This window comes from Numenius arquata, chromosome 9, assembly GCF_964106895.1.
Source record: "Numenius arquata chromosome 9, bNumArq3.hap1.1, whole genome shotgun sequence".
In the NCBI taxonomy this organism is placed as follows: Eukaryota; Metazoa; Chordata; class Aves; order Charadriiformes; family Scolopacidae; genus Numenius; species Numenius arquata.
In genome coordinates, this window is record NC_133584.1 from 40,625,358 (window position 1) to 40,769,536 (window position 144,179).

Sequence of the window (144,179 nt, forward strand, 5' to 3'; positions counted from 1 at the left end):
CTAAGTTATTTTTCAAGACAGAGGGCTAAAATGGCACCGGTGTAAATTCCGTGATTCTGGGTTCAAGTAAAGTAAATGTGTCCTTTGTGCAGTTAGGTAATAAATTACAGTTAGCTACATGGCATCCTTAAGTCATTACGGAAATCCTTAACCAGCACAAAAGTGAGATTATAGTTAAAACCACGATGCCTCTGGAGCTAGCCGTTGTGGATAAGGATGTTTTATGACAGAAGAACTAGTGGTTTTTTCATTGATTTGTAAACCTGGACTCTGTGGGTATCCATAGGCCGCTGATGGGGAGTTAAGGCAACTCCCCTTAGGCAGTGGCAGTACATGGAACAACTGGCCCACGGGAACCAGCCTTCCAGCCCTGGGGCTGAGCCCTTTCCAGGCTAAGCGGGCAGGAGCACGTTGCAGCCCAAGCGTCGCTGCTGCCTCATGGCTGCTGCTCGGCCCCTCGAGGCATCAGACAGCCAAAGCAAGACGTGCGGGTCTTCTGTGAGGGATCCTTGAAGGTTGAGGCCTGTGATAAGAGAAATCACAGTTACATTAAGCAAGCAGAACGACCAAAAATGGCTTTTTAGCATATTTTCACGGTTGTTTGGGCATCTGACCCTACCTCACGGTTCGGAATAATGGATGAGTGCCTGGGTGGGGATTTTTACGGAAAAGCATGTCAGTTTGAAAACGTGAACTGTCGAAAATACCAGCTGGTACGTCGGGCGTTACATCTGGATCATTCCGCCATCGAACTGGGAGCTGCTGGGACTGACTGGTCCGCAGGGGCGAGGGAGGTGGGAAGGGGAAGGCATGTGGCGCCCGGCTCGGCCCAGGAGCCTTACCCCCATCACCAGGGGGGACGGGCCCGCCTGCGCCTCAGGGTGCCCCGCGTTGCCCCTACGACACCCCTCTTCTGGGGGAGCCGGGCGGGCCCTCGGCGGGGCCTTCTCCCTGGGGGAGCGGAAGGCTGTGGGGGCTCTTCCCCTTCCCCGGGGCGAGGCCGGGGGTGCTGCCAGGGGCCGAAGGGCCGAGGTCCGCAGCCGGGGTCCGGCGGGGCGGGCGGCAGCCGTGCGGGCCCGGCGCTGTCAGAGCGCGGCCGTCGCCACGCCGGTTGCCGTGGTGACGGGAAAGCCCCCCCCCCCCCCCCCCCCCCCCCGTGCCCCCGCCCGCGCAAACATGGCAGCGGCGGCGCGGCGGCTGCAGGCGGCTGCTCCGCCGGGGAGAGGCGGCAGGTGAGGAGCGGCACAGCGGGGAGGCGTCGCCCGCCGCTCGCCTTGCCGCGGGCGGGACCCTCCTCACACCCGGCTCCCCTCAGCCGCCAGGCGGGGCCGGGGCCGCCAGTAGGCCGGCGGTCGCCTCCCGGTACCGCCAGGCAGCGCTCCTCCCACCCGCCTCGGGAGCCCCCGGCGGGGTGACAGCCCTGCCGAGCCCAGCCCAGCCGCCCCGGCCGGGGCTGCGGAGGCAGCCGCCGCTCCCTCCTCGGGCCCGCTCGCTGCCGGGACGAAGAGAGGCGAGAGCCGCCACCCCCCCCGCCCCGCGCCCGCCATGTGGAAGCTCAACAAGAGCAGCAAAGTTCTGCTGGACGACTCGCCGGAGGAGGAGGAGACGCGGCCCCGCGGCCCGCCGCCCGCCGCCGCCGCCGCCGCAGCAGCCTTCGCGGCCCCTCAGGTAGGAGCGCAGGGCCCGGCGGGGGCGGCGGGCGGGGAGCCCCGCGGGGCCCGGGGAGGGGTCGCCGGCCTCGGCCCCGCTCCCCGCCGGCATGAGTAATCACTTTTCCCACCCCTGGATGTGGCGGCAGGTCGGGGAAGGGGGGGTGTTTGCGCGGCTGTCACCCGGCGTTTTGGGGCGCTGAGTGGTGTTTCCTCCCCTGCTCTAGTGCTGGGGCTTTGCTGCCCTTCCTTCCCGTGGCTCCGTACCGCGGGGTGCTTTCTCTCCCAGCCCTGGGCAGAGGCACCGCAAGCCATCTGCTAAGCACCAGGCGTTAAAGCGGTGGTTTGCAAGAACATCACCTTCTTTTGCAGATGGGTGCGCGTTTGTGTGGGGCGCTGGCGCTTCGGCAGGATGCCTTTTTCTAGGGTTTCAATAATGGTAGTTGGTTATCTTTAAATAGCCGCAATCTTATTTGAAAGCTTTCATTGTTAAATGATAAGTTAAATAGCAGTGGTGACCTTATCAAAGTACTGGGCGCCTAACAAATACAACCTGAAAGGAAGGGTATCAGTTGAGTATCGGGCAAAGCAACTAAAAGAATGTTTGTTGACTTGCTTTCAAAAACTTGATAACAATGATCAAAAACTTGATAACACTGCTCTAGGTAGAGAGCCTTTGGCAGGGGGGGTGGACTAGGTGATCTCCAGAGGTCCCTTCCAACCCCATGTAATTCTGTGATTCTGTAATTAGGCATCAGTCCAACTCAGAAGCCTGTTTTGCTGGCCGATACTGCTTTGTTGCTGAACTGATTTTCTGTTGCCACAGAATATCTTTAGATGTTGTGTGAGAGGTTGTAGGATCTCTGCCTATCTAAAGTCAGCAGTTGCCCCAGGCTGCAGACTGCTGAGGTTTGTATTCAAAAGCAGGTACAAAAACCCACCCAACTTCCCGCCCTATGGCTGTCATGCCTACCTTGCTGGAAGAGCTGGAATGTATTTAGATAATCTACCCTCTGCTTGAGTTTCTGGTTGACAACGCTATGGGTTGTCAACATGCATGGCTACTGCTGAAGAGCAGCCTCTCCCAATCGCAGCAGTTATTGCCTCCATCTTCCAGCAGCCAGAGTCACCCGTCTGCTCCCCAGTTCAGCCTTGGCTTGTCCCTTCCCCTGCACAGCGAACAGGAGAGCCCTAGCCCTTACTACTTGTTTGACAGCAGCTGTGAAGACTGTATGGATGAACAGGATCTTCTGTGGGAGAGGAAGAACAGATACTCATGTTGAAGACCCCTTTCAGGTGATGAAGGGGGATTGTTAGAGGCAACCTGAAGTACCTTCCACAACCTCTCATACAACACGTAATGTCTCCCTCCTACAGGTGCCTGGAAACTTCCACTGTTTTCACTAACCTGCTGGTTTGTGCTATCCACATCACTCCTAGAGTTGCTTACCTCCTGCAACCCTCCTTGAACACTAGAGGTGACCTAAAGCTTCCAGTAAATCCCACTGACTACTCACTGCTTCTCTTCTCTACCACAAATGCTCCAACCCTCCTCTGAGGCTCCTGACCTGACCCTCCCACTCAAAAGATGATTCTCCAGACTTCCGACAATTCTCCCAATCCCCTACTTTAGCAACAGAGGTTGGGGTTTGTTTGTTTATTTGGTGGGGTCTTTTTTGTCCTCTCCAATTGTCTTTACTTTCCTGGGCTTCTGTTCCATTAGTGGTGGCCTCAAGTTATAATGGTGATGACAGTGATTTCTAGTGCAAATGGTTTGCCGTTTTCATCAATTTTAAGAAAATTCCTTTCCAGCTCCCACAGTGTCTATTACCAATGGCACTGGAATAAAAGATGCTTTTTTGGTATTGGACATGCCAGGGGAAAAATAAATTATTCTAAGGCACTAAACAAAATATTCTTGAAGACAGAGGGTTCAAAAAAGTTAGCAAGGCTGTAGTGTAGCTTGGCACAGGAACTGGAACGAAGACCGTAAGTTATTAGTTGTTTTGCCTGCTAAAATCGAGAAAATTGGACAACTGAGGGGAAAAAAAAACCCACCCCAAAAAACATTTAAATGTAGTTACTTTAGAGTTTATGTACACTTTAAGGAATGATAGACGATACGGAAAGCTATGACCAGCTGAATGACATTGTAATTCTCGTGATCTATCAAGGCAGCTCCTAGGCCAGCCATAGGTACAGTATATCTAAAACATGGCTTAGACAGGTGTCAAGGGTGAGGTACCCAGATGCGCTTGTTCAGCTCGTTACAGCTGATGTGGTTCAAGGGTCTTGCTTTTAGTCTTTGACATTTTTGAGGTTTCATCAGAACGTGTTTTTTGCTCCCAATAGTATGATTGCAAGGGAGTGAAATCCAGTGATGTGTAGGGGGATTTGGTAATGATCTGCACTTCGCTACTGCTGCATCCCGACCTGCATCACCCAAACCCCTGACTTTGGAGGACAGTAGCAGCACCAGAGCATGGAGGGGCTATGGGAGGAGTTCTCTTAGTACCTTAGCTGTGCATGAGAAAGTCACGGTCTTCCTCAGCCTCTGCCATGTTTAAGTTGTCACGGCACAGCCTGCTTAAGCTGTAGATGAAGGATTACCTCATCAAGAAGAAGAGAATCCAGGACTTGCCTAATTTTCTGTCTTGAGGACCAAAATCCAGATCATTTGTTTGAGTGCTTTTTAGTAGATTAAGAAAGCCCAATATTAGATTTCATGCAGAAGTTTACTGCTCCATTTCATTTCCTCTAGGTTCTTTTCTGATATTTCATTTTGTAAAAGAGAAGATGAACCATATTCATCATATTTTGACTTTGATTTATATGTTGTTTCCCCCAACAACTACCTTTGTCTTTATTTTCATTTTTAACAGGCACACAGGAATAAAATCCTTTAGCTTCTACCATTCATGCTATAAATAATGCTGCATCTTTTTAATTCAAAGAAAAATTGGTAGTCATATCTGGTCATTAAAACAGACCAGGCTGAAAGTGTTCCAGCATAATGAAATGTTGGTGCTATACATTGTTTCTTCAAAGCTGGGAAAAGAGTGAAGGAGTTCTCTCTGTGCAACGTAATAATTAGGACATTGCAGTAGCAAACAGCAACAAAGAACTAGGCTACTATAAGTTAAAAAAAAACACCACCAAAAAAAAAAAAACCCAACAAAAAACCAAACCCCGTTTGTTACTCCACAGAAATTTTAATTATCCCATTTAGATATGGAAGCCTGATCTGGGCTTACTCAAGCAGACATTTGAATTTGTAGAAGTTCGTAGCTCTTAAATAGAAAAGCTTAGTTTGATCTAAAAAGAGAAGTTTTGATGGTTCTGGTTTTGTGGAATACAGGATGGTTTGATTTTGTTCCAGGGGAGAACAAAAAACAAATTTTAGAACATGAAAATTGCAATGGGAGGGAATTGTCAGCCTCTGGCCACTTTTTAGCAAAAGTTTCTGCATACATTCAAGTACTTTGAATTGTTAACACATTTAAAATAGTAAGGTGTTTCCTGAGATAAGAAAGACAAGTAAATTTTGAAACAGTACTTGTGTAAATAAATGTGTGGATTATTGTATATTTTTTTTAGACCAGACAGTTACAGACTGAATCTTAGAAGTTAATTTTAATTTATGCTTTGAAGCATGCATATTTTTAATTTATGCGAAGAAGGTGCTTTATTGGGTAAAGTTACAATTAACACATGAAAGCAACTTAACACACATAAATAATACACATGTATAAAATTAAATTAGTGTGCTTTTTATGTGTCTCTCTCCAAATATGCTAGAAATGTACAGTGATGCGTGCCAAACTTGTGTTCACTTTGTAATATAGTCATTATGTTTCAAACTGTAGTTATATTTTTGGAAAGGGAAAAATGTTGGGTTTTGACTTCTGGAAGGCAGTGTTTTGGCAGTCATGCTAGGTTCTCTTTGATTCGATCCCGCTATCATGTAATCAGTCCTCAGAGATGTCAATGCTGTGTCAATATCACATGTAACTGACGTAAAATGGCGCTTGACTTTAAAAATACATCTATATGTTAGGGTAGTGGATAGGCATCAGTCTGACCTATATTATCTTCTGCAACTTTATCTTTCATGTAAAAATATTTCAGATCCTCAGCCTTGATCTGTTCTCCCCGATTGTAATTTTTTTTTTTTATGTTCAAAGAGAATATGTGCAAAAACATGTTTTATGCTGAATTTTGTTTAGACTTGCTCACTGAATGTTTTAAAGTTGGCTATACAGAATTTTAGTTATCTATTTTAATGAAGATGTTTTCTGGTACAATTTTAATACTGGCTTTCATCTTGGAATGAGTTGAACTCAGACAGGCCCTGCAGGAATGGGTGGGAGCTGAGCAGCATTTCTTATGTTCTACTAATACGTTGAATAAGGTACTTTTTAATTAAAAAATAAAGCAGGCAATGTTAATCCAGCTAATGCCTTGCCTTCACTTTCTAACCATTGCAGTGTGTCTCAGGCTTTCCCTGAAGTACTCTTGTAATGCATTTATACCTTCTCCTCTCTGCTAGCTGGTTGTTTTTTTTTCTTTTCATCAGAGTTATTCTTGTGACATTTTGGTGACATTTTCCTGGCTAAAATCCATCACCTGTATTCTGCCATCGTTCTTGAACATTACATTGTGGGTCTGATGGTGAAGACTCTCCTGAGACCTTCCGTGGCCTGCCTTTCTTGCTTTTCCTCCTTCTTGTCACATTCCTCTTTCAGCAGCTTCTTGAGTGGGTCCTGTTTCTTTCTTACAGTCTTCCTGGAGCTCTGCAGAGCCGACGGTGTCTTCTGGGGCTTTAGGCTTGCTTGCTTTTTTTTTAATCCCTTTTATTTCTGAGGTGCTTCGCTTTCTGATTTATACTATCTTTACCTGTTTGACCTGGATCAGATCTGCTTCTCGCCTCTTACCCCACTCTGTGTTGGTTTATTCTGACTCTTGGAAGTTCTACAAAGCACGTGTTGTCTGGTTGGTCTCCTACTACAGACAACATCAGTATCTCTCTTTTTCTTTCAGTCAAGCCAGTAAGCTGAAGGTTGTCAGTGGTTTTTATCTATTGGGCAAAAGTGGATTTGTGTCTAATACTTTACTGCCGTTTCATCTATAAAGTCCAGGTCTGCTTTTTTCTTTTTTTTTTTTTTTTTAATTATTATTATTTTTCTTTCTGTCTATACAGCTGAAATTCTTGTGCAGACCCTCACTTCCCATCCTGATGGTGATTATTTCCTCTGCAGCTCCTAATAACCTACGATCCGTTTCCCCATTCCCTAGTCCCTGCAGATCCCATTGCTGACATTAACGTTGTTGCTTATGGCATAAAGTTTAAATCTTCCCCATCCTTCAATTTCCGTGTTTTCAGCTGGCATCCCTTTGTTTCACAACATTTGCATTTAAATCTCTGTCCTTGCTTTCAGGGTTTTTCTTAGTACATCCCCTTCCTCTCCCCCATTTGTCATTTTTATCATTTGTATCTTTCCTCGAGCCAGTTCTGCTTTACCTGCTCCGATCGCCCTGGTTTGCTAACAGCCTTCTCTGTCTTCTTCCCCTCCAGCCTAAAAACAGAATTATCCCCTTTCACTGCTCCACAAAACCACTATCTTCTCCCCCACATCGTTGCTTGAGATCCACTTTCCTTAAGCTATTTGTTGTATCTTCACGGGGTTTTGCAAGGTTTCTGGAGCCATACTCTCCTGACAGCGCTGGACCAGCTACTATTAATATACAAACTAGAACGTGTTGCTTTTTGAGAAAGAATTAATCATTTAAATATATTAAATTCTTTACTGGTAAAGTAGGTTTATAATTTTTTCCTCACTTTTATAGAAACTATTTGTCAGATTGCGTGAGGACATCCATAACGTAAGTAGAGTTATTAGACGTTACTGAACACTTTCCAGGTAGACAATCTTTCAGTTCTGTCATCAGCAGAGGTACGTTTCCAAGAACTTTGGCCCCTGGTTCTTTGTGAGGAGCTCCAGGAAGGGTCTGTGTGAACACCGCAAGTGCTGATAAAAGCTGCGTGTCAAAAGGAAGCAGTTCATGTGCTGGTGAATGCTGTAACCAAAGATAATGCGTTCAACCTGTTTTGCAGAAACTATACTATGAAAATATCGCCATTACTCATGCAAGAGCTTTTTTTAAAGATATGTAATTTAATTGCAAACACCATGATTGAATAAAAGTTGTATGTCAGCTACTGTCTTTTGAATTAGCATCTGTGGGTTTGTTTTCTGGATCAGAAAAAAGCAAAATGAACTTCTAGCACGGATAAGTTGTTAAAAATAATTGACAAATTTTCAGTCAGAAATTTCATCAAAATTGAAAACTTCCCTGGAATATTTGAATTGTCACAGCAATTGAAGTCAAATTGATTATTTGACCTTCTTTGTTTCAGCTTTGACACTGATGGTATTTTGAACTTAATACAGCTGTTTCTGTTTCTTGAAGCATATTTAAAATATTATAAATTGGGCAAAACTAAATTCTTAATGAGATGAGCTTTTTAAAATATCTTTAAGGTGTTTAATCTTTAATAACATTCTTCCAAAAATATTTCAGAGAAGCAAAGTCTGAGTAAGACGTATTATAACCACTTACTACAGAGATCCACAATAATGTGAACAATTAATAGAATAACCTCATGTATTGATGTGAAAACCGAGAGCATAAGAATCTGATGTTCTGATGTTTCTCTTTGTAATGCCAATAAAATGCAGAACTACAAAAGTATTCTTATGTAAATACTTACATTCTGAAATTAATCTTCTCCAGTACATTTGGCCATTTATGTCAATTGACAGTAAAAATATGGAAATAATTTAGATATTCTATTTTAAAATGGAATGTGAAGCAATAACTGAAGTCGTTGAATGAAACAGAGTTTGTGAAAATGCTAAACAAGTTCTTGACAGCTGTGGATACTAAAGGAAAGAGCATCATCTTAATTTAAATATATTCGGTATTAATAATAATTTGAAAGGTGAAAACATAACATAGGAAAACTGTTTTTTGTCTTCTGGTCAGTCTGGTAGGTAGTTATGAAAGGCTGAAGCCTAGAAGATGGAAGCATTTTTAAATGCATTGGATGGGTTGCCTGCTGTATCTGAAATAGTCACCTGAACTTCTTAAAATCAGCAGAGTGAAATGAGTTCTTGTAGAAATGATCTGATTAATTATATTTTAGAAGCATGTTTCAAGATCAGTGGATTAGTGTTGTCTACTAAATATATCCCAAGATGAAAGTATAATTCTTTATCATAGTTACATTTTTAAATTTTCCTTTTCTTCATGGACAAAGTATTTTCAGTTTTGCCAAAGACTGGCAGAGGAAACTTGCACAGTAGGAGTCACTGTCACTGTTTAGTCTCAGTGGCATTTAAAATGGTTTATTGTCATAATGTAGATGTTTTTGTAAGTGTAGTGAGCAATCTGGAGCGGAAAACTATTTTTATAGAAGAGGAAAATGAGTTTAAAATACCAAATTACTCTTGAGCATGAACAAACTTTAGAAATGCCTCGGTTAATATTTTTCATTGGTGATATTAATAGGAAATTTTCAATTTACACCACCTGCCCAGATGGCTGGTTTGGTTCACTGACTTGCTTTAGGGACATACAAATGGAAGATTGAGATCTAGCAGCAGATGAAACACGGACAAGAGAAATGAAATGATCTTGGTCTCAATCTGGGCTACTTCTGCCAGAAAGGAGCAGAGGCAATTCACGGTTCTGCATGGGAGTTGTGCTTGCTGAACGCATGGCCTCGTGTCCCAGAAGGAAGCTGTGTATGACTGAGTAATGCATCCTTTATTTGCTAAAATTGCAAACCTTGTTTTTCCTTAACGGGCATGTTCAGTTTTATGTGACAGGTACAGTTCAGCTTTGTTTTTCATCCGTGTTAAAAGAATATGTTGAAAATAGCATAGTTGTTTCAGGGCCTGTTTACATGTGATTGCTGGTGCCTCAATTTCCTGACTCGGAAGGTGTATATCCACACATGAATTTTCCTGGGTGTGTATTATAGGTGCAGCAAAGAAAATGAGGCCCAGTGCCACTGAAATGCTGCTGCTAACTTTCTTCTTACCTGTGTTTGAGTGCGTTTTGCATTGTTTTGGATTCAGTTCTAAAATTAGATAAGCAGAGTGACTTTTGCATTAATAATCTGCTTTAGTCTTGTTTGTTTCATTTGACGTTACAGAAAGATCCTGCTCAAACCCAAGGAAATAGTTTCTTTTGTTAGCTGTATTTTAAGGTGGTGATCTGGCAGTGTGATCTCCTCTTCCGAACCCGTGCTGACTGTTTCTGGTCAGGCTGTGTATATAGAGTTGTTCAACTGTTTGGTTTGTAATCAGTGTTTTGGGAATCTTTCCAGCTTCAGAGGTTAACTTTCAGGTTTGTGATTTCCTGAGTGATTTTTTTTTTTTTGAATTATTTTTATTTAACCTTCCCCTCTTCGATCACTAAATTATTTAGTGGGGTTTGTGGAATACTGGGAATTGTGCTAAATTCTACCCTGGAGTATATCTCTTGAGGTGATGTTTGTTTGGGGTTTTTTCCACTTAAATTATACATTTGTGGATCATAATCTAATTTGCATTTACAGGCATGATAACCTAGACTTTAAATTACGCTCAGTCCTTGATGAGACGTGATGCTAGGCAGAAGGGATGTAATAGGTCAGTAGAAGGGCGAGAATTTGCACCGAAAGGACCTGCTCTGTTAATAATAGCTTGTGTACCCTTACGTGTGCTCAGCTTTGACAGCTAGTGTGTGTAAGACAGGAAGGTTCCACAACTGGGTAGAGAAAATCGATAATACACCATTTTCTGTACTAGAGCGAGAGAAGGGCATGCAGGGTGAGGTGATGCTGTTATTTGCCTTAACTCTTTGATGTCCAGCGTTCCTCATCTTGGCCTGAATTATGAAAGGGAATGATCTAAAGAGACTAATTAATTACTTTACCACAGAGGAAGCTGAGGGAAGTAGATTACAGTTTTGATCTCTGTACAAAAAGGTTTGTGTGCTAGTTGAATTAATCCCTTGAGTACCTTATGGTTTGCAGTATGTCCAACAAAAGGGCACTTGTTTCCTTATGAAAACACTCTGCGCATACCAACCTTCCCCTGCCAGAACTGGAAGGCTATTCAAGTTGCTGATCAGCATTTCCCACTAGTGTTAGCATTTAGTCACCTATTAGTTACTAAATACTGTAATGTGGTCTGCGTATTTCTTTTAAATTGAATTAAAAAAAGAACAGTCAGAACTGTAAGCCGCTTAGATTAAAATACACTGAAATAATTTGTAAGCGTTCAGTGTCAGCGTGTGTTATGCAGCATGATAGAGAAAGCTCATCTTCACGCTTTACATGTAGCTGTGCAGTAGATCGTCCCCTGAAGAAAATTTGAAAAACCAAATCATAAGCTCCCTGATCTCTGAACGGTAACAAAAGTAGGTAATATGTATCAGAAGAGGGTGTACTAATGTATATCACTGAAAAATGCAAATTATTAAAGGCGGGTTGTATGTGACTTCTCATCGTTTTTCCTCAGCTCTTCCCAGTGATGGCACTGGTCCCCTCTCTCCCTCTCCTTTTTCCCTTCTGTTGTCCTTTTTTTAATGCACAACCCATCCCTACCACACAGTGCTCAGGTCCCTCCCTGTGATGTGGGCCACGGCTGGCTCTGAACCCCAACATGTGCTCCTCCCACGCTTTCATCCTGCTGTGGGGCATTAATCTGCTTCTCTGTGCCTTCCCTAGCAATGGATTTTCCACGAAATGTTTCGAAGTCTAGTCTCTTTCAGACTGCTGAATTCAAGCCTACTGGCCAGTTTCCGTCAAGAGCTCCTGTGAGCACACGAGATGTATGGATGGACATCACAAGCACACCACAGTTGTCCAAGTCTCCTTTTCTTAAGCAGTGTATCTTAAAAAGGACGCTATGGGTACTTGGTAGGTCTTCCACCCCAAAAAAGTGTTTTAGGTATTGGATTCTCACCAGTTGCTTTCTTGACGGTTTCATATCTTTTAGTCTTTGTGTTTCATGTCTTTAAACTTAGTGTTGTCGTCTTACCATCAGCCTCTGCTGCATGAGCATAGTTACTGCAGACTACTGTCTCGTTCCTTATGAGGTAACACCTTGTATGTCTGTGAGCAGTAGCACTGTATTGACACAGAAACACAGCCCTAGTTGTCACACTTCTAAAGAAGCAAATAAATAACCCTTTTTTGTCTACTATTTATTGTGAATTACGTCTTTCATCTACAAGGATATTCACATTTTATTACGCTGACTCCTTAGCCGCATGAGGAGCTCATTGCATCTCTCAGTTTTCCCATAAAAGCTTTCACTGTGAAAGTTGCTTTGCACTCTTGCTCCCTTGTCATCTGGCTTGCTAGAGGCTGTATGCCTTCACACTTTCATCTTCTCTCTTCTCTGTTGTACAGCATGAAGTCTTATCCTTCTTAAGGTATTTGGAGAGCTGGAAGAATTAAAACGAGAGGTGTTATTTCTTTGGAAGGTACTAACAGTGTCTTATTTGTTCTGGAGACAGTATCGTTGATTGCTGAAACTGGTTGCTCTGCCAGCTCTGGATGTCTGAGATAATTTCTCCTCTTCCCATATTTCCCTTGAGGCTTTTCTAGTTCTTGTTATTTTATTTTTTTTTTGTCTTCTTGGGAAAAATTTGGACAAATTCTCTTGCTCTTACCCTGTGTCCAAGCAGAGAAGCCATCATGTTAAGTTTAAGGCTTTGCAACTTTATCCAAACTTTGAGGGTGTTGAGGAGAAACAAGGAATCTTCTGAAATTGTATGTGTGTGGTGTTTCCATTTAAAATATTGCCAATGATTCTCTTAAAAGGAGAGAAAGAAAAAGAGGAAAAAGTAATTGATTTTCACTTTAGAGTACTACACAAATCTCAACTTTGTCATTTTTGGTATCTGATCTGCAATAACAATGTCCTGTGTTAAAGACAGTTAACTGAAATCCAGAAGTTAAATAACTTAAGTTCCACAGGAAGTAATATTCTCATTTTGGATTATAGGAGTTCCTGACTTTGTATTTTGCCCCAACAAGTAAAGCTCTCTGTCTACAAATCACTTTATTTACCTATCACTATAGAATAGTTTGGATTGAAAGGGACCTTAAGAGGTCATCTAGTCCAACCCCCCTGCAATGAGCAGGGACATCTTCAGCTAGATCAGGTTGATCAGAGCCCCATCCAGCTTGACCTGGAATGTTTCCAGGGATGGGGCATCTACCACCTCTCTGGGCAACCTGTGCCAGTGTTTCACCACCCTCATTGTAAAAAAATTTCTTCCTTATATCTAGACTGAATCTACCCTCTTAGTCTCAAACCATTACCCCTTGTCTCACCGGTACAGGACATCTCAACATACAGTTATTATTGAACTATAGTCTCGAACTATGGTCTTCATAGTGGTTCTAGAAATGCTCCTGACTTCATCCCTGTCCCTTGAATAATACAGAGTATTGCCTGTAAAGTAAATGGAAATGGTAGTAGGCAAATAAACAAGTATAAAAATAGATATTTTTTTTTAATGAAAAATAAATATAACAGAAAAAGATGCATGGGATTTGAAGCTGGTCTCTCAAAAGGAAGTTTTTTGTCAATTTTCTTTTATGATGGACTGAATAGAATAAAAGCATTTATGAATACTCTAAAACATGTCACTGCTGATTGTCAAACCGACACTGACTATGCGCCTTCTTTTATCTTTACGCTTTTTTTTTTTTTTTTTTGAGAATAAAGACCAGTTTCTTCATGATGAAGTTTCATCTTCAGTGTCACAACTTGCAACAAAGGTAAATACCTGTTCTTTGGTAGTGTAACATGTTTTATAGAATATATATTTCAGTCAGTGTGTGTTAGGAAGTTACCTGGTTTTCATGTACAGCCTGATTAAGGAGGATAGTTATGTACTGATACTTCCTTGATTTTCCAATTACTTATGATCCTTGGTCATGGGGTTGTCACTGAAGTAATATTAGCAGTGTAGTATAAGTTAGTTATAAAGGTGCCTTACTTCCTTTCTTTATTCGGGGGGAAAGGTATTTCAATTTTTTTCCTTCCACATGATAGATATTAAAACACAAAATGAAAATAAGCAGCCACAGGAATAACTGAAGTCAAGTCTAGGGAAGTGTTAACTATTAGCTGTAACAGGCAACAAAAACATGAAAAGTAGACAGGATTTGGGTTATTTATTTCATTATAGGTAGCTCAGCTGGCTCTCTGACCACAAGAATTTATCTCGTATCTCTTTCAGAAAAGAAAAGTAGACATACAAGTTAAATGTTTTTACCTTGATATGTGTCCAAGAATTTTTTAAAATGTTCTTAAAATACATTAGTAGAAGATGAAAGAACTGGAAGTTGTTATGATATGCTAGAGCTTGTTTTGAAATTCCGTAGGTATAGAGAAAAGCATTTTAAAATAGTTTCATTAGTGCAATAGAATACTTTACATTAATATGTATGTATAAACTGAACATCTGCCTGTTCTTTTTGTTCTACTTCAGATGCAGCATGATTTTCATGAAAAGTGAGATAGAACTATACCTTTTTCTACTTCTTAGAAGAAGTGTATTCCTCTTTATGAAAAGATAAACTACTGCTCATTTTATGCCAGATGATGAGTGTTTAGGAAAAGGATATTAAAATAATATTTTTTTTTTTTTATAGTGAAGCTTTTTTTGCCCCTTAGTCATTCAGGAAGGCTTCCTAAGTCTGTGTTTTTACTTAAAAAAAAAAAAAAGTCACTAGGCAAACAACTAAGATGCAGTTTTTTTTGTGTTTCAGAGTAAACCCCGCTTGTCTTAAAAATGTATTCACAAAAAAAGGACCTTATCCTTCTCATATTTGCTTTCTTGTTGTTTCTGAAAGCACTTCTGTATTTTATTTGGTTGTTCTGTTGTCTTAGAAGCTGTCAGTACAGTGATATTCCAAAAGTTCCAAAATCTTTAATATGTTAATAAAAGGCTGATGAATTGTATGTGTGGCCTTTTCAGTCATGTCATGAATAAAACAGCCTCCGTGTTGAAGCAGTACGGGGAAGAACAATGGAGTTCTTGAAGAAGAGGACAGTGGATGAAGGGTATGTCTGTCCTTTAGGGAGACAGCCTTCCTGGTCTCTTAAAGCCTGAGTTTTAAGACAGTCCCGATGCCCATTTGCAGGGGAAAGCCTTTGGCCTAGGTTTGGAGCTGCAAAAGTGGGAGCTGGCTGGAGGTGGAGGTTGGAAAATGGCCTTAATTTCTGCTTGTGCAGGAAGCTGCCCACTCAGCAGTGAGGACAGGCTAACTGCAATGCTGAATGTTTGTAGTTCCCTGTTCGCAGCTCTCCTGAAAGGCAGGTGTAGCTGGTTAAAACGCCTCGTGACATCTCAAAGTGAGGAACTGTGAACCCTCTAGCGGTGCTCCGTGAAATGCAGAACTCTGGAATCTCTGTTCATGCTGCATCTGGCCCTTTGGCCTCTGCAAAGCTAATCTTGGGGGTCTCGCCGACGGGCTGAGCTCCTGAGTTAAAAGTACAGCAAAGACTTCACCTGCAGTTGTTACTAAGCCATCTTTTTAAAAGAGACAAAGAGTTTTGAGAAACAAAATAAATCATTTTAGTAATGAAATTGGAGATGTTGGGACGTTTAGCAGGGCCTGTTGAGGTAGGACATGGGGTAATGCCTTTAAACTAAAAGAGAGTGGATTCAGCTAGATACGAGGAAGACATTTTTTTACAATGAGGATGTTGAATCACTGGCACAGGTTGCCCAGAGAGGTGGTAGATGCCCCATCCCTGGAAACATTCCTGGTCAGGTTGGATGAGGCTCTGATCAATCTGTTCTAGTTGAAGATGTCCCCTCTTACTGCAGGGGGGTTGGACTAGATGACCTTTAAAGATCCCTTCCAACCCAGACTATTCTGTGATTCTGGTAGGGCCAAATCCTGGAGCTCACATGTGCCACAGAACAGAGTAGGTGTTGGTCTGCACACCAGTAGTTGGTTGAGAAATTTCCCCCTCATATGCTTTGCTATCTGGAAGGTAAATTTGCAGGGGGGTTGTTTTTTCACTTTCTGTTATTTGAGTTCTTGCACGTTATGAATAGGTTTCCTATAATGTGGGAACAATGCTTCTTTAATTAAAGCTGAACGGCATTTATTTTAATTATAAAACAATTGTAACTTTATTGAACTGTAAGGTACTTATATGGGAAATTCCATCTCTAGCTTTTCATTTTAGGCTCATTTTTTTCAGGCGGAGGAGGGAGGGAAGCTGTAGGACAAACAATTGTTTCTTCTCAGTCAAGGTTGAGAGGAAAATGCGTTCTTTTTGTTTACATATATAAAAAATTTCTGCAAGTGTTTTGTGGAACGACTCTACTTTGCTGGAGTTGTCAATCCTCTGTGAAAATACTTGTGAAGTTCTGCTAAAACTTGGCCAAAATATAAATTTCTGGAAATCTCATTTCATACGTGCTGAGCAGTAACTTTTTAGGGATTAGCTGCTTAACTACACTACACAATGGCATTGAAGATGTTGACTCTCACTGCAGGTATATGGCAAGAATCCCCTGTAATTGCTCTTTTTGGTTGCTAAGATTCTTGTTATGCGGCTTCTTGTAGCCAGCAGAGTGACTTCTGCCCTCCAGAGCCCTGCTGGCCAGGCAATTGGGAAGTAGAAAAGTCTAACCAGAATGTATTGAAAGTACTGGTACCCACACACAGAGCCATACCATTTGAGAGTCAATAATATTTGAACATACTTGAATCTCTTGCTTTGAAATGTAAACTGTTTGTCTTGTACCTCTAACATAGAGTCCCAAATCTTTGCTATTATTCTTTGACTTAAGGTCCTTTCCAACTCTAGCCATTCTATGATTCTATGACTTGATTGAGTTCTGTCCTTTTTTTTTTTCTCCCATAATAGGGTGTTCGTGTATGTTAACCACATCCATCTGATGGATGGATTTAACTGTTTTCAGTTAAATTTACACAGTCTTCCTCTTTAGCATACATTCATCTATACCTACATACTCTTTTTGTGCAATGTACTTTTTAAATTTGCTTTTAGGACTGATCTAGTTCTTTAGTTTATACCCAACTGTTAGTATTCCTGGTTTGTTGCCTTTTAGCCTGATTTTTAGTGAACCTTCTTGCCCCTAGTAGAGCTCTAATGACCAGCTGTGTACCTTTGACAGTAAAATTAACTGAAAAGTCTTCTTAGTGATGCTTTACTGTTTCCCAGTAGACTTTCCGATTGTTCATTTATTATGCATTGCCTGTTTACCTACTACAGGAAGCTGAGAGTCATGTAAATCATGGGACTTTGTTGATGTGGTGAAAGATGGTATACCTAAAGTCATTTTTGGTAGTAATACCTCTCAATTTTGTTGGACACTTCCAATTTAAGAGGAGCTGTCCCTTTCTGGGGCATTTCATAAAGTTAACTGTCAGTATGCATTTGTTTCCTGTTTTATCTAAATAAAGAAAAATGGTAGTCAACATATGCAATTTATATACAGTTGATTCCCTTGAGTCAATATAGGTAACAAAGCAGAAATCTCTTACTACGAGGGTTGAGTTTATGGAGTAAAGCTTAGAGGGTGAGTTTGGGGAAGTCATCCTATGTGTTCAAAGCTGTATGTGTGGAAGAAAGCGGAGAGATGACTGCAACTTTCAGAAGGTGCTTGAGCTGATATAGTAGCTGCTGCTACAAAAATGGTGCTGTTGCCCTGAACTTCCACAGTTTTTGGTGACTGTCTGACATCTTTCAATGAGCTGATTTTTATCACTAACCCAAAAGAATGCAAAAAATGAATTAGATTTCTGCTGGCTTAGTGAATTGAACTGGTTTTCCACAGCATCACACAGGTGCAAAGCCTTAGCATAGGGAAGGCAGTATTAACGCGAGCAAGAAATGGACTGGGTTGACCCTTCTCAGCAGCAGTGTCTGATAAACCAGTTCTGCCGCCTTGTGAGATGTCTTCCTGGGAGTCTGTCTGACAGATGGGCACCGATATGAAGCATCGGCAAAGCAGAGGGGAGGGGAGCAAGGGGAAGAAACAGCAGACAGTTTGACTAGGGGTACAGACTGCATCTTTTACATGATGTTCTAGAAGAGACTACTTGTGCTCACAGTTTCAGAAGATGCCATCCTTCTCATGGTGGAGAAAGAGTACTTCATAAGCTGGAATTTCCCTTATTGGAGGGGAAGAATCTGCGCTCTGAGCTTGAGCTCTTCAGGTGCCTGACAATGATGATGGTTTTTCAGTAGTCTGCCAGTTGATGGATTAATATGTATGCATAATTTCACTTCTACTGATCATTTTAGGTGATTGCACAGGGCATTGTGCTGCACAGATTTTCATAATCTAAAATGGAAGATATAGGAGAAACTGTACTAATGGCTGTTCTGATAAGCATACTCCATTCTACCATAGTCAAACAGGTACGAGACCAGTCTGTAATCCTGCTTCACAGAATATTGAAATGGTATCTTGAGAAGTTTCTGCTTTGTTTCTCATTGGAATTTTTGAAAAATAGTAGACTGCAGCATCCAACCTGGTCCTTTAATGTTTTTGACTTTCTAACATCTGCTGTTACAATTCTAGTCCTTAATAGTGCTGTCTTTTCTTAGCAGTCCCTTATGGATGTTTCACTTTATTTATTTTTTTTTTAACCTGGAATTCTGACTGTACATCTGGTTCTATTCTAGTGGTGTCAATCAGCTTTGATTTTCAAAGATCACCTCCTCCAAGCTCAAGAATAGCCCATCCCATCAAGCAGAGAAAGAAGCAAAGGTAGCAGGAGGCTTGTCTGCATGAATGAGATGTTCCTGAAAAACCTCAAACATAAAAAAAGGAAGCATATAGGAGGTGGAAGCAGGGTCAAGTGGCCTGGGGGGAATGTAGAGACACTCTCTGAGCATTCAGGAATCGGGTTAGGAAAGGCGAAGCCCACCTAGAGTTAAATGTGGTGAGGAAAATGAAGAGCAACAAGAAGTGTTTCTGCATGTATACCAGCAGCAGGGAGGGTGTAAAGAAGATGGAGTCTGACTCTTCTTGGCGGTGCTCTGTGAATAGGCAAGAGGCAATGGGCACAAACTGAAATAAAAGAATTATCATTTCAACATTCATCAAATATGAGAAGAAACTTCTTTACGGTGAGGGTGACAGAGCCCTGGAACAGGCTGCCCAGGGAGGTTGTGGAGTCCCCTTCTTTGGAGATTTTCAAGACCCACCTGGATGCAGTCCTGAGTAACATGCTCTGACATGCTCTGGGCAATCCTGCTTCAGCAGGGGAGTTGGACCAGATGATCTTTATGGTCCCTTCCAACTCTAAAAAAATTCAGTGAAACATTAAAAAAAATATTTTCACCGTGAGGGCAGTCAGGCCCTGGAGCAGGTTTCCCAGAGATGTTGTGGATTCTCCAGCTGTGGAGATATTCAAAACCCGGCTGTACAGGATCCTTGGCAATCTGCTCAAGCTAACCCTGCTTTGAGTGGTGTGGTTGGACTAGATGGTCTCCAGAGGTTCCTTCCAGCCGTAAAGGCTGTGTGATTCTGTGAACTTTGGATGTTGAATTATTTCTTTTTCCACTGACACATGGAAAAATACTTTTAATGGTTTGAGAATACAAGCTGGTCAGTTATGTATATAAACTTTTTTTGAAAATTTTAGGAGAAGTACTTTTGAGTTTTGTGTAGACAGTTACATGATAAAAATGAAATACAGAACTTCTGCAAATGGCTCGATGCTTTAAGACCATATCAGTACTGCGTTTTCATACTTTGCATTACTTAAATCTTTTTACGTGAAATAAGTCTCTGGTCTGGTGAGGAGTCAGCTTACCAAACTGTCGTCTCTTCTTTACTGCTTGACCTTTCTCTGACATCCATTGCAAAGAAGCTAATTGTTCTGGGGTCTGGGTCTCTCTTCACATGCTCTGTAAGAATGTAAGAAATTCCCAGCCAATTCAGAGACTGGCCCAGTCTGTCTTTGACTGTGGCAATGGGAGATGCTGTTCAGGGAGAGCAGAGCTTAGCCAGTTTCTGGGGCCTCTTTCCCTAACCTCAAGAATGATTGTTTTGAGGTGTTAGAGGGTGCACCCCTCTAAACAGAGGGTATCCATCTATGGATCTGCTATCTAAATTTGTCTAATCCTTTTTGTGATGGTTCCCAGCATTATTTGGCTTTGCAGCTGCTGTGTGTCAAAACTGATGGTTTCAGAGTGGTGTCTTCAAGATCTCCTTCTTGAGCTGTACCTACCAGCAGATACAGCTGTAACTGTTCAGCTGCATTGGTGGTGGTGCTTGTCTATAGATTAAAAGTCTTTAAAGAGCAGTGAAAAGAAATACAGAAATGCAGCAGGCAGGTTTGAGGGATTTTTTTAGTATATGACAGTTACATGACAGCTATAGTAAAAAAGAGAGATGGTTGTCTTACACAGTTCAGTAGTTTGAAAAAAGCTTCTGGAAGTGTGAAATAAGTATTTGACCTCCTCCTTTGCTAAGGTTTATATTCTGAAGCGTGGTGCCACTGAGAAGACTATCAAGAGTGAGCTGTTCACTCCTTTCAGCCGAGTGAAAAGATGTTTCAGAAGATCAGTGCTGGCGCGGGCAGGTGTAGAAGAGGAGGCTTAAGCGTGGTAAGCAGAGGTTCTGGTTTTACTCTTACACTTATGAGATTTCTTTTAGCCTAGTTCATTTAATATGCAATAGGCTTTGTGCAATGAGTTTTATCACATATTAGCTAAATATGGTCTACTTGGACGTTGATGCTCTTATGTAGACTATCCTAGCAGTGTTTTCTTCGGAAACCACAAATAAATAAGTGGTGGAAGTATGGCTTAAAGGTTTAGTGTACATTTCCTCTGAGGACTAGCTGAAAGAAGAATAAATCAATTAGAATCTCGTATGCTGTTACTACCCTTATATGTACCTACCAAATGCCGTGGATCCATTGCAGGGAGTATTTGTTTATGAAAATATTGAAGGAATGGTACAATGTGTACATAGGTGCTTATTTACATATGGGTAGAAAGAGTGCAGAGGTTGGAGTTGCGTCATTGAAGCATGTATGATATTCTAGATTAAAAGAAGGTTTATGGGTAGGTATATCCTTTTTTACATTGAACATAAGCGTTTACTTATAAACGCTTATCTCCAAATAGTCTTTCATTGAGGCCGTTCTTTAAAGGCACATGTTATTTAAGTTAATGTAGTTCTCTGACTGTATTAAATTGGTATCTGAAAACTAGTAACAAGGTGGGGTTTTTTTGTTGGTGTTTGTTTTTTTTTTTAATCTGCAGATTTATTATATGGCAATGGCTTGATGAAGAATCTTTAGTGAAGAAAGACAAACATATATAAATTAGTTCACTGAGGTATACTTAGGTCTTTTTCCAGTTTAAAGGCCTAAAAGCAGTAAGAGGCAGTAAGAGTTGTTATATGCTGCTTTTATCTGTGAGTTTGCCTATGATAGCAAAGGTTCCTTCCCAAAAAGGCCTGAAACAGTAGAGTTTGAGTAAGATAACAGAAGATGAAGGATTTTTTTAACATATGAAAAGCGAAGCACTTTCTACAGTTTCTCTTTTTTCTTCCTTTTTTTTTTTTTTCCCTTTAAACAGACTATTTCCCTCAGCAGCTAACTTCTTGGAGATTATTCCTTTTTTTGCAAGTATGTTGTGGATGAGGTACTTTGCAGTGAGAGGAAGCCAAATCAAAGTAACAAATCCTCATGTTAAATATGTTACAGAATTTAACTGAACAACAGAAATAGATAACAGGCTTAGGCTTTCATGGACTAAAGTTGAGGTTTTAGACCATTATTTACACCACAGAAGCATTAAATATTGAGTACATCTTGGAGAGCCCGATAGTTTAAACACAAGGTTTTTGAAGAGCAAGGTATACGCTTGAAGGTATCGTCTGCAGCCTGTCTGGTTTTGTTTTATGCTATCAATGGTACCAGTCTTCTGTGAGTTGCAGTGGGTTCAGAGGAGGCCCATGAAGATGATCAGAGGGCTGGAGCACCTCTCCTACGAAGACAGGCTGAGAGAGTTGGGGTTGTTCAGCCTGGAGAAGAAAAGGCTCCAGGGAGACCTTATAGAAGCCTTCCAGTACCTAAAGGGGGCCTACAGGAGAGATGGAGACAGACTTTTTAGCAGGGCCTGTTGTGATAGAAGAAGGAGTAATGGTTTTAAACTAAAAGAGGGAAGATTCAGACTAGGTAGAATGAATAAATTTTTTACAACGATGGTGGTGGAACACTGGCGTGGATTGCCCAGAGAGGCGGTAGATGCTCCATTCCTGGAAACATTCAGGGTCAGGTTGGACGGGGCTCTGAGCAACCTCATCTAGTTTTAGATGTCCCTGCTCATTGCAGAGGGGTTGGACTAGGTGACCTTTAAAAGGTCCCTTCCAACCGAAACTATTCTATGATTCTATGGTGAGTCTGGCACAGGGATGCAAAGTTGAAGTTAGCTGTCTCCATGTGTTTAACGTAATTAAAAATAGAAAGTGTATGTTTAAATTAAACATGAGATTTTGCTTATTATAATCTGTACTTGCTTTATTCTCATAGTAGAAAAAAAATATATAGAAGCTGTTGTTTTCCTTGTGAAGCTGTGAGGAATGCTGTGGTTTATGGTAAGATCAGGTGTGGGTTTAGGAAGAGGTGAGCAGAGCAGTTGTAGAGGCTTGGTTTGTGGTCAACCTTGCTCTCCTGTACCTGGTCTGTCCATATCCTCTGAACAAGAGCTGGAAATGGCTCTGGGCTTGCTCAGTCTTCCCCCTTCAGAGTTCTCCAGAGCTTTGCCCAAAGCTGGATCCATGTTTGTATCTAACCAAAGTGAAACTGAGTCTAGGTTAGACCTTACTGCTCATCCTAAAACAGTCCTGCTGCGTCTCCTGAGTCGGAATGGCTGAGGTGGTTCAGTTGTGAGTAGGGAAGGTGGGTGAGAAGTGAAGGTGTAGGACACAGTGAAACAGGAGAACAAGAGATGGAAATACTCCATGACTAACAGGTGGTAACAAGGACGCTGTTTTACTCCTGCAAATGGTAGAGGTTGTGGGTTTCTGAAAGGTGAGGAGGCGGCGGTACCAGTATTTTCCTGTCTGCTCTTCGTACTCAATTCGTAGGTGATGTTTCACGTGTCTTAGGGCCTGGATGTACGAGTTATAAACTGTAATCAGTTAAAACCTACACGTCAAATTGTTACCAGTTTGCAGCGATGAGTTCTGCAAAAATAATAATAGGTGATGAATTAGCCTTCACTCAATGTTGACAACTACAATTTTGTTTTGATTGTTTATTATACTTTATAATGCATTGTTGTATTTTTTTGATGGAATCGAGTAGCACTGGTAGACTGTCACTCTGCCGTTCTTACTAGGCCCTGCGAGGAAGAACAGCCCCTTTTATATTCTGTGCTTGGTGCGCATGTGTGCGTTTCTGTTAGAGTCCCTAAGCTTGCTATCAAAGTAAAGATAACCAATACCTATTTTTTTGGTATATATTTATTTGATAACCAATACCTATATTTTTGCTTTGGGGGAGAGGGACTCAAACCTTTAATAACGCTGAAAAAATAATTTATCCTACGTGTTTAGTGGTTACAGTAAATTTAGAGAGCATGCTGTAATGGTACCAGTGCCACGTGTTAAATTTCACTGGTCAGTCAGTGCTCCTAACCTTCTTACTTGCAGGGCCACAAGAAGTAGATTTAATGAGTTAAAAATAGGAACACTGAGTGCAAAACAGGTTAAATCTTAAGAGTTTTGTAATTCGGCTGGCTATCCTGTCTGTTGTGGCCCTTTTCTGCATCAAAAGAAGTGTGGCCAGTGGGTCGAGGGAGGTGATTCTGTCCCTCTACACTGCGCTTGTGAGATCCCACCTGGAGTGCTGTGTCCAGCTCTGGAACCCTCAACATATTGACCTGTTGGAATGGGTCCAGAGGAGGGCCATGAAGATAATCAGGGGGCTGGAGCACCTCTCTTATGAAAACAGGGTGAGAGGGTTGGGGTCGTTCAGCCTGGAGAAGAGAAGGTTCTGGGGAGACATTATAGCCCCTTCCAGTACCTAAAGGGGCCCTACAGGGCTTCTTATCAGGGATTGTATTGATAGGATGAGGGGTAACGGTTTTAAACTGAAAGAGGGGAGATTTAGATTAGATACTAGGAAGAAATTCTTTACTCTGAGGGTGGTGAGGCACTGGAACAGGTTGCCCAGAGAAGTTGTGGATGCCCCATCCCTGGAAGTGTTCAAGGCCAGGTTGGATGGGGCTTTGAGCAACCTGCTCGAGCGGGAGGTGTCCCTGCCCATGGCAGGGGCTTGAACTAGATGATGTTTAAGGTCCTTTCCAACCAAAACCTTTCTATGATTCTAGCAATGACTGTTTCATTTCCGTGTACTGAAGCCCCTTATGCTGTAGGCTAAAATGGACCCAGCAGCTCCTGCCTGCAGAAGAGCATCCAGGAGTCCAGCTGTACTCACCGTACTCACTCATCGCTTGCCAGCCTCTGCAAACTGGCAAGGTTTTGTACTCTTCACTCAGCAGGGAAGAGCTCTTGCTGCAGAAGCCCAACCTGCTCCTTTTCACAATGTGGCCATCCTCCCATCCTCTGCAGGAGCCGCCGTGCTCCCAGCTGCACCACACACGAGAGGCAGCACCAGCCCTACCGATCTGCCACCCAGAGTCTGCACTGCCAGCCGTACTCTGTGCTTGTAAGTCCGTAATTCATATTTATGAGGATGTTTGCTTCTCTGTGTAGGTTCAAGGTGCAAGTTTCCGGGGTTGGAAGGAAGTGACATCGATGTTCAATAAGGATGACGAACAGCAATTGCTAGCAGGATGCAAGTCTCCCAAATCCAAAGGGTGAGTAAGAACAATTGGTCTATATGCTGTTAAAATACACAAACTGGAACAGAAAATAGCTGTGCGAAGTAGTGAAGGTAGACACTGAGAAGTAGTAGCGTTCAACTCCTGGAAGTTAAATCACAGATAGAGGCTTATGTGCTTTTCAGAATTAGGTATATGTTCAGCTTACAATAGATAAGACACGGTGTAGTAGGAAAGGACAGATATTTTTAGTTCTGTCAGGAAGAAAGGGGACCTTAGCTGCATAATAATTTTTTACTGTAGAAAAGGAGTAAAGGTTTTTGAGTAAAAGGTCATTCCCACCCTCCCCCTTTCCTCTTAAGGATTAGTTGTGGTTGAATTTACAAATTCCTTTTTTTGCATGCTTAACTCCCCTTTGAAGTCTTTTCTACACCTAAAAAGGTTAAGTGGAGTAGCTACACCAGGATCTGCAAATCTTCCCTGTCAGAGCTGAGGTGCTTACTTGGAACAGTTCTGCTGCCGGTACGGTTAGAGCTGTTCTTTGCACAGAACAGGCCTTTTCCCAGGACAGACTGTTTTGCTGTTACAAGTATATGTATGTAGGCTTTTCTGACATGTGCTACCTACCTCGGTTACAAAAGGAGAAAATGTGCCACCTATCAGTATAGATGTTCCAGCCCAATATTAGCTTTGGTAGGACTTGCTGTAGTATATCTTGTTTCCAGTTTACTTTGAAATATGTATATTAAAGTATGCAAGTGTATATATGTGCTTGCAGGGAGATATGTGTGTGTGTGTATATGTATTAACAATTTAGGATATAAATACATATATTTCTATCTCCATTTGAGCCGGTTCAAGAAAACTTCCCAAAAGTTGCCAGCTGCTGTCCCTGTACAATTTTATGGGTGTTATTAAGATGCTAGCTTGCTTCAAGGATTCTTTGCAATTGATGAATATAAGAATCAAGTAACCCAGTGAAGAGAGCAGAGGGATGAAAGCTATCTTTAGATGCAAACTGCCTGTATTTTAAGTTTGGGGGTATTTTCCTATAATTGTATACCACGATTTTTACTTTACTTCTAAAGAAAAATACAACTTTTGAAGTGCACTCCTCCTGAAATATGAGAAAAACGTTCGGAGTCTGTGACTGGCTTTAGCAAGATGAAAATTCTGAGAAATCTAATGGTAAATTTAAAATTCAGTAAAGGAAAAGTCATTTTAAAGGTATTGTTTTGGTTGCTTCTATTTAAATGTGACAGTGTTAAGCTTTAATTAATGGAAAAAAGTTCTTTTAATAGAAATACTAAAAAAATGGTTGTATTTGTGGCTAAGGAATGTGTATGCTCCTAGCAGATAATGTTTTCAATTTGCTCCTTAGCTCATTGAACCCTGAAGGTTGTGTGTTTCACCACTGGTATTCAGCCTTTCCTTGTGGTCCATTATTTGATTACAAACATAACCCTGCGTATAAATTTATGCAGAAACATTTGACGTTCTGTATTTCAAATACTCCACACTGCAAATATGAAATAATTCATACTGAAGGTTCTTAATGGGATAAGAAATGTAATAATATGCACAGCCTTTCAAGTTTCTCTTTGAGAGAGAAAATTAAACAAAGGTTGGTTTTTTTTCTTGGTTTTGGGAGGGGAATTTGGGGAGTTCTTACCAGAAATAAAACCAGCTGGTTTTGATGCAGATGTTTTTGAAAAAAATGCTGGTGTCCTTAAAGTCCTAATACTGTGTTCATCAACTATTTTAGAGTATAAGTTTTAGCTGGCAAGGTGATCATGGCAAGGGGAGTCATGCTTCACCAATCTGATAGCCGCCTATGATAGAATGACTGGCTGGGTGGATGAGGGGAGAGCAGTGGATGTTGTCTACCTTGACTTCAGCAAGGCTTTTGACACTGTCTCCCATAACATCCTCATAGGTAAGCTTAGGAAGTGTGCGTTAGAGAGAGGACAGTGAGGTGGATTGAGAACTGGCTGAGTGGCAGAGCTCAGAGGGTTGTGATCAGGGGCACAGAGTCCAGTTGGAGACCCGTAACCAGTGGTTTCCCCAGGGGTCAGTGCTGGGTCCAGTCCTCTTCAACATATTCATCAATGGCCTGGATGAGGGGACAGAGTGTACCCTCAGCAAGTTTGCTGATGACACAAAACTGGGAGGGGTGGCTGACACACCAGAAGGCTGTGCCGCCATACAGTGAGACCTGGACAGGCTGGAGAGTTGGGCAGAGAGGAACCTGATGAAGTTCAACAAGGGCAAGTGTAGTGTCCTGTGCCTGGGGAGAATAATTCCATACACCAGTACAGGTTAGGGGCTGACCTGCTGGAAAGCAGCTCTGTAGAGAGAGAACTTGGAATCCTGGTGGACAATAGGGTGACCGTGAGTCAGCAGTGTGCCCTTGTGGCCAAGAAGGCCAATGGTCTCCTGGGGTGCATTAAAAAGAGCGTGGCCAGCAGGTCGAGAGAGGTCATCCTCCCCCCCCCTATTCTGCCGTGGTGAGGCCACATCTGGAGTACTGTGTCCAGTTCTGGGCTCCCCAGTTCAAGAAGGACAAGGAACTACTGGGTAGAGTCCAGCAGAGGCTATGAAGATGAGCCAGGGACTGGAGCACCTCTCTTATGAGGAAAGGCTGAGAGACCTGGGTCTCTTTAGCCTGGAGAAGAGAAAACTGAGAGGGGACCTCATCAATGCTTATGAATATCTGAAGGGTGGGTGTCAAGAGGTTGAGGTCAGGCTCTTCTCGGTGGTGCCCAGTGACAGGACAAGGGGCAACAGACACAAGATGGAACAGAGGAAGTTCCGTTTGAATGTGTGGAAAAACTTATTTACTTCGAGGGTGACAGAGCCCTGGAACAGGCTGCCCAGAGAGGTTGTGGAGTCTCCTCCTCTGGAGATACTCAAAACCCTCCTGGATGCGTTCCTGTCCAGCATGATCTAGGTGAACCTGCTTTGGCAGGGGGTTCAGACTAGATGATCTCTGAAGGTCTCTTCCAACCCCTGCAATTCTGTGGTTCTGTGATAACAGGTATACGAAAGGGAGGAACATAGTGCGTAATGTTAAAGCTGGTGGTAGACAAAGCATTTTCCTGTTCCTTCTACTATCTTAGCTCCAGGTTTGGTTTTTGGTTTCCTTTTGGTTAAAGTCCTGAATTGTTCTAATGCATGCTAAAATACTTCATACCATTTCCAAAAGCAGTTCTGTGTAATTCACAGGGGTGGGGGGAGGAGTGCAAGATCTTTTATAATAGGAAATGGCCATTCTGAGTCCTCTTCTGATTGATCACTGCGAGATTCTGCTGTGGTTAGGTTTACAAGTCTATGAGGATGTGTTTTCCCGAAATTGATAGTAATGGATGTGCTGTCGTAGGCTGATGACTAATTAGCATTCCCTGCTATAAAACATAATAAATTAATTGAATGTTTATTACTAACTATTACATGTGTTGTTAAATGAAGAAATTAATCACCTTGTCATTGTTATTTTCCAGGACAAGCCTAAAGTTAAAGGAAGAGATGAAGACTGAAAAGAAGCCAGGTTTTTGGGACAGTTTGGTGATAAAGCAGAATGTCCAATCTAGGAAACCGGATGAGATTGAGGGATGGGAACCACCACAGATCACCGCTGCTGACTCTACCAGTGACGCAGCAGCTTCTTTAAGTGACTATACAGCCTGGTCAGGCTGGGAAGATGAAACCAAAGGCTCCACAAAATACACAAACCTGGCCAGCTCAGGAAACAGTTCCAGGTGGAGTATCAAATCAGCTGGAAAGCTGGTTAGTATTAGACGTCAAAGCAAAGGTAACCTTACTGACAACTGGGAAGAACTAGAATGATACTGGTAATGTGAAATACTTTATAGATAAGAAGAGAAAGGTTCCATGACTTACTCGTGTGTTAAAACCAAAATCAAATCTGCTCAATATTGCACCTTTATACAGTACTTTGTTTTATTCAGATTGTTACAAATTTTTGCTCACCTGATATAAATTTTCTTATTACATTGTTAAATAGCTATGTTTTCCACACTGAAAAAGGTAGAGAATCTATTTTGTGCCTATATTTCACATTCAGACTCTGCAGTATGTTGGATTGTTGGTTTTACCAAAAAAAAAAAGTAATTCCTTAGTGAATGTATACACTGGTTGTAAATTTGACTGCCTTATGTAGGAACTTCCACTAGCTTGAGGTCCTGTTTTTATTCTGGTATTTGAGGGCCACTCAAAATTTTAGTTTTGATGCTGTCCCTTTTTAAATAAGAGTACTGATGTGTTGCCTGCAGGGAGAATGCTTATACTTAGTAGACTGTTTTCCAAATCTTTAGCCTCAGCGTATGCTTCAGCTTGTGCACACAAAATGCTCAACTCTCACAATGTGCTATACTGTGTATGAAGTGGGAAAATACTATTCTAGTGTAATTCCTTCCATCACAGGATCTTCACCGATAGTCAGGTCAAATGGGTCTTCCAGAGGTTTGTTGTTTTGGTTTGTTTTTGTTTTGTTTTGTTTTTTAATATTGAACATTGTTTGACAAAGCTAAGCCTTTCAGTTTTTAAGATGCTTGTTATGCCAAAAATAAAAGTGATTGAAAATTTGGAAAGCAGCAGTGAGTAGAGTATAAGAAGATCTTGATTTTCAGTATCCGTAGTCCTGAATCTAGGGGTAAGTTGCTTCTTATGGAAGGGCATGTGTTTTCATTTTCAATAGCTGATCCTTGTACTACAAACAACTTTTTTGTTTTGTACTGTATTGTTCCTCCTCCCTCCCCTCCCCCCCAGCCCCATAAGCAGTGATTGAATTATACTCTCTGGCATTTTCAGATAACCGAGTAACTGAGCCATTGCAAGTATGTGCATGCACACAACTTCTGAAGCATTTTTGTTATAAAGCTCAGTCTTATTAGCTACTGATATTTTAATTTTTGGTAAAAGAAGGTGAAGTGTTAAACTTGAGATGTGAAATGTATATAAGAATACTAAAAGTGCCTCTTTCTAGCATTTTGTCTCTCATTAGCAGTGCGGCTGATGTCAGATCCAAAGTTGGTTTCCACTTTGTTTATATGACCTGTATAAATACTACTTTAACATTCATGGAAAGAAATCAAACCAAAAGTTTCATAAAAAAGGAACAGTAGGCCTTTTCTCTCTCCTGATTGTTAAACTGGTATAACCGAACTGAAAGCTTGTTGACTGCCTGGCAGTATGGCCAGTACGGTCAGAAGTTCAAGTTAGCGTTTCAGAGAAAATCAGCGTTTTTACAACAAAGCATATACCTTTATATAATGGATATCTTGTAAACGTATTTTTGCAAGAAGCTTGTGCTGATGAAAAGGGATGCATGCAATTTTCTTCTAAGCTATTCATTTATAGTTTTCTGGCTTACAGTTCCTGCAGAGCTGCTTTTTTTTTTTTTTTTTTTTTTTGGGAGATTCCTGTTGAGATGTACCTGGAGGGAAACGGTAGCAAAACGGGGTTTTTTTGTTGTTGCGGTTTTTTTTCGCCAGTATTAATAGGATCTTAAAAGATGTTGTTCTTAAGCTTATATAAAAGAACATCAGTGCTTTGTGCTACAAAACAGGATCTTGTAAGTGGCAAATATATTTGTAAAATTGGCACTAGATATTTAAAAAAATACTAATAGAGGGGAAAGGGTTAGCGTTTATGTTGCATCATTTAGTCTGCGAATAAACTCTGTATTTGCCTTGGCAAATACGTATGCTGAGGTTAATTATAGGAAAGAATTAGTGTTCTTGGGTAAAGTATGCTGCATTTTATAGTTTGTGGAATACCCTCTAAGGCATGAGCTAGTATTTAGTTTGGTTGTTGGTGCTGACCTAAAAGAACAGAAAAAGATCTGCTGGCAGCCCTCAATATTTTGCTGTCAAAGATGGGCTGAGAACTTTTAATTTCCCTCCGGAAGAAACTATTTATACTGTGACCAGTAAAGGTTTTGCCTTGCACATTATACTGTCAAGTGCCTGTTTCTCACCTTGATGATGTGTTTGATGCACAGCTTAGCTGCGACATTTTTCAATTTGTTTTTAATTGTGTGATAAAGAATATGCTCACAAAGCTGAAGCCTATTATAAAACAAAATTGCATCTGAGTGGGAAATTGAGATATGTAACCTTAAGGTTTAACTCCTAGTCATGAAAGTTTTGGTGTGCTTTTTAGGTGATATTTCTTCAGAAATAATCGTTCTAGGGATGAACATTATTAAATTTAATATAATTTATTGTTATGCTTTAATAATGTATTTGTCTTTTGAGAACTCACTGGTGTGAGCTTTTCTTCTCTTATGTTTATAAACTTGTCTGAATTTTCAGAATGGGGTCCTCTTTTCTTTTACCTTCTTTAGATGCTTAACCACATTATACATTTATGGGCTTAAGCTATACACAGCTCCATATGTGGAATAAGTGTAGACTATGTCCCTAAATATTTGTTTTGAAATTGCGTTTCAATCTATGTGAAATGGTTTAGAAGAAGGTAGCATTAAGATTGTATGATAAGATTGCACAAAATAAAATATAGTTTATATTGCTTTCTCGTAGCCAATCTGCATGATTGTTGGTGTGGTTTTAACGGGAATTAAAAGCTTCATGTGGCTGTAACTGGTCACTTAACTCTAAGCAAAGTTCTTTCTGAGTATTTTTATTTATTAGCATCATTTGAAAAGAAAAATAGTATTTTCCATATGAATAAAGATTTAGTTTGAACTGAAATGCCTTATTCTTTGATATATATTTTTTTTTTTTGTCCCATTTTATTTGTCACGTGAACTTGTTTCCGGCTGCGTGAATGTTACTCGCATCATTGTAGAATGCGGCCGAGGGAGTGATGGCTGTGTCTGCCCAAACTCAGTGAATCACGCTGTCTCAGAAGCTGCAGCATCCTAGCTTTAAAGCATCACCCATTGCTTTCACAGTGGGAGGAATTCATTAGTTTTGACAAACTGCAAATATTTTGGTTTACTGGTATTTATTGGTTTAAACATTTATTTTATTTTTAAATTTCTTGGCTGTTATGAGAGCTTGGGCAGCGCAGCATTCTTTCCTTGAAGATTTCACCAGCTCCGTGTAAGCTGGAGGACCTGGAATGCTTTTGCGTACACGGGCCCCGTGAGGAGGTGAGACCTGCACGTCCTGGGCTGTGACAAAGCGAGGCGCAGCCGCTGTTACCGTTAGGTCGGCTGCAGAAAGAAGCCTGTTGTCACCACCCCGTTCTTGCGCTCCAGTCTGCTGGCTCTGTTGTTGTCCAAGTAGGCTTAGCAGGGAACATTTAGGCAAAACGTTTCTTACCAGAGCGTGTGAAGTAGCTGAAACAGGAAGTTTTATCCATACGAGTTACATTCTTAGGGAAAAACCCCTGTATGGAGACACCTCTGATGCTACGCAGGTGGGTCAGGCACACATCTGGGCGGGTGAAAGGGAGTGGGGGGGACCTGTGTTCCCAGACCCTGGGTAGACAAGGACCTTGCCCAGGTGAATTTGGCCTGGCACCTGTCTCAATTTCCACAACTTTAAATGCTTCGTAATGACAAACATATCAGGTGACAAAACTGTATGTCCTATCTCTGCACAGTCTGAAAAGAACACGAACGCATGTGTTTTTTATCCGTTTCTTGCACATCTGAACGTTCTTACTGATTTCTTTCTTTCCCCTGAGTGCCTGCTAGTTGTTTTCTGATGTGCAAGTAAACGAAACCAGCACTATGAAGAAGAAAAATAATTTCCTAAAAGGCTTAGTCCCTGATGACAGTTTGCTAAGGTGTGGATCATTAGATGTCCGTCCATCTCTCAGAAACGTCTTGCAGCGTGACGCTGCTTTGTGCCATACGAGAGAGAGATCCCGAGGTTAGGCAAAGAATCCAGTTTAGAAATTGAGGCAGTTGCATTTCTTGTAAGCGCAACCAGCGTAATAGCAGAAAAAAATGCTTTTTCTATAGTTACAAAGCAATAAAGAGCACGAAAGCAATCAGACAACGGGGATATAAATAGTAGAACATAATATGAAATACATAATAGTAAAGTATAAGGAGGGGATGGTTTTTCATATGATATTTACCATCTTTTCACTGATACTGAATAAAGAAATACGTGCTGGATTTGGGAAGAAAATTTTCCTATTCCGTATCTAGTCCTTACAAGAAGATGCAAGAAAGCTACTGTATTCTTTTCAGTCTGTAATCATCTGGTAAAAGCTTGGCTGGCACTTAAATTTTTGTGCTCTTGAGACCCAAATAACACCAGTGAAAGCTTAATAACATGTTTTGAACTGCAAGTTTGCTGCTGGAAACAAAAAAGCATTACTCTCTTCAGAGAAAAACGCTCAGCTGTGTTTTGTAAGACTAGTTTGCCCACTACTGAAAATAATCATGTGATATTTTGCTTTCTGGTTGCTCTAATCCCTTGTACTGAGAAAACGGATTGAACAGTTGAGTTTAAACAATTTTTCAGAGAATTGGCTAGTTTAATTATTTGAGGTTGTATAGTAAACAGCTCAGGTTTGATATGGAACCATTACTTTTTAAAGTTAGCAATGTCTTCTGGTCTGTCTTATCTTGTACCTCTTTCCTTGAAAACCCCCAAATGCTCTTGTCTTGAGCACCTCGTTTGTCCGGCAGCCGTGCGATTGTCCCCAAGGTTGCACTGCTGGATTCTTCTGGTACTGGAGAGATGGAGAGAGTACTGGGTGCGTGTGTTTGTGCTGGAGAAGGGAAGGGAGACTCCATAGTCCAAATACTGTACTAGGTATTTTTTTTTTTCTGCTGCTATTAATAATTAATATTAGTTATTCTTTGCTTTGTTTTATTTTTGTACTTGCCCCCTGTTAGCTTTTTTTTCTGGTCACACTTGCAAAGACCTCTCTGATTACATAAAGGCCTAATCTTTGCTGGTTCTCTCACGACGGGTACCCTCTTTCAGGCAGACTTGCCCTTCAGTTTAACGCCTGTAAACAGTTTATCTTTGGAACATTTGGGCAGAAACTTGGCAACCAACATTTGACAGGACAAACAAAGGAAAACAAGTCAAGCATCACTTCCCATTAGGAAGTAAACTATTGTTTGATAGGATGGGAGCACAAGATTCCCAGAAGTCATGCTACAGATACAGCAATGCTGCACATAGGGTTATTTTGAAAATTAGAGACATAGTGAAATATATACTTGCTTCTTTTTGTTGTTGTTTTTTTATAAAACCACACGCCTCCCGACGTGCGCTGACCGGTCTGCGCAGTGTGGCTGTCGCGCAGCTGCTCGTGAAAAGAGCACGTGCGTTGGTGAACCAGAGCCTCGTGGCCAAGGTGGCCAGCCTGTGGGCAGCTACAGCCACGCTGGAGGGTCCGAGCTCCTGAGCTGTGCGGTGAGAACTGGCTGCACCGGGGACAGTGGGAAGGTTTCCGAGACAAGGGAAGGAGCAGATGCTCTAGCATCGGGGAATGAAGCACAGTGTAAAGAGAAGTAAGAAGTCCAGAATATCCTGATCTCCTTCTATGACAAAATAACCAGATTATTGGACGAGGGAAAGGCTGTTGATATTGTATACCTGGACTTTAGAAAAGCATTCGATACTGTCCCCCATACAATTCTTGTGGAAAAACTGGCTTCACGCGGCCTGGATGAGCATACGATCTGCTGGGTCAAGCAATGGCTGACTGGAAGGTCCCAAAGAGTGGTGCTCAATGGATTTAAATCCAGCTGGCGGCCGGTCACAAGTGGTGTGCCTCAGGGCTCAGTGTTAGGACCATTTCTGTTTAATGTCTTTATTGATGATCTTGACAAGGACATAGGGTGTATCATCAGCAAGTTCGCAGATGACGCCAAGTTAAGCAGGAGTGTTGATTCCCAGGAGGATAGGGAAGCTCTACAGAGAGACCTAGATAGATTGGAGCATTGGGCCAAAATCAATGGCATGAGTTTCAACAAGGGCAAGTGCCAGGTTCTGCACTTGGGCCACAACAACCCCAAGCAGCGCTACAGGCTTGGGGAAGTGTGGCTGGAAAGCTGCCTGGAAGAAAGAGACCTGGGGGTTCTAATTGACAAGCGGCTGAATATGAGCCAGCAGTGTGCCCAGGTGGCCAAGAAAGCCAACGGCATCCTGGCTTGTATTAGAAATAGTGTGACCAGCAGAAGTAGGGAGGTGATTGTGCCCCTGTACTCAGCACTGGTGAGGCCACACCTGGAGTATTGTGTCCAGTTTTGGGCACCTCAATACAAGAGAGATATCGAGGTGCTGGAGCGAGTGCAGAGGAGGGCAACGAAGCTGGTGAAGGGCCTGGAAAACAAATCTCATGAAGAGCGATTGAGGGAACTGGGACTGTTTAGTATGAGGAAGAGGAGGCTGAGGGGAGACCTCATCACTCTCTATAACTACTTGAAAGGACACTGTAGAGAGGTTGGTGCTGGTCTCTTTGCACAGGTAATTAATGACAGAACAAGAGGGAATGGCTTCAAGCTCCAGCAGGGTAGGTTTAGACTGAACATTAGGAAAGAATTTTTCACAGAAAGAGTGGTCGGGCATTGGAATAGGCTGCCCAGGGAGGTGGTTGAGTCACCATCCCTGGATGTGTTTAAGAGCCGTTTAGATGTGGTGTTGGGGGATATGATATAGGGGAGAACTTTGTAGTGTAGGGTAGATGGTTGGACTCGATGATCCCAGGGGTGTCTTCCAACCTGGATGATTCTATGATTCTAATATCCGAGACTGTTCCTAGGGGGATTAGTGTCCCGGTTTGAAGTAAAACCGAACCAATTTTCTGTTCTGTAACTTTACATCCTAGCTAGGCCTCCTCTAACTCTCTGAAATTAACGGCATATCGTGGAGAAAACTGCTCGTTCTCAGAATGATAAGCCCAGTGTTTGTGCTCCAGGCCAAGGAATGGTGAGCAGAGAGGCCCTTGCTTATACTTATTGCTCTAACTACCAAGGTCAGCCAATTTCGTTATTTGCCCCCTTAGAGGGTCGGAAACAGAAAAAACGTAGAGGGGTCACATCGGTGGGGAGGAGTGGACAGGACAGGTGACACAAACCTGACCAACTGGGGTATTCCATCCCATCTGCCCCATGCTCAGTATAAAGGCTGAGGGATCAAAGGGTCAGCCCCTTCCTGCGATGGCCGACGTCCAGAGAGGACTCTGGCTGTTCATCTGCCTTTGATCCCGATCCGTGTGTTGCTGACTCCAGAGCTGGAATCCAGTTCCCATTCGTCACTGAGTCCAGTCTGGGACTTCCCCAGTGCCTGCCGGTGATGTGACTGTCATCCTGGGAGCTTGATACGGTTTTGTATATATTGTATCTATTTCATTATTTTCATCTTTATTTTTATTTTAATATTAATTCTTCATTAAAGTAGTTTAGTTCATTCTAAACTTCTAAATCTCCTTATCTCTTTCTCCTCCTCTCTCCTCTTTTGGGGGGGAAGGAGGAGGGAGAAGGGCCATCTGTCGATCTGGTTTTGGTAAATTAGGCCAAAACCATGACAATTAGTATTGGTGTTTATTATTAGGCCAGGGTTTTAGTGTTAGAGAATCGGAACTGACACACACGAGTCCTTTTTCCTGGTGTTCTTTCTCAGTTGTCCCATTCATAGATTCATAGATTGGTCCAGGCTGGAAGGGACCTCCAAAGGTCATCTAGTCCGACCTCCCCGCAGTCAGCAGGGACACCCCCAACTAGATGAGGCTGCCCAGGGCCCCGTCGAGCTTCACCTTGAATATCTCAAGGGAAGGGGCCTCAACCACCTCCCTGGGCAACCTTTTCCAGTGTTCCACCACCCTCAGAGTAAAGAACTTTTTCGAGAATGGGATTCTTGGCTGTGATGATCAATTGGAAAGAATACACCCTGTGCGCAGGTACAGAATGTAGGTTTTGGATGCCTTTAAGACTGGTGTTGTGTAACTCATAGCAAGCACTTCTATAGATCTATTCCATACTGCTGTACCTATAAATTAGACTTAATTAATCAAAAAACGTAGAAGGCAAGTGCGGGTAGTAGAAGCTTTAAACGTAGGCTCAGAAGGCAGCATATGGGTAGCTTGCAGCAAGAACTCAAGTGGTGGTGGGATGAAACTATTGAAGTTTCAGTTGAATTCAACAGCTCCATCCAGTGTCCTGCTTCTTCAAATACTGGACTTACGGGACTTTCAGCCTTCCCCCCTCCTCCCTCCCCCATCTCTGCTCTCTTACCAAATTCTCTGGGATCTCTAAGATAAGAGCTCTTTCCATCCTTCCCTCTCTTCGCTGAGATCCCAGGGTTCAGGTGCTATATGCAGCTGGCTTTCTTCATCTCAAGACTTTTTTCTCTCCTTACACTCCCCTCGTACCCACATTGATGATGTGAACTGGCTTTCCATTTATTCTTCTGGTTCCCATTTTCCTCTCAGGTATGACTTAAGCCTTCTAATCCTCCAAGGGAGGGACATTTGGCCTGTGCCTTCTCTTGTTTTAGTTCTCAGCTTTTAAATTGACTTCGAACTTCTCTTCACCATCAGTGTGGGCTGTTTTCTGATTTGATGTGGTTTTATTTTTGTTATTGACCAAGTGAACTTGCCTAACAATTAATGTCTCATTAATTTAACTTCTTTTGTCACAGGCTTTTATGCTATTGGTGAGGTTTGTTCTCAGCATTCATCTTTGACTTCTGCTTTTTGGTGTCTCATGATTTTGATGATTCTCCGTTAGCGTCAGGATAGTTTTTTCCCTCTTAGGGGGAATTATGTGGATGAATTACATGCTAGAGGTTAATTATTTGTTTGTTTGTTTTATTGCCTTTAGGGCTGCAAAGATGATTAGGGGCCTGGAGCATCTCTCTTACGAGGAAAGGCTGAGGGACTTGGGTCTTTTTAGTCTGGAGAAGAGAAGGTTGAGGGGGGATCTGATCAACACCTATAAATACTTAAAGGGAGGGTGTCAAGAGGAAGGGGCCAGTCTTTTTTCAGTGGTGCCCAGTGACAGGACAAGAGGAAATGGGCACAAACTTGAACATAAGAAGTTCCATCTAAACATGAGGAACTTTGAGGGTGGCAGAGCACTGGAAGAGGCTGCCCAGGGAGGTGGTGGAGTCTCCGTCTCTGGAGACATTAAAAACCCGCCTGGACACATTCCTGTGCAGCCTGCTCTAGGTGGACCTGCTTTGGCAGGGGGGTTGGACTAGATGGTCTCCAGAGGTTCCTTCCAACCCCGTATCATTGCTTCTGTGATTTAACGTTTTTATCTGTAGTGCCTTGTCCTAGGGACACGCTTGGTCCTAGGATGCCACGCAGCGAGGTAGCTGCTGCCCACATGTGGCTGCGATGCTTTGACCCTTTCTTTTCCTTAGGTGAGTACCTGAACATCTAGCCCCATGATTAAATATTCACTGAGGGCTAGAGAAGATTTATTATTATATGCGAGTGGAGTAGGTGCCGCTGAAAAGACGGCAGAGGAACAGTTCCATGAAAATTACCCTTAGGAATACTAACTTCTGATTTTGGTTGGATCTGCAACTTGAGCTGACTGGCTGATTCTGCAGCTGCATCAGTGCCTGGCACGGCATAGGGGAGAGGAGGGCGAATGTGACATGGGACACAACACAATCCCAAATGTAGCTTTTGACACAGGGAGTCCCCAAAATTCAGGTTCTAACCGTGAAGATCTGGAGTGAAATGGGACCTCTCATGGACTGTGAAAGAGGTGAGCTCTCCTCAGCTTTTCAAAGCAAGAGTGCGGTTCCTGTGTCTGACCTTGCTGGAGGTAAGTCAAGTCTCGTGCTCTCCTGGGTCGAAAGTTAAGCATCTCCAGTTTGCTGCTTGACTTAACTGCCCTGCTTCTCTCTAGCCATCGCGGAGTGACTTCCTGGGCACTTTCCCCATGGCTTCTGTAAGAAGCTGCAGAGTACTTTGTTGGTTAAATTTGGGTTACAAGACTCCTAAGTACCAAATGCTAAATCAGCTGTGACTGATTTTGTGAAGTTTGAAGTTCTCTTGATGGAATAAGTTTCTGGTGCAATTGTCTGGCTTCAAGTGATGAGGCTTAAGAAATATGTACACTCCGGCTTGCTCTCCTTCTATATGTACATATACATGTATATGCCAGACTTAGAAGTTGAGAGCAATAGCATAAATGCAAAATCAAGAAATTTTTCCTCTTATTCATTGCCTCCTTTACAAGTGTGTGAATTACTTTAATGATTAATTGACATGCAGCTGAATATGAGCCAGCAGCGTGCCCAGGTGGCCAAGAAAGCCAATGGCATCCTGGCCTGTATTAGAAATAGTGTGACCAGCAGAAGTAGGGAGGTGATTGTCCCCCTGTGCTCAGCACTGGTGAGGCCACACCTGGAGTATTGTGTCCAGTTTTGGGCACCTCAATACAAGAGAGATATCGAGGTGCTGGAGCGAGTGCAGAGGAGGGCAACGAAGCTGGTGAAGGGCCTGGAGCATAAGTCGTACAAGGAACGATTGAGGGAGCTGGGACTGTTTAGTTTGAGGAAGAGAAGACTGAGGGGAGACCTCATCACTCTCTATAACTACTTGAAAGGACATTGTAGAGAGGCTGGTGCTGGTCTCTTCTCACAAGCAAATAACGATAGAACAAGAGGGAATGGCTTCAAGTTGCAACAGGGTAGCTTTAGACTGGCCATTAGGAAGAAGTTCTTCACAGTAAGAGTGATCAGACACTGGAATGAGCTGCCCAGGGAGGCGGTTGAGTCACCATCCTTGGATGAGTTTAAGAGTCACTTAGATGTGGTGTTGGGGGATGTGGCGTAGGGAAAAACTTTGTAGAGTAGGGTAGATGGTTGGACTCGATGATCCCAAGGGTCTTTTCCAACCTGAATGATTCTATGATTCTATGATTATTGGCTCAAAAATACACTCCTAGGAGTGTACATACACAGGAGGCCAGGGAGCAGAGGTTTACTTTGAGGCATGACCCTTCTCACGGGTTACACAAGTCAGTGCTGGTGTAAAGGGCAATGAGATTAATTCAGGTTGTCAAAATAGGTTCTTTATTACAGGAGAGGTATTTATTAACAAGCTCATTATCATGAAGGTGAAATCCTCTCCCCTTTCCATCTCGTGAAGAGATTAAAAAAAAAGAAAAATTAAAAACACACAGCACAAACCCTATTGATCAAAATCAAAACCCAATTGATCACTGCCTTAGCTTTTTGCTTAGGTGACACAATTAAAATCTATCTTCTTATGCACTGATGACTTCACACCAGGTAGTCACTTCTAATCAAGCTCTGTTACTTGCCTGTTCTAAGACTTACAATCACTAAATGTTTAACTAGCTGCTGGAACTGCTCCCAAAGCTGAGTTTTGCTGAGTGGTAAAAGGTGATAATGCTGCTCGTGACAGTGTGATTCGGCACTCGCAGGCTTTACGATTGTAAAAAAATATTCTCATAGCCCTGCACTGAAATGCTCCTCAGGGTATGGGTGCAAGTTTCTTCTTTTTTTTTTTAAACCGGGAAGAAATGTTTAAAAAGCCACCTTTTGGAAGTGGGAGTCCTGGTGGACACCAAGTTAAACGTGAGCCAAGCACTGTACCCTTGCCGCAGATGAGGTTAATGGTATCCTGGGCTGCATCAGGAGGAGCATTGACAACAGGTGGAGTGAGGTGATCCTTCTCCTCTACTGGTGAGGCCCAGAGAGGTTGTGGAGTCTCCTTCCTTGGAGATACTCAAAAAGCTGTCTGGACATGGTCCTGGACAACTAGTTCTAGCTAGCCCTGCTTGAGCAGGGAGGTCCCTTCCACCCTCAACCATTCTGTGACTATAGGATGAAGTACTGGAGCACAGGACTACAAGCTAGAGTCCCGCTGCTTGTCATCTTAAGCACTGCTTCCTCAGACCTGTGTGAGGGCCTTGTTACCCAGCCTACACCAGAAAGTGTCTCAAAACCTGTCCTTCAGCCTATCTGTTGCAGAGGAACTGAAAAATCAATTATCACAGACACTGACTTTTCCAAACGATTTAAAGTCACCTCTCTCCCTTCTCAATTTAGAGGCCAGGGGAGGTCCCTCTCCATAATCTTAATACCTTTCCCCAGTTCCCACATTATTCGCATCTTCAGCAGTGGGCAGCTTCCCAGGTAATGGTGTGTCCCTTAAGAGCTTGCATTTTGTCTGCAGGAGGGATGGTTCCTTGCAGTCCCTGATCAGAGACCTTCAGTGAGCGCCACGGGTGAAGAGCTCAGCACAGTATTAAACCAAATGCTGACTTTAGAACCTTTCTTCACAGCTTTCAAAGAAAGCAGGCAGCATCTTAAGATACCTTAATTGAAAGAAAAACCCCACAAAGCCCTGTATTGAAAAATCCACCTATCAGCAAGTTCAATGGATAAGGTTGGTGTAACGCTGAAATTAAAGTGAGGAAAACTACCTCCTGAGGAAATAAATACTCTCCTCTTCTTGTATTAACAGTCCAGGTATCCTATTAAAAAGTGCTAATACAACCCATTACTGAAAAGCAATGTCACTTGCACTGCTTGCATGCTTCTCATTCCAGTACCAATTACTGCAGAGAATGGAAAGATCTTATAAAATTCAAATGGATTCTAGGAATAATAGATAAAAACATGATTTATTACGCTGTACAAAACTAGATTCAGAACAAGCAAGTGCAGAATATAATACATGATTTATTTTTTCTGTACATTACATATTTCTTAAATTTCATTGACAAATCCAAAACTTCCCTAATTTATCCGTTACCTGCCTAAAGCCAAACAATTAATTTTGTTCTACAGGATAGAAAATAGCTTCCTGGAGAATTTATCATCTGATTAACTTGGCAGTAGGTGCTTCAGCTCAGACTGACTTTCAGCATTTCCCACAGCTTGTGAAGACTTGTCAGGTTAGAAGCTCAGCTGGCAGTATGATGTCCTGCCACTGTACCAGTCTAGAAACAAGCAACTCCATCCTCATTAAAATTACAATAATGTCTTCTTCTCAGAAGATGAATTAATGCAGTTGCATTTGTAACCATACCAAACAGTATAAATGAAGGCTGTAGCTACCATAAAAAAAAAAAAAAAAATTACTTTCCAGTAGCCCCAGATCTGTCTCTTGAGTTAAGCAGGATGTGCTGAGATAGGTTATATGTTTAATAAAGTCCTTAAGAAAAATAAATATTTTTGCATAATGTATGTACAACTATTGGTTGATTTCCTTCATTCATAGGTTCAAAGACAGCTACAACCACAGCGATATTTTATTCATTAGCTCACCATGATTAATGCCACCTTGGTAACTGATGAGTCCAAGAGAATATTGGCCTATTCTTTATAATAGTGCAAATTATATGGAGGTGTTTTGAAAACAGTGGCTTAAGGAAAGAAGGATTAACAAAAAAACCCTCCTTTGGTCCCTATAAGAGTAGTTTAACTCTTCCATGAAATTTTCAAAACTCCCCCACATAATTTTAACAAACTATTAAGGCGTCAAAAGATTGGATTTAAAGTTGAGATTAAAATGTTCCTTCTTGGACTAGAAAAGAAGTCCACTGAAGATTTCCCGACAATGAAATTTTCTTAGTGTGTCTCCTCCTCAGCTCTTTTCTGCACAAACACAGTATGCCAAATAAGCCTGTCTGATCATCTCCTCCATATTTTTTTTTTTTACTACAACAAGACATTACACTTAAATATATTGCACAAAAAGCATAACGTATCCTGCCTGACTCTCCACAAAAATGGCCACAAAACACAGGAGAACAACTACCCAACGTCTCAAAATTTGAAGAGATCGATGAAATGCTGAGGAGATACTGGCATGAGACAGGTGTCTGGATCACTGGCTGTGCAGGGGTGTCCTGTATCCTGCAAGATCAAGGAGACAAAAAAGTAAGTTCTCTTTCCATACTTGCAATCTCCCTCCACCCCCAACTTAAAAAAAAAAAAAAAAAAAGGGCAAAACTTCAGATATAGGCACATGCAACTATTTCCACTGTAAAACTGATAGGAACTTGCTCTTTTTAAGAATTCACCATATTTCTATTACTGTTTTAGAGTAAGTTGTTCAGAAAATAGGCCTTTCTAGTTTGTCTGAGGTAGTGCAGGATAGCTTCAGATTTCAGGAAAAAAGACAACCAAACCACCCACCTTCTCCTCCTGCCAAAACCGGAACCTGAGTCAGAGCTCTTGAAAAAAGTTTCATATTCCTTATTTGTTATTTTTTGATGAGAGTAATTAATAAAAAGCACCTGCTTCATTGAACATGAATTATCTGTTTAATGAAAGTCTGAAATCAACTACTTCAGGGGGGAAAATTAGCTCCTTGCTTTCAAAGTGAAGGGCAGCAGATACTTCCAAAAAAAAAAACCAAAAACCACCACACCCCAAAAAACAACAACCAACCAAACCCCGTGAAAGGTTTTTCAACTTTGCTTGTTTTTCTTTTTCCCCTCTTTCACTCCTACTATTTTCCCACCTGGAAGCATTGCCTTAAAACAGAAGTTAGCACCCAGGCAGGCCAGGAATATAGAGAATGATCAGGATGGAAAGGTTTGGCATTACAAGTTGACTAAACCTGCAGTGTTTTCTTTAAACTTGAACTTAGCACGATTGTCTGATTACGATTCAAATTCCTTTTCAAATGAAATGTTCAGTTTTGCACAGTATTAGAACCCTCTAAAGGAAGGAAAGGCTAGAGGTGTAACTAGAAGAAGGTCCCAGACAGTTCAAGGGAGAGGTTCAATAATGTTGATCAATAATGTTGTAAGGCTCAGAAACTTAAAGGGGTTCTCTCCCTTTTCTACTGGAGTTGATGAATTCATCATGTGGGGCAAGAAAACTAAAGTAAATACATGGTATGTAGCTCAGACCACTGCAGTCTTAATTTCTTTCGTTTCCATAGGACGTGAAGTTACATGCAATTCAGTTAATAGATGGAAAGAACCCATAAGTGAATTATTTTTTTTTTCCTCACTTGGAAACTCACATATGGAAAGTGTTGTCAAAGATGCCACATTCCCTTTCAAAGTCTTTGCAACAGCAAATGCACTAGGGTGAAATACATTCTAAATACTACTCAGCTTTTCCAATTAAAATTGTTACTCAACAGATATAGTATCTGTATTTTTCAATCAAGTCTCTAGCTGACTGCATGAAAATATCATGTGGTATCACCTCCTCATTCTCCCTCTTTGTTTAATAATTGCTTTAACGCCCCCTGAGAACCAGTTGTTACATTCATGACATACAGAGGGAAAAACAAATACCATAGAGAACAGAGAAATAGATTAGACCTCAGGTAGAACTGCCTGTTTGGGGAAGTGGCAGATGAGAAAGAACAGAAGACTAAGACCAGAAGTGTTAAACCTAACACCTTCGTCTTGAGATGACATCTGCAAGGAAGAGATACACCACAGCAGAAAACACTCCCAAAGGCAGTTGCTAATGAACTATCATCTTCTCTACCCACTGCCATGTCAGTGTTATGTCAGTACTTTTCTAGCTTCCAGGAAAAAAACATCATCAGAATTAGGATTCTGGGAAAGAAGCTAGAGTTTATCCCCTTTTAGTGCTGCTTTATACTCCTAAATATTTTAGACTGAATTTGAAACGTGCTATCTGCTTTGCTCTGCACATCATAAAAACATTTTTGAAAGCTCTGCTCAGTCAGAAATTACAGGTCCAAATCTCAGTAAGGTCAGTTCTTGGGGTTTTTAGTTATTAAAACCAACAGAAACAGCAATTTTACAGTGAAAAGAGTGATGAGGACTGAAAAGAAGAATCATAACTTTCTTGTAATTATGATTATTCTGCCTTCCAAGAAAAATGTACTTCCCTTGAAATGACATTTAATAAATAGTGTTCAAATCATACTGATTTTCAATGTATCTACTTAAAGCTAAAACAGAATTCTTTTTAATCAACAAGAGAATTCACCAGGAGAAGCTTTTTCTTGGAAATGTAGTTTTCCTCCTCAAATTTTATCATAAATAGACACTAAGAAGCTTCCATAACAGCTTTGGAGCTACAAAAAGAGTCCCTTTCTGTATAATTATTTCCACCATTTCTTCATTCAGAAAGCAATGTTATAATTGCCTCCCCCCACTCTCCCAAGTCATATGCAGCCGGTTTTGGGAATTTCTTTTCAGAGACACTCTTTCATAAGAGTACGTATGACTAGAGCACTCCAAGTGGAATAAAATCAATTTTAGTAGCTTTGCATTAAAGAAAATTATCTGAGGTTCATTTTACTCTTTACAGATTTAAGCACTGAATTGAATACATCAGGCAGTATAGAAACAGTTTATAAACACTGAGCACAGAGAAACCTATTTCTTAACAAAATCTGGCTGATCTCACTGACACCATGCATCTATGTTCATTAGAAGTTGAATCATGGTCCCTAAGCTTAAATGGCATTAACAGAGAATATGGCAATAGTAAAAAACAAAACTGATGAAAAACTGAGATGGAAAGTCATCACTACCTTATCTAATAGGGAAACAAGAAACAAAAGTATTCCTGCCGCTAAACTGATATGGGGAAACAAAATCAAAATAAAGAGTATCAAACGATTAGAAATGAACACGTTATTCACTTCGACATTACAGAACTGTCAGCAATGAGAACAGATGAGACACACAGGAAATACCTTGAGTAACAAAGCAAGGTGGTAGTCCTTTGAGATCGTGAAGAAGGAAGCAGGAAGGAGAGCCGTAAAGTAAAAGAAGCAGAGTTAAAAGTTTATTGAAGCTGGGGTTCATGTGCCATTTAGAAAAATACTCTCTTATTCTTGGCAAAAATCAAGCAGCTGGAGAACCAAAACCAGAACAAGCCCCAAGACAACTAAATCCCAGATGTGAAGCATATCGCAAAACAGTTACACTAATTTACATAAAGCCCTGGATACTGAAAGAAGATAAAGCATTTCAACTTCTATGGCGATCTCTGGGATAACTCAGTGTGCTACTGAGTGAGCAAAGAAAATAAAAGATCTGCCCACAATCGCAGCGTGGCCTAGTGGAACAGAAGAAATAGTATACATAAAAAGTATTCACAGAGGCATTAGTCAATAATTAGTTTGCCATTACTTTTACATTACTGAATTACATATTTTTCCTCACTTTCATCATGGACAAATCTTTTACTTATAAGTCACTTCTGACAGTCATTCAATATGAAGAGTCTCTTATAATCATTCCCTCCTTTAACGCAGAAGAGTACAAGATGTTCTATTATATCACTGTACTTCCTACAATGGATTGAGCGGTCAGTTGGTCTCAATCTTTCAGGTCTTTTCCAACCTAAATGATTCTACGATTGATTTTTTTCTTATTGTATTTAACATTACTATGGTCACAGGTTTTGAGCAAGTACAGGAATACAAATGCTGCTTCCTGAAAAGCTCTTACAGACTTGTTAAAAGTAGCACTAAGATTATTATAGCACAGTGAAAAGTGAGATTTCCCTACTTGAACTCTTTGCTAATTCAATTCAGCAGCCGTCAGTCCCTTCTTTTGCAAGGCCTTCTTTAAAAGAACACAAAATGCAGGACTGAAAGAATTTCCTAGGTCACCAAGTGTAGCTCTCTCATGCTGCCAGCAATTACATTATATTATCAATTTCATAAACTGATGAAAATTCTTCTCATCACGAGCTAGGCCTGCGCTTTGTGACTATTTCAGAAGCTCGGGGCTTTGGTTCTTAGAAACTTAACTCTCAGCATAAGTTTACCCACAACTAGTTTCTACAACTTATTTGCATCAAGGCTGTCCTTTAGCTTAAATAATGAAATAATTTCCTTAAGCAGTTTCACATTTATTCATCCCTTCTCTGTCTCTGAGATATGGAGGGCAGTTAAAGCTTACTAGCTTTAACACAGCCAATTTAAAAGAAAGAAACATCTCCTAGTCTTCATGCCCTCGTCACTTCAGTACTTTTTCATCTGCAACTAATCCAATGTTTTGCTTTGTTCTTGAATGAGGGGAGAGGAAAAAAAACCCAACAAGAAAAGCCACAAGTGCAATACCAAGGTGCGTTCAGCGCATTGTCTGAAGTTCTTCTGAATGCCCTTGAAAGCAAAAGCTGCCTGATTTTTCAAGTGTACTATTAAAAGAAGAAACTAAATTGTTATGTATTATAAACTAATCTGAAGAATCCAGCGCTTCCATTTGTTTCAAAATTCAAACACTTGCTACTTTTCCTCTCTAAACTGTGATTTCTCTTTCTTTCTCTGAAACTCTCAAAAAGTTTGGTTTTGGTAGCTTGTTGGTTTTTGTTTTGTTCCCCTCTCCCACCCCATACAAGCAATGGAATCATGAAGCGTAAAAGCTTCAGTTGAGAACAAAGTCTGTACATTATAGACACAATCATATGTCAACTACTCATACGTTTAATTTAATAATCTGTCTAATCAAGCATGACACTGAAGCTGGAATGAGCTGTCAAAGCCTGATAAAAGTTTTTTCCGATTAAGAAATATTTTCACCTAGCACGGAATCTTTCTGGAACTAATAAAGCTTCCCCACTTTGTTTCCCATCTTTGTTTAAGCAGCTTGGGAAATGATATAGATACAGGTGCATGAAAAAGCAGAACTACTTTTCCTCACCATGTAACTCAGAGGGACTAGCACTATGGTACTCATATTGCCCTGTAAACAGAGGGACTGTTATTCAGATCAGTGATTAATCTCTCCTAGTGTCCCTGCCAATAAGGGTGCCAGATGTGCAGAAATCAATTAGTTTAACAATCTATTTCAGCCTGATGAAACATTTATTTTAAGACAGGGACGGGGCTCAGATTCCAAGACCTAGAGAAGGAAAACTGCAACGCAGGCTCACAGAATAATCAGGTTGGGAGGCATCTCAGGAGGTCTCTAATTCAGCCTTCTGCTCAATGCAGGATAAGCTATGAGATCACATCAGGTTGCTCCAAGCTTCATCCAGTCAGGTCTTGAAAACATCTAAGGATGGAAACTGCCCAACCCCTATGGTCAAACCATTCTCTTGCTTGGCTGTCTCATGGCAGGCTCTTGGGTTCCTCTGAAGTGGTCTTCTCCAGCCTCTCCTTATAGGGCAAATCCTTAAGTCCACAAGGCAAGTCCTCAAGCCTCCCTGATGATCTGGCCCTCATCTGAACTCCATCCAGTTTATCAATATCTTTTTTGTATTGGGGACCCCCAGCTGGATGCAGCATCCCAGATGAGTGCCAAGTGAAAAGGGATAATCACTTTCCTCAACCAGCTGACTGCACTCTTGTTAAAACAGCCAAACACCTGCCACAATTTTAGTAGAAACATGCAATTAATCTATAACTACATCCTCACTTTAAGATCTGCCCAAATCTCCAGGATGAGGCAGCCAGGTCTGGAATGGTGATCTAGTAGGTCCTGCTCATCGATCCAGACAGAGCACCTTTACAACTCACTGTGTTGTGTCTCACTAAAAACCACAAACTGAGTGCTGTTATTCCAGTCGTAGATTGGAGCAGTCAAGGTAAAAAGACATCTGCCTGCACAGGTTCAACTGCCTCTTACTGTCACACAATCTCCAAAGTTAAACATTTAATTACAAACACATTGTAGTCAAAGTGCTATACTTTCAATTATAAAGAGATCAGAATGAGAGATTTTTAACGTAGAAAGCATTAACCCTTTAGACAGCAAAGCCAGACAATCCAAACAAATCTGATACCAAAAATGCCTACCTGCATGCATGCTGTCTGCTTACCTTTAAAATTTCCACTTTCAAAGAGAAAACTGACAAGATGACCTTAATATTTTTCCTTTCAGATGATCACCAGTAGCTGTTTGAACTTTTTCTGATTATCTATTTCAAAGCTCTTACCTTCCAAAACAGAATACTACAATGTCGACAGAAATGCAAGGTGTCCCCATACTGTTCCTTTATCGGGTAATATTTCTGAAGTGCAAAGTACATCAGCTTCCAGTCAATGTGACCTTTCTCTGATGGAATCAAATGCCTACAAAACTGAACATAAAATTAATATCTTCCTTTAAAATTGATAAAGAACTAGTCAAACCAGGTAAAGGGCTGGGGGTGTGGGGCAGGAAGGTAGTTAAACTAAAGTTTTGTAACTGGAATTCTTTGAAGTCAATAATCCCACATCATACATATCTGCAAAGCAGTGAGAGAGATCTAGCCACAAAATAAAAAGGAAGGTAAAACACTAAAAATAGGAGGGTGCACATTTGTCAAGAAAAAGTAGGCCATACACAACTGATCTAACTCTACTGTCTTGAAATTATTCTAATTATAGTCAAGAACCATATAACAAAAACAATATTTAGACCTGTAAGTAATTAATTTTATACTTTAAAATAAACCACTCAGGAATGAGATTTTAAAAAAATGTGCATTACAAGTAGTGGTTTTCTGCTAAGACAGTAACTATGGATTTAAATAATGTTTTTTCTTTCATTTTAAAAGTATATACATGATTATTTTTCACATTTACTTATGATCTTTCTAGAAGAATAGCAATAATCAGTGACTGATGTACTTCAGTACATCAGACTGAGGTACTATGAGGACATAATCTGCATTTAAAGATTAGCTGATGCACAGTAGCTATTTCTCCCCAGCTTAATACACAGCCAAGGTTTATTAAGTATGTATTTATAAAAGCCTTCTGTTCTACTCAGTGTGGATTAATGCTAATACATTAAGGGCTTTCTTCACTCAGAAGACGATTCCTAGATGGGGGGAATAGCACTGCCTTTGTGATTTCAGCTACACTTCATTTCATAATAGCTTCCCTGTGTAGAGTTCTCATTTTTTCCAAAAGCGCTCTTCAGATATCAAGTGTGTTTTTGTGGTCGTTTCAGTGGTTCAACAAATATACTGCAGAGGACAGGAAAAACAACCTAGCGTGATTCTGTAGCTTATTAAGGTAGTACACTTTTAAACAGAAAAAGCAGAATTCAATATTGGAGAATAAATAAAATCATTAGATTTCTATCATTAATAACCTATTAAGAAATTGAATCTGAACATTTCAGAATGCATGGGAAACACTGTGTACAAAAGTCCTTTATAAGGCACAGAGGTAGTTAATTCTACTGAAATGCTTAAGTGATCTTTTTCCCAGCATTACCTTAGTATAACAGCCTCCTCTCCAACCAGTTTTGTGACTGTTCAATAGAGTTTACCTCATCCAGCTTCAAAACCCGTTCAACTGCTACATTAAGCTTAGACTTCTTATCCTTGTAACTGCATCTTGCATTCTTCCCAGCTGCTTCTGAAGGAGGGTTTTTCAGTTTGCTTTTGTCTGTCTATATTCTCCATGCAGTTCATTCTAAAGCCTTTCCTCTCACCAAAATTCTTATTTGGGTCAACTGCATGCAAATTAATTGATCTTCACTTCTACCTTCCCTGTTACAGTAATACTTAATCTGGTAGTCATCGACCAAATGGTAACACTTCAACTTGTCAGATTTAAGAATGCGTATTGTCACTTCCTCCAGTCTGGAATGTACTAGGTTTTTAAAGTTCTTCCTCCAGCTCTGATGAGGTAACTTCTATTTTCATAGCTTTATATTCACCTAGTCTGATTTTGTCTCAGCGTATATTACTTTCAGAAAATAAAGACAGTTCTGGAGGCATTCCTAGAATGCTTTAAAACTTTTTATGAGGAAGGGACAGAAAAGTACCATTTCTCTTTTTGTCCTTAATTTCAAGATCTCCAGCATTTGTTCTAGTCTTTTTTTGTAAAATAAAAAAAAAAAAATCCAATTTTGGCTTCACCAGATTGTTCATGTAGTCTAAAGGTTTGAGCAACCTGTCTGCCTACCTTGGTTAGTAAAAGCAAGTTCTACTTTGGGTACTAAAATTAGAAACACCTTAGAATGTTTCTCCTCTACTGCACTTGCCAGGGATTGGGTAGTTTAAAAAAAAATTCTTATGGTAGAAATTTTTTTAAAATAATGCAAGGAAACAGCCTGATATTACCCTAAACTCACAGATAGGCTAATACAATTTTTAATATGAACCAAGTCCAAAAAAAGAAAACGTTTTCACTATTAGTGCACACTGCCACAGTTTTATCTCAAAAAGGCTGAGTTCACACTTCATTATTAGTACACCATATTGCAAAGATAAGGCCCACCTTTATGCAATTGATAAGAATTTATTACCTGCTTTTCCGCAAAATGGTACTGGCAGAGTTTTTTCCACAACTGTCTGTCTTCACTGAGCATGTACAAAGTTGGGGTCACTTGACCCAGAGTAATAATGTCCCAGCCATCAGAGAATCTGTACAAGATGTTATTCAGCATATGCAGAGGGAGATCACTAAGCGTAAGACCATTGTTGACTTGCTGGAAATAAGAATTGAAGACTTTTAACTACAAAAACTTGATATTATAAGGTACAAATAAGATTCTTACTTTAGAGGTATCTCAGGTCTTAGTTTAGTTTGTACAAAACCATTGAGTAATATCTATGGTTAATTCTGTGATACTCTGATTACTTGGCTACCATTATTCTCTAACTGCTGTTGTTGAAAACTGAAGTGACTACAGGTACAAAAGGAGCTACAGAACGTAGCTTTATAATTGATAGCTTTCCTATTGTTAAAATAAGTGTACTCTTCACTGGGTAAAAAAACTGGCTGGATGGCTTTACCCAGAGAGTTGTAATTAATGGGGTGAAATCCAGTTGGTGGCCGGTCACAAGTGCTGTCCCTCAGGGCTCAGTTTTAGGGCCAGTCTTGTTTAATATCTTTATCAATGATCTAGAGAAGGGGATTGACTGCACCCTCAGTAAGTTCACAGATGACACCAAACTAGGTGAGAGTGTTGATCTGCTTGAGGGTCAGCAGGCTCTACAGAGGGACCTGGACAGGTTGGATCGATGGGCCAAGGCCAATGGGATGAGGTTCAATAAGTGCCGGGTCCTGCATTTTGGTCACAATAACCCCAGGCAACGCTACAGGCTTGGGGAAGAGTGGCTGGAAAGCTGCCCAGCAGAAAAGGACCTGGGGGTGTTGGTGGACAGCCAGCTGAACATGAGCCAGCAGTGTGCCCAGGTGGCCAAGAAAGCCAATGGCATCCTGGCCTGTATCAGGAATAGCGTGGCCAGCAGGACTAGGGAAGTGATCATCCCCCTGTGCTCAGCCCTGGTGAGGCCTCACCTCGAGTGCTGTGTTCAGTTCTGGGCCACTCACTACAAGAGGGACATTGAGGTACTGGAGCATGTCCAGAGGAGAGCCACCAAGCTGGTGAGGGGTCTAGAGAAAAAGTCATACAAGGAGAGGCTGAGGGAACTGGGCATGTTTAGTTTGGAGAAGAGGAGGCTGAGGGGAGACCTCATTGCCCTCTACAACTACCTGAAAGGAGGTTGTAGAGAGGTGGGTGTTGGCCTCTTCTCCCAAGGAAATAATGACAGGACCAGAGGAAATGGTCTGAAGTTGCAGCAGGGGAGGTTTAGATTAGATATTAGGAAGAATTACTTTACTGAGAGAGTGGTCAGGCACTGGAACAGCCTGCCCAGGGAGGTGGTGGAGCCACCATCCCTGGAGGTATTTAAGAAACATGTAGACATGGCACTTCAGGGCATGCTCTAGTGGCCGAGATTGTTGGGTTGTGTCTGTTTGTGGGTGGGTGTGGTTTGTGTGGGTTTTTTTTGTGGTTGGACTTGATCTCAGAGGTCCTTTCCAACCATGAAGATTCTGTGATTCTGTATCTTAAACTATTTAACTTTCAAGTAATTTTAAAACACTTCTGTTCTCAGAAAACAATTCAAGAGTCCACCGTCTTGAAAACTACATGTTCAGTTCCACCTTTGAGAGAAGTGTGCTAAAACCCTAACTATAATAAAGATATGAAAATTATTTATAATTTGTAGTATAACTACAGTTTCTCAATTTTTATTAAGAAACAGAGCACATGTCAATTTATCTTAAGAAAACTAGAGTACAGAATATAGTACAGAGTATAGGACCGAAGAGCAGAAATGCAGAATTAAAGCATTATGAAAGTCAGAGGCAGAAGAGAGTAGGTTTTTTCCTTAAGCCTGGAGATAGTTCCCCTGATGTGCAAATAAGGAACTCTGCAGGGGGTGATGCATCACAGCACCGAGGAAGTTTTCATTAAGAGTCTCCACCTCTGCTGAACTTTCTCTTCAACAGGGTAACCCACAGCACAGCTCATGCATGACTGAATCTGGAGCCCATGCTGCCAAAGTGGCACAAAGCCTGACACAGCTGGAGATGGTGGCCCAGCTGGCAAGGGAGGGCCTCACACCTAGCAGAGCTGCCCAGTCGCAAGGCAGACATACTGTAGCAGGCTCTCACTTGCATCAGTTTATTTCACAACCATCCATCTCACTTACAGACTAGACTTTCCATAGTGTCATCTGTTATAAACATCCCTGGGACTATCGTTCTGTTTAGGAATATGTGAGCATTACAGATGCAAGATTTCTCATCGGTTATTTCAACCAATGTAAACCAGCTCAGATGGCAGTGGCACGCTGGAAAGAAACACAGCAACTGCAGTGTCTCAAAACCGTCTATGCTGCAGTTGCTGGGCATATGAAAACTGCTGAGGTTGGGTTTCCCCATTTCTCCTTTCTATTCCCAAATTAGCTGGTTTATTCAGATACCCAGAACACACAGCAAGGACAACTTCAAAATTTCATAGCTGAAAGCAAACAGATTAAAAAGTTGTATGACTTTACTGTGAGCAATATCTTGCTGCATTTCTTTCTCCTCGAGTAACCCAGACAGATTAAAAAAAAATTGCCTGCTTATCATCAGAAGTTTCCGCTATAAAAACCAGAAGCACTGTTCAAAGCATGTGGTATGCAAAGTCGCATGATCAGAATCTAGATGCTGAAGTCTTGCTTTTTATAAGAAAAAACAAAAAAACTTTGCTAAAGAATAAAGCTGTAAAATTGCTACTTGAATATTTTATTTTGGTTTTCCTAATCCACCTCTAAAATTCTTTTTAGATTTATTTCTTCAGTAGTAGAACATTTACTTTGAAAAAAATACCAATTTTTAATTCCATGTCTATCTGACAACCTAGAGAAACATTTTGAAATTTATTTGGATGAGAAAAGCGATTACATCTATCTATACACCTCTACCACAAACCAGCTGTACAGGCACTGTAGCAGCCCTCATTAGGAAACAGCTATTAAAACATTAGAAATTTAAGCTGATTCCATTTCATTAATTTCATATTACTTCTCTAAAAACAAAGCCAACAAGTAAAACTGTTTAAGATATACTTGAAATTTTGTTCACTTACAAATCATAAACCCATATTCAATATAATTCCCTCCCGCAATTATTTTTTAGCATGATTTAATAATATACCTTGTTCATCTGAAGGTTTTTTAGTTGTTGTTGCCACAGAAGGATAGTTTCTAATCGGCAAATCCAAATATTGATGTTGCCTACCAGCACAGATTTTCCCACTCCCCTAATCAGTATACAGAGAGTGGAACTCAGATCCTGTAGAAGATCTTTGATTAATCGTGGATTATATTGGTCTTCCATGACTGGAAAACAAAACAAAGAAAATACAATTTTGGTTAACTGAGTTAACCAAGTTAATACAGTTAGCTCAAGCTAATCAACACTTTTTTTTTTTTCAATGAACTAATTACAAGTCAACTGTTTGTGTACAAATAGCTGCCCTGATTCCCACCATGACATTCATTAATCCTGTTTCATAAGTGCACGATCAATAATTGACAATTTCACAGGCACATTTGATGTAACATTTCATGTTATGCATTTAATAAACGTAATGCTGAACAACTAGTTATAAAATAGATTTTTTCTATTCAAAGTAGATCATATTACATCTCCATTTAGTGTGGTTACCAGAAAAAAAAAATTCAATATTATGTAATAGCTTTTTTTTTAAAAAAAAACAATAAAGAAAAGCTGTTCTGTACTTTAAATCTCAGTACATCATGCAAACTGAAAACCAAACATGTTACTAATCTAAAAGCTTTCACATTTCATAAAGACTATAACTTAATAGTAACCAATAGTTTCTGCATAAAACCTAATTGTCATTTAACTTCAATCTTTTTCAACAGATAATTCCATAATCAAGAGAAAACAACTTATTGCAACTGTGGGATGGGGAGTATGAAACCTTTCACTAATTAAATGCGCTATTGCTTTGTCTTACAACATAAAAGCATTAATAAAGCTAACAAAAAAAAATTGATAGCTTAGTCACAGTGATTAGATTTGAACAAGCAGATTACAAAACCTTAGGTCTTACCTTTCCGTACAATTTTGTCCAAGATGTTAAAGTAGTTCTTCTGTGCTGCACCACTCAGTGAAGTTAACTGGGATTTTGCAATTAACTGCAAAAGCTAGGACAAAGAATTAAAACTCGTAAGACTGACAGAAATAAAGGATGGTTTCAAATACACACTTTCAGTACACACATTCACCTACAACAGCCTAGAGCACTGCAACCTTATTTTGTGAAAACATAACTACAGAGTTCAGAAAACAAAGCAAGACAAAAGCAGAAAGCTTTAGGCATTCCCACTGGCATCCCATTAACAACTCACGAAGAGATGTACATTTTCAAAATACTACACAAATACTAGAGTTTATCTCTGTGACAAAGCCAATGACACATGGTCTTTATAAGCTGTAATGAAACAACAGAGGGAGCCTGTTTTGGAGGCTCACAAATGGAAATGTGGTCTTTGATGTGTGGGTCTTGAACACCGTGACAGATTTGGTGGCCAGGAACATGACTGTGAACTGGTATCAACTACTAGATTTCCAGTTTGAGTGAAAGTATCATAGTGGTCAAATTGAGGTGTGATGGGCTTAGTGCTTCCTGCTCATGGAGAGGAAATGCCATATTTTACCTGGACTCGAAGAAAAAAAAAAACCAAACTGTTTTATTCCCAAATTTAGGTCCCTGGTAGAAGAAACCAGAGTAAGCTAATAATGAGCAGTATACATGTATACATACTGTATTAGTAACTTTCCCTTAACTATACAGTAAGGATCTCCTAGCTGTCCACACATTTCTCTCTGGAACCACTGTGAACAGAAGAGCAGCAGAAACAGTGGGAATGGTCTAGGGGGAAGTAACCAGAACAGCCTAAGTTCTCGCTGCACACAAATGCCAAACTTCAGCTACTAGAGGCAGCCCTTGCTCCATTCTGACACCTTTGCTTTTACATTTTACATTCAGTTTTGCAGCTGACAAGGATTGTTGCCTCTTCAACAAAAAGTGGCCTCATCATATGAAATATAAGAGAGACTTTAATGTGATAACAGTATTGTAATGTTTAGAAGCGTGGCACTGAGCTTCACAATTACGATTGACAATGCTGAGTTCAGAACAAGCCTTCTGTTCCCATCAGAAAGGGAAAGCAGGGAGCAGAAACCAGCATCCCCTACAGAGTGCTGGAAACACCGACCTGCAGAGCCATGCTTTGTAGGACAGCATCGGCTATTGGCACACAGGGTGGACAAAGACTAAGGCTGCCAAAAATTATTTTGTATCTTCATTTCTAAAACACTGATTTGACACTACACTCAACATTCATTTTCCCTTGGAGGAAGAGAGAATACACCTGTTCTCTCCCTGATTTAATAATGTTCCTTCTGGCTTCTCTGCGTGATCCCTGACAAAACATTATGTGCAATGAAAGGAGGAAATAATTCTCCTGATGAATTTAACTACAAGGAATCTATTTATACAGTTTTTGAGACTAGCTATCAAACCTCTTTCTTGGCGTTTTCAAAGCCTTTTAGTTTCATTAATAATTTAGAGCACACCTAGAGGTAGTTTGCCAATTTTACAATTTTGCCAAGGTTGCCAATTGGCAGTTTGCCAGTTCAAGCAATTATGTACATTTTTCTTGATTAATTTAAAAAAAATCAGTTATGTCACTCAGACGAAAGATCAAATCAAAGAAACAAATTCCACCTGGCTGATTTTAATGAAGATTCCAATTCAGTGAAGGTTAATATGCAAGGATTAAGAAAATTTTAGCAAGTGCACAACTGCAAGGATCTGACACGAGTTCAGTCTTACTGATTCGTGCAATGCCATGGCTTATTGTTGTCTACTAGAGATTATAACTTTGAATGGATCAACTGTTTATTCAAACAGGAACATTCTGAAAAAAAGACCATCCATATCAAACTCAGCGTATCAGACATTGAACAGCTAAGAAATGTTCATTATACTACAGCACAAATAAGTGCAGGAAAACAGCTGATCCTACCCTCCTCCTCCCACTGCCCACCCTAAAAGGGCCCTGGGCAGACATCTATATTCACTTTTAATAATGATTGGGAAGTTTTTAGTTAGTTGGAGAATCAAAACGGATCATCTTGGTGGTCTGGGATCAAAGAAGAGCTATCCAATGGGGCTTGGAATTTAAAAATCATCTTCTTGATTTATATCTTGCTATCTTAAATGCAAGAAGCAGAACAACACACATAAGAGTAATCATCTCATCATATGTTGATTCATAACTAGAAATAATTCTTAGAGAAGAAATAGGAACTGCTAAAGCGCATTAAGTGAGATCTACACAAAACATCTCCACCATTAGAAAATTCAGGGAAGTCAACGAGAACTTGTATAAAGCAGATGGGTATGGGATGACCCACTTCTTACATTAGGTCTCAGTTGCAGACCTAATGGTTAAAACCTCATAGAGCAGATTAAACATCCTTTATAAAAATCTGTTGTGACTTTGCCTATTATTGACATGCACCCAGATGTTTTAATTTATTAGAAACAACACCACACATGTTTCTCAAGTCAACAAGTCCCCCAGCTACAGAATAAGCACCAGCTGTGATTCATATTGATCATGTTTATTAGCAGCTCAGTAACTTTTAAGGTCTTAGACGTATGGTTTCTATACTTGTTGGTAAGAGTCAGTTTGCCTCTATCACCTCAAAGGAACAGAGGCAAAGATATAATTAATTTTTTGTAATTGTAGAACAATTCTAAAATTTAAAAAATTTTAAATAAATTCTAAAATGCTAAAACGATTTTGGAAGTCTGACTACTATTCTAAATCCACTCTAATTTCTCAGGGTCTACCATTACTCCAGTAATGGTTTGGATCACAGAGCCAAGCTTCTGAATTTTAAAGTATTGCTTCTTTCTCAACAACCTTAAGCCTGCATAACTAAACCAGCCATTTATGTTTTTCGGCAAACAGAAGGGAAACTGGTCAATGTGCTTATGTTAGACTTTGCACTTTCTTCCAATCAACTGTTTTGAGCAACCCAGCTCAGGCACTGCAGCATCTAAAAAACATGTAACATTCTAGTTCTAGATTCATTCTACCTGTTTGCCATTCAACTGAGGTGCTCAAGGCTGACCCCATTTATAATATGATTGATCTTTTTTAGGTGCTTTTTTTCCCCCCCCTACTGTTTGAGGCTGAAAGGCCTTGGGAAAAATCAAGGTTCTTGTTTCTGCTCCCAAAACAGCATTAAAAAGCAGTGTTCTAAACCACAATGCATACATATATCAAAAAATCTGCAAGGTGAATAAAACAGACAAGTACCGCAACCACTAGCCTGGAAGCAAATCCTTTTTGCTTTGTTTCCTTTGGTCCCACAGCTCTTGTTTTTCTGGAAGTATAATACACTGTCTCAGCTTCACAAGGATGGGTAGAATGTGTTTTCTCTCCAAATACTCCACAGCCTAGTGGCAAGGGTGTTCTCCTGGTATGTTTATTTAATTTTGATTTGTGTCTTTTCAAGCTCTGGATACATTCCAACCACTACATTATTTGTGAACAGCCTCATCACTGAGCTGAACTCTATTCCTGATATGTCTCACATTTTGAGCTTCTCTAGGAGTTGGGACAAGTACTTTACTATCTCAAGTTAGATGACAAAAAAAACTTGGGGCTAGGGAAAGATCAGTATCTCCCAGAACAGGTATTTCCATATAGGCAGCTGGTTAGGCATGGAGGAAATTGAGGCATGACATTATGTGGCTCCCTAAAGTACAAGGTACATAGCTTCAGAAAACAGGCAGAGAACAATGTTGTCCAGAACTTACACATTCCATGCACATTCCACACACTTATTCTCAACTTAAGTCTAGACTGACCCAGAGACACTAACATAGCGAGAAAGGGACTTTCCAAGGAATCATGAGTTTACTACACCAAAAATGTTTCTACAAACTTCACATCACTACATTATTTGTAAAAGACAGCTTGCAATAAAACTAATTTCTGGAAGACAAAAAGAAAGGAAGACTGAAAAAGCTGCAGTCTTGAGTTTTAAGGGATGTTAAGAAAGGTAAATGCATATATATCTTGTCCTAGACTTTTAAAAAAAGTGCAATGAATCACAGGACTATTAAGAAGATGCAGAAGAAACAAACCGCAGAATATTTACACATTGAATATTCTTCTGGAAATTGCTATTTTAAGCACATTTAAGACATAACAAATGATATTTAAGATGTAGTACATTTTGCTAGTTTTTGTTGTATAGGAATTATTTTGCCTTTAAAGAGAATCCGCTACCCAGACTAATGAACAACAACCGAAATTACCTTCAGTGTTTCCCTGTAAATACACAGCCATACTGGTCATCACTATCCTCCTCAAGCTATAGCCTTTCATAGAGCAATATAATGAGTTTTCACCAAAGAAAAATTACTCTCTTTAAAGTTGCTTTGTGTGGTATAAGTTACATATGAACAGGATACTTATACAGTCACAAATCATCAGCTGTTCAGTGCCAAAATTATTTCTTTTGTACACATAAGCACATCAGCAAATGCATTTTTAAAATATGCATATAAAATAAAAGAGCTTACTTTGACCACGTAATTGAACCTTCTGATGTCCTGAATTGCACTTGAAAAGTCTAAGCGGTTAAAAGCTTCTCCCAAAGTGCAATAGCCATGTCTCTGAGAACAAGAATAAATACACTTTAAATGGAAAGAAACAAAGATAACATTGAGGAAAATATTCAGAAAAGCACTCTGCCATGCAACAGATCCTTATGCACACGCTCCCTGGAAATACACTGTATCCGGACTGAAGATTCATTTTATTTCTTGTAGAACAAATGAAACCAGATATGATATTTGGAATTAACAGGTATATAGGCAATATTACCTGACAGAAAGACCTTTAAATTCATCATAATTGTGCAATCTGTGAGTGTCCTGGGAATCTAACTCCACTATTGCATGGCCACAGCGCTGGCACACTCCCCATTTGCCTCAGCACAAGGTAGAGCTTGTTTGTACAGAGGTCTGAGCTTACAACCATAAGCATTAACTGACTGAGTTTATGCTCACATTTGCGAACACGAACACAGATACTTGCTCCTGCGATTGGAAGGACAAATGGTCTCAGTATCTAGAATTTATTTTCTGGGTGCTAGAAGTTTAGGCACAATTCTTCCTAGGTACCGAGAGCAAGAGAAGTTGTATTTGCTTTTAGTGCTTCTGCACAGGTCTCTTAAGCTGAAAAGAGGAAGTTTCAGAGGCTGTTGTGGAACTACTTAAGATGGGAGGGGCAGCCTGCAATGACATGGGATCACATCAACTGAGTAAATTGAGAGCCACAAAGCCACACAGGAGCCTTGGAGCAAATATAATGAGGCTAGAAAAACCCTACAAGTGGTGAAAGAGATACCTGCAGAGGGTAGTGTGCTAGTATGGTTTATCAGCCCAGGGAAGGAGGGGGATAAATAATTATCTGAAGTTCATTCCTAGACAGACTTCCTTGGTGAATTATGCAATAGTGAAAAGATGGCAGTACAACTTAACATTCTTTTTTGCAACCCAAAGAAAGCTTACCCTGGACATACCACAGAAGACAGTTAACTATGCTCTGCAGAGTTATGGCAATTACTGCCTATTGGTTAATGACTAAGTTAAGGATCATACTGCTTGCCCACCCAGTTAATATACCCAAGATCCAAGCGCTGCATACTTCACAGTATGCACAGCTTGGTTGGCTAATAGCAGTGACTTAACACTTGCAGACAACAAAACTTTTGTTGAAATTTAAATAACTGTTTAGCCAGAGGACAGCCACAAATATCGAAAGGCCATGCTTAAAACACATTAACATGAGAACTCTTGAACAGCTGGAAGCACGTTGCTAAGAAGCTTCAGCTCTACCTTTCCCAACGTATCACCATGACAAAATCACTCAAAGACCATCTCCCACTTCATTCCAGCTACATCCCTGCACTTGTTTTGGTTTTTTATATTTTCAGTGCTCTCCCACAGCACATTTCATATATTTCTTATCAAGACCTTCCTATTTTTGTCATTTTGCCCTAAAATTCAGTATCCAGTTTGGAAAATAAGTTTCCTAGTTACAAGACAGCCATTTCAAAATCAGATAAGTTTACAGCCTGTAAGGAAAACTTGAGCCTCTCTAAGTTATGTTTTAGATGAGCTTAAATTGTCACACTGACTTTTTGGGTCAAGCATGCTTTTTCCTTGCTACTTTTTCATTCTGCTATTTAACTTTTAACTCTAAACTTTTGAATTTATACACAGAATTACTTGAAAAAGACTAGTGATTAATTCTAACCATCCTTGTTTTGTTGTGTTTGGTTTTTTTTTCTTTTTTTTTTTTAAACACAACAGGAAAAGCAAATGGTCAATTATTAGAAGACAACAGCAGTGACAAGAGTAAGTGAATCTGCACATGAAAATATTTTGTCCACTCTCTGAATAGACAAGAAATCTAAGCAAATACTCACACACCATTAGCACACCAACTTCTGCACAAGTAGCGGGGTGGGGAAATAATCCCAAAATACAGGTTATGAAGGACAGCAATGAATGATATTTTATGCAATTTGTGTTTTGGCCTAAATGTAGTTTGAAAACTCAGCTTAACAACCTTATCAGTCAAAGCACTGTAATGACTGGTGACAGTCCATCACATCCCCTTCCTTCTTACCCTAAATTTGAGATGGAGAAAGAGCATGCTTGAGACTTTTGCAGACCAATGTAAATAATTACATCTATCGCAGATGAAGATAAAACTGGGAAAGAGGGCTATGAATCTGGTGAAAGGCTTTGTAATACCCTTCAGATGTAGAAGGGCAGCCTCCAGGTCACTGGCCTTCAAGGTGAAGTCTTCTAGTGCCTCCTCTGTATAAGCTCTCTCCACAACACTATGCTCTTCCTAAGTACAGAGCTCTTTATAGTCTCTCTCAACTCTAAAATGCAAAGCCAACTTTTGTCTGCATGGGTATGGGTCATCGCACTCACCTCCTTCCCTCTCTCCTTGCTGGAATTGCTGCAGGTGAGTCCAAGTTTCCAAGTTCTACCCATTCCAGATAACCATGGGAATCAACACAGGAATGAAACTCAAACTTCAAGACAGTTTATCTCTACATACAATGGATGTATTTTAACTCCTGGCTTCCCAAGAGGTCATTCCAAGATCTTTCATGTTCCTTTTATAGTTGCATGATACAGTTTGTATCTGAAACTGAAAGCATCTGGACTTTTTGGAATACAAAGGTCCTCTTTGTAGAGTTTGAAACTGAAATTTTACTTACTTATATTCAAATTCACACCAAGATTCCAAAGTATCAGGTAGCTGCCTGCAGACACCTTCTTCAGAGACATTACTCTGGCAGTACTTTCAATTTTATTTCAATGACACACAATACAGAGAAGAGACAGATGGGCTTGGGGAAGTAGTGGAGAACTATTATGTCCATCCTTGCAAGTTCCCACATCTCTGCCAATGACCCACATAAAAGTCTTTGCTAACTGCCTGTGCCTCACCAGGCGCAGGGGTACTATGTTGCCAATGAAGAGAGCACTGAATATATCCCTTAAAACACTGCACAAATGCCTTTTTTTTTTTAATATACTATTTGTCAATTATGCAGCACAAAGATCATAGGAATTGGCCCACAGCATGCAGAACTTACTTCCTTGGTGCTTTCTTTATGGACATAAATCCACTTTTCACGATAAAAACCTAAAATAAAGATCAAAATACAAGCATTTTTAGGCTTCCACTTTAAGTAATACCTACCAGAAAGAAATTGAACAAAACAGACCATGCTCAACAATATACTTCTTAAGATAGGAGAGATGGTGAACAGTTCTAATGAAGGAAGTTTATGAAGGCTGAAAAGGATGACTACAGGTTTTCAGAAGTTGTGCACTCCAAAAAACAAAGGAAAAGTTAAATAATTTCATAAATCACATGCAAGAGTTGTCACACAATTGGCAGATGTAGCACAACTTTTATGAAGTTGTCCATTTCTCCTGCAAAATCCCTGATATTTTTTCATCCAACAGGCTACTCAGCATTTAACACAGGAAAATACAGAAGTGAGCACGTAGAACCTTTTTGTTCTGAACATTCCACCCCTCTAATCTATTTTCTTCTGTAAAGGTGCTTGCTCTCCATCTACTTGGTTCAACTCTTTGCAGAACGTTCCAGGGAATCAACAATACAAGACTAACGAAAGCAAATAGGCACATTTTCAGCTTTCAGAAGTCTGGTATGTCATCAAATGCAGGCACGCTCTTACATTCAGCCCCTTGAATCTTTTGAAATACTTCAAATCCAGACAAGCCTGAGGAAGCTCACAGCTTTCTGCAAGACCACCTCTGTTACAATTTTTAGAGTACCCAAACAATGGAGATCATGTCAAGATCAGAGTATTAGAAATGCCAAAAAGTCGCTTACTGACTGAACTTTTTTTATCTACTCTACCAAGTTCTCTACATCGGTAAGTTTACTTGCTGTCATACACATATTTGCAGTTTAAAGTACAGGTGATCTTCTAGAAGTGAGAACTGACAATAATGACTTTGATGTTTTAGGGGTGTTTTTTTTTTAAAAAAAAGAACTGTTTTCAAGAAATTCAGTACTGATAAAGTCTTTACCAAGAGCTACAGGTATTTTAACATATTTATTTACGAACTGATTCTAGAGCTTTAACACTAATCAGAATTGGAATTAAGCAAAAATAAAACAGCTGCTTTGGTAAGCAGAAGCTTCCATAAGCATCCAGTAGAAATTAATATAAAACTAGTCGACAAAACAAAGCAGTGGTTAGTATCAGAAAGCATTTATTATTCAGGAATTACTATTCCTAAATTAATTACCTTTGGATCTCTGGAAAAAAAAAATAATCACAACACAGATGATCAGTGCCACAGTTCAATTACGATGTATCACTTCTGACACCAGAATTTGTTGCCGATAAAAAAGTAAACCTAACTCAGGAGGGTACTCCACAGCTGAGTATAAGGGAATGGCTATTATAAAATTTTGCTGAACTTACAAGAGTCTTCTAAACTAAGTGAAAAAAAAACAACTCAGCCTTACATTGTGAATCTGTGTTATTCCTAAAATGATCTTTTTTCCTTTTCTTGGCTGCAAACTCACAATCTTCAGTATTGTATATTTCTTCATCTTCATCATCACCAGTTAAGATGCTGAAATAAACACATCTAATTAGAACAGCAGTGATTAAGTATTTAAGATGCATACATCTTCTAATTCTCTGCATTAAAGTCTGCCAGCTGGAAAAAAATAATCATGTTTTTAAGGATGTTCCTCTACCTGAAGGTCTACAACACCACATATTTTAATAGAGAAGCTTTCTTGCTCTTTTCTTTCCAGTGGGGTTGAATTTTTTTCTATTTAGAAAGTTTTTCTTTTAATAAATGCCTGAATCACAACACTGTACATAATTCAGGGGTCACATAATGCTTTACCAATGATTTGTACGGCATCAAGAAGCACATGGTCTACCCTCCTCTCTCCCAGAGAGGATCAGCTATACCTACATCACTTCTGACATTTAACTAGGTAACCTAACACTGAGGACTATACTGAATAGTTACATACAGTGTATAGATGGATAGTGCAAGTATATATGTGAAAATATATATAAAGAAACTATTAAAAAGTTTTGTTGGATAAACTAACCTTTCTAAAATTCACATACATTTAAAAACTGCCTGTGCTACATAAAGTCTACACAGTTTCATTAAGTTCTGCTTTCCATTTTTACTGATTATTATGAGGAACAGCAATATAGACTGGAATGGGTGTTCATTTTTCCACCAGAGAAGGAAGATAACACCAGGGGAGGTTCAGATTGGATATTAGGAAAAATTTTTACAACACTGAAAGGGTTATTAAGCATTGGAATGGGCTGCCCAGGGAAGCGGTTGAGGTATCATCCCTAGAGGTATTTAAAAGACTGGTTGACATAGTGCTTAGTGACATGGTTTAATGATGGGCTTTATCAGAGTTCGGTTGATGGTTGGACTCTATGATCTTAAAGGTCCCTTCCAAGCTAGACAATTCTATGATTCTTCATATGAAGGTCACAGTCTTACACAGTTAAGCAGAATAACTAAGCATACATGGTAATAAAGCCTAACTGTAGGACTATTTTATTTTCCCATTATTATTCTTTGACAAGAAAGTTGTATACAAAGTCCTTCCCATTTTTTACTATTTTTTAATCCAAAATTGCCAGATTAGTCTATCAATGTCAGTTTGAACTTCAAATTGCACCAGCAACAGCTGATCATTATAAAACTGAAGGACAACAGTTTATTCAAAACTAACCTGCACTTGGGCATTAAGTTGCAAAAATAAAATTTTATTAGTTTATTGCTACCAGTTTATACAGTTAATATTTTCAGGCTTGAACCATCTGTTAAGGAGGATGACTAAGCAACACCATAGAAAATCTTTGGGTTTTTAATAGCTCTGATCAGTAAATGGTAGTTCAGCTTAAAGACACACAAGTTGAGAAGACTCAGAAATAGGAAGTTGTTTTCATCCTAGGTTTAAATCCTGAAAAAAAGCTAACATACCTCTGCATTCACATGGAGCTCTATCAAAGGAGAGGGCCTTAGTTCATATTTAACCATTTTTAAAGCAGAGGATAAAGAGTCAACAGCTTGAATATTCTATGCAACATTGCCAGATATGATACCTGGTCAAACAGCAAAAAGTTTAGAGAAAGGGAACTGACAAAAGCAGAACATGAACCCCAGGAAGTTACTTTGATTACTTAACATTCCAATCCATCAGGTTTTTTTCCAAAGCAAAATCCAAGAAATCTGTTTTTAAGCTCACTAAAATCTAATTATGGCTTAGCATATTGATTGCATTGCCACAACACATGAGAAGTTATTGCAGAATCAGAAAAGTTGCTGCAGAATCAGAAATAGAGCCCAAAGGCCCAGACCTGACTTTATCATCCTAACAACAGAGACAAGACTAGAGAGATATGGCCTGACACTCTGCAATATAAAATTCAGGCAGAACAGAAATACTCCCATTCCCATTGACCCAGTGCAATGGGGAGAGGAGGGGAGGCAGCATTCCCGAAGGCCAGCTTTAGAACAGGAAGGTTGATCTGGCAGGATTCCTTCTTTTGTTCCTGGAGAGGAAGCGTCCCTAGAAAGCAATTTAGGCCAGTAACGTACCTGAAGTGATTTAAAGCCCACCCCGTTCCCCAATAGAGACTTCCTCAAGCATCAGATAAACAATCAAGGCAGCTTAAGGAAGGTCAATTAAGGCAAGGAATTTTGAAGTTGAAGAGGGCTATTTCAAACACCTTTGTCTGACATTCAAATTCACCTGTGACATGCCTGGAATTCTTTATGTCATTTTAGAGAAAAGATGAATTTGACTTATCTCTGAGGATCTTCTCGTATGAGGCTTTAATTTCCCATGTTCTGTCCCTCTTCATGTGGGGAGTTTTTCCCTACTTATCTGTGACCATCACCATTCTTCTTGAGAAACTTTGTCTCTTACCGAGAATGAACAAAAGGGTCCCAGAGACATCAGAAGAACGGGACAGAAACACAGGCACTTCCCCAGCAACCGTTAGCCTTCCTTCGAGAAACCTGGAAAGCTGCTGGGTAAGTTACAAAGCTGCTCCACCATTTCCAAAAGCACCCCCTGCCCCCGCAAACACCAAGCTAAAATGCAAGAAACCAAACCAAGTGTACATGCCATATGGCGTAACAGAAGCCATATTTAATGCTTTTACCATAACACTACACATGATATTGGAGTGCACCTGCAAAGCTTTAAATACATGCATAATACTGCCAATTTACAGCTATTCTTGCTTTCTTGTCTTGATGATGCACTTAAAAAAATATTCTAGAGCTTCTAAAAGCAAAAAGTACCGTGTATCCTTAGAACTACAATACCCTACATTAAGCATGCAATAATTTCAGCTTTTTCGAAAAAGTAATTTCATAGCAGTATTTAAATAACCTCTTGGATATGACACTTAAAATGCTGGAAAACTTGACAGGTATATCTGAATGCCAACTATTCTTCCTCATCCCCTTGCTTCTTTTCTTGGGAGGAATGAATGCCCTCAAGACATGCAGTTGCCTACAGAGACAGGCTAAGCATTTTAGAAGAGACTCAAAGCCATTTACCACTTGACCATGCAAGGAAAATCCTGAGGTAAGTGCCCGCAGCAAATAACAGTACAATATATTTGTCAGATGCCAAAATGATTTAAGACTAGATTCAAATCCAAGGACTTCTATCCAGTGCAAAAACCACTTTTGTGAACACCGTGTCTAATTCTGTGAGATAAGAGACAGCGCAGACTCAAGTGACTACCCTCCCAGCCCAAGTAGTTCATATGAGCCTAACACGCACAAAAAAAGGAATATCCCCATCGTGAAAATCTTAATAGATTAGTCTGATTCTTCCTCTTACCTCAAAAGGAAAGTGTAAGACAGCTTTACTCCTGAACTGCAGGCTATTAAGGGGTACTTCCATACAATTGTGTAAGGCAGTGCTGTTCTCTCTCCCCCACCCAGCTTCAAGGACAGTATGATGGAACTGGAAATATATATATCTGTGCTAGAATTTATAGGTAGAAATTTGCAGGTAGTTGTGGCCGCGTTCAGCCCACAGAGCTCGAATGAGTGCTACCACACCCACATTTCCAGCTACTGTATACCTTGAATACAAGGCACTCTTCCCTTATATAATATTACTTATCCAAATAAGTAAGAGCTACAGAACTGAGATGGGAAAAATGAGACTCTCAGTTTCCATAAATGGAACTAATTTAAAGTGCAACTGTTGAAACATTATCCCAAATCATCTGAATTATTCCTGCACAAATTAGTTTGTTCAAGGGTGGTTATCATTAGGTCCACTATTTTTGACTAATTTATCAACTGGATTCAGCAAGGCACTGGATGACTAATTGCATAAGGTAAAAAAAGTTCTATTTTAATAAAAACATATTCTTCAATTTAGGCAAGTTATTTATACGTCTTGAAGGTTTGTTTCTGAACCTGTTTGAGAGTAGATCTTTTTAATTTCTGAAGGGAAAGTATTTGTAATTAATAGAAGACAAAGTTTGGCAAGTAACTCTATCTGTACTTTATCTCACAGAAGAGAATAGCAAAGAGTAATAATAAACAGGGTTTCAGCCAACTACGCAGCTTGAATTTATTTCTTTTTAAAGGAAAACTGCCATAACTGCTCCCTGAAAGACAATACTCAAGTATTACCTTTAGCACAGATTCCTACAGAATATTTTGCTAAAAAATATTATTTCATTTAATGAGTGAAAATAAATAAACTCCTGTTAGGACAGCCAGACTGGTATACCCCATCATCCCTATTCACAGGGCAGTTTAAAAAGAAAGAAACAAGTACTTATGTATTTGTTTACTATATGCTTCTTCCACAAGCAAGGAAGCATTTTATGAAGCCTCATCCTTACTTAGTGCCGTATCATGTTAACAGATATCCTAAGCTGAGCTGCCTAGTCAGTATATACATGTAGTTGTTTCCAAATAGCTTAAAGATTCTTTATAGTGAGGGTGGTGAGACACTGGAGCAGGTTGCCCAGAGAAGTTGCGGATGCCCCATCCCTGGAGGTGTTCAAGGCCAGGCTGGATGAGGCCTTGAGCAACCTGGTCTAGTGGGAGGTGTCCCTGCCCATGGCAGGGGGGTTGGAACTCACTGATCTTTAAGGTCCCTTCCAACCCTTCTAAGAGGGTACAGAGAACCAGCCATCAAGACACAGTATACTGCTGTACTTCAATATGAAACCCTGCACATGGGATAGAAGAACCACATGCCTAGTATATGCTGAGTACAGACTGGACAGAAGCAGTTTTGCAGAAAAGCAGATGGGGTCTTGTAGATAAGAAGCTGAACACAGGTCAGCAGTGTGCCCTTGTGTTGTAAAAAGCCAACTGCACCATGGTCTGAGGGTATCCTGCAGACCAAAATAAGTAATTATTCCCCTTTATTTGATATGAGAAACGGCAACTGGAGTTACTGGTGCTGTGACTAGTTTGGAGCTCCCCAATACAATAAAAATACTGGCATACTGTAACAAGTCCAGTGGGGTGTTACCGAGGCGATTAGGTACTGGAGCATGTGATGCATGACGGTAAGAGAACTGAGCTTGTTCTTTTAAGAGCTGGTGGTGGAGGGAAATGTGATTACTGGCAAGATCTAATACGAGGGTTTAAAGAAGACAGAGCTAGACTGTTAAGGTTAGAGGAGGTGGGTAGTAATAAGTCAAGCAGGAATGGACACTATCTGTGATAAGAGCAACTTGTATTAGATCAGGAGAGGGAGACAGACATACACACACAAAAAAAAAAAAAAAATCACAGTAAGGGTAATGGAACAGGAGCCCAGAGAAGAATCTCCATTTTTGGAAATGTACAAAGCTTAACTGGGCAAGGCCCTGTGCAATCCAGCTAGAATTGGCCCTGCTTTGAGCATGTGTTTGGACCAGATGACCCCCCAGAGGTATGTTCCACACTGAATTGTTCTATAATATTGTGCAAATAGACATTAATTACTGTTTAGCACCAAAGGTTAAGTCATAGATCCAAAGTTCAAACTGTAGTGAAATTACTCCCACGTAGTGCTGCTTTGCCAAGAAGTACCAACTTGAATTCTGTAGTTTAAGTTTGGACAATATACATTTTTAATTGAATAGACAGGAGCAGAGTTAAAAAAAAAAATAGAGCTACAGAATATGGTGTGATTTGGCTTCACCAAGTAGGAGATGTGCAAGATGAAGATGAGGAAGTGGGGAACTGCTACAGACTAGGTTGGTCCCCAAGTTTGAGATTCTAACAAAATGGCAAGTTTGCATAGGAAACCTAAATTATGAAACACCTCAAATTTAATTAAAACTTTTTCTCCCCCAAAGCATTTCATGGCCAGTCCCTTCAAATTAATGTACCTATTTTAGTCCTGAACTTTAATACTCATCTTTCCGAAAACTGTTGATTTAAATCTGTTTCTAGCAAGACAACTCCAGGAGTTCAGTACTAAGTTCTTTCAAGACTAAAGGGAGGGGGGATAAAAAAAAAAAATCTAGCATTTTTCTTTGAAGAAGCAATAAAAATATCTTTTCTCCAGAGAGCAAGGTGAGGTAACTATAATCTCAACATATAATTGGGATCAGAAGAACAAAAGTCTTAATGATATTCACAAAAACAATGATCATTTATGTCATACTTGCCAAACAATAGTCATTAAAGCAAGCTACAAAATATAAATATTTAGGAACTGTGCAAATAGCTATCAAAATTAAATTAGACTTCCTTTCATTTGCCAACTATATTACTAAAGATATATGAAAGAGGAAAAAAAAAAAGATTTTTTTTTTCCAAAGGTATTTAAGACAACTTATATGTTGGAGGCTTACTGAACACTCTTCCAGACAAGCATAGCCTTTTGTATCCACACCGATATTATTTGGACTTCTTTTTCCACACAATCTGACCAGTGACAGATGAACACAAAAAGAAAAAAGGCATGAAGAAAACAGTAGGTCAAGATAAACTTAATAATTCTTCACTGCTTGATAACTCTCTTGAGGCTTATTTCACATATTCAGAAGACACAGGTGTATGAGCACAGCAAGTGCTAGCTTGCCAGTAAACTCCCTCTAAATCAGATCACTTACTGTATCATTTACTGGACTAAAACCAAAACACTGAATGCTCCCTTTTCTCATTATGAGCACATTATGCTGGAATTTATGACCAAGAACACTGTCCCTGAGAATTACTTCTTCCTGGAGAAAGCAAGCAGAAATTATTTGGACAAAGCTATTTATATCACACCAGTCTGTGGGCATCTGTCACAAGTATTACTTTATTTAACTTTTATCTTTCTCACTTGTTCTACAGGAGCACAATACAGTCATGTATTGTGTTAGGGAATTACCATGAAATTACCATTACTTGTGTATTTGGAGCAAAGGCATTTTATGACTGCCATAAACGGTCCTGATCCAAAACCCAACTGGCAGAACGCCTTCATTCACTTCCAGATAACATTTCAATGCACCTCTTGCACTGCAATTTATAAGCATCACCTATTTCTAAATAGTACTTAACAGGCGTTTTGTTTGTTGCTGGTTTTATTTTTTATTTTTTATTTTTAAAGACATACAACATAAGATGGCATCTGTCTGCCTAAAATAAGCAGCAGTGACAAAAAGACTGAGAGTCTCCATAGGGGTCTCCTGTCTGCCTAACTAAACAAAGCACATGGTTGCATGTGTATACTCCTACCATATGCAGATGATATCATCTACCACAAACACTTGCAGTCTGAATGGAAATTAAGTCAATCTTTGTCTTCCCACCTACTATTAACTCATGCAGAACCAATTTTTTTTTTTTTTTTTTTAAACTTACACAGCATGACTGATATCATTCAGCTGATTATTCCCATCCTCAAGTGCAGGACTGAAGGGTTCACATCGCTTCCATCCATCTTCTGTTTTAACCCATCTCCATCCAGGGGACCTCCAGTCTTGGCCCAGAAACGGCATGGTTTCTCTATAAGCAGCAAGAAGACAGTTTGTATTATTTAATTATTAAGAAAAGTTGCAAATCTTCTTGTCACTATTTCAGTTTTCTCTTTAACCTTAAAAATACCCAAATGATTCCCTTGAGAAAAGAAAGTTCTCTGTAGAGCATCCTCTTAAAACACAGATTCAGTGGGTTTTTAAAGTACATTTGATTCAGTAACCTCACTTGTCTTTCAGCATTTATTAAATCAAGGTAGGTTTCTTATTTCTTTAGAGAGCAAGGAAAAGAATCATGGTCATCCAGGAAAGGGATGATACCAAAAGGAGCAAAATTGTATCCTCTGTAGTCTGCTCTGCTACAATCAAACAGATTACTGATTTAGAGACCTGACTAATAAATGGTTGTTAAAGAGTTTGACAGGCCACAAAATCAATATTGCTCCTTTTATTTTTCCTAAGGCTTATACATACTGAGTTTGTGCTACACTGTATAGTGAAGTTTCAGTAAAAGAATTTTCATTTTCCCAAATATTGTTTCAGTTGTTACCTCCCACGGTAAGCTAGTAGCTGGATACCAGGACAAATGGAGACTGCAACATGAAGTCAATTGTGAAACATCTCCTGAAATTGCTACAAACAGTTGCAAGTCATCACAGGTATGTCATTCAAACAGCGTTCCGCTACTCTTCTTCAAAAAGGAGATTCACTTCTGACACATTACGTAAGAACTTGAACAAAACAGTTTCCTACACTTTGAAGATCCTGACCTTGCTAGCTTTTGCCCTCTTCTTCCCATTCATCATGCGTACATGTTGCTCCCTATTTTAACTAGGGATTTCACACGCAAGCTATACAGGGAAAATAGCATTATGGCATTTGAAACATATGCTAATACATAACACTAACAGCATTTTTCCTGACAAGTATGCATTTTCTAATATTTTCTCAACTTGGAAAAAAAAATATTAGGCCACAAGTCAAACATCACTATGAATTTATTTATCCATTTGCACTCTGGACCAGTATCTGCCCAATTTATTAGTTAGAATAGGAGAAGTCACAGACACATAAAAAAACTGAAGAAATATGAGTGAGCCAGTTTTGTCTTTTTTTAATTAAAAAAACCACATACCACACAAAGTGTATTGTCTAGCCTCAGCATCAACTAAAGTCCCCTTCTTACTCATAACTCAACCTTCCTCTGTATTCCAAAATTTACCACATCCTTTCCTCCAGCCACCACAAACTCTTTTCATGCCTATCTGCTTTCCCAATCTTTTTACTGCTTCCTAGGAGTAATACAAACCATAGCATACTTTTTGTTCCCCCCAAGTTGTTTAGAACTCCTCTCATTTTGGCTGAAATTAAGGCCTTTTGGCTTTATGATACAACTGTTTAAATAGTTGGTGCTCATGAGTGCATTTCAGAATACATTAGGTTAAAGTATTTTTACTCCTGCCAAGATCAGCAGAATTTACCTGAAAAGTTGTTAAATCACTGAAAGAGACTCAGAAAACAGCATACAGTAAGTCAAAAACATCATCTTAGACAAACATAAAACAAAAGTTTTTGAACCATGTCTACAGATAAAGAGCTCCCAATCAGCAGCTCTGATATAAAAATAAAACACTGTTGTAGGTGCATGTCATTACTCAAAAATTAAAATCCAGAGAGAATTCAGAACCACAGAGATCACCATAGGCTGAATGAGATAACTTGAAAAAAAGATTTCAAATACTTCAAGAACACTTACATTGATAAAGAATTGTTGGGAAAAGGAAGTGAAAATACTGAGATCACACACTTGCAGCAAGGCAGGAACATGTATTGTTAGAAGTTAACAGGATAAGTTAAAAAAAGAGGATAAATAAATGAAAAACTTCCCGAAAACAATACAAGAAAACATGGGAGGGTTTTGTTGAAGTGGATGGAAGCAGCTGAAGTCCAAGGCTAATCATAATTTACAGAATAGGATGCTTAGTGTGCTTTATAAATTCTTAAACATTGGGAAAAAAACCCCTGTGGCTTCAAGGTATCAGGCCACCCTCCTGAGGAGCTGCACTGGTGCTTAAAATGACATGCTTCAATAGTTACATACTCCAAACCAGACTACTTTGCAGATCTCTACAACCTGAGAGGTGAAGGTCTTTCCTTGCGAGGCTTCAACACAGAATAAATTTTCTGTCACCCTTCCTCAAAAAAATTACATTAAGTGTTTTCAAAATAACAGTGGTATCAGGAAGTGCACACGCACACACACCCCCCCAAAGACTACTGATGCCTACTCCAGAAACCTTGGAAAACCACGCTTAAGACAAAAAGCTCAGAGACATGAATCGTTTCTGTACAAGTATGATATATTCCGCACATTATCTTTCTAAGAGAAAAAATAAAAAGCTATTAGAAAAATCAGATTACTTTAACTTCTTTAAAATTACTTAAACATTTGTGGAAGATACAAGAAGTCAGTAATTCTGTGAGGCTGGTACATGTTGGCCTAATTTTTTTTTTTTCCAAAGAAACAGATATTCTTAGTCTAAGACATAATTTCACTATTGCACCAGCTAAGAGTGCATCCACCAGGAGTAATTCCACAAAACTATCTGTACTCATGCTCAAAAGTTGTAGCTCATGGAGTCAGAAACGTAAAAGTATTCTTTTTAGTAACAGCACATATGCAACTAGAAAAAAAAAATAATCCCATTCCTGTAAATAATCTCAATTCCTGTAGGACTCAAGTGTAGATTTGATTGTTGTTCAGAAGTGAGTGACCAAATTTTAATAAGCTGCAGTGTATCATAAACATCTCTCCTATGCACCTCTTTCATATGAGAAGTGGTCATCGAGTATGACTGACTGCCTGGACAGGTAAGAAAATTCATGCTTTTGCTCTGCCTCCACTCGGACTTTGCTTCCCAGCACAGCATTGCACTAAAGCATCCTGTGGCTTCCAGACCAGAACTCGCTTCCAGGAATTCCAGCATACTCTATGTAGTATACCTTCAGTTATAATAAGCAGCTGTTTACTTGTTAGAAGTACAGCAAAAGATGAACTCTCTAGACTTGGATTTTGGGGAAAATGCAGTGGGACAGGGTTCTTTAAAGCAGAGAAGGACTGGGAAAGGAATGTGGTCATTAGCTAACAACAAGTATTTAAGACAAGACATCAAGCACATTTAACTTTTTCCTAAAAAATTATTAAGAACAAGAGTTCTTCACATCATACACCTCTTCTGCAGGATAGGGGGGAAAAAACGACTAAGGAAATAATAACCACCAGAAAGAAGCACAAGAGGGCTGTGTACTCTGGCTTAGTATAGCTTGAGATGACAGTAACTGCTCCAGCCATCCTTGCACTTGTAAGGGAGTTCTACTTTCCATGAGATAGATAACTCACCACATGAGCAAAAACCACTGCAAAACCATTCAGAATTGCAGCGAGTCATCCTATTACTCTGCCACTCTACTAAAGATGTCTTCTGTATATATAGTTATATACTAAAGAACACATCATTATGACCCTAACCATTCTTGTTATTCAGCAGCAAGACTGTTGCCAACACAATGGGAACAGGCAAGGTTCTCCTATTTCCTAACAATCCAACAGCACACCCATCCCTTCCTGTAGCAGACTACCAAAATCTCTTCAGCAGCTCAACTTTCAATAGACACTGCTACTTTACACTCTCACTGCTGGCAGATGACTTCTGGATTACCTTCTTCTAGGAAGCTAGCCCAGTCAACCTCCGTGACTAAGAGGTCAGAGTCTGCTTACAGACTTCATGCAGTCCCATGCTTTTTCATATCAAATGACTGCCTCAAATCAAGTCTCAAACTTCTGCAAGACCATAATTCACCAACTCCTCAGCTTTTCCCTTGTCCACCCCTATCCTGAATGTTATTTCCCCATACAACAATTTTGGTGCATCCAGGCCATGCAGTTCTCAGCTCCCAACAGGCATAAATTCTCCTCCTCCAGCTGAACTGCTTACCCTAGGCTTCTTCCCTCCAGCCTGCTGTCATCCCAGCCCTTGCTTATCACAATTCTCCCATCCCCATGCAGCCTATTGATATCCCAACACCATACTCCTCCAAGCAAGCTCCAGACACCTCTCCCCAAGCCCCATCCATACCACCCCTCATTCCTAGCTCCAGACCCATCTGCCCATCCCCACCCCAACACCTTATCCCAAGCTACTCCAGCTCCACACGCCCCTAAGACAGCTCCTAACCCCTCAAACCATGCCTGCCCGTTCTCTCCACACTCGGCCCCCAACACCCGGGCCCACAGGCCTCACATGCACAGTCCCAACACCCCTCCCCGACTCATTTGTGCACCCGGCCCCTCATCGGCCTCCCCCCACCTCACAGCCCAGGGTTCCCCCCGCCTCCCCACCTCACAGCCCGAGGTTCCGCCCCCCTTCACCGCCCGTCCCCCCATCTCCTCACAATCCGGGGTCGTCCCCCTCACCTCCCGGTAGCACCGCTCCCCGCAGCGAGCGACCAGCCAGCCCGGCAGCCCCCGGCGCGCTCGGCCCGGGCCGCGGGGCTATTGGCGGAAGTAACACGGGTCTGCAGCTCTCCACGCCCCCCCGCCCCGCTGATTGGCCGCCGCCCTTGTTGCTACCCGGCGACGCCCTTCTCTATTGGCGGAAAGGGGACGGTGGCGTCAGCGGCAGGGGCGGGCCCGGGGGGTCACGTGAGGGGGGAGCGAGGCGCACGTGTCAATGTTTTGGTCGGCGGGGGGCGGGGAGTGCGGCGGGAGCGGGGCTGAGGGGCGGCCGGCGGCGGGGCGGTGAGGCGGCCACGTCCCTGCCTGCTGCCGGGCGCTGACAGGATTTTCTTAACGTAAGGGCAGAAATCCGTGTGCAGCGTGTCAGGTGTAGTCGTGTGCCGGCCAGGGAGTGTTTTAGCCACGGTAGGGCCCTCAGGGAAGAGCAGTTCGTGCTGCCCGCCTGTCCTTCAGTGCTTCAACCCGTTGACTGGTTTCAGCTGGGTTCCAGGCAGAAATGGCTATCTTGGGGATAATCAGGTTCCCATGGGTTGTATGAAAACAGGTGGCTGGAGGAAGACACCAGCACCTCTCCTATGAGGACAGGTTGAGAGAGTTGGGGTTGTTCAACCTGGAGGAGAGGAGACTCAGGCGAGACCTTATTGAGGCCTTTCAGTACCTAAAGGGGGCCTACAGGAAAGATGGGGACAAGCTTTTTAGCAGGGTCTGATGTGTCAGGACAAGGGGTGATGATTTTGAACTAAAAGAGAGAAGATTCAGACTAGATAGACGGAAGAATTTTTTTGCGATGAGGGTGGTGAAACACTGGCACAAGTTGCCCAGAGAGGTGGTAGATGCCTCATCCGTGGAAATGTTCAAGGTCGGGTTGGATGGGGCTTTGATCAACCTGACCTAGCTGAAGATGTCCCTGCTCATTGCAGGGATTGGATTAGGTGAGCTTTAAAGGTCCCTTCCCACCCAAACTATTCTGTGATGCTATGAATTTAGGGCTGCCTTGGGGAGAGCAGGAAGGATTCAGGTGCCTGGGAGTGGCTGATGAGTGTGGGTCAGTAAGTACCTTGGCTGGCTGCAATCCATGTGTACATCATCCCTAGGCAGGGCATGTTTTCTTTTGATGGCTTAAAGGTGTTACATAAGGGCTGGAGCTACACTGGGCTTATTTTTGTAAAGGAAGAATTTGGGGGAAGGCTTTGGGCTTGAAAAAGTTACATGAGTAATTCTTTCAAACAAGCAAATTTAGGGAGATTTCCCATGGAAAGAATAGTTGTTATCTTGAGAGTCCAAGTTCCTACTTGTGAAACATTCATCTGGGATGTTCAGGTTCTAAGACTGAGAAATTTATTTTAAAATATTTTTTTTTTGTGTAGTACATGTCTGTGTTAAAAATGTACAAAAGAAAAAATGTTCTTTTGGGGGCATTTGAAACATTAAAATAGGAATGTGGAAACTTTAAAGGTAATTCTAATCAACATTGAGCAACTCACAATTCTTGAGAATTTTAATAAAGTTCGGCCCTATTCTGTTTCAGGCATTCTTCATAAAGTTCTATGTGAATTTTTCTATTCTTTTGTCACAGTCTTCATCTAGACCTTCTTATTATGTTTTGTTTAATACTGAAACAGTGGAAATTGACCAAACTGGTCTGCAGTGTGACTGTTACTGGTTTTGATTCTTTCAGAGGCACGTAAAGTGGAGATTGCATTAAACCCGGATCATCTCCTGTTTGCAAATGGGATGGTTACCCTTCTTGTTGATAGTAGGTCCATGTGAGTAGTACAGATGAGACACTCTACATCATTGCCACATTAACACGAAATTAGGAGAGCTAAATAAAATGACAAATTCGATCTTTCAAATTTCTTTCCTATAAAATTGCTTAAATTATTTTCTATTTAATAAGCTACAGTAAAGGTGAATTCTCTATATGAGCTTGCACTGATGGAAGGCCGAGCTATTTTGCTTTTAAGTTACTTTGCTGGTAAAAGCTGAGTCACGTGATTAAAAACAAAATAAATGGTGTTGTTTAGGGTGGCTTAAGATAACGTCATGGAGAAGGCGAAGCAATTTTTCATCAATATCCATATTTCCTGAACTACCTGGTTTGGAAATATGTATCGCACTTCAGGATTCTCTTTCAATTTTTCTTAGAAACTATCTGAAAATAAGGGTTGTAGTAGATGCAAATGGCCTTCTTTCCCTTGGGAGAGACATTTTCATTTTGCTGAGAAATCTCTGTGCATATTTCAAAGAATAGAATAGTTACGCCAAATAATACCACAGCCTGATTCAGTTACTTAGCAACATTTAATGCTAACAAAAAGAAACAGGAAAGTGGTGCAGCAGCAATAAAATCATTAGACAGCAGAAGGGAGCTCATAACAATAATGAAGACAGAAGTCATAGTATTTTATAGGTAAAACAAAACTGGAAAATAACCCAAGCAGTTGTCATTTTTCCATGGAGTCAGTTGCTTATAGTTTCATTTTTCAGGAAAGCTTCCAACCTGTAAAAAAAGCAAAAAGCTTGGGCAAAAGCCTCATTTTCCGAAATATTACTTAATGTGTGGTTTCCAGGGTGTTACACAGTTTTTCAGAAGAAGTTTCTTTTGTGGTTGGCATCATTTTTTTCTAAATCTTTGTCATCAGTACTACCAAAACAAGAGGTAATGCCACTCTTCCTTCATTACATTTATTACTGTCACCAAATTATGAGAAGGTAAATATTTAAGTGCATTAGGATAACCGTAGATGGATAAGAGATCACTCCCCTAGCTGGAGGCTTGGCTGCTGCGTCTCAGGACCAGCTCAGAGGTGGTCAGACCAGCTCAGGAGGGCAGGAGCCCCCTGCCCTCTGGGGACAGCGGAGAGAGGTCCCAACAGCGCTGTGGGGAACCAGCCTGGCCCTGTAACCTGCTGAGCTGCGCCCCAACCAAGACCTGCAGGCTGACTTCTCAGCTTGACCTTGGACCTGCCTCACCGCTTGCCTGATGATCTGGACTCTTGGTTGAACCTGGCCACCACCTTCTGTGAACCTGCCCTCATCTGCTTGCCTCATGCAGACAGGCCCTGGCTGGGGAAGCTCCAGCCTTGCCAGCCCCAGGATCCCTCTCAGCCCCCCACTGTACAGGGGTGTAATGTAATCATGGAATCACAGAATTGTAGGGATTGGAAGGGACCTTCAAAGATCATCTGGTCCAACCCCCCTGCCAAAGCAGGTTCACCTAGAGCAGGTTGCACAGGAATGCATCAGGCGGGTTTTGAATATCTCCAGAGAGGGAGACTCCATACCCTCTCTGGGCAGCCTGTTCCAGTGCTCTGTAACCCTCAAAGTAAAGAATTTTTTCCTCAAGTTGATACGGCATTTCCTGTGTTCCAGCTTGTGCCCATTGCCCCTTGTCCTGTCACCGGGCACCACTGGGAAAAGCCAGACAAACTGCTCTCCGAAGACCGTGGGGAGTGGAAAGCCTTTATGAAAATAAATATCTTATATGAGCTTTGTGAAAAAATGAATTCATGGATATACAGAAGGTTATTAACAATTACATGCAAAAATGTAATTGTTTTCAGTAAAGTGTCATAAATCAGTGTTGGATGTAGAATTTTAATACGAAAGATGTTTTATTTTATAATAATTTGCTGTTGAATGTGAAGCCAGACTTATCCTGGTTGGAATAAACACTATATAGTGTAGGTCAAAGACTGTTGAAAACTAGTAATTATTCTAGGGAAAAAAAGGGTACCAGCTTGCTGGGAAATAACATTAAGGGAGAAATAAAAGAAGTTTCAGTGTTGCAGTGAAAAACATGATTTTAGTTAAACTCGAGAGAATCAATCTGAAAAACAGCATGTACCGTATCTTGAAACAAATCTTTAATTGAAAGCACGGGGACACCAATAGAAATTACACTCTTTGATCAATGACAGGTTGGATACTGCAACAGACTCCTTTACAGTGAGGGAAATGTGAGGTCAAAACTGTGTTTTGGAAAAGAAATCTTCATTTTTCAAAAATGATGAGCTTTGACTATATAAGAGAGAGAGAACTAAGAAAGGAAATTAGTTTAGGGATTTGCTGTATGGGGTGAAATTTCGTGGCGGTTCAAGCTTTAGAAATTGGTAAGAAATTACTTAGACAAGTGAGGTTCGTTGCTTTATGCTAACAAAGGATAGCGAGAGATTTTCTAACCCTCTACTTAGAACCTTTAATCAGAAAAACCCCAGTTTTTAGAAGTGTACTTACTGTATTGGTAACTTACCACCTGTTTTCACCATATTTGTATTCATTCATACAACCAATAAATTGTTTTGTGTCAGTGGTTTCAGGTAAGTTCATCAGAGAAAGTGATTGCTGCAGCAAAAGGTAGGCACATACAGCCCAAGGAGAAAATGGATTGAAAATGAAGGCAACGTTGTAGTAATTAAAATAGATATAAAATTAATCTCTAAATGAGAAGATACCTAACCACTATAGGAGAGAGATTCTCTCTCCTTTTCCGCTCTTACTTCTCTCAGCTTTTCCCATAGGAAGAATTGGAACAAAGAAATCTAATTAATTTTAAAGAGATGCTTAATCTGTATATGAAGGGGGCTATATGATGTAGTTGAATCTGACTGCAGGGAACCGAATGAAAACTACTAGAGGTACCAGGAAGGCTAAGAAAAGTATTAAACTATTAGTCTACTGCTCTGCATTGGTGTTTACTAAAATGCTCAGCTAAAGGAGATGGCTGACAGAACTGCTATCTGTTCTGTAGGGTAGGTTTCCAGAGGGAGATAGACATAGAGAAAAATAGGGGCTTTCAGAGAAAGAGAAAGATAGCTAGGGCGTATTTAGAGAAATTAGATGTTCATCCTTTTGGCTGGATGGGTTACTTAGTAAGCAATCTTAAAGATACTAGCAGCTATGTAGAAAACATATGGAGGATTGGGGAAGTACGGCAGAACCGCAAAAGGGCAAATACAGTGTCTATTTAAAAAAAAGGAAACAAGAAATTATAATTTGTAAATTTACCTTCTGGTAGAAAAATCTGGAACTAACATGATCTCTGTAGTGAACTGGAAGGCGGTACAGAGTGTATGCACGGTAAATTGGTAGACGGTAGGAAACTGGCAGGATCTCTAAGAATACGAAAAGTTATGCTAAGAATTAAAAGTGGCCTTGGAGAAGTAGTCTGAAAAACAGAATGAAATTCCCTACAGACCTTCTTTTGTATATCTACTCCTAATTAAAACGCCTGTCCGTAGTGTGCTTCTATCCATCTAGCTATGCCTGTGGTATAATGGCTGCTTAATGGAATTGCATAAAACTGAACTACATTAGTAGTGCTATTGGCTACTGTCTTTTTCTCAACAGCAGAAGCTCTATCTGATATAAAAGTAACATTACTTGGGTAAACCAAATCATTCAGGAAATAAAAAAGAAATCATTTTGAAGAAAAAAACATACTGATCTTTACTTAGCTTTTGCTTATACAGGTGAAGCACCTTGCAATAATAGTTGTGTTAGTCAGCTTATGTTGTCTTGCTTACGGCAGTGTGAGAACAGAATCGGGCTCTCTGATCTATCAAAAATGGAAGCCAGAAAACACATTTTAATCTAAATGTTTCATCTGTGTGAGGGGCAGAATCCTAGCTTAGGGTAATTCAAGGTAAAAATGAATGTGTTCTTGGTTTACACATACACTCAGTTACTGCACGTTAGCTCAGTGCTGTGAAAGAAATGTGGTTCTAGCTTCCTAAATGTCCTGTTTCGGGTTTACTTTCTGAAGTGAACTGCAGATGCACAGTGAGGAAGAGAAAAGGTCTTATACAATAAAAAATCTGATTTAAGACCCTGAAAGTCAGTGTCTCTTTCCATTGACATAGCAGACTCCAGGGAAATTTCTAAAACAATTTCTTACTTCAACTACTTTGGTACCATACTTCTCTTATTTTCAGAACTGGAAAATCTTCCACTTTTCATGGAAATTTTTGTCTGGTAAATTTTGCATGTTGAACTGAATGGCTTCATTTCTTGAGGTTTTGGTAGTTTTCAGTTTCCATGTCTTATGTTGTTGCGATTTTGACAATGTAAAGGAAGGGAAGAGGCTGGAATGAGGTAGGGGCACAAGGAAGAAGGGGAGATGCTGAAATAAAAACAATTTTTTCTGGAGAGGTAGGTAACAGAATTAGGGTTTGGGGGTAGTCACATGAAGAGCACAGGAGCACTGTAAATTCTGCTGGCATGTATGTCTGCTTCTGAGGGATGCAGGCTTTGCCCTGATGCTCATTTTTTATTGCAAACGTAGTTAGTATCATGGGTTATATTTATTACCTCATTCTGAGATTTAAAGCAAGAACAAAATTGTGTGACTTTTTGACAAAAAGTGATGTTTTAGCAGTTTTGGGACATTGAGTCATTGTAGACATTTGTGTATCAGATTGGGTTTTAATGGCTACTTTCTTTGAGATGTGTTGTGGCTGCCATTAATAGTGACAGGTAGATGAATAGATACAGTTTATGCTTTCATCTCTTTCAGGTGCCCTGTAACGACTTTGAAACCTCGCATTTTCACTCTCTCATTTCCCAGGAGGTTCTGAGTTATGATGGTCTTCTCTTCAAAGCCATTGTTTGTTGTCGTGGTTTCGGCCTAATTTACCAAAACCAGACTGACAGATGGCCCTTCCTTCCCCTTCTCCCCCCTCCAAAAGAGGAGAGAGGAGGAGAAAGAGATAAGGAGATTCAGAAGTTTAGAATGAACTAAACTACTTTAATGGAGAATTAATATTAAAATAAAAATAAAGATGAAAATAATGAAATAGATACAATATATACAAAACCGTATCAAGCTCCCAGGATGACAGTCACGTCACCGGCAGGCACTGGGGAAGTCCCAGACTGGACTCAGCTACAAATGGGAACTGGATTCCAGCTCTGGAGTCAGGAACACACGGATCGGGATCAAAGGCAGATGGACAGCCAGAGTCCTCTCTGGACGTCGGCCATCGCAGGAAAAGGGGCTGACCCCTTGATCCCTCAGCCTTTATACTGAGCATGGGGCAGATGGGATGGAATACCCCAGTTGGTCAGGTTTGGGTCACCTCTCCTGTCCACTCCTCCCCACCGATGTGACCCCTCTACGTTTTTTCCGTTTCCGACCCTCTAAGGGGGCAAATAACGAAATTGGCCGACCTTGGTTGTTACAGCAATAAGTATAAGCAAGGGCCTCCCTGCATACCATTCCTTGGCCTGGAGCACAAACATTGGGCTTATCATTCTGAGAATGAGCAGTTTTCTCCACGATATGCCGTTAATTTCAGAGAGTTAGAGGAGGCCTAGCTAGGATGTAAAGTTACAGAACAGAAAATTCGTTCGGTTTTACTTCAAAGCGGGACATTCGTTCTTAAGCTCAGGCTGTTCATGGCTTTGGCCAGAGGGAGTCACTGTCATATTTAAAATGTACTATCTCCTCACAACAGTTGGAAATTAGTGTTTTTATCTAGTCTTTGTGTGCACAGGTAAGGCTGTCTATTAGGCTTTATTTGAGAAATGAATTGTGGTTATAAATAACACAATGCTGTTTGTTTTAAACAGAGTAATTCGCAGTGCTGCTGAAGGAGAGTGGTACCAATGGATTATCAATCTGACGCAGAGATGAAACAGCAAGCAAGATGACAAAGCCTTTGGTTGGGAAGGTATTTCAGTGACGTGGTTCAGAATAATTTTATCCTTTCTTGGAAAGATGCGAAGATAGGTGATTCTAATGAGTGAAATCAAAACCCGAAGGTTGACAATTATAGAGGTTGCTCTATAATATATACTCTATATATTGTATGTTTACAGCTAATTTAACTACTCAAAAGTCTATCAGAGATTAGTACGTGATTAGTAATTCTGTACCCCAGCTTTAGCGGTCCTCATGATTAGCAATCCTATGTGATCTGAGGTTGTAAAGATTTCCCTTTGGAAACACTAAACAGAGGAAGTCTTAAAAAGTAATTTATTTTGTGAAATAGGAGCACAATATACTTTTATGATCCTTATTCATAGTATTGCTCACCATGTAATTACAAGCCCTAAATTCACATTTCCTACAGAAGAATCCGAAATGCTAGCTTTTTATTGTTATTGTGAGTTTGTCCAGTAAAGCTTTATGGGTTGAACTTCCTGCATTTGGTTATTTGTTCTTTGCTTACTGTGTTAATATGAACTTGACTATGTATGACAGCCTTCCTTAAGTGCCATCCAAGCCCAAGGCAGTCAAGGAAGATTTTGACCTTTATTTCAAAGGAAATGAATCAGGCTTGTTTATACAGAAGAAAAGCACCTGCATATATGCAACTACAGTTCTAAACCTTAAAGTTAAATTCAGTGCCAGTCTAGTACTAAAAACAGTCAAATTGCAGGTTTGCTTTCTTGGTAGTTTGGTGGTTTTATTTTTTTTTTTCTTGTTTTGCCTTGTAAGAAGGAAGAAACAAAAGCAGCATTTTCTTTGGTCGCAAATAGGTTTCTGCAAAGCTCTAGGGGCTATTCTGCTACACAGAGCAGGAGTTGTTGGCAGTCTGTTTATCCAGTTCTCAGCAAGGTTTAAAGCTATTAATTCTGAGTGTACATTTCTTCACATGTTTATTGGAAACTTCGATTATAAATATAATATAAAATCTATGGAAATGGATAGGAATTTTTAGGAAACAGTTAAAGGCCTTGTGCATAGCAAAATTCTTTTTCCTGGTGCATTTTGATACAGAAAGGAGGATTATAATTAAACTAACCACAGTCATTTTCAGAAGCACGTAGGGCTGGAAGACATGTAGATTTCATTCATTCATTATTTGAACACAAGCAATATGCAAAGAATGAAATCATTTAAAAAACCTATTAAGATAAAACTGAGTCATTAAGACCCATACTAGACTAGAGAAACAGCAGGAAGTGAGCAATGTGCCTTTCAAGTTTGAAATTTATGCTAGCAAATACCAATAAATGTGAATAGTCTTGCTGATAGCATAGGGAACGCTATTTAGCTAGGTGCACAGTTATCCCACCATCTAGAGGCAAGAATCACTTACATATTTTTCTCCCACAAACACCCTAGTTAAATGAACATTTACTGCAGCAATGATTGCCTATCTGTACCCAAAGGATAGTAAATGTTTTTAAAACTCCGAGAATGGAACAGGAACCACATTTCCTTGATTCTTTTTTTTTTTTTTTCCTTTTTTCTGTTTCTTTCTTCCTGCCTTGACTTTCTAGGTTTCAGACAGTGTACATCCCACACTGCTCCTCAGTAAAAAACCAAAGAACTTGCACACATACAGCAGACAGCTGTGGGCTGGTGGCCTGTCTCCTTTCAGTTGGTTTCTGGGTTCTGTGGAGGTTTTTGTTCTTCCCATTTCTGACCCAAGAAAAAGGCTGCCCTGGACCAGTACTGTCTCTCCAGATTGTGGTCATTCTCTGCTCTTTTGGAGATACGATGTTTAGCATCTAGATCATCAGTAGAGCCTTTGAGAAAACAAAATTGTACCAAATGACTGCATCCACACTGTCATATTAAACATCTGGAAAATGAATTTTAGAGCAAAATGGCATTCTTTTACATCTGACATAGCGTAACAGGCATCTCATATCTCTCTGGTGTATGCCACCAGTATCCCCCAAGGGAAACTTTGGGTGTGTGCAGTGCTTAAAACATCCCACAGAGTGCATCACCTGCTGTGTGGATCTGGCACTCTGCAGGCTCTGGATGTTCCAACTGCTCTTGCAAAAAGATGACAAAGCAGAACTCCTGAGGATCCTTCATAGGAAACAACGAGAATGTGTGAGGGCAGCATGTAAATCAGAAAGATGTGCCATCTCTAACAGTCTATAGGTAATTGTTTCCCCTTCCCAAAGCTGAAGAATTCATATAATGGGGGAGGTTAGTAGTCAGTCCTAGTCACTAGCAGTTGGTCTTTGGGATGAACAGGAAATTGGAGCACTCTGTAAAGTACAGTAAAGATGTAGCCATTTTATTTAAAGATGGCCCAATCAGACCCTTTATATTCTATGATTGTTATAAAGGTCCAGTTCTGTGATGCCACCAGTTGTGAAGACTACAGAAACTGAGAGGAATTTTTCCTAGGTAATGGCAGCAGGATTGCACCCCGTAGAATTCTGTTCTATGGGATCCTCATCACGTTTAAATCAATATAATTAAAAGAACTTATTTATGATTGTACTATTAATTAATTGTTGCTGTTAACCTCTACCCTTATATTAATTCTTCAACTTTGGGAGGATTCAGCAGTTACCTATCGATCATCAGAGTTAGCACATCATTCTGATTTACCAGTCTGAAAGATATTACAATTTGTTGTTGCTAAATTAAAAACAGTTAATCGCTTTCCTGTATTCATTTATATTAGAGAGATCATTTCCTGATTAAATTTGCTGACAGTTCTAAACTGTAAATGCATGCAATGTACTATTTTTGTGCCTCTATTTTATAGCACAGTTATATTTTATTCATTTAATTAAATAAAAAATATGAGGGAAGAAATCATTTATAACTTAGATAATAGATCTTTCAGCTCCAGAGTTGGGATCTGTACAAAATGTATTTGGCATTGTAGAGGTTAGAGGGTCGGGGAAAAGTGGTTTTTCAACCATTAAAGGTGGACTAGGTTGAGTTCCTATAGTGACAGATGAAGTTTCATCTGGATATATCTACCCTTTTAGATGCTTATTCCTTTGGTAGCCACTTCCATGCTTGTTATGGAAACTACCTGTTTTAGGAAGTGTTAATCTCATGGCAGTAACTGGAATAAAGTGGTGCTGCAGCAATTACATCTGTGGGATGAACTGGGCTCAGTAACTTCAGTCAGAATTTGGCAGGGTGAAGACTGGCCCCAAGATGTTGTTCTTGTGTAAGAAACTAAGTAGGAGCTGCTTCATCTCTTGAATACAGGCTATGTTATTCCACAACATTATGGTTCTGTCACACTGAAAAAGCTATTTGCCAAAAAAGATATTTGCCAAAATATCTGCACCCACAATCAGTGGAACCCACAGGCTGTGGAACGCAGTGCTTGGGGATAAGGGTACAAGATTTAGGCTATATACTTTTAAAATAGCTCCCATCTATTTCTCAATGCAGCTTCAATCACATTCCATGGCTCTTGCAGCAACTGCACTTCTGGAATACCCAGCTCTTAGTACTTTTCATGGGATCACAGAAAGTAAATTAGCACTGACAATGCTGTCCTAAGTCCAGTGCCTTTCCCTTGAGGATGCTGAAGGCAGTTTTCACCCATCATTATGCTCTAACTGATTAGTCAACATGGCTAGCAATGTGGCATGATTTTCCTGGGACCTGGTTCAAAGCCTTGTACTTGAATGTTCAGGTCTAGCAGTCTTCTTCAGTGCTAAGGGAGTTGAACCGGCTGCTCGTTTGCTTGTAACACAAATCCAGAAGTCAGCAGAACCTTCCTGTGGGTGAAGAAGGAGGAATGAGACAGGTAGCAGAGTGCTCGGTACGGCACTCCTCCTTACCTAAGACCAGCACATACTTATCAACACTGTTTATTGTATCCTAGCTGATATAAGTCTGGTAGAAAGAGAGGCAGCAAGTTAATTATAGACATAAAGACCAGATTTTTCAAATAGGTCTGTGCCAGTCTGGAGAATTTATTTTATTTTCATGTCAGAAAAGTTACTGAATTAAAACCAGTTTGAAAATATTTACCCTTACTTGCAGCCGTCCATTTAAGCTAATGCAGTACAAGCTATTGATCTGATATTTCTTTTTTCCAATGCTATGTTTTACATACACGCTTTGGACATAAAGTCCATCAGGAGGTAGATGGTAGCAAAACATCCTCACAGCTTCCAACACTGCAAGAAGGTAGTGGGCCCCACAAACTGGCAGTCCTGGTGGTGGGAGGAGTAGTCTGATGAATTCTAGTGGCAGCAGCAGTTCAGTGGCTGTAAAGCACTGAGTTCAGAGGATGAAAATGCATTAGGCAAGTGCTATATACTTCCACTAATATATCACAGCACAATCTATCAAGCATCTCCGCTTCCTTGGATGAAATCGCCTTCTAGCAACATCAGCACAAATATTTGGAAGAAGATAAAGAAACATATGGCTTGCAGTACTTCACTGACAAATTGCTTCAGCAGAAAGCATGCCTTTTCATTTACCTTCTCAGCCAATGCTTAGAGTTAATCACAGCAACTAAGTGCCACTGCTGTGCCATATGGAAGCAGAACTAAGTGTGTTAACAGAAATTTAAACACATGTGGGGAGAGTTGCAGGAATTATGAGACCTGGGAGTGTACATTTAATAGTCAGGCAGGAACACTTGACAAAAAAAGAGAGGAAAAAGTTACACATTTCTTGAATCTTACTCTTTCCAAGACACTCTCTCTTTTGGCTTAAGCTTTCACCTCATATGCTCCTTCGTGTATCACTGTGCTCTGTAAGTTTTAGCTGCTTGGTAGACTAGGCAGCAGTAACACTGAGTATACAGTCCTGCTCTCACTGAAATCAGTGGCAAGACTCCAGTAGACTAGGGTGAGCCAAAATTTCTCTTTTAATGTAGATTCAATTCTATGAAAAATGTTGGCTTTAAAAAAAAAAAAAGAAAAACCAACCAAAACCCAAACGTTTCTGCTGTCTCTGTAAATATAACAGGAAAATGCCACAACTGAACCCCTATTCTCCAGTTACTTGCCGTTATGATGAATTATTGGGTTGTATTGTGCTTTGGGGTTCCAGGTCTGAAGGGATTGTCTTGGCAGCTTTGCTGCATCTTCACTTTAATCAATTATGGAATCAAATTGTCCTTCTTCCTCCAGTGTTCTGTAGATCTCTCTTGAAATGATTAGAAAAGATTTAGAGGATACTAGATGCCCTCGTTGAGCACATAACTCGAAAATCTCATTACCACTCATGAGGAATATTCTGAACAGGGCCATTTAAATGACAGGCTCAAGTCCAAATTTGGACAGTTAGTAAATTCTTTCCAGACCTCATGAGAGTGAGTTAAGGTAGGGTTCATCTCATCTGACTTTAGCCATCCTTGGTTTAGATATCTCCCCCTGATCTTGTTACCTGATGCTGGCTACATAGTGTTGGGGGCAAAGGCAATTTTAAGGCACAGTAATTTGTAATTTATGTCAGTAATTTGACCTGTTTTACACTTATTAGGATGAGATGAATTATTTCCTGAGAGTGCCCGTGTCTTTCCAATGACTGGAGAAGGAACCTAAAAGATAAATTGTAACTATGTCTAATTAGGTGAGATTCAGTTCCTCTGTGATCACCTTTCATTTTCCTGCAGGACATCCCATATTCCTCCCAGCTTTTGGGGAACAATTTCAGTTCCCACCATAGTTCCCAACTGCTGTACCGTGATTTGGTGGCCCAACAGAGTTGAAACCAAACTAGCTAGCTGACCTTGGAGAAGTTGGGTAGTAGGCATTGTAGAAGCTGCATGGCCTTTATCACGAGTGGTGGATAAGGTAAAGAGAATGGATATAAAAGAGAATCAAACATTTAAGATTAGTGGAGACATACAAATATGTGCTTAACCTCATAAAAATGGAAAACAGAACTTTAAATACACCACTGTTTTTTTGACACTAGATGGCAACAGTATACATTAGAAATAGTGGTTTCTCAACCAATAAAAATAAACATTACTCGAGGAATTGAATGAAGGAGAATCACAGAGATTATTTTTTAGAATAGATTTTGCATGAAATTAGAAAAAAAACTCCACCATATTTAGAGTATCATGTTTCTGCTATCAAGATACAGAACCTGGAGAAACTGATCTAAATCTAATAGAAAAGCTTATAATTACTCTGAGTTAGAATCTGCACTCCTATGAAGAAGTATTTATTAGAGATTCATCAATCTGGACAAAGGCTAAATGTAGCTTTTACTGGCTGGATGATTACAGAGGCTCTGAAGGTAAAAGGCTCCGCTCCTTTGCTCTTCAACTTCCTGAACAAACCAGTGTATGCACGAAGCTTGACAGCTGTTTTGTTTTATGATGAAATACATTTGTAGAATTTACGAATCAAACTTTCATTTCCAGGTCTCCCACAGAGGATGGTAGACACTATGCTGTATGACTCATGTAATTTAAAAAAAAAAAAAAAGAGACTGAAAGACTGCAGAGATATGAAATTGTGGCATTAGTTTGGGATGACAGATCACAACTGAACTTCTTTCACAAACCTTTTGGTTTGGTCAGTGTCATTAGCCAGTGGAGAACAACAGAAGGATGCGAGTTTTTTATGCTGACAGTTCCTTTTCCTTTCCCGATGCACTTGAGATACTATGTTGGGGCAATAGCGTGGATATATCTGTATAGAACTTCCCAGCTGCTCAGGGAAACTTCCCTAATCCTCACTGCTTATTGGTTAGGGTAATTTTTCTGAATATATCTTTATCACTGTGGTGATTTTTAGGATAAATATCTCCATCCCAGCCAGATGCACTCTCATTTGAACTTCCCAGGTTCCCAGTGGTATCATTTATGGAGCATCCCCTATCTGTCAACATCCCATGAGTGCTGAAGAGTCATTAGTTCTGTGAAACCATAATATGATTTCTACAGTAAATGGGAAATTTTGTAGAACTAGAAGAATAGAGTATTTAAGTATTAACAAAATGTGGAGTCAAACTCCTAGACCATTCACAAATATGTCCTTTCAATATTGCTACCACTTTGAAAGAAAAAAAATATGCCTATTTCTTTTGTAGAGTATTATTCTGGGCTATGAACAAGTTTCCTGTAAAAAATAGTGGGCATCGACTGAATCAGCATGCTGCAGAGTTTTCTGCAGGACTAAAACTACAGCAGTACTCACAGCTGAGACAGAGGCCTGTTTTGTTTTTTTTTTTTAATAAAAACATACAGTGGAGTAAAGATTTGGGCACCATGGCCCTCTTCCCAACTGCAAGAGCCTCGTCCATATTGTCTTTTAAGTGTACTCTTCTTCCACCTTCAAGCAGAAGCTCATTGAGCATCCACATTATCTGTATTCAGGTCTGTGCTATGGTCAGATAGTGTGTGTATCCAGGATTCAGGTTCTGAGCTTGCCAGTAGGTATTTCTGTAGAGAGAAATTCTGTAGCATCAAGCACAGGCCACCTTTTAACCCAGTCTCAAAGGTTCAAAATCCACAGGATAACTTTCAGTTCTCATGTGACTTTGAGGTGAGGTATGTCCTAAGGGAAATATTTTTGGAGGAGAGAAACAATGACCTTTCAATACTGTTAGCTGAATATGGTAACTTCATATTTCACAGATGTGGAGTATGAGGCAGAAAGATTAAATGAACTGCTCAAGGCTATAAAGAAAATTTTGTATCAGAGCCCAGATCAGAAGGGAGGAACTGCTGACTCCCAATGCTATGTAAGATACCTCTCTCTGTTAAAATAGGCCTATGAATCATCCTGAAAGCCAACAGTAATGCTTTATGAGTCTCAGCACTGCAGATGCTATTAGTACTGTTGAGAAGGAAGGGACTTCTTCATGAATGTGCAGCAATAATCATTCTTAACTCTTATAAGCATTTATTCATATTCAAAGCATTCACAATCTGAATCTAGCAAAACACGTGGTCTGTCAACCCCGCTTTCCCAGGACTGTCCTTGGATTTACTTTTATGTTAAAAAACCCTAATATTATTATTATTTGTTTTCAAAATGAAGTTTCCAAAGCTTGTGAAAATGACTTTGCAGTCATGCCTGCTTCCTGATAATGCCTTTCTTTTCTATCCTTAGGAGGTATTTATAAGATACTGTAAGCTTCTTGGTGGCAACAGTGCATAGAGAGAAAAAAAATCCCAACGTGAACCTTTGTATTTCAGGACATATCTCCATTTGATTCTGAATGATAATACCTGCTTCTTTTCTATCCTCTTTCAGATATGAGCAATTTTATTGTCCCTGTCTGGTGGATGATGTGTCTGCATATGAGACAGATTCTGTGCACTCGCCCTTCCTGACGCAGCCAGCAAGAGCAGGAGACTCAAGGTAAAGCTGAAATGATCCTTTCGCTCAGGGAAAGAAGAGAATCTGAGATGCCTGGGAAGAGCAGGAAGAGTGTCCTGGACACTGCAAAGCTACGTTCCCAAAACTTTTCTGTGTCTGTACAGAAGGAGATTTTCGGGTTGAACAAGAGCAGACCTGTTGAATACATGTCTACATGAGCTACCCTCTTCTTTGGTGTAGGCGGTACATGAGCTCTTAGGCTAGTACATCTCAAAGGACAATGATTCAACAAAAAACATGCTTGACATAAAGCACATGCAAATCCCTCAGAAGTCAGTGGGATTTTAGCATATAGCAACTAATGTACCTGCCTTATTTGAAGCCTTTAGTTGCATAGCAGTATGAGGCATTTTATTGTTGCTCTGCAACTTGCAGAGAATATTCCAGTTCCCAAACCTTGCAGGGTATAATTGGCTTCCCAAGGCTGCCTGTTGGGACCTAAGGACTTGGACTATAATATTTACGGTGAAATGAGGGAAGTGCTTTGGCAGTATCCCAGGTATTTTTTTACACATCTGACTAAAGCTTACAATACGATGATTTGAAAGTAAAATAGAAGTAAAACCAAACACTTTAGACTTGAAATGTTGAAGCATGTTAAGGCACAAGAAGATTAAGATGCTGTCTTAATGTCAAATTGTCTAATTAGATACATGATGGAACCAAACATACTGCAGTGCATCAAGGAACCAATCATGGAGGTTAAATTCCAAACTGAGGAGGTGGGAGATAAAGAGCACTTGAGTTGTGGAAGTTTTGCTGGTGTTCCTCAAAGGGCTGTTTCTATGCACAGATTCAACTGGTTCAAAACAGGTGGTTTGCTGTTGAGAGGACAGGTCCGTGCAGACAGGACAAAATGTAACATCTGTGCTCGAGCTGTTCCCCTATTGCCCCTTGCAGGATAAAAACTGCTGAAGAGCATCTGCTTCCAATGTATATTTGAAATGGAACAATTTCACTTACACTCCCTACTATCACTCTAATTGCTTGTGAGGATTGGCTGTGAAGTCATTCTCAGCAGGACTGCCCGTGAAACTCCTTTGGCTTCAGTTACTTTTTCAGTTAATATCAGCTGGATCACCTTGGTTGATAGTTTCTAAACCAGGTGAATGTGGAGTCAAAAGGCATGCTTCTCTAGGTCACCCCTGGAGTAAGTCAGGAGTAACTCTGCTTACTGGTGCCACAATGGTGTGTGAGGAAGAAGCAGGCCAGAAATGTCATGGGAGAGTTACTCTTGGTAATCAAACTCACTCACCAGGCTGCGGTGATGATTTTAGTTGAGTTTCAGAAAATAATGTCTCTTATTCTACTGAATAGCTTGGTCTTCTGTCTCCATCTGAACTTGATAAGCTTCTTGGTGGTGGGAGTCCTTTGCATTCTAGTAATCCCCAAGTAATCAATTGGCCTCGGAAGTCAAAATGAGATAGCATATGTTGGCTTGGAGAGGTATCAGTGTCTGGCCTCGCACAGAAAAGGTTCCAAGGCTGTGGTGTCATCTGTTGTTTTCTGTAACTTTGTTTTGTGGCTGCTACAAGTCATTTCGGACTGTTATTAACAACTCCCAGCAACCAAGTTGTTTACATACCACACTCATTAGCTTGATGTCCTCAGAAAATAGCTTTTAGTTAAGTGCGATTTTTTAAAAATCATAAAGGTAGTCCCAGATTTTTCATTAAAATTAAATGCTGTATCCCAGGTCCACTTTCACAATGGAGAGATATGTCATACTGTTTTCCTTAATCAATTATTTGTATTTATAGCCACCTGCATAACTATCCTCTTTGAAGCTTTCACTGCTCACATTTATCATATATGTAATCTCACATCTTCTTTTTCATTTAGCTATTATCTCACTGATCGTCCTTGGTTAAGTTACTTGAACTTCTGTGGGCCACCATCACATGGCTTGATCTAGCATAGGTATTCTGCTTTAAAGCTGCTTTTTCTCCAGAATAACTTTCATATGTGCTTCCTTAATAATGTCACTTCCCATATGCATTATGAAATCTGCCCATAAACATGTTAGCATAAGGGAATTTAAGTGTCAAGCATGTTATACCCTTTAGGAATTGTCATTTAAAGTTTTAAATTCTAACTAAAAAAAAAAATATTTAAAGTAATTTTAGCTATCTTTTTCAGTAACTTTGTTTTGTGGCTGCTACAAGTCATTTCAGACTGTTACTAACAACTCCCAGCAACCAAGTTGTTTACATCCATCCAGCACACTCGGAAGAAAGCAGAGTCTTGTAGATAGTGTTGGTGATTGTGCAAGTCTGATCCTGCTGTCATCCAGATGGATCAGGCAACAGTGCAGCTCCAGTAGCCATTTGTCCAGGTATTAGTTGTGAGTACTGCCCAATCCAGAAGCGATAATGTAGCCCAGGAATTAACAATTAATGAGACCCTCAAAATGTGAGGAAGGCTATTGTGACATTGAAGAGCTGATAAAAAGTGTGGTCCTAAATAATTTTGCTTGTGAAATAATCCATGCCCTTTTTTGAAAGTGCTGAAATACTAGTTCAGGCCTTGGACTCTAATTCAGATAACTTTATCCTGGATATGTAAACTGTTGCCCATTTTGAGTAGCATGAAATTATTTCCTGACTCAGACTGACTCGAGCTGTTACCATTAATCACATGCCAGAGGCAATTCCAGAAAACCTTTATATCTGTAGTGAAGAATGATGGATAGTTTGTAAACTGTTTAGGCATCCTTCACAGAGAAAAGTGCTGTTTAGGTGTGTGGTATTTTTATTATGGTGGGTTGGTACAGTTTGTGTATTAAGAACAGCAACAGAGGAATTACAATTCTTAAACAACGTTAAAATCTGCTATCCTGTTATTACCATGTCTGAACACCAAATGTTTCAGAAGGAGATTTAATCAAGTACTTAATGCAAATATAGCTTTACTGTCATTTCATGGAATAAATCCTTCTAATTATACTGGTAATTATATATAAATATGGAATCAATGTAAATCATGCACGGCACTGTAGATGGTACTGTCATAGGAAGGCAGACTTCAAACTATTTTACTTACACAAATTCATATATGTTTCATTCTTTTTATACCTGAATAAAAAAGAAATAATGAATGACCTTATCCCAGAGTGCTTCAATTAAAAGTTATAAAACTGTTTATAATGTTGGTACTTACACCCATCAGAGCTGAAACTTGGAGAGTGTTTACACAATGAGGCTAAATGCAGCCAGGGCACTTGACTGCCAATGCTGCTAATTGTTAGCCTGCATCCTGGCAAAATTTTGTCCCATGCAAACCAGCAGTCTCCCAGCTGGTGCCTGGGCATGGTTCGGTCAGCACAAGCCAGGGAGACAGTCGGGCTGTGGCCATTGTTTTGGGATGTAAGAAAATTTAGCGGTATGCCTGCAAGCCTTATTGTGATAGTTGTCTACTCAGTGCTAGAGAACCATCTCTGGAGTATTTTATTTACTAGTACAGTCGTAGCATAAGCGTCAGATGCTCCTTCTAATTTTTGTTTGTAAATTTTCAGTGAAAACAAATAATTTTTTTTTCCTAAGAATAAACTAAAAGAGAAATACAGTTCTGTTCTCAAGATAAAATAGCCTATTTTTCTCTTTGGGTATAAAGTTCTCATGCCTTTGAGGCAGTTCTTCCAAATTGATTGACTTGGGATGGGACAAAGGGGCATTTAGTACTTTTGTCAATCCTCCAGCTCTTAAGAAAGACAGAAAACAAGAACATAGTCATAATCTGTAAAATACTTAGCTAAGAGGGAGCCTGGCATCACACAGGAACTCTGTGGAAGAAACAAAGAAAACAATTGCTGGGAGGCTCAAAGCAAAAAAGATGGGCAAAAGATTCAGTTGCCTTAAGCCTGAGATCAGCTTTTTTGTTGCAGAAGTACCCTGCCTCATTCACTAGAGACCTTCCTGTTCCCTCAGGAAATTAGACTGGGACAGATAAGAGCCTCCTTCAGAATACTGCCTTGATTTGATCCTCAGCACAGCTTGGGAAGAACTGTATGTGGTATGTAATTAAACAACCTACTAAAGTAGACATACAGGAAAGCTCAATAATGTTATCCACATGATGTGGAAACAGATATATCACTCTGTTGGTATTTCTTGTTATTCTAGGCAACATTTGCTGTGGCTAGCACTCTTTTCCGTGGGAGTCCCAGCACTAAAGTAGCTTGATTATTGCAGGATTTTTATCGTACACTCTGATAAACAGGATTGTTCTGATGCTGGTTTCATCTTGGTGCTCCCAAGCTCTTCCATTAAGGAAAAATCCTAAATCTCCCTTAAAAGAAGCTTTGCTCCTTTACTTGCTCTCACAGCATCAGATATGTCACGAAAACATGGGGACATGTTGTTTTCTTCGTACTGTTTGCACTGTTGAGCTGTTGCTTACTGCAATTGTCAGCATGTAGAAAAGTATTTTCAGAACATTTTTGTAAATCTCCTTGTGATTTGACTCAAAGAGGGAAGCCTAAAGACATTAGACACAAGCACGGTGATATGGCCTTTGGAGCAGACTGCAAGACCCGCCTGTTTGCTAAAGGCTTCCTACCATTACAAATAAAGATGAGGAGGGCAAAAACCAAGCAGTATTTCTTGAGAGATGGTTCAGGAGCCAAGTCTCTGGTGACTTTCATTTGTGGAATTCACAGTGAAAATCTGACAGCTTGTACTTTTGAGAAAAGTGTAGAGAAATAGAGGATAACAGAAATAACATTGACTGTATTGACCATTGAATATATCAATTACCAGTCTCAAATTTTACAATGTCTACTGTCATAGTCTTGATTCCACTTCCTTGTATAAACTCTGAGTTTTTCTCCTGACTTTAAAATGAAAATTCAAATTAATGAAGATTTTTGCTTCTGTTAACATATCTGTGAGGGGGTTGAGGCCTGCTTTTTTTTTACCTAGTTTGGAGATATCTGAACACAGAGTAGTGCAAGTCCTGCATTATTAGTGACAATTTCCATATTTTGCTGTTTTGTTTCTTTAATGTGTGTGGTAGATAAAAATGAGAAGTAAATTCACACCATCTGGAGATTTTATATAGCCATGAAGCAGGTTATCAATCAAACTTTTCACCATTACCCATTAAGCCATTAAATATCACCCATTTAATTTCTGGAATCAAAAGCCCAAGAGAAGGATCCCGTCTGAATGTGGCCATATAATAATTCAGGAACTGTGAAGTCCAAGTTCTGGTCAATACCTTCTACCTTTTTTCAAACATTAAAAAAAAAAAAAAAAAAAAGAGAGAGAGAGAGAGAAAACCAAGTAATCTTCAATGCAAAACCTTCTACAAATGCTGGCATTCAGATTAGGGCAGAGAGGAGGGTAAGAGCACATTTCTGGAATAAAAGGCTCGTTCTCACAATATATACAGCTACATTGCGTCTTGTCTACTGAAGGCTGTGAAATAAGGGAATCATTAGTTTCAGCATCTTTTGGATGCTCAGATGGTTGTTAAGAGCTGCATTCATTACAGAGAAATTCAGACCTAGCTGAAGATAAAGGCATTTTCACACCATCTTTCATCTTTACCTTCACTTTTCTGTACTTTTTCTTTCCAAAGGATGTCACTGAGTTCCAGCTGAGGAGTGTCCCTTAGCAATGGCGTTACGGGGTTACGTTTTTCAGCTTCCTGCTGGTGGCTTTATATGTTTGCTTCCCGCACTGCAACTTCTTTCATGACAGCCTTTGACAAGTAGAGCACGGTTACACTGGACTCACATGCAGCAGCAAAAGCACTGTAGGAAGCCAAACATACCTTAACTGCCTGCCGGTTGTTGAGTTAACTCAGGCAAATAAATTCCATGTCAAATCTGTGCTTCCTGCAAATTCAGTGTTCAGAAAAGGTAATGCTTTCCTCAGAAACAGAAAAGAACTTCACTAAAAAAAACCCTTTTCCTTTGTTCATATCAGTCACTTTTTCTTGGTGGAGCTACTACAAAGTACTGAGTATGCAAATGCAGAGACAGAACATGGAGTTTAAACTGTTTCTCTAAGTCTCTGGTTGCTAGGTCATTATCTCACTTGTTGACAAATATTCTGTTGCTGACAACTGAGCTATTAAACATTAGTTGAAAGGAAGAAAATAAATGCGAATTCTCTTTTAATTACTTGAAATCTTTTCCACATCAGGCAGTACCATAATAGCCACCTTCGCCAACATGCATATCCTCATTAATACTCCTATAAAAGAAGGAAATGCTATTATTCCTGTTTTACCCTGTCCCGGTTTGAAGTAAAACCGAACCAATTTTCTGTTCTATAACTTTACATCCTAGCTAGGCCTCCTCTAACTCTCTGAAATTAACGGCATATTGTGGAGAAAACTGCTCGTTCTCAGAATGATAAGCCCAATGTTTGTGCTCCAGGCCAAGGAATGGTATGCAGGGAGGCCCTTGCTTATACTTATTGCTATAACAACCAAGGTTGGCCAATTTTGTTATTTGCCCCTTAGAGGGTCGGAAACGGAAAAAACATAGAGGGGTCACATCGGTGGGGAGGAGTGGGCAGGAGAGGTGACCCAAACCTGACCAACTGGGGTATTCCATCCCATCTGCCCCATGCTCAGTATAAAAGCTGAGGGACCAAAGGGTCAGCCCCCTTCCTGCGATGGCTGACGTCCAGAGAGGACTCTGTCTGTTCATCTGCCTTTGATTCCGATCTGTGTGTTCCTGACTCCAGAGCTGGAATCCAGTTCCCATTCGTCACTGAGTCCAGTCTGGGACTTCCCCAGTGCCTGCCGGTGACGAGACTGTCATCCTGGGAGCTTGATACGGTTTTGTATATATTGTATCTATTTCAGTATTTTCTTTTTTTTGTTTTGTTTTATTTTAATATTAATTCTCCATTAAAGTAGTTTAGTTCATTCTAAACTTCTAAATCTCCTTATCTCTTTCTCTCCTCTCTCTCTTTTGGGGAGGGAAAGGGGGGTAAGGGCCATCTGTCAGTCTGGTTTTGGTAAATTCAGCTGAAACCACGACATACCCATAAAATGTAACTAGGAAAGATAAAGTGACTTGCTGAAAGCTACACCAAGATAGAACCAGGAGCAAGTTCAAAACTCTTAATTCTTGAGTCTCAATCCAGCTCCTTAACAGCAACTATCCTTTCCTGTAACCAATTTTTATTCCTCTAACTGGTACTCTTCTCTCACATTTTCAGTATTTTAGCTGGTTACTTAAGTTGTAACTGGTGTTTCTGGTGATGGCACATTGACTTGTAATTTATTTTTCAAACAGAAATTAAAAAAAAAAAAATCATCACTTTATAACAGAGAATCACAATTAAAATGGAAAATAACATTGTAATGGATATGCTGTTATTTTTACCTGACATAAGTTTTTTCTTGAAAATATGTGGGTGTATATGAGAGCATATTTTGCATTCCAGTTATTAATATAATAGTTTAAGAGAAATGGACTATCTTCTTATCATTCTAAAAAAAAGTATATCCAGTACTGATATTTTCACAGTGAGAGACAGATACAATATGATCAAATGATCATTGAACTTCAGTATAACAGGAAAAAATCCCACATTAGTTGAGCAGTGGAAGAGGTCTCTCTGTGAAGGGCTTACAATGGTTTCTTTCAAAGCCACCTTTCACTCAGTGCTCTGTGAGAAAAACAGCAGGTCCTTATTCCTACATAGCAGGAAATACAGGACTTTCTCCCATGCTCAGCGTTAAGTCTAAATCGAAATTCACCAATTCTGTTTTAGGTTTGGTATTTTGAATGTTTTAATGAGTAACATTTGGGGATGACAGTTAACTTCAAGGTCCACAGAGGAGTAGGAAGATACCATGTGGTTGGATACATCATGATAACATTCAGTTGATTCCAGCATACAAAAACATGTCCTCCACCTTTGATGAAAAGTTAGGATGACATGGAAGACTCCTGAATTAACTTTTGGGACGGTTTGTGTTGAGACACATAGGCTTGAGCTACATTAAATTAATGCATCTGGGTGAAACTAACTAAAAATACATATTTTTAAAATTTTTATCTGTGGAGAGTACCTTGCTCCCCAGAATTGGAAATGGCTTTCTTAGCCACAGACATGTTCTTTATTCAGTGGTTAAGGCACTTGGAATAAAGGAATGTGAGTTCTGGCTTTAAGTCCTTCCTGCTAGTGGTAGTTCTCCACTGGATGAACTCTGATTGCTCTCTTGGAAGTTGCGCTCCAAGGAGGCTGTTAGATCTGAGTACTTTAATCACTAGGCTGTATAGATTGCTAGAAATATGACGTTATGTATCGTGTGCATTGTATATCTTCCTGCTTACATTTCTGCCTGCTCATGTATATAAATATGCATGAGCTATGTTCCTTCTGTCTTGTTTTTTTTTATTCTGTGATTTCATCAGTGTCTTTTTTGCTGAATAATGGCACAGCTTCAACAGGGAATGGAAGGCAGTGCAGGCTCCTTTCTGCAGCACTCCACCAGGAAGGAACTGAATTCAGGTTTCCTGCTTTCTGGACCCTTCCTACTATGGCCATGTTTTGAAAGGAAGGAGTGACCCCTGCCTAGTATTTGTAAAATAATTATCTGTGTGCTTAGGAAAAGGTACTGAGCTGTGGATCCCTGGTATTGCATCCCTGTGGCCCCCAATCAAGTCCTACTGATGAGATATAGGCAATTGTATTTAAATTTAAATAACCTTTCTAAACATTTAGCTCTCTGCATAGAGATTATAAATCTAAAATGTGTGTTCCCATTTCCAGCACCTGCTATCCAGTGTTTAGGTTCTAGTCTTATTTAACAGGTCTGGCCCATGGGCCTTAAACCAGAGTGTGAAAGTCCATGAACTTTTCAGATAACGGGTTTCTTTTTCCTGCTCACTAAATCCAGTGAGTCAGTAAAATTAGGAAGCATATTTACATGAAGTATGACTCACTTTTTTAATTAAAAAGTTGGCAAAAATAATAGAGGACATGTCTTTTTGTAGCATTCATTTTACAAATTGTAGTCAACTGCTGCCAAAATTTCTGTTATTACTGTTGGTTATTTAGTCCCATTAGCAATATTTCTTTTGGTCTACCAGATCCTAAGGGCTTATTTTTCTAGTCACATGGGAATGATGTATTCAGGTAACTCCCTTTCTTATAAACTGGAATAAAGGGTCTAAGATAGGTGTGGATTCCACTAAATTTTATTTGGAGCTGTAGTGATTGTGGCCAGCAGGTCAAGGGAGGTTGTCCCCCTCTACTCTGCTCTCCTGAGACCCCACCTGGAGTACTGCATCTGGCTCTGGAGCCCTCAGCACAGCAAAGACGTTGGAGCGGATCCAGAGGAGGGCCACAAAGATATCAGAGGACTAGAGCACCTCTCCTATGAGGGCAGACTCAGAGAGTTGTTGTTGTTCAGCCTGGAGAAGAGAAGGCTCCAGGGAGACCTTGTTATGGCCTTTCAATACTTAAAGGGGGCTGTAGTGACAGTACAAGGGGTAATAGTTTTAAAATGAAAGAAGGGAGATTTAGTTTGGACATATGGAAGAAATTTTTCAAGATGAGGGTGGTGAGGCACGGGAACAGGTTGCCCAGAGAAGTTGTGGTTACCCCATCCCTGGAGGTGTTCAAGGCCAGGCTGGATGGGGCTTTGAGCAATCTGCTCTAGTGGGAGGTGTCCCTGCCCGTGGCAGGGTGGTTGGAACTAGATGATCTTGGAAGGTCCCTTCCAACCCAAAGCATTCTATGATTTAGCACTTTCCCAGTAGAACTGCCTGCATGTAGTTCTCACATAGCCAGAAGAGAACAGGCACCTTTAAAACTCAGGTTCCGTGTGTTTTTTTAACCAAAAATTCCGGTTATGGATGTGTCTTTGTAACTCAGACCTCTCTGTGTCTCCTCAGTACCGGCTTTAGAAAAGCCTCTGACAATTGTATTAATATTGAGTGCTACAACTTGTCTCATCTTTACTGGAATTTGTCCAGGGCTTCACTCTGTGTTTTTCTTTCATAATTCAAATGATGGAACGCTAGGCAAACCTGAGGCCAAGAAAGAGCTAATGAAAGAAAACCAGCGGAAGCAACTTGTTACGCTGCTACTTGCTTGCACACACAGATGATACCTACATACCTAATACACCTCATTTAGATGAAGATGCCCAGCTGAAGAGAAATACAGCTTGCAAGACATGTGAAGTAATCCTTAGTCTTCACACAGTGTTAGTGAGGTTTCTGCAGAAGCAGAGGCTTCCAGTTTGTGGAAGAAGAAAAGGAAAAATTCAGGTGGAGATCAGCAAAAAAGAACCAGAGGTCTGGAAAACATGACCTACGAGGAAAGACTGAACAAACAAGGGTTATTTAGTTGAAAGAAGAGAGGATTATCAGGGGAAAAAAGACAGGGAAAGGAGTGCCAAACTTCAAATAGGTAAAGGTCTCCAGCGAAGATCAAGGAAATAATTTGTTCTTTATGTCTATGATATATGTATGCAATGAGATGTAAGGGCTTAAATTACATCAGAAAATTCAGGTTACACACCATGGAAGTTTTCTAACAGTACAAACTGTAAAGGGATGAAAAGCTGCCTGGGAAAGGTCATGGCACCTCTGTCTTTGAAGAACTTTAAGAACAAGTTAGAGAGATGTCTACTAGGAATAACCCAGGTACAGCTGATCCTGCTTTGGTATATGATGGTGGAATAGAGGAACTTAAGGTGTTTTGTAGTTGCTGTGATTCTATGAGACTAGTAGCAATAATAATGCATTTACTTCATTTTTATAGACTTCACTTGTGCTTTCCAGGCAATCCCTGATGCTAAAAGCGCAAAATTCTCCAAGGGATAAGCACAAATTTTTATGGTACTGGCAAAAAATTAAACTTGATGGAATAATTGCTAAGGAACCAGGAGAGAAACTCAGAAAGCTGAGTGACATGGGCATTGCGATAACTGTGTTTCTATTGTAGGGAAGAAAGTCGAAGAATAACTCCAACCTTTGGCTGCAGGATAAAGTGGCTGGGTACAGGAAAGGCAGCTGTCCCAAACGGAGAAGGGCAAGTGTCCCTTTGAAAAGGGAATTGTTGAAAGGAGGTTGGTGTGGAGGGTGAGTCATTCATTGGGTACTGGCCATTTTCTTCGGGTTCTGATCTTAGGAAACTGCAAGCCCTCTTGCAAATAAATGTAGATATCAGGATTCCTGCATACCAGTACCACAGAATGATAACATGCTGGCACTGTGAAAAAACAGTGGCCCGAAGGAAGCATGAGCGAAAAATGATTGTGTACAAAGGATGTCAATTTCAGCTGAATAGAAACTTAACAATTTAAAAGCTAACTTTTAATTGCACTGCTGCAAACTTTCTTTTAGTGAATGAATGTCATGTTTATGGATCGGAAGCCCAGAAGGAAAAGCAGCAGCAGCACTAATGTTCCCAGTGGAGGGAGGGCTTCTGGCACAGTTTCAGCTGACTGCTGAGATCCATAGTAGGGCTGGAAACCCTGCCACACTGGCTTGTTATCGACACACTCCTGCCTGACACGGAGGCAAGATACTTCAGACAGCTGGGCTTGTGCAGTTGTGACATGTGGGGACTCTAGAACCAGTGTGCCCTCTGGTACCTGAAGAAACCCAGGGGGAGCACTGGTTCCTGCTGTGAACTCAGACTTCTCCTGTCCCCAGATCAGCAGTGTACCTACCTTCATGAGGAATGGTAGTATGCCATACAGCTCCGTGGGGCAGTAACAACAACAGTAATCAGTGTAGTGGAGCTCTAAATAAGTAGCTTAGAAGCCACAAACTGGTTTTCCTATTTGCTAAAATATAGAAAACTTGGTTCAGTTTGTGAGCTGTGCTAAAAGCGAATGATACAAAAGCTGCTAGAATGCCACCAGAGACTTCAAGAAGTTCTTAGCTCATTATCCATATGCTCACTCTTACTGGCGATAACTTTATCTCATGGTGGGAAGCATTGCTTTATTTTCATGGCAGGAGTTCTGCATAAACTCAAACTAATAAATTTTCATTTGTCAGGATGTCTTGGGAGGATGCTGTCACTGATTTCGTAACATCTAGGAACCATCCCTAAAGATAGGGGTTTGAGCCTATTTCATGGGAATTCATAGCATGCACAAATTTCAGGGAAGTAAATAAAATATGAAGGCGCTTTACATGTTGGAAAACCAGATTCAAATACTGGATGATTATGAAAATCTATATATAGTATGGAGGGCAGAAGGAACTTCCTGCCATTAGTAATGATGCTGCCATCATATCTGGAATGTCCTTTGACATGCATAGGTGATACAGTAAGAGTCAAATTTCCAACCAGTGCCAGAGCTGATGCTCAGCGCTTAATCTATTGGTATTAAGTATAGCAATTGATGGAGCATTTCCAATTTCTTGGGGAGGCTTATTTAACATTGTTGAAACTTATTCTAAAATAAGTTGAGAGATCTGTGACAGCTGGTCAAGCTTATCCTAAGTGTGCTTCACTGAAATGAATCTGGCCCAGATAACATTTTCAATTTCTCTTGAAGTGTGACCGCAATGCACAAGCTGGAATGAAGAAAAAAAGCCAAGATGTCAGTAAGTTTCTAATATTATAGTGAATAGGTCTGACCTGTGAGATACCACGATAAAAGTAGAAGGCATCAATACTAAGGAATTTAGGAATCTTGTCAAAATTAGATGTAATGGCTTGATTTAGTTAAAGTTTGTTTAATCGCATCACACTTTGTTGCTCTTTTTCTGTTGATAAGACATGTATTTCATTTTGTGCTGCATTGTGCAAAATGGTCTTCGGAGTTACCAAGCATTTTTTTTTTCCTTAACGTGAGTTGATAATTACAGGCTAGGGCCACACAGTTTTAGACAAGATGTACCTTTAAAGCATGAATTTGTCAGGGCTCTGAGAGCACCAATAGGCTGTAATAGCCCTGACCAGGCTTACCTGGAGCCTCTGCCCTCACCACTGCCTGGGAGCTCCATTTCAGCTCCAGTCTGGTCTTCCAGTCCTACCCCCAGATGTGTAGTGGACAGGCCTGTGCCCAGGCATGTCTCTGGTCCTGCCTTCTGGAAGGATCTTGGACCTTTGCTACAGCCTTGTCTCCAGTACTGTCTTTGTGCTTAATCTCCTGATGGTCCCTGGATGGACCATGGACCTGATTCATGTCCTCTCTATGCCTGGAACTGCCCTTGCACCCTGTGACCAGCACTGCTACACAGATGCTGTGGGGCTGTGCCCTGGTCAGTGAGGGCACGGCTGGACAGACAGTCACCCTCGGCTCCCAGCTTGCCTTCCCTTAGGAATGACCCCATCTCTTGCTGCTGCCTGCCCATAAAATTCTCTGCCTGTAAAACCTGAGTGTTCTGCAAAGCTTTTTTTTTGGTCTTCAGTCCTGCCCTAGTTAATTTTAAGGGCTTCTGTTGTTACTTCAGCCATTTAGATAGTAGCTCAGTTAACATTAGGTTATAATTATGACAGACGCATAGAGTTTTAGTATCTATCAAGGCCTAAGACTTTTTTCCTGAGCCACATGCAGGATCTGAAGTTCTGCTCCCTCTCTGTGCATTGACATTCTGTTCTACTATAGTAGTTGCTTTCCAAGTAAATGACTGTTAGACATGTGTGCTTATTTTCTTGGTAAATACTTAGAATCAGAGACTCATGGAAAAACACAGTTTGAAAGTTATCCTGCTTTAGCAGGGGAGTTGGACTAGATGATCTCTAGAGGTCCCTTCCAACTCTGAGAATTCCGTGATTCCGTGAAAGGGACATTCAAAGGTTATCTAGTTCAGACTTCTGCCCAAAGCAGATCTATCTTTCAAGGTAGATGGGGTGTGTTCGGGGCTGTGTTTAGTTGAGTTCTGAGTATCTCCAGGGATGGAGATTACACAATTTCTCTGGGCAGCCTGTTCAAGTTACCCTCACTGTGGATTTTTTTTCCTCCTCTGTGATAGGAATTTCCCTTATTGCAGCTTGCATCCTTTCTTGTCCTTTCTCTGCAACTCTGAGAAGAGTCTAGCTCCATCTTCTCTGCAAACTCCGTTTCAGAAATGGAAGACTGTTACTAGGTCCCCCCTGCAGCCTTCTCTTCTCCCAGCTAAACAAATGCAGTTCCTTCAGCATCTCTTTGTGCATTCACTGCTCCAGATCTTTAACCATTGCAGTGACCTGCTGTTTAGCTTGCTCCAATTTGTCCTTGTCACTGCTGCACGCAGGGCCAGAAGTGACGCTGTATTCCAGATGCAGCTGTGCAAGTGCTGAGTGCAGGAGAATAACCACTTCCCTTGACCTGCTGGCTATTCTTTTGCTCACAGAGTCCAGTATGTGACTGTATTTCATTTATGTATGCAGCGAAAGGCTGAGCGTGACCACAGTTAAGCTCAGGGCACTGCAAAGCATCTCAGTATTTCCCCTTTCTGACTGAGCCAGGGGATTGCACTGAACAGGGGTAAGGGATCTAATTTGTGTGTGGGTGAGGTTGCAACTTGCCGTCATATCCATCCATCTGCCGTTCCTTTTTTGTTTTAAGAAACAGCCTGCCTCTCTTATTACTTTGAAACTCTGCCCTTCCCATTCATCATTCTGCAGAATGTGGAAATGGTGGCCATTCCATGTACTTGGAAGATCAATGGATTATCATCTTGCTGTGAAAAGCCCTACAATTTGCTAGTGATTTTAATGACAAGTGTTTAGTAACAATTTCCTCCGTCTCCAGTGAGAACGGTTTGCATAAGACAGTGGTGAGGGTCTGGCCAATATCATTGGGAACGTTCAGGTCATTGCACTGCCAGATATGTCAGGATCTTGTGAGAAGAAGAGCTACTTGGTCCAAAGTATCCCAGAGCTTTAGTCTCTATGCTTGGCATAGTGCCAAGCCCATCCCTCTGAAAAGGCATATAGGAGCAGATTGGCTTTGGAGAATTTTAGGGCAGAATTTGGTTTTGTTTTGGATACGTTTGGCTGGAGATGGTTAACCTGTAAAAGAGGTTTGGGGAGAAAAGAATTACTATTGTGACTGTGTAAGTGCTAACGTATTAGCAAAAGTACTGCAGTGCAGTGAGAGTCTGTCCTTTTAGTATGCTGATTTAAATACCGAGGAAGAGAGGGAGGGAAAATGAATACACATGAAACCGTGTTTCATTGTGCTACAGTCTGCCACTACAGAGGTCGCTGATTCCATTGTATGCAATATTCAGCTGCAAAGCAGAGATGTATGCATGATGCTGAACTATATTTACAGTTTTCTTGCTATTACTGGACAAGAACTTGAAAAATGCTAAGCATCTGTAAACTCCCAAGAGAGAGACAGCAGCCGGGGGAAATAATCTTCCTCTTCACCTGAAGAGAACCGAACACTTCCCTGTATTTACTTCTCAAACACACAATGAATGTGTGTTTCCTTTTCAGTACTTAAGCTGGCCTTTATTGAAGTGCTTGGCTGTTGTTGAGTGAAATTTATGACATTACGGATGGTTTGAAGCCACAGAGATTTGTTCTGTCCTTTGTACAAACCGGTGCACCGCAGCATGGGGGACTTCAAGGCGGTACAACGGAGAGATGCTCGGTGGGCTGACACGTGCTTCTCTTTGTAACCGCCTCTCTCTGCAAGCTGTCGGAGGCCTGCACCGCAAAAAGTCAGAATGTGGAGTCTCTTATCAATGCCCCGGGGATCAGAGCCCTGAACAAAGAGAAATCCATCAGACAGCTGCTCGCTTGGCAAGCAGGATGATAAAGCTGTCTCGTGTCAGAAACTGGATTCAAAGGAACTGCATTATTTCTTTATTTATTGCCTTTTTTAATATGAATACTAATAAAAAAAATTAAGGTGAACAGTAAGTTCAGCTGAGGAGAACTTGCAACCTAGTTAATACTGATTTTTCTAACGGAGGTTTTTTGAGGATTTGGGGTTTCTTGGCTAATGAAAGCAATTTTGTGGTCTGCCTCGTTTTTAGCTCTAGCCGTATCCTGTTGAAGGCAGTACATTGGCTACTCAGTTCAAGTCTGGAGAAGTACTTAAGACAGGGAGCAGTGTTTATATGTTTGTACAATTTATCTCACTAATAAAAAACAGCAGCCAGAAGACATTACTGACGTGGTGAGTGTTCTTCACATCCTCTTCAGCTTCCATGCAAACATCTCAGAAACCAAGGTCATAAAAATAGTTAAATATCACACTCAAAAAGGCATCCCAGTGGAGCAACTGTAGTGGGTAGATTTTATACTGTATGCTTTTGTTATGCTTTGACTGTAACGCTGGCACCCGAATTAGATACAGTTGTCTAACCAAAGTCTTACCAAAGCAGAGTAGAACAGAAATATTACTTCCTTATGTCTTTAGAGGCATATTTCTATTTACATATGCCACTATGGCTTCCTTCCATTGGCATGGCACTTCTGATTTTTCATCTTAATACTGGCTTCAGTGCCAAACTCTTTTTTGAAAGGGTATGAACTCAGTTATCCCCACACCTGTATTTTTGCAAATGATTTTTACTCCTGAAAAGTAATGTTCTGCACTTGTACCTACATTTTGAGACCACTTCTCCAATTTGTCAAATTCGTTTTGGATTATAGCTCTGTCCTGCAATAAAACTCTTCAGCTTTATGAAGTTTGCATGTCTGAGAAGCATATTCTGTCCCTTGAACAAAGCTAGAGCCAGGAAAGGAAATACATCCTCTTATTTTGAAAGTGGACTACTGATTACAACCCCCTTAGTGGTTACACAGTGTTTGAGATAACAGCCTGTAGCGTATTATAATCTAGTTTATGGTAGATTATAGGAGTGACCTTTACAGTGCTACAATTATCCAATACGATTTTGTCTCTTAATTTTGTACATTATCACCTGCTTTACTCTACTGGATCAGATGATTCAATTACTCTTTCAGGACACTTTCTCAGTCCACAATGTTTATTACATAAAATTTCTAAATGTACCAATCAGAATCAGTAATTTATATCTCTACTTTTTTCCTCTTGGCTGATACGATATAGTGTATATAAAAACCTTGGCCTAAAACCTGTGTATTTTTAGTATTAAAATTATTAAGAAACTCAAGACAAAACCAGAAACAATGTATATTGCTTTAATACTCAGAGTACATAATATTTTTTAAAAATGTCAATGATCATGGTAGGAAATTCCTGTATCTTGATTCTTTTCATGCCAGGTATTTTGGCATGATTATAAAAATAGTTTTAAAAATACTTTGGACTGAATTTGGCTCCCAGACACACTTCTGCAGATCTGGAGGAATTTCCACTTAGCTAATAGTTACTGGAAATTTAACATTGCTGGAACTGTGAACTAGCACCTACTTCTGCTGAAGTATGTAGCAGTCTTCCCATGGATTACATTAGGCTTGGATTTGCAGCCTCCAAATCTTAAGATGTTCTTTTTATGTGTTAGTGTATTCAGAGTGTTTTATTGTGACAGATGTCATGTACACCATCCATTTTTTTAATGTCCAAACAAATACTTAGCTTTAAAAAAGACAAATTATGTCATTTTGTTGTTGCTAATACAAAGTCCTGGATAGACAAAGTTCCATGTGTAGAAAAAGGTGATGTTCTCTGTTTTTGTTAAATATAATTACTTCCTGAATGGAGTTGTTCTGTAGAAATTGAACGTAAGGACCAAGATCACTGAAGGAAGGCCTGCCTTGTATAGTGTTTGACTGCCTGTACTGGCATATATTTATGGATAAAAGCAGCCTCTCTGGCTATATCCATATTCATAAATTAAGGCATACCAGAGTATATCCCTGGGTATGGAAACCAGATCCTCTTTCTTGTTAAATTCTTAGAATGTTTTTTGGCAAGATTTGACCCAGGCCAAGTAGCACATGGCAATTCCTGGGCACAATTTTGGAGTTAGCACAGGTCATTCCAAATGAGAAATTTGTATGAGGACGTTGATTTTTGCAGGGTAAAGAGAGTTTGGTAATACAGGCGTAGACTGGAGGTATGGATGGCCATAGAAGAGTCTTGGACACATGCTTCTCAGCATAAAACGCCTTAAAACAGCGAAGCCCTGAACACGTCCTGTGGCTCTGCAGAAACACTATCAACAGATGGATTCAATTGCAAATATCGCTTCCCAAAGTTAGATACATAAACTACACCTATGTTAGTAAACTATACAAGGATGGGACAGAGTTCCATGGTGACACATGCTCTTTAGCTCTCGGTATGTCTCTGGTGTGGGTTTGGCCTGGGTCATCTAATGCTTTCCCAAACGGCATTTGGGTATGCTTCAGGGAGCCATCCCAGCAGCTAAGACCCTATTTTGGACTAGAGGAGAAGTTCCCCACGTGGGTTTGGGGCTCGCTATACGGCTTTGTCTCCAGACTCATTTTGTTTACTAGCACAGATGTCTTCTTTTGTTTCAGGCATGCTAATTCATGTTTAAGTATCTAACATAAGCTCTTAGCTACTTTGCAAGAGAAAATGGCATTGAACTTGAGGTCAAATTAGAATATTGGGCTCATTAAACCTGTTTAGTTATTGTAGTGCAATATTTGGTGCACTTTGCCAATATACAGCAGGCTTCTGCCTCTCACCGAAGAGTTTGATCACTCTTCAGAGAAGCAGGCTGCCAAACCTGGGGAATGACTTCATTTTGAGCAGGTTTATCATTATGTCTGGGATTAACTAAAATTGACTTCTCTGTATGTAAAAATGGAAATTATTCTAGTCAGACAAGCACTGCATTGAAACAACACCCAGAGGTGATGTAGCTGCTAAAAGAAATTCATACAGTCACAGTAAGATTTGCAGAAGGACTTGGTTATCACTTCCCTGGTGCTCAGCCTCGGGGACTTGTTCTCTGCCGTCCTTACCTGGAGACAAAGTGCCTTCCACACTGTATTTATGAGTGTTCAGGTTGATAAGGAACTTACACAAAAATATAAGTGTTTTTTGACTGCGTTTTTGTTGTTTTGGCACCTTGGGAGTGTTGTGTCCTGCGTTCCTTTTGCATGTTCCACTGTAGCTCAAGTATTAGCCACAGCCGCAGCCAGGTGTCAGGGGGAGGATCAGAGACATCACCTCGCATGAGAAATACTGTGAGCACAGATTAACTCCTGGCATTTCAGCAAGCATTCCTGAACCTTATTTCTATTTTTAACTCAGTTTTGTGAGGGTGTAGACTTACTAAGGCAGGAGACATTGGGAAAGAAATCTAATTGCAAAGTACAGAGATAAGAAACCTTCCCTTTATGTGTCCATGTACAATAATGCTTTCTGAGGCACTGGATTAGCAGAATGTTGTAGATGCTGATCTGAGCAGTTGCATGAAATATTTCTGCCCTCATGCTGAATTCCCTTACCTGTACCATTACCGTTGCCATTCCTTCAAAAATGCAACAGGATTTGATCCGACCTAGTCTGTGAAATATATTCCAGATCTGAGGCTTCTGGGGACTTTTTCAAGCCATTGCACTGGTTTATAAAGGTAGAGAACTTCCATAAAGGTCACTGCAGGTAATATACTTTTATTGTTAAAAAAAAAAAGAGGGGTTTTCTTACTGAGCAAGCCTCTAAAGGAATGGCATAGAAGTTCTGAACCCCTCAGGTAATCTAAACTTATTTTGGGGTAATTTTCCTGATTTAACAAAATGGAAGTGGTACATTTTGTCTTCATTCTTTTTCAACTTGCAGAAATAGTCACAGGTGGGCTGGTAGGGATTCAAAGAAACTCTGGGGGTGGTTAGTTTCCTACCTTAGATACCTCCTGTTGCAGACAGGTGTGATTTGCTATCACTGGTGCATAGTTATATATTTTAGAGAGTGTCATGCAAAGCACATAGGAAACCAACCTGGCATTTGTCATCGCTAAGTAATACCTATACTTAGAACAAGGAACTTAGAGGCAAGGATCATCATTTTTGTTCTGTATTTGTACAAAAAGGTCCTGATTTATGACTGTGATGTCTGTGCCGGCACTTTAAAGGCAAATATAAGAGACCTACCTGTAACTGTTACCAAAGACTTACAGCTGAAATTGAAATGGTTATTTTATTGGTCATGGTCAGTGATCACACTGATTTCATCTGTGGGAGATGAAAATGTCCCTTTTACCCTGAAAACTTTTGTAATAATTTCAGGCTAATGCTATTTCCACTGTAACATCGAGGCAGAGTTATGTGGCTAATAGTGATACATCCTGATGTGAGGGCAACTGCAAGGAGCAGCAGTAATATTACCAATTTTCTAAGTTACTTGTTTGTAGCAATTTATGATGGTAAGAAAGAAAGCATCATTATGACAGCATGGTCACTGATGAGGAAAACGCAGCACAGTGCTACTTTTCTTGCTGACCAGAAAAAAAAGTGGGGAGTTTGGCAAAGAAGAGGGAACATATCTTTTCTGCAAGCTCGCTTTCTTATATTAATAGGAATTTTCCATTGTTTTGTTTAACACAAACTCAGTTTGCTTATTTGCTTTTAATTTCAGAGAGTTTTTGGTGCATTGCAGTCACAGTGCACCCCACTGAGATAACGTAGAAGGGCATTATGTTTTCATGCACAAGGAACAAATCACGCTCTTGCAGGCTATAGCTTCTTTAATTTCAATTAAGGGAAGTGACAAGAAAGAACAGAAAATAAAAACTATGTGAGAGAATACAGGAAGAATGTCTATTCTACTACATATTACAGAAAGCAAAATGGCAATTTGGAGGTGGAGGCATAGATGCATTGAGTATTTCCTGTCTTTAAAGTGTACATAAGCTCTCCCGTCAAAAGGAAGGATTAGGAATCCATAGGACTCTCACAATATTTCATGGCGCCATTGAACAACACTAACTTTAGGTAGGCATTCATTCAGGGATAGGATTTGGAACAGTGAGAACACCTATCACTCAGAATCTGCTAAAAGCTTTCAAAACAAACCAAACCAAACCTCCACACTACATCTATTTTAATGGCATATCCTTAAATGCACCAACTCTAAACTTGTATCCTCATGATTACATGACATTAAAGAAAGGTCTTTCAGGGAAAAATTTTCAACTATATGTTCCAAGTCTCAAAAATCAGAGAGCAAACATAAAAAAAATCAAGAAACAAAGTACTATTTTGAAAATACTATGATTTTAAGCTACTCACCCAAGCACTTGATCATACTTCTTATGACTGAGTAGCTGGGGATAAACAGCTAAGTCAGGATTTTATGCTTGTTAAAATTTAAAGGAGATCTATTGGGTTTTTCCTAAAATTCTTACCAATGTGAAGGGTGCAGTGGTCAGCAAATGTCACATGGGAAAGGTTGTTCCCATCGGACAGTTTCTTTTGCTAGCTCTGAAGTCTCTGCCTTGTCCAGAGTACTCTGAGCTTGTCCTGGCACCCTGCACATGGCAGAGGTGAACCCGTCACCCTGTTTGGGGCCACCACCCCTCTGTGAATACCACCTCTGTGTGGCCTGTCAGCTGCTTGGGTACTGCTTTGAAGAATGAGGAGACCGTGAGTACAAGCAAAATGAATCTATTATCTTGCTAAAATGCACTTGACAAGTAGCGTATCTGTAGCAAGTATACAGAAGAAAACCCCAGGTGTTTCTAGGTACTGATACTTTGCTTGGTAACCTCAAGGTGTTCTCTAGTCCATTGGCCAACTGGCAGTCATGCAGCTCTGCCACATGGGACCCAGACATTTTAAACACCTGCCTTCACGATTGTATCACTAGATCAGAATGTTGTTTGAGATGATGCCTTTTCTTTTTGGCCCTTTTCTCTGGGGACTCCATTCAAAAATCAAATGTGTTTGCCTGGTTGTCTTCTAATAAACAAAGCAACAGTTTTAAGCCGTATTCCAAAGAGCTGTGGATTTCAAGATGGTTTAGGAATGCTGATGTCCCCAGGGCACATGAGACAATTATCACTTGGCCAGACAGTAAACAAAACATTCATTAAAGGCAACATCTAATGAGTAGCATGATACTTGACAATAAACAGATCCATTTACCTGTTGAGAATTAAGTGTTCTTTGCAGACTGTAAAGGAGTGGTATAAACCTCAGTGCACAGCCTCTATATCACATACATCTGAAATATGTTTTATATAAACATGGAAAGGATAATTATGCAAGCACCTTATTACTAGTTATTGACAGAGTCTGGAAGTGATGACAATCAAGCAGGTTTGGACTGATGGTATGTTTGGGATGAGAGCCCTCCCCCAGATTTGGCTTTCGGGGAGCAGACATACCATGGCAACCTTACATAATGTGGTGAGATTCAGACACATCTTTTTTTCCCCCCTTGTCAGAGTGAATTAATTAACCACTGCCACAGGTAACTGTTTACATTGGCCTGTAGTCATCATCATTGTAAGAACAAATTTGTGTTTATAAGATTTGTTTTAGTAACATTTTTAAAAAATCATTTCAGATCTGAAGATGATGATGCACTAGACAGAATGAGAAGAGTGGATCAACAAATTCTAGAAGTGTTCAAGTTCAAAAGCTTCAACTATGTACTTTAAAGTGTTGATTAAAAAATACCATGCCAGTTATCTGTGTTACTCTGAAGCGGTAGTCTACGTACTGTCTTTCTTCATCACCCTTTTTCATAGCTGATTCCTGGTGACATCCAGCTGTCTGGAATTTCTCAAGAGTTTTAAGATTTAATAAAAGAATAACATCAGAAAGATTAAGAATTCTTTAGACAAATCTTCCAGATTTTTAGGTAGGAGTTATGAAGTTTGCTGATTTTAATGTTTGTCCCTCATAGGTACCCCTAGTAACTAAAAAGGGAGAAAGTTCTTCCATTCCTTATGTGTACACCATCCTGCTTCTTCCTAAATCCATCCAGTAAGCCTGTCTTTAAAATAACTCAAGATTTTCTTTTAAAACATTCCTTTTGCATCAACGGTGGTTATAATTTTCTGCAGTGAAGCAAGGAGTTAAATTACTTGTTGGAGTGATCCCCACAAAGTGCCAAATTCCAATCTCTATATTCTTTTTATTTGTTACAAGGAGGTCTTTACCAAAATTACTTGACGTTGTGTGAAATTCCTCTGGGGGATGGGAAATTGCCATTTATAATTCTAGGAACTTGGTTACATTTGCTAACTGGCCCTATAAGATCCCCTGTATATGTCTGTCAGACTTGCACACTTTTAAAAACTTTATCCTGTATTTGCTTAAAATGCAAAGTGATATGTCCCTGGTGTTCTTGTTGGTAGACTGAATGCTTTACTTAATCGTGACTTTTTAATAAATTAGTACATTGACTAATTCTGATGCTGCTTATTTCTAATTAGTAATGACAAAATCTAAAGAAAAAGGAGGATGGAAACTGTATTACTCAGTGCTTCTTTTCAGCTTATTCCCCAAACATTTTGAATTGCAGTGCAATTAATCTTTTACCTTTGACCACAGTTTTGCCTTTAGGTTGACAGTTGCTTCCACAATTGAGACTACCTCACTGGAATATCTTTTATCTGTTCAGCCACAGGGCTTTTGTAGGTCTGGGGGCAACTCTGCTGTGCACACCGGACACGTGCTGCTCCTGCGCGACGTGCGGGGATGGCAGCAGCGGGAGCCCCGGCCGCAGGCTGTGGAGCTGAAGCCTCTTGCCCGGGCAGTTCTCTGCTTCACACCTTGGCTTCTGAGACTGAAATTCAAGGTCCGCTGACAAATCAGTCACATTTATGAAATGCTGAAGTGCTAAAAGTTTTCTTTGTATCTTGTTTGTTTGGATACTCGGCGTTAAAACTATCCCTCAAGATAAAAAAGGAGAAATGCTTACTTATGTGAGACAGCAGTACATAAAGTGCTTGTACGTGAAATGGGAGCATGCCTGCACCAGCTGCCAACAGTTATACAGCCACACACCCATTTTTCCACTTATTAGACCTACATCTTACACAAATTTGAGCTGATCCTTTGATACCTTGTGAGCCTACCAGAAAATCTTGTGTACCATGCAGGTCACGTTCCAACACTTTAATTTCCAGAAACCTTGTGGTAATGCAAAGATATATGAGTCAGATAATGCATTAAACAGCAAAAGTGGGAGCCTTTTATAATACTCAGTTGTTGCTTACTATGTATTTTTTTCTATAGATCAGCAGGATAGTGTTAGACACATGGAATGGTAATAAATGAATCTTGGACTAGTTGCAAAAATCCAGAAGGGACCGGAGATAAGGCTTACACACTGCTAAGCAGCACATGTAAAGTGTTTGTGGTTAAGGTTTTGGTTTTATTTACAGTGGAACAAATCTTAAGTGAATCATGGTTCCTTTGATCAACTTACATAAGGAAAGGAGATGCAAATTCCCAGGAGAGAATGGTCCTGCCATGGGAAGCTTTCTGCCAGATCTGAACACATGCCTGGGCTCAGCTTCCCTAGGCGTATGTGGTGGGCAAGGGCTGGCTCCACTGGCGTCACCCTCTGGACTTCACACCCAAGCAGAAGTGGCACCGGGGCTAAAGACCAGCCCTCTTGGCCAACCCACAGCAGCTGCAACTCCTGCCCAAATAGTCAAACCTTTTATTTTGTGTTTCACTGACAAGCTGGGACTTGCACTTTAAATTGGCTTCACCAGGAATGAACTAAGGCAGAAAGTGTGTAAGGTGCAGCCTGACTTGCTGGTGCTATCCCAGGTGGCATTTGGAAGGGAGGGCAAGAGGAGGTTGCAAAACATTCACATTTTAGCCTCCTGAAGGTACCTTGATCATTTGCAGCGAGGACAAGGAACAATAGCATCCTTCAGGGGAGAAGCTCAGGTGTTCACAGCTGACTTCCTGCAACTTGTACCAGGGAGGATGGGAATTCTGGCCATTTTCTGCTATCTGTTCTTTAGCACAAAACACATCGTGGTTTATTTTCTTAGCATGGCTGCCTTACAAAGGTAGGGTGAACCCTTTAATGTTGGCGAGGATCTTAATTTCTTTTCTTAGTTTTGCAGATTGTTTCCTAACTATAAGAGCAAGAAGTATTCTGCCTTCAAAATATTTCAAAACACATTGCAAAAATAGAGTAATTAAAGCTGAATCTGCCTTTTGTCAGTGGCCTCAGTGGAATAAGTTGAGTTAATGATGAGACTACTTTGTCTCAAGGCTTTACACCTAAGTATGCACACTGGGATTCAGTTCAGAAGTTAAGACACACACTTGTGTGTCTTAACTTGTAGTTAAGACACTTGTAGGTGTCTTAACTTGCAGGTATGTACACACTCAGGTTCAGAGGGGGAGGTTCCCTTTTCAGGGGGGTATTATGAAGTTGAAATGTTTCATGACTTTTGCTCCAAGGTGTAGAAGAAAACAATGTGTTAGGTCCATTCTCCTCTGTTGTTAGAACAGGCTTTTCTATTACTTTTACCGCTGGTCCTCATTCTTAAGTGATAGGATATTTATGCTCCCTTTGGCAGGATCAAGCAGGCTTGTATGTGGATAGATGGAGATACATTTTGTCCTGGCACATTGACTAATGAAAACCCCCACAGCATGAAGAAAAGCATAATCAGGTCAGTGTTTTTTGTAGAGCTAAACCCACTGAAATAGGTTTGGTGTAATGATCTAGTACATTTTTACTAGTTTTTTTACACTTCAGGAAAAATACTGTCCTGAAAGATAAAAGGTGTCTTGTTAACATTTTGATTTTTTATTCTGCGCATGAATAACTAAATTCTGTTGTTAAATAAGCAGAAACCAAAGGGATCTGATTGCTTTGAGCAGAGCGTGGCACCATAAATAAAACAGAAATTCTGCTGGAATATCCCCTTTTATATAATGACTCTTACTAATTGGCTTGCTAGAGAGGGCTACAGATTTGCACTTTGCTTTGCAGCTCTGTGCTGTAAACAGATCATTGATTACGACCAAGCTTAAAAATATTCCCCAGAAGATATGTCAAGAAACTATGTACTAAACTCCAGGGAAGATTCAGAGCATATTCCCCATACTATAGATATATTTGGCTTGTTTATCTGCAGAGATGTGATACACCTGAAAGCTTTAGTATCAGCACCCTGGTCTACAGGGTCAGTATTCTTAAAAGAATTCCAGTTTACCAGTAAGGGAGCCAAGTAATATTATGAGTTGTAGAAACGATCTTCTGATATGAATAATATCTAATAAATAGCCAAAGTACCTTGCTAGTGAATGGCCCATAGATTAGAAGTAATTTTATTTTTTAAATTTTTTTAAGGCAAGTGCTTGTGGACAGGAAACATTTTTTGAAATTGATATAAGCTTATGAACAAGTACTTAAAAATCAATGAGATTAACAAAAATATGATTATATGGTTAATTATGTCTATATGATATGTTAGTTATAAAATATCATTATATTATATACAATTATATTATTATATACTATAATGGTCTATATTACATATGCTATATACTATATAATTTTAGCATATGTAATATAGACCATTATATTGTATAATATAATAATTACTATATAACTTCCAACAAATAATTTAAGACATCTTTAACAGTCATGATTTCTTACGTGACATAGAATTGGCTGAGCAAAATTAAATGAAGTGGTGACATGGTAGCTGAGATGTGAAGCAAGAGGCCAAGAATTTTATTTGGTTTGATAAGAAAGAAGATGTGATTTTATTATGGGGAATTTGAACAAGGAGTGAAAAAAAACCCAAACCCAAACTTGAAAGGAATAAAATGTGGGACTCAAGAGCAAAGATTTGGAATGATTTGTGTGACAGCTGTTCACAGTACGTACAACTGATGTCAGCTCTTGAAGGTCTGGGTTTATTTCAGCGTGTCACTCATGCTGGAATCTTTTGGATTTTTTTTGGTGTTTCTGGGCAGTGTGTATTGTAGACTCTGCAGTTCAGGACAGAGTCCAAATGCACTCTGTGAACCAGAAAAATCCCCTTTTTTCTCATGGAATACTTCTGTGTATGAACAGTAGTTTAAACAATATTCCAGTGAACTGGTTTTGCTTAAGCATATGAAATCCGTCAGCAGGATTTTGTACAAATAAGCAGACTTCAGAATCACGTGTTTAGTGGCCCACAGATGGCTCTGCACCTCCCAAGCTGGACTTTCATTAAGTGGTCTTTCTTAACATCAGAGATGAGAAGACCAAGTGGTTCCTTCTATCTCATTTGCTTTCTCTAAAGTATCTGCTAACTAGCACTTACCAGGAGATGGCTGAGCATAGAGTGTGCTGACCTTTTAAAACATTTCGAAAAACATTCTTGAAAGAGAAGCTTGCCTTGCTGGTGGAAATGTGCAATCGTTGGTGACACAGAAAATTGCATTATACCTGTTCTGAACCAGTGATCCCTTTAAATCCCCTGTGAACCACTGGGGCCTGGTTTCCTTCTCTCATGATGCTCAGCATTATTGATGTCAATGGTTTCTTCAGGTTGATACTACAATCAATGGGAGAAAAATAGTTCTCTTGCCACTCTAAAAATGAGTTTTCTTTCTCATCAATAAAAGGGAAACAGGACAGTGGTGGTTTAGTCAAAGTGGTAAGAAAATCGTTTTGGGTGAGATTTGACCTCTCCTGCACACAGTGGATAGAACCCAGCTGTTGAAGTCACAGACTTCATAAAAATGGTAATTATGGGTTAAGCTGACATTCGGGGGTGGGGAGAAACAGTACAGGCTTAAGAACATGTTAACAGCACTGCTTCTGCTGGGTTGGCTAACTGCTGAAAAGTTCACAGAGCAGTTCTCCTACTCTTGTACTTAGTCTTGATGGAGACTGCTAGCACTGCATTTCCCAGTGATTCTGGTGCCAGCCAGCACGGGGACAGACTGAAGACTGAAATTACTAGATGTCCTTACAGAGTACCAGGACCTGCAGGTGCTTTGCTCTGCATCTCTAACCTTTCCACATGTGCTCATCCCAAACCTGGGAAGAGAAGGGTCCCAGGAGGTGTAGACTACCACCAAGCTCTCCTTTGCCTGGGCAGGTGCTTCTCTGGCCATGGTTATGTACATGGCAGTTGCCTCTGGATGATATCTCAGCTCTCCACAAGCACTATCACCATGTGCACCCCATTCATGGTACCCTTATTTCTGAAAAGGGGCAAGTGAACTCGGTGTGTGGGATTTGCCATCTTGTGTGTTTAGTCACCAAAGGGTGTGCAGGGAATACTAAGCAGAGGTGGATCTAATCTTAGATAGTGACTGGTTTCTTCTCTGTGGAGATAGGGCTCGCAGAGTCAAGCAGATGAAATGCTGTCTTCTGCTATTTCTCTATGTGCTTTTGAAGGGGCTGCTGCTGCCCATCTGCTTGATGTCCCTGAGCTGTCCCATCTTCTAGCAAAGGAGCTGTCCCATCTTCAGACAGGGAGCTGAAATGGATGCAGGGCATGTAATTCAGTGGGATCCTCAAAGTGTTCCTGGGTAGAGGAATCAGTCTATGATCTCTGGACTACTTGAATCAACGGCTATGTCTAACATCAACATTTCTCTTTGGCTACTATCTATTTTTCACAAACCACCAAGCGCTTTTATCATGCAACATGGAGCTGCATACCAGCTGCGGACCACCTTCTATGGCCTCACAGGCCTCTTATGGTCTTCATACCATAATCCATGAACCATAAATGCCTATGTGTAACATAGGGAACAGAAGTGCAGCCGATTTTTTGCATCCTTGTTTTTGAAAAGGGACAATTGAATTCAGTACCTGGAGCTGAAAAATTTGTTCCAGAATGGATCTCTTATGTTTGTTTAGCTCTTGAATTCATGCATATTTAAAAATGATTAGTTTAATATAATAGTTTAATTATTAATCAAATATTTATAAATTATTTCATAATTATGATATTACTAATGATCGGTGTTTAACATTAAATGAATTTGGTGGCTGACTTCTCAAAAGAACTTACAGGGCAGTACTTGAGACCAAAAGATAGAGGATCACAACCCTACACCATCGCTACGCTTGTTATCCCACACTTGTTGCTGTACACTGTGGAAAAGGTCCTTATCCCCTACTGATGAGCATCCAATATGACCTGCGTCAGCGTGGGAAAAGTACAATCCCAGCCTTCATCTGGCCCCCATGTGTTCGATGCCTCGGCTGCCTGCGTGGTCGGTGTAGAGAGAGGATCTCCTTTGGGGAAGCAGCTCTGGGCAGCTGCAGTGGCCAACACAAAACCAGCAGAAAGCATGGGCCCAGTGGTGCCCCTGCTCTGCTGCTATGGAGAGCCTGGGTGCTGGATGCACGTGTGGCTGCTGCTGGGGCAAGAGCTAGACCCTCAAGGCCTCTCAGAGGAGGTACATGCCTACAAGGTTGAGGCTCCCTTTTGTTGAAAAGTAGTTGCTGAGATAGGTGTTGGGATTTGCACTGTACTCAGGCACTGAGACGTGCTTCTGAGACATTTCTGAGCTGTGGTTCCTCTTCCCAAGACAGTCTCCTGACTTCCAGCCTAGGAGTATTCAGAGGAGACGATGATGGGAAGTAGGGTCGGGTAGGAAAGGAGATCAAGGAAGAGTAGCTTCCATCCGTATGATGAAGACAGTACACAGGCAGGGGCACAAGCAGATCAGCAAAGATAAAGCAGGGATCTTAAACCTTGTGATTTGGGCACATACAGATACCCTGCAGGAGCAGGACTTTGGTTCCCAGCTTCTGCTAGTGTGCATGGACTGTTGCCTGCTGCTGTCTTGGTGTATATATCTTTGGGGAGTTGTGTGCATGTCTCAGCCCTGCTGGTATTAACAACCAGGCAGTACTAAAAAGCATATATTCTGGATTGTGCTCTTGAACACTGGGACATTGGACCCGAATTTTGCAGTTTTATTTCTTTCCAGCTAATCTTTTTCTTCTGTGTCCCAAAATAGAGTGCTGTGTGGCTTCCATAGTTCTGATGTGATCTTTTATGGTATTTCCCACCATATTTCTATTATTTCTGTTGCTCCAAAACGTGAGAAACGCATTACTCACAAAATATTCCCTGCCTTCCCCTTTCAGTTTTCAGTGAAATAATAAAAGGCCTGCCACAACTCGTGTGCTTTAGTCCTCATTATTTCTGCCCTGTTTTCAACAGCCACTTCTATCAGGGAGTATAAAACCTCCAGATTCGGCTTGCATGCCAAAGAAAACAACTGCAGTTCACAGAAATCCCTTAATAATTTCAGCAAAATGCTCAAGGAGGAATTTTGTAATTAAAGATTTCATATTTTCTTACTTGATGTTCCATGCTGGGCTGGGAGGATTTTTTCTACTGATTCCATGACACCACACTGGGGGGAAAAATGGTTGCACAATTGGCAAGTTTTTTATTGGAATAACTTTGTCATATTTTTATCTCTTAGATTCATGGAATAAATATTTATGTGTATCATTTTTCCGGGCAGCCTTCAAATCAACATTTTCCTCATTAAACTGTTGCAGCATTTAGATTAAGTGCTTTGGCAGAAGAAATTAATTCTGTCTCAAGCTTGTGGGTTATTGTTTGGCAAACCTTAATACATAACAAATCAATGTGATTTTATCAGGATTCTGTGCCATGCATCCTGTGAGCTAATACGCTGAGTGTGGAGGATGGAAAGAAGCAAAACTTGTCGTAGTGGAAGCTCATATGAATCTGATACCTTAAGGACAACCGCTCTTGTTATATCTATGTTGTGCATGGTTGTCCTTTTCACAAAACCTCTGGGGCTCAGGCAGGAGGAACTTCATGATGTCTGTACTACCATTCCTGTGTTTCAGGGACATAATTGTGTTTTCTCTCACAGGAATGAAAATGGGACTGAAATTTATTCAACAAGAAGTTCAGGAAATGATCTTTTGAAATCATGCAAGATACTAAATTGCTTCCTGGCTGACATGTAGGTATGGCCAGACAACATGCAGCTACCTTCTAGTGAAGCACACTCAGATGTCTCCTGTCCAGTTGTTCCTTGTCTTCTAGGACATCATTCCTTTTCCACTTCTTCATGAAGAAAATGCATTTACCAGTCCAAGCTGGAGCACCTGCACGCTCCTTCTTTGTGAGTTTTACACAATAATTTTCTTGTGCCCTCGACTAACCTGTTTTGCCTGCAGAAGTTGGTCTGTGTCGAGGTTTTGGCTGAATTTACCAAAACCGGACCGGCAGATGGCCCTTCCCCCCTCCTTCCCCCCCCTAAAAGAGGAGAGAGGAGGAGAAAGAGATAAGGAGATTCAGAAGTTTAGAATGAACTAAACTACTTTAATGAAAAATTAATATTAAAATAAAAATAAAGAAGAAAATAATGAAATAGATACAATATATACAAAACCGTATCAAGCTCCCAGGATGTCAGTTACATCACCGGCAGGCACTGGGGAAGTCCCAGACTGGACTCAGTGACGAATGGGAACTGGATTCCAGCTCTGGAGTCAGGAACACACGGATCGGGATCAAAGGCAGATGAACAGACAGAGTCCTCTCTGGACGTCGGCCATCGCAGGAAGGGGGCTGACCCTTTGATCCCTCAGCCTTTATACTGAGCATGGGGCAGATGGGATGGAATACCCTAGTTGGTCAGGTTTGGGTCACCTCTCCTGTCCACTCCTCCCCACCGATGTGACCCCTCTACGTTTTTTCCGTTTCCGACCCTCTAAGGGGGCAAATAACGAAATTGGCTGACCTTGGTTGTTATAGCAATAAGTATAAGGAAGGGCCTCCCTGCTCACCATTCCTTGGCATGGAGCACAAACATTGGTCTTATCACTCTGAGAACGAGCAGTTTTCTCCACAATATGCCGTTAATTTCAGAGAGTTAGAGGAGGCCTAGCTAGGATGTAAAGTTACAGAACAGAAAATTGGTTCGGTTTTACTTCAAACCGGGACAGTCTGACATTAAAAGATAACTCAGTCCCTCATTTTCTGAGCCTTTTCCAATAGGAATGCTTACTGCTGAACGTGCTGAAAGCTCAGTCTTTGGAAAATTGAGAGCTCTTAAGAAGAGCCTTAAAAAGTCAAACTGATAAAAAGAGAAAATTTCTTCCTCTCTATTCATTTGTATGCACATGTATAATGATAGCCAATAACCACTGTCATTAATAAAGTACAAGAATTAATAACAGGAAAGGTTCAATATATTATTGCAGCAGATTAATGAATGGCTGAACATATGATTAAACAGTAAATTTAAAGATAACTTCTATATATTACAGTTTTGTCCTCTTGCCTCTTTCTTCTTTTTATTAGAACCTTGGTTTATTAGCCTATTTCTAAAACTCTTATTAAAATGTTTCTGTGAAGTAATATATTCTGTTGCATAATATTGAATTTTAGGACTTGTAGCCTAGCCTTGCAGAAATCTCTGCTGGGTCAGCAGAATGGCAAGTGCAAAGTTTCTGCAGAGAAAGGCATCGCCTCCCCCACCGTAGACTTGGAGTAGAGGCTCAGCCCCAAGCCAGAGAGAGGGAAAGCTTTGAGGCAGACTTAACTAAGGGGGAGAAACAGGGGAAAGCATAGAAAGAGGACATTAAAGCTGACTTTAATTTGCTTGATTATTATTTGAGGGGGCATAAAAATTTGATCCAATGTGGACAACTTTTATGGAGAACAAGGTTAGAATGTTTATAGTTATGAATACCAAACTTTTGAGAAAGAAGGAATAGCAGAAAACTGTGGTGTAAACTCTGTTTTAAGAAACTAGTGTAATTCAGTAAGAGTACCTAGCAGAAAAAGTCCCAAGATGCAAAGTAGACTTTACTCCATCCAGGCCAGATTTCCCCATCTATCTCCTTCCATCTTTTAAATTATTTTTTTACTTGCAGCTCTACACTTTCATGACATCAGCTGACACCAGATTATGCTCACTCATTTGGATTTACATAATTTCTAATGAAGGTTATGTATCTCTATTCATGGTTCATATATAGCTGAATATACCAATATCACAGGCACAAATGTATACACACGTGCTCATACATTTTATACATCATTACATATTGTAATCATAAAACCAAAAGTACACAGCTTTATTTCTTATTTGGCCAACGGAGGAATTTAGGCAGTTAGTCTATGAGAAATAATATATTATACTTCCTTGGGTTTTTTTTTTCTCTTGCTATTTTTTCAATCTAAAATAGAGAAACTCACTCTGTTCCACAGCACAACTTCTAGATGCTTCAAAAGGAATGCAGCAAAAATAAATGTTTAGGTTGAGTGCACTCTAGCCTGTTTAAAATAATTCATGGCTGTCTCACTGTGGGAGTAGTAATTATTGATCAACTTCTTTTTTTAAAGTGTTGAAGTACTGTAACCAGCTGCATTTGTAGAGAGCTTTGTGAACTTGCCTTATTCACTACAGCTCAGCCACTGCAAAGCTAATGAGGCTGCTGACCTTGACAACAGGAAGGTTACAGGTCTCACAAAGTGAGCATAGGACACTGAAAGATGTTTGTTTTCCACCATTTTATTACAATGCATTTTTTAGAGTTTAATTACTGGTACAAATAGCAAAGAGATCAGAGCAAGGAGTCAGAGAAGAAGCCACATTCTGTGGCTGATCGGGGTTATTGAGTCTTTCATGGCAGAGCTGTACTTCTGTCTTGGTCATTGAAGGTGCATTCTGCTAGTGTTGAGAAGTTCCTTCAGTTTTCATGAAATGTGACTCTAATCCTCCTTTGACATTCCTGTCTTTTATCTTGGGATCAGTCATTAGACAGGTCAGAAATCCTGCCTCGGAAAAGAAACAGAAAGTTACCACCCAGGCCTGCCATAATCTATATCAAACACTGTATTCAAACCAGACTACGTTTAACATTTAGACATTAGATGCCATATTCATACAGAATATCTTTGGGTTTAATAAATAAATCTTTGGCCCTGCATCATAAGGTTTGTTGAAGGTTTGTGGTCTTGGCAATGTAAATTTGCTAATATTTCTTCTTATCTGTCTCTCTCTTGCAGCAGTAAGGGCACCAGGCAATATTTCCTTTCTTCTCTTTTTCAGCCCATATGAAATATACTCCACCATGACTTTTTTTATTATATTATACTTTGAACAGAAATTACAAATCCCCCTAGTGATACTCATTTGTTCTAGTATTACATTTTTCAGGGTTCTTTCAAATCGTGGCCTCCTTGCTGAGATGACCAGTCGGGGTGATAAGGAAATCTATCTGTTCAGGATATAAATACATAATCAGTAGGAATTATGCACAGTATTTCAATTCATAAAGACCAAATATTCTCAACATGACAATGACCGCTTGTCATCTGCATTTTATCTAATGGTGCGAAAATTAAAGACTCTCTTGCCATCCTCAGGATTATATTTAATTGTAATAGAGAATTTATGCAATAAGCACTTTCTGGACACTGTTTTGAAGAACTTACGGGATGGTGCAGGCTTCCTGCTCATTACTGGCATCCTATGAAGCATTTCTCACGCTTCCTCTGAAAAATGTCATCGCTGCACTTCAGTCCTAATAGATGTCTCCCACCCTGCTGTTACTCTTCAGTTCTATAATCCATGTTGGAATGAAGCCTGCAAGAAACTGATGAAAAAAGCCAAAGTCTAGAGCTCTCTTGCACTCTGGCTGTGCAGAAAGTGCAGAATGAGGGTGTGTTTGCTAACAATATGTCAGTGGCTTTCTCACAAAATCTACAGGCAATCCTTTTTCCCCTTTTGATACTGAGAAAGGGGAGAGTCTCACATAATTATTCTGCTTTTAACTATAATTTTGTCAGTCCCTGTGGCTTGCACCTCATGCTTCTCAGGATGAAGATTCACCACTAGAGGCAATTCACCTCTGCTGACATGGCTTCTAACTCTTGTGTTGCAGCTTGAGGTGCCTGTGGGTCATCTCAACCACTGCTGCAGTGGATTTCATGCCCCTGTCCACAGCACATTGTCAGATGAAATGGACACGCTTCAACCAGACTGGGGGGACTTTTTCTGCTGATATTTCTCATAGTAAGTTAGGGAGTGGAGTATCATACAAAAATAAAGCTGGAGGTGACCTCAAGTGTTCATCTAGTTCAACTGGCTGCCCCAAGATGGGATCAGTAGTTTTTCTCTTTTTCAAAGATTTCTGGGGATGGATATTCAACAATGTTCTTGGGCAATCCATCCAGTGCTTCACTATCCCTGTGTCATGATTTAAACACAGCCAGCAACCAAGCACCACACAGCTGCTCGCTCACACCCCCCACAGTGGGATGGGGGAGAGAATCAGAAGGACAAAAGTGAGAAAACTCATGGGTTGTGATAAAAACAGTTTAATAAGTAAAGGAGAAGCCATGCACGCAAGCAAACAAAGCAAGGAATTCATTCACCACTTCCCATCAGCAGGCAGGTGTTCAGTCACCTCCAGGACAGCAGGGTTCCATCACACATAATGGTTGCTTGGGAAGACAAACACCATCACTCCGAACCTTTCCCGCTTCCTTCTTCTTTCTGCAGCTTTATACACCGAGCATGATGTCATATGGCATGGAATGGTCCTTTGGTCAGTTGGGGTCAGCTGTCCCGGCTGTGTCTCCTCACAACTTTTTGTGCACCCTCTGCCTCCTTGCCGGTGGGGCGGTGTGAGGAGCAGAAGAGGCCTTGACCGCTCAGCAACAACTAAAACCACCAGTGTGCTATCAACACCATTCTCATCCTAAATCCAAAATATAGCACTATCCCAGCTGAAACCATGACACCCTGTCATTAAAAAACTGCCCTAATGCCTAATCTGAATTTTTCTTACTGGCATTTAAATTCATCACAGTGGGGTTAGCTTTGCTCAGTAGAAGTCCCAACAAAAATGATAGCTATTTCCCCATGGGAAACATTGCATGTGAAAGGCTAATGCATTTTGGAACCCTGCCTGTGCCTTCTGCGTTTCTAAAGCACGTTAAAGTATGTGCAAGAAGTCAAAAGAAGCTGCATTTCTAGACTTTATGTTGAAAGGGCTCTGTATCTTTTAAGTATAATGGGTAGCATCCAAGTCTTGTTCCCAGTGCTTGTAATCAGGTTGTGCATCTCCATCTCTCAGTTCACTGGGATGAATCAGGTGTTCCAGTGTCTTCTTGTACCTGTCAGGAGTCATTTAACTTTTGCAAAAGGGGAAACAAGGAGGGTTTATATCACCATTGTCAGCAAGAGAATTGGGAAAGCTGCCTGTACACTACACGCTCTCCCTTGAAAAATTGGTCAGGGACCAACACCAAAACGACAGGATGTTCCCTGTTAGAGATGAAAAATGGGAATTACCTGGTTTTAGTAGAGTTGGTCAAAATGCCTGTCAAAATTTTCCTATAAATTCTTTGCTAGAAAATAGAAAAGAAAGTGGAAAAGCAGACTGATCAACAGGACAATAGTGCAGTGTCAACCTCTGTGCAGATGCAACGACTGGCTGATAACTAATGATAAATTCTGTCAGCTTCTAGTCAACATGTTGGTTAACATAGTTAATTTTCATTTGGACTTGTGAGCGTAACTATGATTACAAGGATAAAATGGTAAAATACATAAGGGTTACGATACGCTTAATCTTTTAAAAGTGGATTTTGTTTTGCTTGTTATCTTATATCCAAACATGGTTCTGAAGCTGAGTGAGCATAAACTATTCAGAGATAAAATGCCAGATTCTGTCATTGATTATATATGGCTTATATTTGTTTCAACAGCAGATAATGCAATTAACTGACCTAAAAACATATTTGCACGGTATACAGAATTTTGCCCCTACTTAACAAAAGAATATTGCTGCCTAGATTGCAAAAACAGAATAAAACTCTACAGATCGGCACCGTGCTGTGAGCTTTTATTGTCTGACTGTGTCTAATGGTTGAACTGCCAAAACTAGCAGCAGGACTAGAATAAATTATGAACAGATGAAGAAGTCTCTCATTCTTGTGTGATAATCCAGAGTTGACTTATCTATAAATAATGATCTCAGGGTTTGCAAATGAGAAACACAAATGTTATGTGAACAAATGGTAGGAAGCCTTTACATCCTTGTTAGAATGATCTTCTCTGACAAATCAAACACCAGATGCCTAATCTAAACAGGATGGAAACCCTGTAAGTTAAATGTCCAGAGTACATATATAACATGCTTTGCACTTCTGTCCCTGCTTCTGTGTAACATTAGTGGGTTTTATTCATGAAATCTATTTCTTGTATCCAAATTTAAGAGAAATACCCTGAGATATACTAGAGAGATTTTCTTTAGTGGCGTGGAATTTGCTGATACCTCCATTTTGGTTTAGTTCACATACAGGGGCATTGTCCATGGTATTGGGTACCAGGAAATTTTTATTATCATAAGCTACCACTACTAATACTTCTGGAAATACAAATATTTTTTCACAAAAACTGAAGTCCAGATAAATGTGGAATTTTTTTTCTTTTCAAAAGTAACTATTTTTACTCACTTTAATCACATAGTTTCTAAGTGAGCTGGGCTGGGCTAGGAACACAAGCATCTGTAGCTGTTGTGCAACTCAATTTAAAATTGGAAGTGAAAAGAGTGCAGCAGGGAAACATAATCAGATGTTTGTTCTATTGTATTTTGCAGAGCAACACTGGTGGATTTTCTTTTAAAAACTACATTATTTGTAAGGACAGTCCAGTGAGATCTTAAAAATTAGGACAGCTCATGAATATGATGACACTGGGACTCACAGTCAGCATTCTCTTTTTAGTCAAGAGGAAGCAGGTCCATTTTGCACAGCAGATTGCTCAACCTAGCAGCTGATTCACATAAGCAATACTATTGAAATCAATAGTTTTTCTCACATTAGTTTTGTTTCCTTACTGTAATTCTGTCCATATAAAGACTGGCATGCTTATTTAAAACTGCTTATACCAACATCTCTAATGCTAACTCTTCCTTACATGGGTTTGTACCGGTATAGTTTCCATGAGGAATCCACACTCCTAAATCAGGCAGCTCTCCTCATGCAAATTAGGACTAATAAAATGCATGTTTACGCTGTTCTGTATTTGATGAGCAGAAGTTGAAATAGAACCTATGCTTCAATAGGTCCTATTCATCCTGAATATGATGGGGAAAGAAAGAGAAAAAGAATGTCAATGGAAAGAGGGGAACTCTTTAAGTTTTAAAATGTTCTGGGCACTTGAAATCTTTATTTGGAAGAACATATCAACTGAGACTTATTTTGACCATCACCTCAGGTATGTGCCCTCTTCTAGTTGCTATGGTCTCCTTTGTAGGTCATTTAATCTTTTCTCACTTTCTTCCCGTCCTTGTTTAACCTTTTAAATCTAATCTAGCCCAGTTTTTTATCTAGTTCTAGCTACAGGGAGATCCTGCTGCTGTGGAGCCCCAGTGTGGCATAGGGTAAGCATCATGTCTTTTTAATGGGAAAGAAGTCCCCTGTCATGGCTGAATGCTGATGAATTACTTAAAGCAGAGTAACTAAGCTATGCTACGATATGAATTATTCTTTATATACTTACATCCATTTGTTGCCTTTACCCATCAGCTGTGCTGTCTGCAGAAATGTCACTCCATACGAACCTTTTAAGTTACATACGTACGATTAGGACATACAGCAAGAAACTGAATGTGGACCAGGAGCTAAAATATACAAATAACATTAACAGTTCTGCACATAGCTGATGATAAGGAAAAGTGATCTAGAAGCTTCATATAGGAAAGATTGTTAGGATCAAATAGGAAGGTTGATAGATTTTCTAGTACAAAGTTGTTATGCCAGAAGATACCTTTAGCTACGGGTCAACGCATGGATCTTGAACTTTGCAAATTCTTTCTTTTACTTATTGTATTACTATAGCTTGAACGTATAGCTTGTAAACAATTTCCACAATATGTTAGATGTGCTAAGCATGTAACTACTCGCATCCTACATGATGACAAGAATCCAAATTCAGTTCATGTATGGATGGCTCTAGAAGTTAGAAGAACATGGGATTTAGACCCTGGCTGAAATATAAAATTCTTGTCTTTGCCTGGTTCTGAAAATAGGCACTGAAATCATAATTTCCTAGACTATCTCAGCATGAAAGCTAATTGAATCAATCTGTTTTAATAACTTTGCAATAATTTGGGGGCTTTCAAAAAAGAATTTTGTTTTTATAAAATGAAAGCTGCCTAGAGAAGTTGTATGAAAGATCTATTTGATATATACAAAATACCAGGCCTGGAAGCTTATGCTGCTTTGAGACTAGTTGCATGTGCTGTGGTTCTATTAACCTTATAGTTAAAGTGTAGGGAAGACATGATTAGTTGTAAAGAAGCTTGAATCAATTATTTTCTCTAGACAAGTGTTACGTCTCAGGCAGATTTCAGGTTTTGACTTTGTGAACAGGTTCCTCTGACTGTATGTATATGCTGTCTGAAGTTTCTTACTTGAGTGAGAAGTCATTTTGGCTAACAAAATAAGTTTATTATTCTTAGTTCTGTATATTTGCTGCTAAAGTAAACATAGGTAAAACAGTAAGATTAAAGAACACAGCAGAAATAACTGGTTAATTGTAATTAACTATAATTGTAATTAACTATCTAGCTACACGAAGATCTTCCCTAGATGACAGTGTATGAAAATACATAGTGCTTTCAATACATCATCAGACAAGTAGAGTCTTCAATTGGAAAAGAAATGCTTCTGCATGGCCTTATAGGGCACAGTTTTGTTGGTACCGCGGATGAGTCTGTGGCCTGACTTTAAGCTGTGTTTAAGATGGTTTATGTTACGGTGACCTCAGTAGTCACAGAATCTCTACCTTATGATCCATGTGTCAGGCTTACTATCCTAACCCTGACGTGCTCTGCGTCGTTCTTTGAGCCGATGGGACGCTCTTTTGCCAGCTCGTGCCTCTGAACAAGCAGATTAACAAGAGTGAATACAGGCAAATGTAATGCCTCGGATGCTAATAAATGTGTGCAGATACTGAAATGAAAAGACTTTTGGGTTCATAAACAATTATTTCAGAGTTTCCTATAACCAGCATTGCAGGAAACTGCACTTTTTCGTCAAGTTGGTTCTATATTTTTTTCCAAATCTGTAGCACAAACAGGATGAGCAGGAAGAACCATTACTGGATGTACATTTCTTTTTGCACTATGAGAAAATTTAGAAGTGTAGCAAGTCTGGTAACATAAGTAAGAGTGATTGCTAACACAGTTTGTAGAGGGGGCTTGAAGGAGAAGACCAAATTAATAAAAAAGACCAAATTAATAAAGGATGTGCATGGAATATTTGCAAATATTATACACCCAAACCCAAGGTTTGGGAGAGATGTGCAATACAGATTCTGTGTGAGCTCCTAGATTTCCAGTGACTGTAGGACCTTAAAATCTGTCAAATCAGCACCTTTGTTTCACAGCATGTACTCGTGGGATATTTCAGTTCCAGCCTAGCAAAAGAAAAAAGAGAGCTGCCATGATCTCTGCTTTGATGTTTGCAAAAAAGTGGAGTGGTCAAGGATTTCTGAAAGGAGATTAGTAAAGTCACATATACTCAAGTGAAGTCTTGCCAGGCTACATTTACTATGCAGGATAAATTTGATTTGCAAAAATGTGGAATATAGATTACTAGATTAATGAATTAAAAGAACAGAGCTTGCTGTCTGTCTTTTGCCCATTTTCTGTCTCATGGGAAGAATAAATTATATTCTGTCTACTCACTGGAATAATTAAAATTTTGAAGACCGTGCAAGTACCGTATTGAATGGTTACTCATCAGTTTGCTATTTTGCTGAACTTTCCTTATCACAAAGTGAACATCAGTCTCTGCACCTAGTCATTAAGAAGAAATAAATGCCCCACTCAAGCCATAATTTTTGCTACCTTTCCTTCTGATTTAGAGAGTGGGTCCAAACTGGGAATTTTAAGATTTTTTTTTTTTTTTTCCATTTCTTGCTTCATCCCAATTATTTTCTTTTTTTCACAGACTTTGGGTCCTGAGTCAGTTTTGAAGTTGTCAGTGAATATTTAGAATTTTGTGACATCTGTGGGAGGGAGGACATCTCCCACAAAGGAAGAATCTGGTTAGAGTTCTTCATCCAGGGCACAGCAAAGCCTGTGAGATCCTTTCTTCTGACTTTGTGGGCACACAAGCAGGAACAGAACAGCCACTGCTCCTTTCAGATAACAAATAACTATACTTCGAGGGGAGATAATAACAGAAACAATCAGCCTCCAGCAAAAAGGTACATGCTGAGGCATATTTGATTGTGTGAGAAAGAAGCAGGACAATCGGCAAGAAAAAAGACAAAAAGAAAAGGGTGTATGTTGCGCGATACTAAGCAAAGGAGAGACTTGGGGGTTATGGGCAGGCAGAAAAGGGGCTTAGTGCCAAGGAGAAAGAAACTTAATTGCACTGTTTGATTCCACGTACGGGGTTCCAAAGCAGACATAGTCTTAATGGAGGGCAAGGAGCAGTTCCTCCTCTCCAGTCGTAGCGAGGTCATGTTTTAATGGGTGGGCTACTGGAAAGAGGACTGGAAAGAGGACTACTCGTTTCCCTGCTAAATCATTGTTGTGAAGGGAGCATGAGTGCTTGCATTGTTGTTGTTGTTGTTGTTGTTGTTGTGAGTAAATGGGACCGCATATAAGAAATACCTGAGTTCTTCATCAACTTCTCTCTCTGGTGGAGACAACCTATAGGACTGCAAACCCTGGCTGATAGTCCAGGACAGGTAACAATTTCTCTATATAGAGTCAGTGTGTATTCATATAAAATATTTCTCCTCTAAGATGGTCCCTCTGCAAAACTCCTATTTCTGTCAGTTTAGATTAGCCTTCTAAACTTTAGAGCCAGCAGCTAACAAGCTTAACAGCACAGCCTTGTAAATCATCTGTCTTGTAAAGGCACTTATGTGGAGGAGCTGAGCATCTCTGAAAATCAGGCCATTTCATTTCACTGGCTATATATGGATGCAGCAACTTAAATTAGGCATACAGAAATGTTAGCAGTGGGATTTTCTAAAGACTGATTGCTGCTTGGTTATTAGAGCATGCTCCGAACGCTTGTTTTGTGCCAGAAAAGATATGACGGCAATACTTCACTAGTGTACTGGACAGAATGACCTTTGTGAAATGGCTCTAGCACGGGATGGGGCTGAGATGAGTGCATGTGAGTGGATACCCAGAAACTCGGGGGTTCGGCTGACACAGTGGGTAATTTTCAGCTACGAAGGTGAACTGTAGGTTTTGTAAGATCATGTAGCCACCCCACAGCCCTGAAGGAGAAGTGTGGGGAGCTGGCTTGGGCAGGTTGATGGTGGTAAGGGTATATGGCTGAGAGTAGGGGGCAGGCAACACTGAGCGTGTGCTGAGCCAGCCATTGGCAACCTTTAAACGATAGAGCGTGTGTCTTTCCAACTGAAGGATAATATGCTTGAGGGAGCTGTAATCCTTTGCCTTTCAAAAATAGTTCTTTTGAGTTGCTGCTTTCGGAGCTTGCAGCCCAGTGCCAGCTTGGCTGTGTGGCAAGTGAAATCTGTTTGCCCTCTGTTCCACGGGCTGCTGCCTCTGCCACCAGGCCACTTGCCCAGGGATGAATATTTAAGCTCTGCCCCTGAAGTTGGCATGGTTGCTGCCCACAGGCTCGGGCTTACGTTGAGCAGCCAGTGAGACAATGCGCAGCATTCACAGATATTCGGTCAGCTTCCCACACAGCTCCGAAGATCTCTGAAATATCTTCTTTTTCAGTGAATGGGACAAGACCATATGGGCACAGGCTGGTGTGCGCTGGTGACTGTGTCTGCGTTTGCAGCCAGGAAAATAAAACCTACTGAATCTTTGCTGTGCGGCACGTAGCCTGCCCGGTGTGCTCTAACCATGTCCCATGAACAGAGAGCAGCTGCTGGGCTCAGGGTTCTGCAATCGGGATCCACCTGCTCTGCTCCCTTCAGGCTCATCTCTGGCTCTTGGTACAAGTTATTTGCCATGGAACAATGGTGCTGCACTAGCTGCAGATGCCGCTAGCTGGTGGAACTCCCCAGGGCATAAGGAGGAACAGTGCTGGTCTTTTCGCAGGTCTAAACTAACTGCTGTGAGAAGCTACTATGGGGAGAGGAGAGGTGTGTTTCCCCTATTTAAGTAATTGCAGTCTGAAGTAATTAAGCCTTAGTCGGTGAGTTGTTCTAACTTGCTCCGGCTCACGGTCTTGGGTGCTCCAGAAATACCAGCCAAGCAGTGGTTTGATTTGACAATTAACAGATCGCTTATTTACCAAACAAAGGCTCGTGCCTTGCTTGAGGGGTGGGATTCTGCTCTCAGTGAAAGTTTTGTTGTGATCTTTTCCTCTGAAAGGTTTGATTTTAAATAGTGATGGTTCAGTCATAGGAGAATAGTTGCTATTTGTTAGTATTGCTATAACAGCTACAAGCCCCAGACAGTCCCACTGTATTGAGTCCTTCACTGTCACTACTCTGACTAAGTATTTGCAGAAAATAGACATGTGAAGGGGGAGGTACTTTGAAATTACTTCCAGAAAGTCATGATTGCCCCCGCCTGATGAGAAGACTTGGAACCAGATGACTCAGCTCTGTACCTTGGTGGCTGTGTTACAGCCAAGGCCACAGATGCCTCCTTCTGCTTTTGGAGATTGTGCCCACTCCCCTCTGACACTGACTTATGATCTGATATTAGTTTAATTTAGTCACAGCACTGGCATGGTATGCTGTGATCCCTCTCTTTTATCGGCTAAAGAGTTCATTCCATTTAGAGGAGTGAACAGCATCCACAGCCATTGGGCTGGCAGGGAGAAACAGGCTAAGGCGGCAATCCTAAGTAAAACAGGGCCAGGGCACAGGTTCCAGCACTGGCACGTGATTGTTCAAAATTAATGTTAGCATAATCCCTGGTATGGGTTTTGGCATGCACCAGCTACTTCTCCCCTGAGAGAAGCCCAGGCACAGCCTGTATGACAGCCTTTGTCAGAGATGGTTCCTTAAAAATCAGTGTGAGCGAGGGAGGAAGCCGTAGGGATGCAAGGAATGCTCTGCCCGTGGTCCCTGGCCTGTTTTACTCACTGATACAGGCATAGCTGGAGACACCAAACATCTGATCCCTTTTTCTTGAGTCTGAGAAGCAAGAGCAACTGTAGGATACCTTAGCTTTGGTACACTGACGACAAAGCTGCCCAGGAGCTTTTGTAGCCTGAGATTTTAGATATTTCTTATGTAATACTTAAGCTACATACAGTTTTATGTTGGAACTGCATGATGCCATTTCTTCCAGAGGTTCTGTAGAAAGTCTGCACCTTTTTAAAGAGCTATATGCTCATGCTTTTTGTACCCCAGATGCAGTATATTCTGGGTAAAGCAATAACGGCTGGCAAATGTATACAACTCGTGAGAGCCATCCTTGCAATCAGAGTCAGTCTGCAGCTTTGCCATAAATTATGTAGCAACAAAAGCAATAAGGCATTGTTTTATTCTCTGAAAAGAAAAATGCCTCTTAGGCTGGCTGGATTATCTTTAATGCCTTTGAAATTTAGCAGAGCGATTTTTTTCATGCTTTGGGAATTCACAGTGAGGGATGAGTACAGCTAATGAACCACTTTCAAGGAGCCTAAACTTAGCTAAAGCCTGTTCATGAATCCCTTTGATAATCAAGAACATCAGCAGAAGAACAAGGTTGAAAAGACAAAACCCTACAGCTTGATTTTACACTGTGTACAAATTAGGGAACCAACTCTTATATTTGATCTTTTAAGTCAAAGGGTAGAGAATGGTTGCATTTACGCTTCCCTTTGCCTCTCATCACCTCACTGCTGTCAGTACGATTTGAACAGTGCTGATTTGTGATGCCACTGCTTTAATACATCAGCCCAGCTGGATTTCAGCCACATTTCCACATGTTGCCGTTGCCATGTCCTGTCTTTGATCTGAAATGTTTGCAATTTGTCCTGCTGCAGCTTTCCCCCTGGATGGCGAATGCACAACCCAGCAGATCTTCTTCCATTCTTCCTGGTTACTGGAGAATGAAATATGTTTTGGCTCTTCTCCTCAGCAGACTGAGTGCCTGTATTTGTTTCCAGTCAATGGGAGCTTGAAGCCATGCTGCTCCTTGAGCTCCGTCCTGATTTCATTGAAAACTGAGGATGGGCAGCACTTCACAAAGCTGAGCCTTATAAGCTGGCAATGCCTACTCGCAATGAACGCACTGTCCGAGGGCTCTGCTTAAAGGGAAGCAACGCTCCTGAGCAGATTGTCTTTAATGTGTCTTCTTTATAGAAAGAGTTACAACTGCTTTGTTGCTGGTGTTGCTTTTTGTCTTTTGAGGGATGACTCCACAGCTATTGCACTGATTAAATTTGTCCATTTGTTAAGCAACCTAAATTGCCTTCATTCCCAGCTGCTGCACAATGTAACTGTAATGGGACAGATTGTTTTACAGAGATGGCTCGATTTTTGTGGTAGGTTATATGGTAATGAATTGTTTGTCAGAGAAATTCAACTGTAAATGCAACAATATATGCACAGATTGAAGTAATTAAATTTGTGATCGTGATAATACTGCTTCTCTATTTTATGATATAGTCAATCTGTCCTTCCCTTAGAGATAAAATACAGGTTTGATGACTGCTAATCAAAAGAACAGATGCTCCCTGCTCAAAGTTGAGCGTACAGAGTGTACAACCTAGTGACTGCTTCATATGATCTAGTGAGAGCCCTCTGGAAAGGATATATTTATAAAATATTTTGGATCTGGAATGGCAGAAGATAAGTATAAGACCAATTATTTTAAGTTTCAGCACTTAAGCACAATCCAGTACTTGACTGCAAGCTATTTGATCACCTCTCTGAAATTTTTCAGTCTCTTGCTAACAGGAAGACTGTCTCCTTGAGCAATTTTAGCAAGAGCAGGATAGCTGCAAGCCTGGATGTGGTACCGATGAGAAATCAACAGGAAACTTTTTTCCTAGAATGTGTTTTTGTAGCTGTATATTACAGCAGAAAGGTGATCTGGGAATCAGCACTGAAAATTACAGCAAAAAGAATCATTTGAGCAAATACCAGTAAACTGTCATATGGTGTTGTAACACTTTTCCAGTGAAGGGCCTGTGCATTAAAGGAAGGATATCATTAGATTGTTCTCAGGTAGCTGCTGCTGGCCCGTCACACAGCTCTGGTGTGAGGCATAGAGGACAGGGCTCACATGGAAAGGTGAAACTTCATGAGGTGCAGCCATCCCCATCTCAGCTTGTTGTTTAAGCTCGCTTTACTGTCAATGGAGAGAAATATACACTCTGGAAAAGCAGGGATCCCTTAAAGTCAGCAAGGAAGAATAAGGACCTCTAGAAAACTATGATCTCCTCTTGGGTAACGTAGGTGGAGGATGAGTGTTTACCACCTCCCAGATAAAGCAAGACTTTATCTCTCTGGTACCTAGAAGCGGGACATCAGGTGGCTAATGTAGATGACTGATGAGATAACTAAGACCAGGTGAAATAAATCCTGTTCAAGTATTGGTGGAATTGTGTCAATGTACAGACTACAGTACATCTTATTTCCTTTCCAAGCATATAAGCGCTTTTAACCATTTATGCTACATCCGAATGAAAGAGTGCCATGCCACACCACGGTTTTAGAAATATTAGCATTATTAAAGTTCTCCAGCATTTGAAACATTTTTAAAGCTTCCCTGCACCTTTTTTTCCAGCCTAATCTCTCAAGAGCAAGCAGTTTCCCCTTACACTCTTACCTTGTCTCTTCATCTCTCCACTCTTTTCTCTGATGGTAACTTTAGACTGTAGCTTAATTGCTGCCTGACCAGCATTGTATTGATGTCAGGTTTTGGAATGAAATGTTAATATTGTTCTATTTCATTGAGAATTGCTGACTAATAACAAGTTAGTGTTTGTAACTTAGGGTGAATGCACTTTTTGGACAAAAAATGTAATTTCAGAAGCCTTTACCCTTTATACATTTTCAAATAAGCCAAGGTTGCAGCTTTTGAAAAAATCCAAAGAAGACAAAAGCAAACCAAAATAAAACAAACTCCAAAGTGTTTTTTTCCATGAAGCAGAAATTAGATTTTTACATCTCAGAACTCCATATGATTATTATTAACATAGCTGACGACAGCAGTCCTCACAGAAATTACATAAACAGTGCAAAATGAATTCTGATAGATGTTAAATGACCTCCCAAAATGCTTTTGTGATCTGTGGAGAAACCTGAGTTCATTCTTTCCCCTGATTTGCTGATTTCTAGTCCAGAAGACGTGGGGTGCAGAGGAGAGCAGCAGACTTGGGCACAGGGGATGGGGGTGTCTAACCATGCAAAGTGGAAGCCATTCCACATGCGGTGCTGATGTGTTCCCATTGGTGGTCTACATATTTAAAAAATACTCACCTGGGTTGGCGATACCTTGTAGGTATAAACCTACGGAACCTGCGGTTCTGAGTTATATGAATCTTGTGCAGCAGCTTTCATCAGTGTGCTCCAGTACCTGCTTTCTCTCCCAGCTAAATTAAGTCCCACTAATGCTTGGATTTTTCAAAATACAGTGACTTTGGATAAAAGTGAGGGAGTGGGGAAGAGAAATAGAACCACAAATGTTTCATTTTCTTGCGTTGACAAAAACACTTAAGGCATTTTTTCATTTAAGTACTGCATTTGAAAAAAAGGCTACATTCCGTCAACTTTGAAAATGCATCTAATGCCCAGTTCCTTTAGAAAGAGGTGTGGGAAAGAGTACTTATGATTGCATACTTGCCTACATAAGGCTTCTCCCTTGAGTAAAATGTTATTGTTGTCTGCCTCCTAGAGCAAACCATGACCTCTTGTTTGCTCTAGGCATTGCCAAATGTTTTCTTCTGCCTCTCAACTATTTGATCAATGGGTCTGAACTCTGGGAGTTAAGTGGAAGGTTTGTGGAGGCACGGAAAGCCTGATCCTAACTGCGGTAACAGGCACTGAAGTTCAGCCTTCTTCAGCAGTGGCCCTGACTTAATTTCTGTAGAGGCTTGTTACAGAAAATCGTTCCATGCTTTTGGCCTCCAGATCTGAAATCACCTTTGCCCCATAATATGATATACTACAGGTTTTAGATGGCATAAAATGCCTTCCCTTGCTTTTGGAACAACTCAGGTCCAGTGTCAAGTATAGAGCTTTTTTCACGGTTACCTAGAGACTGAGTGAAAAGAAATATGTGCCCTTTACTGAGCTTACCTGGAAAGATAAATGCTTTTCAGCAGTCAATGAACCTCAGACAGACAAAGTAATAAGAAGCTGCACCTCTAATGGAAGAGAAAAAAGAATCACCATTTCCATTTGGTGCCATCTCTTTCTTCTCCCAAAGCTGACAAGGCGAGAAAGTGGACTCTTGCATTGTTTGGTACTAACTGATGGATGATGCTCATTCTTACCTCTCATTTGTTCCTAAGACAATAAGGTTAACTTTGATTTATGCAGTTTGTGGATTACTGGCATTTTGTATTTTAATCGTTTATCCAGCTGATAAGAATATCCAAAATAAATTTACCAAACGTATAAAATGAGGAGGAAAATGTCACATTTCACATCAATTTTATTTATAAGTCCCTTTACACAGCACCAACATTAAACAATAGACATAATTTTCTATGTGTCATGTAGTAAGAAAAAATATTTTCTGACAAACTGATGGTGACTTTGGGAGGGGGGCTAGCATGTAATGGTTAAAAACATGTAGTCTATAGTCTGTAACTAAAAGTCCCTATCTACAAACATCATGCTGTGCGTTAACTGAAAATTCAAGAGGGTTTGGCAATCTGCAGTTTACTTTTAACACAAATGTCCCAAACAATTTCATCACTCAGTGAATGGACTCCTGCAAAATATATGTGATGAAGCCTATAGGTATGACGTGACAAGTTTTGTATTTTCTTTCTCTTCTCTTCCCTAAGTCAGCCTTTGAGTAATAGGCTAATGTATATGTATTATCAGTCTTTAGTAGTAGGCTTGATGCTGTAAGGATATGAGCATGTCAAGGTTTATAGGGAGAGACAATATCTTTTGATCTTACTAAATCTGACTGATTTAGTAAGAAAACTAGACTGGTTTCAGGGGCACAGACTGCACCTGAACAGTCAGGTACCTGAATATTTCTCTGGTTTCCTTCCAGCAGTTCCCCACCCTGATTTCCCTGTGTTCTGTTGGATCTTGCTACAGTTGCACAGTCATCACAAACCAAGGTTTTTTTTCCACTTTTGCCTTTGTCTCAAAAATATTTGCTGGAAAAAGTAACCACAGGAAGGTTGCTGTGGAGGGGGTAGTACGTGTTACACAACTTTTGTGCTGCAAATGATTTTTTTAAAAAAGGTTATTCAATATGTTCTCTTTTAAGAATGTAAATCCAATTTTCCAAATAAAATCCTGGCCATTCTGACGTCAGTGTTGGCATTTGCTGCAGTACAGCTAGGGTTTCACCTTTCATCTGGGAGGCTTGTTTGGTTAATTGCTACTCCCTGAAGACCAGGATTGTATCAGGTTCAGAAAAAGAACCACCTGCTGGTGTCATGGCCACTGTATCAATTAGTCATTTACAGGTACAGCTTCGTGAGTTTATGAAGGATGTATGACCACAGCTCTAATTTTTGAAGCATAAACCCTATAGTTAATTACACGCGGCAAGTCATATAACTGTTGTACTACTAGTATAATACCTGAGGCTGTGCTGTAGCAAGTTCTAATCTGTACAGATCCCCTTGACCTCCCTCTGATTATAGATGTATATTAAGGTAGAAAGGATAAAAGTGGTCTGCAGACCTGCAGTTTGAATTGGAAGTAATTGTACAAAGTGTGCATCTTAATGTGTGCTGCTTTAGGGTGTTAAATGCTGATTTTAGAATTAGTAATTAAAACAAGAACGGATGAGGGTTTTTGGAAGAGATGAGTATTCTGGGTTGTTGATGGGGAGTTGTGTTTTCTCACATTTCTGCATCAAGTTGAATTCTTATCCATGCACCCTGCATCTTGGCATTTTTCAGCTGCACAAAGAGGAAAATAAAATACCTTCAAGTGGGAAGAAAATGGCAAGGAAACATTCTGTCTCCACATTATAAGGCTGTTATGCTTTATAAGTAATCTTTCATCAATTTTTGAGCAAGTAGCACTGTGAAAGGAATCCTGGAAATAAGAAATAGCTTGATTGACTGACTGTGCAGACTATTTGCATTAAGGTGAATGACTAGAAGCCCTGGAACTATATGTATTTATTTCTTGATCTATATAATATGTTAATCCACAGTGGAGTATAAAAAGTCTCCTTTACAATACTTAAAGGTAACTCAAATTTTTTGCCGTGTTAGACAGTAGTCATGAATTTCTGAAATTTTGGCTGTCTGCAGCAAATTTCCCAGAGATTTCAAAGGCAGGATTTTCAAACAGACGTCTCAATGTAGAGCAAAAATAGGCAGACACTCAGTTAGGTAATCCAGTGGGTGCACAGCAAGATACTTGTGCAGGTGTGCTAAATCATCAAAGACTTCAGTGCATGCCTTATTCTCATATAGTTGCTACATAGCTAACTGAAGGTGATGGTCTGGATTAAAATTCATCTACACTGAAGTTTATCTTACTAACAGAAGAGAGGATACCTGTAAAAGAATCTGATACGGGCTAGCAAGCAGAATGCAAGCCATCTATGGACTTTGAACATAGCATATTTTCATCCTTAATTCCTCAGACAGCTGTATTGCTGTCATTCCCTGTTATACAGCTTTAGGGCAGCACAGTTATGTCTACCCTTTACTGTGCTGTACAGCCTCTCTTTTGTGTGGTTTAAGTCAAATCTTATAGTTATGGACATAATTTCTTGGCTGAGCATGTGTTTATTTTCCATGGAAAAGAAACAGAGGCAGCAGAATCTGCTCCACGCTGGCTGCCAGCAGAGCCCAGCTCCACACGCATATTTCGAAAAAGTGAACTACTTGTAGATTGTACCTTTGTACTCAAACCTTGACATTTCTGCTAATTTTAATGTGTGAAGCAAAAAACCATTTTGTATGAAAGAAAAAATAATCTCTTCCTAAGCTTGGGCCATGGACATGTTTTTGGCTTGTGAATTTCTGTGCTGGACATCACATAGGAGTTTTTCTTGGCTTAACATTTCAAACACCGTGTGCTACCTGAAACTGGTAAGCAAAGGTAAAGTGAAGAGAGCTCAAAAAAATCAAACCAGAAGCACACACAGAAGCAAAATGAGAGGCTGAGTGGTTTCTTAAAGGCTTAAAGAAAGGAAACAAATGAGTTATATTTGTGGTTTCTTAAAAAAAAAAGTGTTTTATCTGCTTCTTCTACTTAAGTATTGCGGAAACAAATTAAAAAACAAAGCAAAAGCCGTAAAAGCTGTTTGTGACTGGGATTTATTACCCATTATCAACAATTTGCTCTTCTGTGTCAAGAGGAGGACCCTTTAGAGAGGATAATAATATATTCTGACCTTTTGCAGTTTTTAGGGTGGGTGGCAGAGTTTGGGGATTTCTTCTTGACTTTTTTGTTCTGTTATGGTTCTTCTGAAGATGCAACTTTTTAAAAAGAGATCTTAATTTCCATCTAACATGGGGCCAGCAACACAGTTATAAAAGGGCACTGTGGGTTATACTATGCCTCGGATCCAAAACCAAAGGTTTTTGCAGTGCAGTGTGACAGTCCCTATGTCTTTCTTCTCACTCATTGATGGGTCTAGCTCCAGCACTGGCTTGTGTAGAGTTGATATGGTTGTCTCTGGACCTGTGGCAGAAATTGACCCAAGATGTCCCCAAGTACCTGCAAGCAAAGCATATTAGATGCGGTAGCGGCGCAGTGTGCACAGCTCCCATCAGTCAGTGGGAAGCTTGGCTGGTGGATTTGGCCACCCATGGATGGGGAGTGGTGATGTCCTTCCAAAATAAATGCAGTACTTTGTACGTATGAAAGTGTAACTTAATGCCATGCCAGAAATTTTCCTAGTCCTCGTGGAATAGGGCAGTGTTTTGGAGTATGGCTCTCTGGTATTTAAAAGCCTGGTTCTATGTAGGTTCTGCTTGAGGCGTTTTTGTAGATCTGGACTATAATTGTTTACCCATTTATGACAGTCATACAGATTAAAATGAAGCAAAGTTTTACCAACAAGTATCTGATTAGGAGCCATTTAGGCAATCTATGCTTCATATCTTAAAATCTAAATTTAACCCACTTGTAAAGAAACACAAATAGATCACTTGCACTTTACATTTGATGAGGGCCCATATTTGCCATGACAGCAAGCTGTGACTGTAAAAAAATCAAGACATATCCGAATAGGTTTTAAAACAGCAAGAAGGAAAATGTTACAGTTCTTTTGCGATGAGGGAAAGGGAGAAGTCAGTTGGTATGTTATGGGAAGTAACAGCTGGATGGAAGGACACTTTCTACGGTTTACATCTAGGTGATACAATGTTCATGTGAAACCCTGGAGTATAATGCGTCTCCCAAAAGCTGAGATTCATAAATTCCTTATTGAAAGCTTGGATTTGCTTTCACTGCATCTGAGACAAGAAAA

The 144,179-nt window shown here is 40.3% G+C and overlaps 2 protein-coding genes across 4 annotated transcripts; one reads left to right on the plus strand and one right to left on the minus strand.

Annotated features, from left to right (window-relative positions):
* The first annotated feature begins 1,545 nt into the window (after positions 1–1,545).
* On the plus strand, positions 1,546–28,372 carry TDRP (testis development related protein). The gene is made up of 4 exons (XM_074153836.1): positions 1,546–1,668; positions 13,438–13,497; positions 24,459–24,562; positions 28,027–28,372. The coding sequence occupies exons 1-4, from the start codon at positions 1,546–1,548 to the stop codon at positions 28,370–28,372; spliced, it is 633 nt and encodes a 210-aa protein (XP_074009937.1).
* A 12,706-nt stretch (positions 28,373–41,078) lies between these two features.
* Positions 41,079–75,872, minus strand: FBXO25 (F-box protein 25). 3 transcript variants are annotated; one of them, XM_074153193.1, is made up of 11 exons: positions 75,774–75,839; positions 71,187–71,330; positions 63,820–63,929; positions 62,405–62,454; positions 59,301–59,393; positions 54,741–54,834; positions 53,816–54,000; positions 50,628–50,810; positions 48,319–48,462; positions 45,125–45,151; positions 41,079–42,339 (listed from the first exon to the last, which is right to left on the minus strand). In XM_074153193.1, the coding sequence occupies exons 2-11, from the start codon at positions 71,321–71,323 to the stop codon at positions 42,250–42,252; spliced, it is 1,113 nt and encodes a 370-aa protein (XP_074009294.1). In that variant the 5' UTR covers positions 71,324–71,330; positions 75,774–75,839; the 3' UTR covers positions 41,079–42,249. The 3 variants fall into 3 exon arrangements, with proteins under 3 accessions (XP_074009294.1, XP_074009295.1, XP_074009296.1); XM_074153194.1 differs by lacking the exon at positions 45,125–45,151 and having other exon boundaries at positions 41,085–42,339; positions 75,774–75,872; XM_074153195.1 differs by lacking the exons at positions 45,125–45,151; positions 75,774–75,839 and adding an exon at positions 64,289–64,301 and having other exon boundaries at positions 41,085–42,339; positions 63,820–63,906; positions 71,189–71,323.
* Between the last annotated feature and the right edge of the window lie 68,307 nt (positions 75,873–144,179).

Bases quoted from the DNA above. Each gene is read 5' to 3' on its own strand.
- TDRP (XM_074153836.1), top strand. From the start codon at position 1,546: ATGTGGAAGCTCAACAAGAGCAGCAAAGTTCTGCTGGACGACTCGCCG. The intron at 13,498-24,458 runs GTAAATACCTGT...TTCTCTGTGTAG, and splicing joins TGTCACAACTTGCAACAAAG to GTTCAAGGTGCAAGTTTCCG. The intron at 24,563-28,026 runs GTGAGTAAGAAC...GTTATTTTCCAG, and splicing joins AAGTCTCCCAAATCCAAAGG to GACAAGCCTAAAGTTAAAGG.
- FBXO25 (XM_074153193.1), bottom strand. From the start codon at position 71,323: ATGCCGTTTCTGGGCCAAGACTGGAGGTCCCCTGGATGGAGATGGGTT. The intron at 59,394-62,404 runs GTAAGTTCTGCA...TCTTGTTCTCAG, and splicing joins ATAAAGAAAGCACCAAGGAA to AGACATGGCTATTGCACTTT. The intron at 45,152-48,318 runs GTAAGAGCTTTG...ACGATCTCAAAG, and splicing joins GTAGTATTCTGTTTTGGAAG to GACTACCACCTTGCTTTGTT.